The 144,179-nt window shown below is 39.0% G+C and overlaps 8 protein-coding genes and 1 non-coding gene across 15 annotated transcripts in view; 6 read left to right on the top strand and 3 right to left on the bottom strand.

Moving 5' to 3' along the window:
- Positions 1-24,405: 24,405 nt before the first annotated feature.
- Positions 24,406-26,177, bottom strand: LOC116264873 (uncharacterized). The gene is made up of 3 exons (XM_031645315.2): positions 25,585-26,177; positions 25,302-25,420; positions 24,406-24,659 (listed from the first exon to the last, which is right to left on the bottom strand). The coding sequence occupies exons 1-3, from the start codon at positions 25,951-25,953 to the stop codon at positions 24,512-24,514; spliced, it is 636 nt and encodes a 211-aa protein (XP_031501175.1). The 5' UTR covers positions 25,954-26,177; the 3' UTR covers positions 24,406-24,511.
- A 16,296-nt stretch (positions 26,178-42,473) lies between these two features.
- Positions 42,474-54,311, top strand: LOC116253337 (uncharacterized protein At5g49945). The gene is made up of 3 exons (XM_031628117.2): positions 42,474-43,574; positions 52,851-53,054; positions 53,180-54,311. The coding sequence occupies exons 1-3, from the start codon at positions 42,570-42,572 to the stop codon at positions 53,408-53,410; spliced, it is 1,440 nt and encodes a 479-aa protein (XP_031483977.1). The 5' UTR covers positions 42,474-42,569; the 3' UTR covers positions 53,411-54,311.
- Positions 54,312-56,023: 1,712 nt separating this feature from the next.
- Positions 56,024-65,567, bottom strand: LOC116259633 (SWR1 complex subunit 6). Of its 4 annotated transcripts, none has more exons than XM_031637499.2 (6): positions 64,995-65,567; positions 63,123-63,196; positions 62,935-63,048; positions 62,613-62,715; positions 56,407-56,513; positions 56,024-56,318 (listed from the first exon to the last, which is right to left on the bottom strand). In XM_031637499.2, exons 3-6 carry the CDS (start codon positions 63,037-63,039, stop codon positions 56,115-56,117), a joined length of 519 nt encoding a protein of 172 aa, XP_031493359.1. In that variant the 5' UTR covers positions 63,040-63,048; positions 63,123-63,196; positions 64,995-65,567; the 3' UTR covers positions 56,024-56,114. The 4 variants fall into 4 exon arrangements, with proteins under 4 accessions (XP_031493359.1, XP_031493370.1, XP_031493352.1 ...); XM_031637510.2 differs by lacking the exon at positions 64,995-65,567 and adding an exon at positions 64,689-64,728; XM_031637492.2 differs by lacking the exon at positions 64,995-65,567 and adding an exon at positions 63,901-64,426.
- Positions 65,568-67,081: 1,514 nt separating this feature from the next.
- On the top strand, positions 67,082-115,776 carry LOC116259622 (tRNA nucleotidyltransferase cca2). Its single transcript, XM_031637481.2, has 15 exons — positions 67,082-67,366; positions 67,845-67,975; positions 71,657-71,774; positions 73,506-73,558; positions 77,290-77,339; positions 77,443-77,541; positions 78,322-78,431; positions 78,601-78,728; positions 82,536-82,602; positions 84,759-84,842; positions 86,035-86,097; positions 86,231-86,360; positions 113,549-113,704; positions 115,277-115,374; positions 115,448-115,776. Exons 1-15 carry the CDS (start codon positions 67,100-67,102, stop codon positions 115,550-115,552), a joined length of 1,659 nt encoding a protein of 552 aa, XP_031493341.1. The 5' UTR covers positions 67,082-67,099; the 3' UTR covers positions 115,553-115,776.
- Positions 115,777-120,555: 4,779 nt separating this feature from the next.
- Positions 120,556-127,440, top strand: LOC116246390 (transcription initiation factor IIA subunit 2). Its single transcript, XM_031618249.1, has 4 exons — positions 120,556-120,706; positions 121,319-121,450; positions 121,599-121,649; positions 127,126-127,440. The coding sequence occupies exons 2-4, from the start codon at positions 121,322-121,324 to the stop codon at positions 127,264-127,266; spliced, it is 321 nt and encodes a 106-aa protein (XP_031474109.1). The 5' UTR covers positions 120,556-120,706; positions 121,319-121,321; the 3' UTR covers positions 127,267-127,440.
- Positions 127,441-129,792: 2,352 nt separating this feature from the next.
- Positions 129,793-130,907, bottom strand: LOC116245981 (uncharacterized). Its single transcript, XM_031617639.2, has 3 exons — positions 130,754-130,907; positions 130,422-130,646; positions 129,793-130,195 (listed from the first exon to the last, which is right to left on the bottom strand). Exons 1-3 carry the CDS (start codon positions 130,841-130,843, stop codon positions 130,001-130,003), a joined length of 510 nt encoding a protein of 169 aa, XP_031473499.1. The 5' UTR covers positions 130,844-130,907; the 3' UTR covers positions 129,793-130,000.
- Positions 130,908-133,194: 2,287 nt separating this feature from the next.
- Positions 133,195-137,939, top strand: LOC116245818 (RHOMBOID-like protein 8). Of its 2 annotated transcripts, XM_031617385.2 has the most exons (6): positions 133,195-133,801; positions 135,307-135,470; positions 136,643-136,806; positions 136,888-137,150; positions 137,224-137,350; positions 137,716-137,939. In XM_031617385.2, the coding sequence occupies exons 1-6, from the start codon at positions 133,419-133,421 to the stop codon at positions 137,836-137,838; spliced, it is 1,224 nt and encodes a 407-aa protein (XP_031473245.1). In that variant the 5' UTR covers positions 133,195-133,418; the 3' UTR covers positions 137,839-137,939. The 2 variants fall into 2 exon arrangements, with proteins under 2 accessions (XP_031473245.1, XP_049931240.1); XM_050075283.1 differs by lacking the exon at positions 137,716-137,939 and having other exon boundaries at positions 133,197-133,801; positions 137,247-137,341.
- A 935-nt stretch (positions 137,940-138,874) lies between these two features.
- Positions 138,875-138,947, top strand: TRNAR-UCU (transfer RNA arginine (anticodon UCU)). Its single transcript has one exon. It is a non-coding gene; the product is annotated as a tRNA-Arg (tRNA).
- A 5,189-nt stretch (positions 138,948-144,136) lies between these two features.
- The window catches only part of LOC116264125 (potassium channel AKT2), a 6,386-nt gene continuing 6,343 nt past the window's right edge, over positions 144,137-144,179 (top strand). The window contains exon 1 of one of the 3 annotated variants that reach the window (XM_031644160.2): positions 144,137-144,179. This exon is cut by the window's right edge and continues 568 nt beyond it. The gene's annotated coding sequence lies outside the window, so the exon portion shown is untranslated. The other 2 variants (XM_031644143.2, XM_031644152.2) reach the window with 2 other exon arrangements.

Below are 144,179 nucleotides of genomic sequence, written 5' to 3'. Positions count from 1 at the left end.
AAGTTCTCTATTCACCTGTCTAAGGGGTGGGACTTATAAGACATTTTTTTTTTTAAAAAAAAAAAGTGAAAATTTTCAATACCCGGCAGTCATGAAGCCACATGCGGACTGGTAGGGGCCTTGCCCACACTAGCCCCACAAATTTCCGTTATTTTCATGTGGGTATCTTCAACTATTTACTTATTTATATATACATTAGTTCCTTAAAGTATGATGTTTGAAATAATGTCCTTTGTGAGCTCAAAATTTTTATCTCCGCCACTGCTGTCCCGATAGGGTGAACGAAGGTGATAGCATACTTGACTCTTCTTGTTGTTGAACCCCTCTCTCTCTCTCATTATTAACTCTTCTTCTTCTTCTTCTTCTTCTTCCTCTCTCTCTCTCTCTGTATGTGTGTGTGTGTGTGTGAGTGTGCACGTTGACGCGCGCGCGCGTGTGTGTATGGAATTCATTCCCTTTTTAGATAAAAGAACCGTATACTCTCCACTCTGGGCACATGCATGCAGGTGGGGTGAGCCTGTGGGCAGCCTTTTATGTTCCATCACATGCACACGTCCACCTGCATGACGCTTGCCAAATATAAAAGCCTTGTTAGGACAAAATCCTAAATAGCACACCACTTGTGCCAATTCACACCTTGGAAGCCTTTTGTTCGCCCTTGTCATCTTTATTGGATTCCAAAGTGAGCAAAGACTAGAAGCCCACCATGCCAATTTTATCCACCCCGCCTACAACTTTTCCATAAATTTAGTTCGACCAGCCAAATTTTCATTAGGACCAATGCAAGTTGCACGCAAATTGTTTTGGCAGAATTAATCCAACTTTTGCAATTTTTATGAGGGAGAAATTAACTCTTAATTTTAGGAAATTAACTTCATCATCCAGCATATATATAAATGAAAAATGCAAAAGGGTATATCACGTTGGGGAAACTAAACACAAAGGTTTTCATATAGCGGATAGAGTCTCGATTTTATTGCATTAATATGATAATAAGAATCATGACAGGTTTCAGACTAAGTAAGGCTTTTGGAAACATATTCAAATTATATATCATCCACACCCCGAAGCAAGTCAAAACCTTAAAGATATAAGCATGTGGCTTTGGGAGTTTTACACCGAAGGCAGCTTCTCCCAATTAAACATTTTAAAACAATGTACAGGTATAGGTTTATTTTTTCTTCTTGTCATGTATTCAGCTCACTCAAACCGAAATTAACCATTTATTCGTTCGAAGATGCATGTTTGATATGCATCCCAAGGTGTGTATGTCAAAAAGGACCAAAACAATGCATTTTACGTATACGATTAAACTTGCTTTTTAAGACTCTTATCATCCTGTTTCATATTTTTAAATAGTTATAATATGTACATGGCTCGCTTTAGGAGCAGTAGCAAAGTCATAGCTCCTGCTTCTTTGAAGTTCTTCTTTCCCTCATCGGCAAAAACTGAGGAACATGATCAAGAGTGTCCACTCTTCACGACATGGAGGAACCGAAAGTGTTTCCACCCACCATGCAATTGCTTCATGACGTTGTTCTGCATATATTGTAGCCATAAGGGCAAGGAAGTGATCTATCGGCTTCCTGAGAAACCACTCCGAGAGGGAAAAGAAAGAAAAAGGAAGATGGTGGTAAAAAGTGGCTGCCATAGACTAAATGCTCTTTCTGAATGTATCAGTTGGGTGGCCAGTGTTCCAGGGGACAACTTTGTGGGGATTACATCTTCCGTTCCCACCTCATATGTGGACCTATCCCTTACCGGGCAGTTTAGAATAGTAACATATTGTTATTGTTTCATGAATCGTCATATAAACTAAGGCACGTCATATAAACTAAGGCACAGTATGCAACACTGCAACAAATTCACGGCACACTTGTCTCATTGTGGAGAGTAACAGTTTGTTATCTATTGCCAAATGGCCTCTTACCTCACAACAAGTTACTTCTTCTGGTTGCCTTTGCTTGATCCGACTGATTTAATGATACCGGACCAAGCACAGACACACTGGATTTAGATCGATGTCTCCTCTAATGTTTTCTTTTTGAAAATCAACATCTTACGTTTTGTCTTTCATTTAAGTTTTGCTTTCTAACTTTAGTTATTCATAGACTTCTTGCCAATTTGGTGGATACAGCTTTTTTCTAGCTCAAGAAACTAGTAACTAAAGCAAACTCGTAGATTCAAGCGTGGAACCCAAAAGCCCTGATATGAACTGTAATAACAAGGCCTACTTCCATTCCAAGCTGGGGTTCAAGGTTTGGTGGATTCTTAATACCGCCGCTAGCAACTTGAGTTTCGACTCTAAAAAGGCAAGAAAGTAAGATAACTAATCATTTAACCAATTCCTTTAAGAATTATCAAAGATTTCCAAAAATCTTTAATAAAGAATCAAAATAACTTTCTCATAATAGATCTTTGCATTTGAGGAGATGACGCAGCTGGTGACGCAAATTTTTTTCATAATGGAGTATTACATGTGCAAGAGAGGACCTTCAATTAATCGAAGTTCACAACTTAATTAATTATATTTTAGATATGAAATTTCAACAGCCTATAAGGAGGGGCCTTCAATTATTTGCATTCAGTCCCCTCATTGGGGTCGATGATTAGCTAATGTTCTCTACTTTATTTTCCTTCTTATGTGGTTCAGTTTCAGCATATTAATTGAAAGGTGAGGCCTACTGAACATCAAAGTTGGATCAACTTAGTGGAAGGTTCTCGTTGTGTGGAGCCCGAGCCTTGTCCGACAGTGCCCAATTCATTATCATTCTAGATAAAGTATTGTATTATATCATATTATATTATATTATATCATATTATCGCATAGAGTTCTTGTTCCATTCATTTGGCTTCTCCTATCTCTTGCCATTACATGAAAAGCAAATTGTTAAGCCTGTATGGGCCCTTGCTTCACTTCAAAAAAAATTTCTTAAAAAATTTACATGTAAATTTTAAAAAATTTCATTGTTTTGTATAAAAATTTTGAAAAATGCTCTAGTTTAAATTTAGAAACTTTAATTCGACCCTCATGAAAAATTTTTTACTCCATCTCTCTATGGGACAACTATTGTTGCTTAATTTCATCTTTTTTTGCATGAATAGGAGGTTAACAACCCAATGTTTGAAAATAAAACTCATAGCTCTCCCCTTCCTCCCTATAAGATACAAACTAGGTTCAGAGTTTGGGTGGGCAATGAGTCGTTTGCAGCTCCCTCCTCTGCCTGACCGTGTATGGGTCAACTCAAAAGAAACGCAGCTAACTCGCCAACACCAAAAAAAAAAAAAAAAAAAAAACTATGTTTTGTAGCCCAAAGAAATAACACTCATGAAAAATCAAAGTGAAGATGTGCTTATCTTACTCTAACCCAACCAAATACACTATGCCCCTTAAATCATTAAAAACATATATAAACTTGACAGGTCGTCGGATTCCATTGCCTTGTTAGCTTTCTCTTTTTCTTTCTCACTCAGTAGAGATGATGTCAACGCTAAATTACGATAGTGGGGGTTACACCTGATGGTTTACGTCATGGGGCTGCCTGCTGGTGATGGGTTACTTTCAGGTTGATGAAAGCCACACGAGTTCAACAGTCAAATCGTCTATTGACTTGTCCAATCGAGGGTTAAAAGGCTCTAGCTGATCGGACCCACCAATGGCAAGACATGGAACACACATGGGTCACTGGCGCGTATTGATCTTGTCGAATGGGTGCATGATGGGAGCAACCACTTGGGACTGGGTCCTGAAAAATGGGCCCAATTTTTAACCAGCTAGTGGTCGAGTGCTTTCGATCAGGCACACTTTGATCATGCTTAAAAAGGTTAACTGTCACTATAAGCACTAGTTTGAGTGTTAACATGCTATTATTAGTATGTTGACGAAGTTGATGTGACTACTTTCTGCAGTTCATATTGGTTGAAGATGAGTCACAAGCCAGAGACCTGATGAACTACAGTTCCTCATTGCTTGGCTTTTAGTGAGTTTGGTAGAACTAGAACACACATTGCCTAGTTTGTGTGTCTATAATATATATATATATATATATATAAGTTGGTAAATACTAAACAACTTAGGTAAGAAAAAAACCAAACTCAATCAAATTAATTATTAAAGCTCCTTTTTGCAATTTAAATTTACAGATAAAATCTTGTGAGTGATTTGTTGGGAAGGAGTTATTTTTTGAATTCAATAATGTTTTTAATAATTAAAAAAGGAAGGGTGCTTAGAACATCAAGATTTCGATAGTAAAAAAGGTCAACTTTTTTTTTTACAGAAATAGCTTGAAATAAAACATTATTTATGTAAAATTGGTGTTCATAAACACATTAGAAGGTCCACACTTTGTCTAAAACATTTTTTAACATAGTTTTAAGAGGACTGGTTTTTATCCCCCTCACATAATGGTCTCGTGTGGACCCATTACTAGTATATAATATCTATATTAATTTGTGAAACAATAACAAATTTATTTCAATATATCTTAAGCATAAAACAGGATACATCGTGAAAGCAAAACAATTTCAAACGAAACGTTTCTTGGTTTCTTCTATTTTACATTGGACATTAGGTCATATTTATAGGTAACAAGTTCGGTGGAGCTTTTTTATTTCTTTTTCATGATGGGGAAATCTTCCAAGAATAAGACCTAGCTGAAGCTTGCGTGTAAGCACTAGCAGTGTACCATGTTTGCTTAACAGCCGGAAAAAATTCCTCTGGTGCTCCATTTTGTTCTGCGCTTTTCTCCTTATTGTATCAGTCTCATCTATTTTCTGGATCACTAAAAGGGTTAGAGGGCCCTTTCCGGAGGTGCATCGGAATTGGCAAGGGTCTCAAGTCTCAACTGAGGGTGACATCAAGGGAAAGCTCAGAACTGAACTTCACGGCCTCCAAAACCTCCCACTACTCTATCTCCATCACACAATCTGCTCTCTAAGGCACAATGCCGGAAATGTATTTGATGTAGGATCTGCCTTCACAACTCTCTACTTTTATCAGTACTCCTATACTTATTGACTAAAGATCAAATATGTCAGACTAGATAATAAAAAACAAACCGTAGTAGAGGACACAATCCATACAAGAAAACAAGATTTAAAGTGGTTCGGAGAATTGTTCTCCTACGTCCACGATGATCCTCACCACTGCACCCACTACAGGTGAGGTTCCATTGTTTACAAGGGAATCGTTACATCACAATTTTAGGAGAGATCTCTCCTTTTGTTTACAATTTGGCTTATCCATGCATTGAGATTTGATTTCCTTAGCTGGCCCGATACTTTCTTCTTTCTTGTTGCTAGAATCATGGGATATTATCAGTTGACGCTGATTTCCTTTTTCCTCAACTCCCTTTCCTTTTTCTTCAACTCTATGTTGCTTGCCTTGCCTTTGTCGTCCATTTTCAAGATCATATCTAAATCTAGATCTCATCAGATCTGATATGCTAAGAACCCCCTCAAACTCAATGGTCCTCAAACTCAATGGTCCTGAGCAAACATTGAGGTTTAAAGCGCCCTCTAAAAAATGCTTCCATGGGTAGAGCTTTGGTGAGAGGGACCACCAATTGATGAGATGAGGGAATATGCCTTACAAACAATTGCCTTTGAGCGACAAGATCTCGAGCAAAGTGTACACCAAATTCAATATGTTTACTTTTCCAGTGAAGCAGCTGATTCACTATCATATAGGTGGCACTGATGTTGTCGCACAAAAGGATTGATAGTTCAAAATGATAGATGTCCATATCTTGTAATAAATGTTTAAGAAAAAGGACCTATACACAGTGTTGGCGATTGCCTGGTACTCAGCTTCAATGGAGGATCAGGCCACAGTGAACTGTTTCTTTGAACTTCAATAGATCAAATTCTGTCCAAGGAAGATAGCATAGGCCTCAGTAGACTTGCCGTCGTTCGGGCACCTAACCCAATCTATATCAGAGTAGGCATGTAAGTGAGAAGATGAGTCATGCTTGAGGAGAAGTCCATGATGAATAGTGGCCTTAACATAGCCCTATATCCATTTTATTGCATTTGCCAATCATAGGAGTGTGCATGAATTGGCAAACCTTCTTGACTGCGTAGGATAGATCGAGCCTATTAATGGTGAGGTATTGAAGCGCCCCAACTGTTTGGCGATGCAGTTTTGCATCAGAAAAGGGAGTTCCAAGCTTTGTCAGTGAGAAATTTATTGGTAGAGGCGTAGAGATAGGCTTGGCGCCGATCATGTGTGTCTGAGTCAAAATGTCAACGATATATTTTTGTTATAACAAGAGCAATCCTTTTGACGTTGGAATAGCTTGAATACCCAAGAAATAATGTAACCGTCCAAGATCTCTGAGAGATAAAGTTGTACTGAGATGATGAATCAATGCAGTCACTTGTGCTATAGAGTTACCCGTGATTCATCAACATAAACCATGATAAAGAGTCGAACCTGATTAGTAATCAAGGTGAACAACGAAGTGTCGGCCTAAGACATTTTAAAGCCCTTTTGGAAAAGAGCCTAATTTAGACCGTGGTACCAAGCTCATGGAGCCTACTTAAGTCCATAGAGTGCTTTATGAAGTTTGCACACATAACTTGGGTGACTTCGATCTTAAAATCCTAGAGGTTGAGCCATTCAGTTAGATTCCTATCAAGAAAGACATTATTAACATCAAGTTGTTTTATAGGCCATCGTAGAGAAGTAGCAAGAGGTAAAAAGTGTGCACGGTAGTTGGCTTTACTACTGGGATGGATGTCTAAAAGTAGTTGAAGCTTTCAATTTGATCATAACCTTTGGCAACCAATTCAAGCTTTGTAATGCTCCAAAGTTCCATCAGATTTACACTTAACCTTGAAGATCCATTTACAACCTATAATGGCAAATGTCTGGTTTGGTGGGATGAGAGTCTACGTTCCATTTTGATGAAGGGCTTGCATTTCCTTGGCCATTGCCTCTTGCCAATGGGCTGACTTGAATGCTTGGACATAAGTTCTTGGTTCTTGGTCAGAGCAATATTGAGTGACACGAGCAATGGAAAGTCGGTAGGCTATTGAAAAAAGGAGTTTGGATCTTCTCATTCCATCCTGTGAATTTGGGTCTTCTTGTTCTATCCTGTGAGCATACTACCATGGGTTCGAAGAGTTGGCATTTGAATTTCTAGAGATGGTGGTAAGGATGACTCAGTGGCCATAAGTGGTGCATATTGAGTGACATTTGGTTCAAGTGTAGGACTAGTTTGATTTGATGGTGGCTTGCAATGGGTAGAGTTGGTTAATGAAGGTAGGTAAATTAATAGGTATTAGTGTTGGTAGGATAGATAACATCAAGTTGTTTTGATGTTTTTAGGAATTGGAAATTTGACTCATTGAACACGTGTCGGCTAATAATCATTTTGGAAGTTTTCTAAGTTGTAACATAGGTATCCTTTGTGGACACCAAAATACCCAAGAAAGATGTGTTTGGATGACTTGGGCTGAAGTTTGTGATCACGGTAAGAGTAAGCGACACATACAAACACATAGAGAAAGGTATAATTTGGGGGTCTTTTGCGTAAAATTTCAAATCTTGGAGTCTTATAATAGGAACATGGCTCAATAAATATGCTATTGTCCTAAATGCACATGTCCAAAAATCTGCTAGAACACCTTCATGTTTAAGGAGAAAGAGAGACCCATTTCAACAAGAGTGTGATGTTCCTTTCAGTTATGCCATTCTGCTTATGTATATGAGGACATGAAATTCTTCTTTCAATACAATGATCTTGGAAGAATTTGTTAAGAGCTGCATACCCACCACCACCGTAGCATGACATAAGAAGTACACATTAGCAATTTAGTTTATCCATGTGTTGAGATTTGATTTCTTTAGCTGGCCTGATAGTTTTTTATTTCTTGTATCATGGGATATTATAGGTTGGTGTTGATTTCCTTTTTCCTCAACTCTCTTTCTGTTTTCTTCAACTCTATGTTGTTCGCACTGCCTTTGTGTAGGGCTGCACAATGAGTCGAGCCAACTCGGGCTCGACTCGAACTCGCTTGAAAAAGCTCGACTCGAGCTTGACTCATTTATAAATGAGTCGAGTTCGAGCTGAAAGTTAAACTCGTATCAATAAACGAGTCGAGTTCGAGTTGCAAGAACTCGACTCATTTAAACTCAACTCGACTCGTTATATTAAATCAATTAAACTGAATAAACCGATTCACCGGTTTAAGGTAAAAACTTTTTTCTCTTCCCATTCGGTCTTCACTCTTCCTTCTTTCTGTTCACTCTTCCTTCTTCTCGTCTGCTCTTTCTCTCTTGTTGTCTTCCCTCTTCCGTCGACCACGACCTGAGGGCACTTGTTGTCTTCCAACTGCTCTCTCTCTCTTCCGCTGCTGCTGCCTTCTCTCGCCAGCCGCTGCTGCTGCCTCAGACGCATCTGTCGTCCCTCTCGCTCTTGCTGCAACTTCTCTCGCCTTCACACTAGGTACCTCTTCGGCCTTCCTTTTTTCTTCTCTTTGGTGTTCTTCTTCCTCCTCCTCCCAATTGATTTTGCCCAAATAAAACCTGCCAGAAATCAGACGCATCCATCGCCTTTCCCCTTCTCTCGCTGTAGCTGCCTCAAACGCCATCAACGCTCGAATTCACTGCTCTTGAGGGACTATTTGCTACCTCCTCCTTTCCCCGTCCACAAGGTTTACAGGTCTTCTCGCTCTCCGTCTCTTTTTCTCTGTTGCTTTGTGGCTTTGTGGCATAGCCCCTTTTTCTTCTCTGAGTTTTTTCAAGTTTTTTGTTGAACTATGTTCAAGTTTTTTGTTGAACTATGTTGCATTGATGATGTATTTGACAAAAGAAAGGACATGATTATGTGCTTGATTACAACAAGAAATAGGTTTGCCTGTTCACATGCAAAGAAGTAGATGGGTGAAAAACATGGAGATGCAAGAAACGAGTTAAAAGGAAGGAGCAAGAAGAGTTTTGTGGCGTAGATGCAGTAAACAAGTTAAGTGAGTGGAGCTCGAGCTCGACTTTGTATAATCAAGTCGAGCTCAAGCTTGTGTTGGGCAGCTCAACTCGAACTCGAGTCGAAATTGATCTTTGAGCCGAGTCGAGCTCGACCCGGCTCATGTGCAGCCCTACCTTTGTGGTGTATTTTCAAGATCAGATCCAGATTCGGATTTCGTCAAATATGATACGCTAAGAGATATAACACAACAAAAGTTGATATGTTGAAGTTGTTACAAATTATTTGCTTGGAAAATAGAAATTTGGAGTTCAAGAAGCTATTTTGAACCTTAAGGGGTAGAGTGCAGTTGGTCGGGTCAGTGGGGCAGTGATATGATAAGCCTTGCTGATATCATGGATTACTGATATGATAAGCCTTGCTGATATCTGACTCTCCTTACCCCGTCCTTCAACTTGGAGGGCTAAAGACCAACATTCCATTGCCTTGAACAAGCAGCCCCAATCAGTACATTGGTCTGTATCTTCACGAGACTATCCATATAGTGTGAATTCCATCCCAATTGACAAAAAACAATCAGTTAATAGTTGACGTTCTATTGACCCTTATGGATTTAAAGAAGATAGCTCTCTGTCCAAATTATGGTTAATGCATGAAAGAACTACAAATGACATCCACATCTCGTATTTCTTGCCCCCATCTACCTACCTATAGAGCCTTACCATTGCAACTTGCTTCCTTCGTGTATTTATCGTTCTGTCTCACCATGAAATAATAAAAGACATATATTAGGAGTTTCCCGCCGCAATTGAAGCTATCACTGAACCACGTAAAACTAAGTCTTCATTTCCTTGTATGTGTTAATTGTCTTTCTTATCCTTACACAATAGCATGCTAGAAAATTTAGCATGACATAAGAGGTACACATTAGCAAATCCATTCCGTTACTGCAACTTTTTTTTACCTTGCGGCGAAACCGGCCATATCAGCAATACCAGCAGACTAACGCAGTCACCAACATGGTCGTTCAAGAGAAAAAAATATCATTTCTTTTGCATGTATTACTGTTTTTCTTCTTCATACATGATAAAATGCATATAACAGAGCTATGGATCCAATTTATATGACTAATCAGTTGGCCATGTCCATAGCCTATTTTTTCTTTTTTAATTTAGCATGGGGGAAATCGCCCTAAGCGTAAAACCTAGAAGGTCATACCTTGGTAACTTGCTTCGAAACTTTAATAGATGTATGGTAGGGTAGGTTACATCCGCGACCAGAGAGTATAAACAGCAAGCCCAAAGCCCCGAACGTATCATAGAAATCTCGACCTCACAGCTAGGGACTTCTATCGGTTGGCACGATGCCAGTTGGTTTGAAGCAACGGACGTTGCTATAATAATACCTCAGCAATACACATAGAGGTTTGTCTGAGGGCCATAGTCATCGGTAAAAACAACCTCAAGCGGTAGTCAAAATTGTCTCACGGCAATCAGCGGTGCTCCTCCATTCCATCTAGGGGTGAACACGAGCCGAGTCAAGCCCGAGTTCAGTCAACCCGAGGTCGGCTCGACTAATGAAACCTGAGCTCGAGAATAGCTTATCGGCAACAACTCGACTTGATTAAGGCTCGACAAACTCGTTTGAATAGAATTAATATTCATCATTACATGTTGCGCTCGAGCTCGACTTGATTAAGACTCGACAAGCTCGTTTGAATATATCAACTTGATTACGGTTCGACAAACTCGATTAAGGTACTAGCAATGGCATAATCAATGTCAAATTAAAAACCAAAAATTACTGCAGTTATTATTCTAACAATATATAACAAAAGAACTAATCAATAAATGGCCCTTAATATAGCAAATCAATATTTTCTGTGCATATGATATAGTTATTGAATACGAATTTGCAATTACCACTATTTTCATTAGCAATTCAGACAACTAAGATCAAAGACTTCCATCGATTAGCTAGTCTTTGTTTTCATTCACAAAACTAAATTTCAAAATAATGAATTATGTGCAACATCGACCAATCCCATTTCCGTCACGGTAGATAACATCATAACAACACAAGATCAACAGCATGGGCATCATTCAAACAATCTCGAACAAGAACAATGGTTGTTGTTATCAAGCTCGCATCATTGTGCTTTGTCACGGCTACAAATTTTCAAGAATGTAACAAACCATAATCACAAAGGTGAATAACCTAACTTTGTCGCGGCTACAATTTTTCAAGAATGTAAAAAACATAATAAACATATCAAAAATGAATTATAAGATCTCCTAGCTGGCCTAGTTGATAGCAACTCCCTTTGTTCTTCTTCCGACTTGGGACTGTAGTCGCGAAGAAGTTTTCCTAACAGTGCTCCCTCATGTCCTTCCTGTTGATCAGGGTTAGCATGGCCCTCCCCTTGTTGCCCTCTTCTTCTGCTGGGCGTCAACACTATCTGTGCTCATGTCTCCACGGTGCACCTTCCATGCATTAGCCATGCCCTTTGCCCGAGCACCCTCAATGGTGTGGGGTTCCTCTTACAAGGCCTTGTATAGTTGGAGCGTGGGGCTCTCTGCTCATGCTCTGCCGGTCTGTCCATCCAGTTGAGGGCAGGTCTCACTTCCCTTTGGCTCGGGCACTACGATATGCCCTTGCATCTCTCGTCCTTCTCACCTTGTCGGTCATTTCCTGCTGAGGGAAACTTGGGATTGCCTAGGCGCTCCCTGCGGTTCTGGACCGTGGGTGGTCTGTCAGGGTGCTGCTATATGCGTGCCAGTAGGCTCTAGCATTCTCAGTTTTCCTTGGCTTATACACCTCAGTGGAGTGTGGTTGTGATCTTGCTTCAGGGCTGTTCCTTGTAGGCAAAGCTGAAGGATTGCTCACAGGCTGGTTGGCATACGCTCGTCAATAGGCCTAAGCGTCTCCAGGCCTCCTGGGCCTGCTTTCTTCGCGCGGTTGCGCCTTAGCCTTAGTCACAAGGCTGCTCTTGTTGGATTCACCAGAAGGAACCACTACCGGTTGGTTGGAGTATGCGCGCCAATAGGCTCTGGCATCTCCAGTCTTCCTAGGCCTAATCGCTGGTTCCGGTTGGGATTGAATCTCATGCTCCAGTGATCTGGGTGCTATCGGGAGTCAGACGCCACGTTCTTCAAGTCGCCAGCTACTACGACGAGATGGCTCAGCCCCTGGTGATTGCGCCTGTTTGGCGGGGCTGGCACGCCTTTCTACTGCGTGGGCTTGCAGGCTTCTACTACCTGCATTGCTCGGTTGGGAGGGTTCACGGTCAGAGTATAATGACACTCCCAGTTCCCGACCTTAATTGCCTCTCTTGGAAGAATGTGCAAGATCTCTTGCGGCTAAACCACTCGTCCTGCTACTCCTAGCTTCCCCACTTGGGCGATGTTGGTGATGCATAAAACTTCGCTAGAGCGGCTGAGTGACACGAGTTTAATCACTACAACATGTCGAAAGACACTTCAAGATCACGTGGTTACAAGAACCAATACAGGAGTATCGGTACCAACAGGGCAAGCAGCCCTCGAGACCATCGGAGTTCAAGTCCCAGCCAACCAGAGTGGGATGTTGTCATTTATGCTTTCAAAAAGGGCCAATTCGCATACAAGTGGATCCTGTGATAAGGATCGGAAGTCGTACAAGGCTCTCAATGGAGATACAAACTAGGTGGGTCAAGTTCCGAGTGCGAGGTGCGCATCCAAGACTTAGGGTTAGAAGAATTTCATTTTCAAGTATAGATGAACCCGCAAAGCCAAGTTTTATGCATCACCAACATCGTCCAAGTGGGGAAGCTAGAAGTAGCAGGACGAGTGGTGCAGCCGCAAGAGATCGTGCACATCCTTCCAGGAGAGACAATTAAGGTCAGGAACTGGGAGTATCATTATACTCTGACCGTGGAACCCTCCCAACCGAACCCTGCGAGTAGTAGAAGCCCGCAAGCCCACGCAGTGGAAAGGCGTGCCAGCCCCGCCAAACAGGCGCAATCAACAGGGGCTGAGCCATCTCGCCGCAGTAACCGACAACCTGAAGAACATGGCATCTCACTCTCGATAGCACTCAGATCACGGGAGCAAGGGATTCAGTCCCAACCGGAACCGGCAATTAGGCCTAGGAAGACTGGAGATGCCAGAGCCTGCCGGCGCGCATACTCCAACCAACCGGTAGTGGTTCCTTTTGGTGAATCCAACAAGAGCAACCTTGTGACCAGGCCAACCGCACGAAGAAAACAGGCCCAAGAGGACCAGAGATGCTCAGGCTTATCGACGAGCGTATGCCAACCAGCGTGTGAGCAACCCTCCAGCCTTGCCTACAAAGAACATCCCTGAAGCAAGCTCACAGCCGCACTTCACTGAGGTGTACAAGTCAAGGAAGACCGAAAATGCTAGAGCCTACCGGCACGCATGTACCAACACCCTGGCAGACCACCCACGGTCTAGAGCCGCAGGGAGCGCCCAGGCAATCCTAAGTTTCCCTCAACAAGAAGTGACCGGCAAGGTGAGAAGGACGGGAGATGCAAGAGCATATCGGTGGATGTTTGCCAGTCAACCAAGAAGCACTAGCCCGAGCCAAAGGGAAGTGAGACATGCCCTCAACAGGATGGACAGACCCGGTAGAGCATGAGCAAACCAGCTCGGAGGAATCATGGACTTCAACCGAATGGATGCAAGAAGTCAACCGCGCCTGCCAAAGCTCGAATCAACCCATGGGCGAAAATGAAGAAGTGGCATTAGAGGCCACATCAATCCAAAGGACCGCAGCCCTTAGGCAATATCCTAAGGAGGGTGGATACAATCAATCACCCGAGGGAGCTGCGGCAAGGAGAGGAAAGGAAGCCTTACAGAGGCAAGCATCGGAAGAGATCGGCAAAGAGAAAAGCTCGAATTTAGAGGACGAGCCGCTTCCAAGCAGGGCACTGGCCGAAGGGCCCAGCTCACCAAGGATGTTCCCAACACCCTGGATGGTACCCGAACCGGATCCCCTGGAAGAGATCCTTCCAGCATGCGACCAGCTTACCACAAGCCTTCCCAGGAGGCCAAACAATGTCTCAACTCATCCACAGGCACGACGAGCAAGAGTCTACCCTCAAGCTGTGAGGTAAGGAGGCGATTGGCGCCTGACCTCGTATCACCCATAGCAAAGCCGAAGGAGGGTGGAGCTACCCAAACCGAAGAAGTAACTAAAGCTTCGAAGGTGAGCATGAGCAGAGAGCCCCACGCCCCAACTGTACAAGGGACTTGTAAGAGGAACCCCACACCATTGAGGGTGCTCGGGCAAGGGCAAAGGGCATTGGCCCAGGGGCTAGACCGGCTAATGCATGGAAGGTGCACCGTGGAGACATGAGCACAGATAGTATTGACGCCCAGCAGAAGAAGAGGGCAACAAGGGGCAGAGGGCCACGCTAACCCCGATCAACAAGGACATCGGGGAGCACTGTTAGGAAAACTTCTTCGCGACTACGGTCCCAAGTTGGAAGAAGAACAAAGGGGGCCAAGGCGTTCCTTCACGGGAAGACTTCTCTTGAACTCTTACCGAGAGACTACGGGCCAGATCGAGATGAAGAAGGTCCATTGGAAGGAGAAGATGAGCTTCAGTCTTAACTCCGGGAAAGTATAGCAAGAGCTTGGGGTCAAGCTCTGTGTAAAGAGGGTGGAGTGTTGCGAGCCAATTCCAGGTCCAGCCGAGAGCCGCCGACGGAGTGGCCGAGGCTGGTTGGGGATGCGCAAAACGAGCGCAACGAAGGCCCTAGCTACAGCAAGAAGAAGCTGAAGCTAGAGGCAAAGCAAGACGAGCTGCAGCCCAACAAGCGGCCCTAGGGCCGCCAGTAGAAAGAAGATGGCCCGCACCAGGCCAATGTCATCTTGAGAGGTTCGGCAGAGCAAGGCCGAACAAAGAGCAAGGAGACTTGCGGCCAAAAAAGGGCACTGCTAGAGGAAAAGAAACCTCAGTCTCGCCCGAGAAGATAGAAGGAGGCTGCCCTGGAAAGGCCACTCCAACGAGGTTAGCATAGGAGCAGCCGACTTGGTTTCCAGCACAGGCCCGGACGAGCAATGCCAACCAGACGCGACCTTAGGGCTGCCGCCATGAATATAGCGCAGAGAGGAACCCATCGGGAGACAGTAGTGATACCGTTGGGGCAAGTCAAGGCCAGGGACGCGAAACACCAAGCACAGCACAGGGCCAGCCACACACTTAGGTGTAGCAGCTGCATGCATCAATCCATCCATCAAAGAGCCAAGGCATAAGACGACGGTGGAAGGCTACTTGCAGTGGCAAAGATTGGTTCTACTACCGGCAAGTATAAAGCAACCAGATTAGCCAAGCCTCGTACTTTGCAGATTTCGGTCAAAGCCAATGGAATCCAGCCTTAGGTCGTGTCCAGCTCGAGTCTGCCTAGAAGAGTCTAGAATAGAGTCAATCTAGCGTCTAGCCTTCTTTAGTCTGTTTTTAGTGATTGCTTAGAGAGGCGCATCTAGTATTAAGTGTCTCAGTCGTTTCTATTTGTTTGAGTCATTTTATCCTTTCATTTGTTGAGTCATTTGATTCTTTCCGTCTCGGGTTAGGTTGATGTGAACCAAGACGTGGGAGCTATATAAACCCGCCCAAGTTGTAACATTTCATCATTTTGTCATTTAATCAAATATACTTTTGAGTAAGGTGCTGCCTCTCTCTCCTCCACCCGAGTGGTGTGACTCCCCACCATGTAGGCGTGTACTCCCTGTCGTGTAGGCGTGAAATCCCCGCCGAGTAAGGCGTGTACGAAGCACTTGCAGGTCGTGGTTCTGCCCAAGTGAAGAAGAGCTGATCGACAAAGGTGGTAGCTGCCATTGAAGCCGACAACCTACGTTATCTTTCCCCGATGCATTTGCAAGTCCTTCGCAATGCAACCCTCCTTGAACACGAAGAAATGTTAGAGGCCGGTCGTGACTCGAGAGGACATGGAGAAGAGTGGGTCGCGGTTTTGCCCATCTAGTATCCGCATGTGACATTCCGCCGGCATGAGAATCAGGTTGGTACCGAAAAACTCTCTCGGTTCCATCGCTCTCGCTGTTCTTAAACAAGGTTGAATCTGACCCTAGGAGGCTGGTTTTCTCCCCGGGCACATCAGGAAGAAGATCGGTTGGACAGGAAGGAGGATTCCTAGTCTTGACGGGCGTTGTAAAGTGCGGCCCTAGTAAGTTGCTCTCCCCCTGTATGATCCAGGGAGACTGTGACCGGAAAGGTCGGCCAAGCAATCGCTAGTTGGTTCGTGTGTGGTGAACCCGAGTGGAAGTTGTGAGCGCTGCTGATAGACGGCCAGTAGCACTTGCATCGGACCCTTGGCGGAGCCAAGCATTGAGCCACGGTGTTGTGGGAGCTCTCTTGCAAGTGAGAGTGGCGCCGAAGTGGAGAGGGGCTGATACCAAGCCAACAACCCGGCAAGAATCGCGCAGTCAAGCTAGTGACGTCGAGCCAAGTCGCATCTAGACCTGCCCACGAGCAGCAACCCAAGAAGTGTGGCCGAAAAACTCGCTGTTGCTACTTTTCTGGCGGCATTCCAACCGCCGCTTGTTGACTGCCCGATCAACCTTGACGAGGAGGTCGCTTCGTCTTCTGGGCAACATTAAGTTCGTTGAGGAGTCCCGGAGTGCAATAACTCCTCGCGCCCCTTCCCTAAGCACCTATCGGTCAAGTCCTCCATCTCCCCTTCATCACGCCACGTGTCAACATCCTAGGGCCCATGCCCTTCAAGCTCCCAAGGCGCCATCAAGCCTTCATCTCCAACCGCTTATCTTGCCACATGCCATCATCATGAGGCCCAAGCCCTTCGAGTCCCAAGGGTGCTTTTAAGGTAAGTCTTAACTCGCCTTAACTTCACCTCCCCCCTCTCTCGTAATCCCCTTCTTTCCCTCTTGGATTCTTACCCAAGCCATTAATCCCCTCCTCCTCATCTGAGCCCTACCATAACCCCCTTACCGAGTCCCTAGCTATCCATTACTCCCCTACCATTTCCGAGCTCAGCCTTTATTCCACTTTCAATTTCCAAGCCCATCCTTAACCACCCGCCTTAACTCCATCCTTCCTTACCGAGATTAGCCATTAACCTTCCTTGTTAGTCCCTAGTTTCCTAGTAAGTCCTAGCCCTAGTTATTACACGTCCCTAATCCCAAGCTCGTCACAACCACCCTCTTAACCTTGCACCCTATTAACTCTACCCATCGGTCCTAACTCGCACTCATACCTCAGGTTAGCCCAGACCATACTCATTCCTCCACTAAGTTCCTTCCCTCCGAGCTTCGCCCCCTTTCCTTGGAGTCCGGTAGTTAGGATCTCTCTCCAAGCGGACAACCTGTATGGGCGCTCCTCTCCATAGCGTCGTGTCCTGCCTACATCTCCACAACACCATCTAGGCAGCCCACGAGTTCTTCGCCCTCACTCTCACTAACGGCCAAGCTCACCGGTTTTCACCATCGTCGCTACTTCCCTCGGCCAGGCGGGCCAAGCATCATAGGCCATCGCACCCCAACCGCATCTCTCATCTGCGGTTTCCCCGCAGTCCCTGCAAGCACCATTGCTACCTCCCTCAGCCAAGCGGGATGAGCACCGTAGGCATCCTCCGCACCTCCCTCGGTACTCTCCATTGCGGCCTCGCAGCAATCGTCGCCGAGTTCCATCTCCAGCAGCTTCCGCATTCAAACTTCTTTCCGCACCATAGGTTAAGTCCTTTGGCCATCCATCCTTGTCTAGGTTATGCCTTGTTTGACATAATGCGACCCTTTAGCTAGGCCATCCAGTTCTTGAGTTCTTCTCGGCCGAAGGGTCACGTCACTTCAGCCTGCCATCTCTTACTATCAAGTCTTGCCTTGGTCGGAGGGATGTGTTTTGGCTTGGCCACACTGAGGAGCCAATTGTCGAGCTGCCTCCACCCTTTTTAAGTATTTTGGGTGATATTCCGTCGCCGGCAAGCTCGACACCCCAAGTTTCTTTTGTTCACCATTAATTTTTCCTAGACAGTATGCACGGCCTTCCTAGCCACTGGTTGCCTAGCCAAGGAGAGTGGTTCTTTGGCCATGTGCCCCTTGTCAGGCTGAAATTTTTGCCAAGTTTATGGCTGTTGGTCGTGCCCCTTCGACAAGGTCGGGCATGGACGTGAATGACTACAGCAGCTCGTCCAAAAGTCGCAACCCTCCTACCCATGCTATGGCCTAATAATGGCCCAGCCTGTTGCCCTGGATGGCTGGCATGCTAAAGCCAGACGCTTGCATGGCGCTGGCTTCGGCTAGCTGCTGACCTCCTGGCCAAGGCCTCAAGTGACCCCCGACCTTGGATGGGTTCGGGCACATTTAGATTGATCGTATGTTCATCTCTTCAAGCAATAATCCACATTTGAAACTCCATAAACCAAGACCGAGTGTGGCATTTGTTCTTGTCGATGTTCCAGCCTGAAACTCTACACCATAAGTATTTCAGATCCAACAAAGGCCAAACTTGTAGGGATCGGTCCTTTGTTCATGACCCTATAAAACCAACCAACTTCCACAATTCCTCTTGAATGAAGTTCTTCTTTCAACCAGAATCTCATAAAGGTCCATACCATTTAAATGACTCATCACCAATAGCTGTAGAAACAGCAAGCTCTCAATTGACTAGAGAACCCCTGCCCACTCCACAACATAACATCCAGCAGCTACTACACGAGATCTTTATGATCCTTCTTCGCTCTTTAATTAGCATAAAACCATGTTGAGTCACCAACAATGAAAGCTTATAGTTCCTTCTTGTTTGCATAGCGCTGCTATCATTATGCAACGGTACATCTAGACACCTCCAATGGCTTGTCGTTTCTTCACGTAAGCCATCCTCTACTTATGGTTCTCTTAGAAGTATAGTTTGAAAAAAACATTAACATGACTGGACTTGGAAGAATAGCAGTCAAGTCTAAACTGCAATTCATGCCAAGAAAAATAAATAACAGTGGTAGTCACAAACAAAAAGGGAGGCGGTGCATAACCATTAATTTTCCTACAGGTACTTCAACACTCTGAGTAGATAAGAGCCGTTGAGTCTACTGTATTGGTAGCTAAAACTTGACTATCAGCTTTAACGATGACAGTTGCTACGGAGCCACCTTCCAACTTCTTGTCATAGGCTTCTTGAATTTGGTTACCATGTAAGATCATTACAGTTAGTATAAGGCAGTTTATTTTCCTACCAGAAAAAGACAGGAATACTTCTTAATTTCCTCGTAAATGCTGTATCGATATGATGGACCATACGAAGTAATGATTCCTTCAGATCTACATGTGGAATGATTCATCGAACACCCCATATAGTACCTGTCCCGATCTGCAATGTAAATATTGAAATACCTAATAGATACTATAGATAGAGCAATAGAAGCAACAGACGGAGGAATTCAGAGTTTGGTGCCCTCAAACTACAAGAATCTAAATATGCAAGAAAAGAGGTTAGGACCCTTTCAACAAGCAAAAGATTGCCTATTTGAATTCTATGACCAGTCCAATCCTGGAACAATTAAGTCCATTTTTCGAATATTTATATTGTTCTCTAACATAATGATTTTAAAGAGTCGGTGAATAATATTAACAGGAAAACATATAACTTAGCCTTAAATATCTTTCTTCAACAATTATATACACAGTTACTCAAATGTCACATTGTCAAACCGGTAAAAGGAAGATAATCACCTTAGCTATCATAAACAAATAATTGAAAATTACGAAAAAAATGCAATAAATTGATTGTTTTTTTTCAATTTTTTAGTTAATATCGCAATATTTTCAAAAATATCTTGATAATTGTGGCTATAGATCTAATACAGCTAAAAATCGCAAGACCCTCATTTATAACTCTAAGTCTCAAACTATTAATCTGCGTCAGAGCCAATTTAGATGATTGAAATTTTGAAAGTTCAGATAGTAGAATCACTGGTTCTATAACTATGTGAAAAGGATCTGCTGCCACAGAAATTCTCACTTAGGAGAGGTGCCCGAAAATTGCCGACCAGTGGCAAGGAACTTGCTCAATTACTAATATTTGGATCTCTGCACAATGAGATTGAGCGACCTACTGATAAACAAGCTGGGATCAAAGCAGAAATAATGGAAACAGAAAAACGAGAAAAGAAGACTAACTAAACGGCACGAGCAACATCAGACGAGGACCAAAGCAATAAAACGGGGTCTTAACATAAAACAAAATGCATTGATCGCAGTTATAGAGAAGAGATCCATGTGATTGAAAAAAAAAATCAAAGACAAACATAAAAATCTCTTTGATCTTTAGCAAGAATTTGTGAATGGAAAGGAGAGAGCAGGAGCAGAAGACGCAAAATCAAGAAGAACGATGAAAAAAAAGAAAACCATCGAAGATACAAATCAAGAAGAACAACGAAGAAACAGGGAAATAAGCAGAAAGCAAGATCATAGAGAGGAATCACCAAACAAATACCAAAGGCGCCTTAAAACCCGACTAAATCCAGCAAAATAAAGTGAAAACAGAAACAAAGATCCTGACCTGCTCCTCTCGGCCTTTCTATGACTACAACGGCGGCAGTAGCTCATGCAATGGCAGAAGATCGAAAGAGAGAGACTCTCTTGTAAGGATGTCATCTTCACAGCAACTTCCATCATCGTCGCAAACATTTGGTAAAGATGAAAATGGATTTGACACTGAGGGGAATGGAATAAGCCCCCGAATAGTTTGTGGGAAATTTGTTTCTTCACCTTCAGGAAAAGTGCCCTAATATTTTCAACCATTCAACTGCACGATCCGGACGCGAAAGAATTTATAATCCATAGCGGATGCTTCCCCAACGGTTAGAAATAAGGTCCATTGTAGCACCTTGAGCCCCTCGCCACCATCATTCAGTAGCGTGTGGTCCATTCCGCGCTACTGAAAACCATACTTCTTGTGGTGATTCCAATAATAAGCTACGCACAAATACCCAACGTTGGATTTTATCAATAATATTCATATCAAAACGTGGATCCATTTTTCCTCATTTGATTATGCAATGCCTCAAATCAGATTTTTTTTTTTTTATGTTGGTTTTAAAGGACCAATTTGGACTGAGAGATTCTAGATTTGGAAAAAAAATATAAATTTTGAGCATATAACTCCATTTCAGAGGTAAGCATGATTTATATCTATAAACCAGATCATGGATTTTTCTCTTGTTCTATTCTGATCATGGACTAATAAATCCAATAATTCGATCAAATGGATGGTGACCAAAAGATGACCAAAGATTCATATTGATCAACTGGAATTTATTTGTTTTCCTTGCGGGTCACGTTTTGTTGAATATGATATAAAGGGCAGTTGCTGTTGGTCACATTTCCTTGAATGTGACATATAGATTATGTGCATTCTCACGTTTGGGAACCACCTCTTTCTCTTTCTCAAGAAAATTCTCAGTCGTATGGAGAGGGAATGTGGTGTGCTGTCAGTCTTAGGGCGGATCTTAGGGCTGAACAACAAGTCGAGCAACTCGAGCTCTGCTCAAACTCGAGTGTGATCCAGCCATTTTGCTAAACAACAAGTCAAGCAACTCGAGCTCTGCTCAAACTCGAGTGTGATCCAGCCATTTTGCTAAACAACAAGTCGAGCAACTCAAGCTCTGCTCAAACTAGAGTGTGATCCAGCCATTTTGCTAAACAACAAGTCGAGCAACTCAAGCTCTGCTCAAACTCGAGTGTGATCCAGCCATTTTGCTAAACAACAAGTCGAGCAACTCAAGCTCTGCTCAAACTAGAGTGTGATCCAGCCATTTTGCTAAACAACAAGTCGAGCAACTCAAGCTCTGCTCAAACTCGAGTGTGATCCAGCCATTTTGCTAAACAACAAGTCGAGCAACTCAAGCTCTGCTCAAACTCGAGTGTGATCCAGCCATTTTGCTAAACGAGCCGAGATCGAGTTTGTTGAACTGGACCCTTTAAACTTGATTTGGCTCGAGTCATTAACGAATGGTGAATGCTATTTAACACCAAACATATAATTCATGTTCTCAATTCATCATGTGTCTTCTGTCTTCTCGCTCTCTTCATCTTGTTCCGATAGAGGTTTCATGGTTCCTTCGGGCAGCACCGGCACCACTACATCAACGACCAACAATCAACCTTCGGCAGAACTCCCACTTTAATCTGAACCGCGTTAGGTTTAAAAAGCCATTAATCAGAAGCGGAGGCAAGTGTGGTCTCTGTGGGGTATGGGCCTCATAGAGTTACGTTAATACCTTAAATCTTTAATTGGATTTAGGTGAACTTAGGTTCAGTTATATGTAGCAGCCCCACCAGCATGGGTGGGCTTTGTTGTTATCTATATATTCATATATTCAGTGCCCATTAAAAAAAAAATCTAGCCCCTGCCCTTGATCAAGTGAAGATTTTAGACATCTCGCTCAGAGTCTCTCTCAAAAACCCACATTCAAGTGAGAGGCTTTACCTTCATAAACTTCACTTCAAAGAGGGCTGCAAGGGTTTCTAAGACCCTCGTTGACTCACCTTTAGAAAACCTTCGTTTTGGACTGTCGGGAGGAGGAATGGATGGGCACAGGGGCGGAGCCAGGATTTTTTCTAGGGTCGGGTCAAGATGATTTGCGGGCCGGGCCAGGGTCTGGCCAAGAGGAGCGACGAGAAGCGACCGGTCGGGCCAAACTAAAAAAATTTGATTTTTTTAATGTAAAAAAAAAATTCCTGGGCTCCCCCCCCTTGGATGGGCAAGTGTCAAAACTGATGGTTCACTGAGAACAAGCTCTCATTCAAACAAGCTTAAATGAGTTCAATGAGTGGAGTTCAAGCTCGATGCTGAACCATTGAGTTGAGCATGAGCCTGTTTAGTGGAGCTCGACTCGAAACCAACCTCCAGGTTTCATTAGTCAAGCCAAGCTCGAGCAGACTCTGCTCTTCTTTAGGCAATGCGGTCCACCCTTGGTCCGAGAAGGCCACATGAGGCCCCTCCTACATGGCACGATGGATGCGAGACACGTCGTGCCATCTTTGTGGGGATAGGGGGCCATGGCAATCTTGTATTGAGGGCAGATCAATGCCCTCGGATTGAAAGCCTTCGCTCATGTAACTTCTGCCTGAGCTTTCACATGGTGTTGCCCTCGTAAAGCCTGATGGTAGGGACTCACCCTCTTCATAGAAAGTACAACCATTTTATCTTCCTGCATTTGTACGTTCTAGGAAGAAGACCAGAAGAGAATCAAGCGACATGTTCTTATTGAAGGGCAAACATCTTGGTCGTTCAAAGTGAAAAATTTTCCTCATATTATATAAAGATTGGGCTTTAAGTGGATCCCCATGCAGTCAGAAAAGACAAACACTGGGCCCCTTCTATACCCTTGTCTGCAGGAGTTGGAAGTGGTGAAATCATGGCGCTTCACAGCTCCTCCATGGAAGCCATTTTCTGCTTTGAATGCTTTTGAGTCATGTACAATGAGTGCGTCGTCTAGGCACATCATGAAGGAGTGAGTTCAAGGCATGCCTTGTCTCGACCACAATTGCTCCCAACACAAGAATTGGCCACAGGAGTAAGGGAAAAAGAGAGGGATTCAACCCTTCTTTGGACAGCTTTTGGTCGCCTGAAAGGCTGCACAAGGCTCTAATCTGGAACAGATAACTGCATTAAGGTGGAGAAGAGATAGGATCCGGTACAGTAGAGAAGGGCAAAACCCTGAAGAGAGCATGCTTGAAGTGTAATGCAACATGATTACTGGCTTGCCTTCGCCGTCTCACTGCATGGGACAAAGACAAGGAGGACATCAGAGGATTCCCCATGAGATGGTCCTCGACCTACCCTACTAATGGGACATAGCAAGTTTGTCATACTCTGTGACCATTCCACCCCTAGACTAGTCGCCTACTGAGCCACCTGGATCTTATTGAAGCGGCCCTGTGATGTGGAAAGCCATAATTCAGCCCCCAAATGCAAACAAAGGAAAAATTTTCTCGTTGCTTTTAATCTGCAAAATGGGAGGTAATATCTCCATGTATGGACTCCTGCCAACCACAAGTTTTAGCCGCAGAATTTGTCTTCCTTTGCAAGATCAAGATGTTTGGAAATGTACTTCATGCAATTACTCAATTGAATAATAGTTTTAGACCCTTGTGGTGTTACAGATTAGGCGTTCTCAGTTGCAGCTGCAGGTTTAGTAAAGATGAGGAAACTTGGAGGTAGTTGCGGTTCTTGGTGCAGTTACAGAGCAAGGATCAGGTGAGCCGGTAGGTGAAAGGTTGCCCAACACCTCGGGCTGCACGTTGGTCCTGGCTGAATTCTCATTACAAACAGTTGGTGTGTAAAAGCCACCCACCAGATTACCTGATCCATCATTTTTGTGCTTTGACAGTGTCTGGAACTGGGAAGAAATGTCGATAAGCAGCTGAAGTAAAACTATAGAACAAGGAAGACAAAGTGATTCATTTCTGGACATTGCAGATCGCACAATCGAGAGAGGATGTTAGAAAGATGGTTAACTATTTATGGCTTTCATTATTACAGTCAGTTTTACAACAGAGCACAAAGTCTCAATTACAAGAGCATGGCTATGACCATGGTCAGATCGATCAAGCAAGAAGCCAGAAGTTTTTCTGCCATCTAGTGCTGATGAGGTACCCACCGACGCTCCTGCTCTGCTTCCTGACAGCCAAGGTTAGGCAGTCGGCGTGCTTGATGCACTGCTCCACGAACTCCTCACTGCTGCTCTGGAACAGGCTGCAAGAACCAAACACAATTTCCTATTGAAAACCAAAAACATTGTACTGATTCCCACTTTTTCTTTTTTCGAAAACCAAAAACATTGTACTCTTTTCTTTCTCGAAAAACGGAACAGGAGCTTCCCCAATGCATATTCAAAAAAAGGATCTTTAGAACTTAGCACTTGTTTGGATACTCCGAATGGAACACTACCATCTTCTTGTTTTCTAGTGGAACGTCACTCTGCATATCGTTTCACCTTCTCTTCAGTTAATCCTGAGTCTTAGCAGGAAGACGGCCAAATGATCGGAGTTTTTCCAAATAAAATGAGGTTATAAAGGTGAAAATAAGGGGGAAAAGGATCGTTAAAGCCAGTAATAAGCAGGCGAAGACAGTTTCACAATGGCAGTTGTCTATCCAATAAAATGAAACGACGGTTTGACAGGGAAGAATGACTGTAGCTAAAAAGAATATCTTTGAACTGATTTTTTTAGATAGAAAGGTTACAACTTGTGAATATGGTTCAGATTTATGGAGATCAGAGTGTTGTAGAACTGAATCAGACACTCAACCGAAAGAAAAAGAAAAACACGAAGTGCGACATCAGCATAAAGAGATGAAACCAGCTAGAAAAGAAGGAAAGTAAGCATTGAAATCTACCAGCTGAGAGGAGAAGGCTTCTTCTGGCCCAAAACCAGAACAGATGCTTCAAGTTTCTTCACTTGGCTGATGACTGTTGACACTTTAGGCCCTTGGATCACAAGGGCCTCAACTTCAACCTGACAGCAATAAACAGGGGACCCAAGAATGAGCATAACACAGACAGATGAGGGAAAATGCAGCCAAGATGCGGAAGAAGACAGATGAGCCATGCTCATTTCTCTCGAAAGGGTGTCTGAAAAGACTAGCAACAGATCGAGTTGCAGACTGCTGAGTTGATTACCTCTGGCCTGCATGCCTTGCAAAGGGATCCGAGGCTGTTGGCAAGATGGGAGGTCCTATCACCGCTGGTGACAAGGGCGCCCCTGCTGGTGCTTGGTGGTATGATCTGAAGTAGAGTGAGGAGATCACCCTTGTTGGCTACATGGGTCAGAGCCCACATCATGGCGTGCTTGGCGCGCGTCGAGGAGTCGACGACCACCATGACCCTCTTCCTCAGCACCATCCCATTCTCATGGAGATTCAGGCCCTCCATCTGGCTGAGCGTCTTCTCCGGCGGCTGCTTCTTGCTCCACCTCTTCGACGAGCTCCAAGGGTCCCTGTGGCTCAACTGCCTCAAGAAGGAACCAACAGAGGACTCGGAGGAAGGCATTTTTGCTTCCAAAAATCTTCTTTAGCTTTCTTGGTATCGCAGAAAGATGGGTTCTGTGGGGAGGATCAAGGATGGGAAGGAAGAAAGCAAAGCAGGGTCTAAAAGATCACTTGAGATGAGGATGGTGGTGGCGGAATATGTTTGATTCCGTTGTCAACCAACGCTTTTGTTTCCTTTGGAGAGGGAAAATGCTTTTGGAGATGGAGATGGAGCACAGAAAAGTTGAGAAGGTGGTGACAAAATATATGATGGGATGAGGAGCTTTCCTCTGCACGGTGGTCACGAGACAGACTGAGCTGTCTGACCGGCCACAGTCATCCCTGAAATGACCCGTTTATCCCTATAACCTTTACCCTGGTTAATCCCACAAAAAACAGGCGCTATAATGTCGACGTAGCCAGTACAGTAGCCAATATCTGCCTGTAAGCCTTTCGACATGAACCGGTTTAGACCTTCAAACCGGTTTTATCTATATCCTCTTCTCTTCGGGTTTGATGGTTTCGAATTTTGATACAAGAAAATTCTAAAATCATAATTTCTCTTCAAAATTCCAGGTTCAGTTTTCTCGTTTTGAAAACAAAATACTTCATTTGTTTAATAATCTTAATGTTTTAAAAATTAAGCATTTTGATTTTAAAATTTCATCATTCGAAGTACATCAAACGTCTCTTTAATGCAAAGAATCTTAAAGAGTTGGTGCAACAAATGAAACAGAAACTGATAGGAGTAGTTTTTTGTTTCAAATTTACTGTACCATCAACCTTTTATGTTGAAGAAGAAAATGAGTTTGTATCGATATGCAAGCTGAAACGAATGCTACTCGTAAGCACTAAAAGCAACTCGAGAGGCATGAGATTTAAGATTCAGCAGAACCATTTCAGTGGATTGTAACTTTGAAATACATTGGTTCTTAGATTGAATTGAACGTTTTCTCGTGGGTGTCATCCTCTACAAATATATATTAAAATAAAAAACCAGAAAGCAAATGTCTCGGATTCATATGAATTACTTATGGAAACATCGATCGTTTTGTTTACTGTTATATGTTACACCAATACGAGTTCTTCTCGTTTCATCTCGAGACCGACTGTCCTCCCAAACCTCTCACAGAGATGGGAGAGAGTGCAGGAGACACTCCGCTTCCAATCCACGTAAAAGGAATTTTATATGCATATCAAATTATATTTGTGTCCTTCCTTGTATTACTTCCTTCTTACTTAATCAAAAATTTACATACATTTGTCTCCCACTTAATGTTTTTGGCTTGGCCACTGTCTCGAGTTACTAGATCTTTGAGATGGGATGTCTAACCACAAGTTTCAAGAAAGACCTTCGGCTCCAAACAAGAATAGCACACAATGGCGATTTGAAGGAGAGGGCTCAAAGAGAGATACCATTAATGGAGAATACTCGACTGGTATGGTTTTTATTTCTGAAGCTATGCCTCCTTCCTCCATTGTGCTGCTTTTAGAGTTGGGTAGTCTTATCATATACGAATATCATATATGTTTATCATATATGAATATCATATATATTACCATTTGTAGTTCAGAAGATTAACATCTTTAAGAATCAAATTGAAGATGCATATGAACACAACAACGGCCCATGTGACATTTGTTACTTCCGATTAAAGAGGACAGGAAAGGGCATGAGGACAGTGTTCACTGGTGTGGCTCATCAGCGGAAACAGAACCGGGTGGGCTCGAGCCGAGACGCACCTCTAGGCTCACTAGGTTCGGTGGTTCAATTCTCAAACCTCTTGTCACAGTAACCTATTTCTGGCTTTTGCAGTGAGACGATGATGATGAACATTGATGGTTGCTGCCATCCCGGATTCTTTCACCATTATTTTATTGAGATATTTTTGCAGAGGAAAACTAGAAATCCAACGGACGAATACAAACAAAGAGAATCCGTAATTCTCGCATAACGCGAAAATATAATTTTTGGATTTTGTTCTCTTGAGCCTTTTTTTAAACTTCTTTCTCTTCCCCGTCTTCTGGTTTCAACGGTGCCGTATTTGGCCTGGCGTTCATGATCGCACGGCCGCTGCATCTTTCTCGTGAATGCTTTGGGGAAGAAACTCCAAAGCGATGGCCCTTGAAACCATGAAATCATGGAACTCCCCACCTACCCACCAAAAAAATGGTCAACTTTTTTTTTAACAACTCTCAAACAGAGGGTTCTGCCATTTGTCCTGCCCCCTTGAAATACTGTCCCCTCAATATTACAGAGTTCCAAAACCTGCTTTAGGAAGAAGAAGATGGCAAAATGGGCATATATATCTCTTTACATATATATATATATAAAGAGAGAGAGAGATCATTGATAGAGGGAGTGATAAAAGTTGAGAAATAAATAAGGTTGGCTACTATCATTTACCACCATGAAGAGAGGGAATATCCATTTACAAGAGATGCAGATAAAGAGGGAGCATTGAAGATGTTGTTGAAGGGAGAGGGAGAGAGAGAAAAGAATGGAAACATTAATCAGCAGAGAGCAGAAAATAAAAGATGTGTGTCATTATCATTTATCATCACAGCAAATAAATAAATTGAGACGGAGTCAGAGGGCGGCCTCGTGAATTGGGGAGGAGGGAGACCGTACTCTCTCTCATCAAATAATTGCGGGAGGTACTCGTTGCAGTCGTTAAAGAAAGCTAAAGGAGGCACGCAGTTCTGCGCCTCACTGAACCAAAGAAACGATTCATGGCGCTTTTCTTCTGCATTGCTTTATTAGTGGCGATCACTGCTCATCATGGTGAGCGTCGGAGGTTTAATTAAACCTTCTGGTTGCTTCTGCTTTGATGGGTATTGCCCGACGCGATCTTCTGAGTAACTGTTCAACTCTGCCTTTTTACTCTGTGAAAGGAAGGGAGGGGAGAGAAGCGGGGGAAGAAAGCAAAAGATACTGTGACAGAAGAAAGAGAGAGAAAGAGATGGTCTGAGCCCTTGGCATCGCTACTGTAGAGGAGCTTTCTAGGAAGTTGTGTTCTGTCTTCACTCCTCATTGCTAATGCACACGGGAGATGGAGAGAGAGGACTGGTTTTGTAGTAAGATTGAAGATGTTCAAAACTCCATGGCAGGTGTGGAACAATAGACTTGCAGGAAATTTTGTTGCTTTTGCGCAGAGTTCAATGCTTACTATTTAGCATAAGGCTCATTCTAGAACGGTGATGCAAAGAGAATATGATGGAAATTATGAATCGCAGGATTTCCTACATAAATTTAGTTGAGGAGATCCACAGGAAACACGTATACAGTGACACAGATCTCATATAAGTATAAAAGAAGCAGTATTTTACTGTTTAGCATGAGGGTGAGTCTGAAACGGTGATACAAAGAGAATAAGATGGTAATCGGTTGCAGGATTCCTGCACGAATATGGTTCGAAGAATCTACAGATGGCACATATGCAGATGCAAATGTCGTGAAAAAACGTTCCTTCACATTATTTTATAGTGTTTAAGTCGATTTGATATGCTTTAAATTATTTTATAATTCAAAAAGAAGAACATAGGGCAAGTCTATCGTTCATTTTCTATAATATATTGTATGAATTTTATGTTGCTAAGTCCATTTCATATTGGGTTCGATCTGCCCGGAAAATTGAAATGCTGGAAACCATAGCCAACCCATGTACTCGCGACTCTATATCAAATAATCGTGCATGAATTACAAAGTATTCTGCTAGAATAATACCTTCAGTTTCTTATTAAATTACAGTTAAGATTTGAAAATATGTCGGTCCTTACCGTTGTCATGAACTATTAAAGTGAAAACTGAAATGTTACGGATCACTCGGGGAACGATAAAGAATCTTATATGACAAACCGAGATCGATGATAGATAGATATCTAATATGATCCAGTTCTGAATCTGCCAATGGATTTGCATTCTTTACTTTATGGGATCCATCTGGCTTAGTACTGGATCAGAAATTGGACCCACTGAAGGACTCGATTCTCCACGCTCCACTGGATGTTGAGTTCCAATTTTAGACCGAAAGCCTGCGTTCTTACTGTATTACTGGTACTTCGAAAAAGAAAAGAAAAAAAAAGTTTTACACATGGCAAATTGTAAACCACCAATTAGGATGATCGGACAATTCATCATCAATTCTTGTAATAAATACAAAACTACTTCAACAATTGAAAAAAAATAGAAAAAAAAAAGTCTTACGTTTATAAAAAAAAAGCAAAGATTGAACTTGTGTCAAAGTTTTTGAAGTCTACAATTCCCCAAAAAATTGAATAGTGTGTGTTTGACGGCATAAAACACGAACTTATCTTGCAATATATGTAATGTCTCCAACCAATGGCGGAGCCAGAATTTTTTAGTGATCGGCACTTGCATTGGTGACACAAAATTTACTGTAGGCATTGCATATAATTTTAAAGTCATAATAATGTAAGGTAGAGTTAGTTTAATGTGATTTGATGGGCTCATGTGGGCAGTGGCCCACTCTAGTCAACAAGTAGCTTTGTTACTGTCCCCAGCCGCCTATGTTAGTCACTAGGAATGTCAATATATCCGATTTGAATCCGATACCCGAACTGATCTAGTCCAAAAAAAAACGGATATGAAAAAGAATTCAATATTCGATTGAGAAATTGGATTGGATTAGTTTCGGATTTAATAAATGGCATCCGATCATATACATATTAGGATTCAATAAATATTCAATCGGATTCAGATACGAATTCAGTTTGGATTCATTTTCAGACAAATATCTTGTATCTAATGCTATTAAATTTTAAAATTTAGTAAAATTCAGTTCAAAATTTGGGTTCAGATATAAATATACAAATTGGATCGGATTCAGATTGTGAAATCGGATTTCGGATTCAGATTCAGATATGACTTTTCTTTATTCGAATTTGAATTCAAATCTGAATATGTGAATATCCTAAAAAACATATACCAGTAAAGATATGTCTGATCTGAACCGTTGACAATTGTTACATATCTTGCTGTCTCAAAACTAAGCTATTCCCAAAAACTTTGTTTATATATATATATATATATATATATATATATATATATATATAGGTTTTTTGTTACAAACTAGCACAATCTGTATGCTTCACAATCGACAAATTGTTCCATTCACTTTACAGTTTCTTAGTTGGCTACATAAATACGAGCATATGGAGTGAGGCCACTCGGGCCTGAATGAAAGTTCGCTGTCACGGAAAAGGGCATTAAAATGGATACCTACCGGACCTAACTTTGTCAGTCTTGCGGCAAGATTCCGCGGCCGGCGCAGGAGAATGTAAACCCGTCAGATCTGGGCAACCGAATACTTCAATAGTCGTCTTCCGATCGAATCCAGTACAGCTAAAATGGACAAGACGCCGGCCGGTACAATATCCGGCCAATTTTGATGCCAAACCGGTCACTTTTAAGGCCACCTCTTGTTTTTATGACTGGGGACCCTCAAGGACCACATGACCAGTGGGTCTGATTCTCTGATACACATGGTCCATGTTTGCACATAATGCATAGTTGATGTATATTGAATAACATATTTATAACCATGAATATTAATCTGAGGTTGCATGATGTTATTGTAGTTGACTGAAGAATATATCAATTGGGTTGCGTTTAATTTCCCACGGACCTCAGCAGTGGCGGAACCAGAAATTTCTCGCTAAGGGGCAATGTTACATTAAATTTCAAATTTTAAGAGGTAGTTATATGTGAAAAATGAAAGTTAATGAAGTTTATATATATAAATAAAACAAATTTCATGGGCTGGTGTGGGCAATTGCCCACAGCAACCACAATGTGGCTCCGTGGGGATCCGAGATCAATGATAGATTAACTTTGGAAAAGATTTCAGGGTATGCTCAACAGCTAAAACTTCAATTATGAGTACGCCCCTAATTCAAACATAGATGGAATCTAGTAGAAAAGCTTCATCTGCGTTATACTGGTCGATTTACTACTCTTTATCTTTGAAAGCTTTCCCCTGTGGGGGTGGGAGTAACTTTCTCTGAAATCTACATTGAAAATTTTAATATTTATTTTTATACATATATAGGTGCCCCCTCCATACATAAATGTTTCTGAACATATGCTCCTCCAATGAATTTTCCTGGCTCCACCACTATATCAAACGCATTTATTTTTAATAAGCCAAATCCAACTAAATCATTGGCAAAAGCAGTTAGTAATGGGCGGCAAGGTGGTAACCACACATTAACCCTAATTCGTTGTTCACTTTTGATTTTCTAATTATCTTGATTCTGCAAAGCATGGTGATCATGCAACTCAAACTCCACTCGAACTTGCTCTGTTAAGCTTGACTCTAGATTTACTTGCTTGTGAATGAGTAGAACTCGAGTTTAACTTTAAACTCGAGCCATGAACTTGACTAGATGAGACTCTAGTAAACTCGTTTAATCTCACTTATCTTTTTTTTTCTTAATTCCCAAACTTAAAATGAAGTAAAGAGATCAAGTCAAATACGTAGTTGATAAACAAGTTAAAACAAGTGGAGTTTGAGCAAAGACTCTATCTGTCGAACTCGACTCGAGCGATATATGGCTCCAGTCCCTAAGTACCTCTCAATATAGACAGTAATGGGACAGTATGGTGCCTTTAAGAGTTACTCCATAGTCCATATGTAAAAAACAAATAAATTTAAATGTTGTATGCATTTTTTTGTAGCGTGTGACTATATATATATATATATATATATATATATACCTGATTGAGTAAAACCAGGCTGATATGTAGGGTATTGGATATTATCTTTCCCACATCTTCCGCAAGACGCATACTCCATCTCAACTAATACTGTCCAGTTCCGTAGAGGCTGTAAATAGGTCAGGTTTTAGCGTTAAAGACACGTCCAATTAATAATCAGGTCACTTCTGACTATTTTATTCATTCAATTGGATTATAATATATATATATATATATATATCATCTTGAGTGTTACAGCTGGTAACAGTTTGAATACATTTTTCAAATGGATTTTACAAGTTGAAAAGTGTACGATCTTTTAAGGGGAAAAAAAGATTCTTGCATGTACGCATCAGATTCGAGAAGGACAGACTTGATTTTGTCCGGTCATAAAAATACAATATTTTCATTAAAAAAATCACAATTATTCTTTAGATCTATTTACGCTAAGCTTTTGAGAAAACAAATCCTTTAAAATGTTCGATGGCACAGCGGCAGCACATTGGGAACACCAAAACCTAAAGTTTTATACTTTAGGACATTTTTACCCGCTATCAGTGGAGATTACAGGAGAGATATTTCTAAAAGTTTTTGAGTTCTCTTTCTTTCTTGTTTAGATCTTCAACTAGAGAGTATTGCATGTCACATTTCACAATCCAGATTAATAACATTCACATTTGAACTTATAATAAAACTTCCACTAGCCACCAATCCGACCAACTAATCCAACCATCTATCCCTCTTGGTAGGGTTGCACAACAAGCCAAGCCAACTTAGGCTCGACTCGAACTCGCTAAAAAAAACCCAGCTCGTGTTCGACTCGTTTATAAACGAGTTGAGTTCGAACTTACAATGATACTCAAAACGGTAAACGAGTCTAATTCAAGTTTTAGAAACTCAGCTCATTTATAATTGATTCGACTCGCAAACCGATACTCTGTATAATATTGTCAAAACCTGTTTCGAGTTCAAGCTTGCTATAAGGAACTCGAGCTCGAGTTTTTTGAGTCAAGTTGAATTCGAACTGATCAAGCTCAGGCTCGACTCAACTCATGCGCAGCTCTACATTTGAGTCTACATATATTTTGGAGTTTGGCTACTGCCATTCTAATTATTTTATATCATAGTGAATCCCGAATCCATTCCCCAGCTGCTTCAATTTGAGGATTCATACCCCTATTCCTCTCTAGCTTCTTCTTTTTTTCCGTTGGAATTCCTTGCTTCTCTTTCCGCGCCTTTCCCGGGGATTCTTTAATGCCGGCGATGAATTCCTGATCTAACTTTTCATCGCCATGGCTGATCATGCCATTAAGTTTCTTATTAACTACGCGAAGATATCAGAGCATTTAAGTGATGGGCTTCATTGCCAACTAAGAAAAAAGCTACCACTTGTGAGAAAAATAACAATAAACGCAGAAAGAAAAAGGAAGGAGATGAAATTGATCAGGTCAGAGGTTTCCGGCATGGTATTCTGTTCACCACATGAGCAACTCAGACAGTGCCGTCAGATCTCGTGCATCGACGGCTCTGAACGGTTCTGTGGGGGCTCAACCTGGCGCACAGTCTAGTGGGGAGTCAGTCTCTTTCTGCTGAAATGAGCAGGAGACTGTCAGATCCGCCATGTGAAGCGACCATGAGCTTGACAGAGAGAAGTCAGTTCTTCAAGGCAGTCAATTCGATTCCTGTAAACTAAAAGCTTCAGCTTGTATAGGTACTATTTGGAATCATGTGGATGCCAAGTTGTTGTTTTTCCGTTCTTGGTCATCTTTGAACGCGTAGATGTGATCAAACTGGTATTGGAATCTTTCCAAGAACAAAATCTTAAATTTGATAGAATGTCTTTTGCATCTGGAATTGGTTTTGTATTGTTTTTTAAGAGCAAGAGACCAAAGTTGCAGCGATTCTGTGCTGTGGCTAAGGGATGAATCAAAATCGATCGTGCAGATTACGTTTTGCTTCATGAAATTTGGATCCGAACAACTTACTAAAAATCTGGCATTGGGAAAGCAAAATTATGAAGCGAAAGAATAAGAAAATAAAAGAAAGTAGGAGAAAAATAAAAGAATTGCGGGTTTAAAAAGATGAAAGAGTGCAGATGGGGAACAAGGATCACGGGAATTAAAATGAGGAGGCATTTTCTATGCATACCTGCCTCATCCAACTATGTTATACCAGAAGATTAATAAGTGATTTTTCTCATTTATGCACTTTTATATACAAACTAAATTTAAATCTAAAAGATATATAGAGTAATTAAAAAATAATTTTTTTTTTCAATGTAAAAGTTTTTTTTCATTTTGCCAGGGTGGGGCCACGACCTAGGCGCCCCCCCCCCTCCCTCCGCCATTATATATATATATATATATATATATATATATATATATATATATATATATATATATATATATATATATATATAAAATGACAAGGGTATGATATTATAATTAAATTTCTTGTTGAGGAGGAAGTAATTAAATTTTAGTTTTTTATGTATGTAAATGAAGAAAAATCAGCATAACACAAGCCCCTACTTGTTTCTGTGACAACATGAATATAGAAATTTCCTATAGGTTGATATGCTCGAATGTGGACACGGGCGGACGGATGGGGGCGCGGCAAGGGCCTTGGCCCTTCCTTAGATTTAAAAACTTTAAAAATTTATATGTAAATCTAAAAAGTTTAAGTTTAATATATATTAAAAAATAAAAAAAAATTATTTCGACCCCTATTAAAAATTATGAAACTATAATTTGATTCATGCGACAAAAAATTTCTAACGAAGGGCAACTGCCAGTTCTGCACTTTTAAATTGATTAGCGAGTTTAATTTGTAACTACTTAATAATATTGTTGACAAGTGGCTACATTTGTTGATAGTTACACTTTGATGGTAATTTGAGAGGATTGAACATTTTGGTGGTTATGTGAGTTTAAAAGAAGTTTTCCCTTGAATTTAAATCATACACGTAATGTGATCTGTAGATTAACTTATAAATATGAAATTATGTAAGGGTGCATTTCGAGACATCTAAACAATGGAGAAAAAAGAAAAGCTCACTCAATGGGTCCGTTTGAGAACAATAAGATTATGTTACAGTCTCATGCATATGTGCAAAATTTTTTACCTCATAGAGTAAGTAGAGACAAAAATTAGACATACTAAAAGTACTTGTTAGGGTGAACTTGTATTAATTTAGTCATTTTTTATTTTAATCATGTTTTTAATAATAAAAATAAATGGCTCTTACAACGTCTAAATTCTGATAATAGAAAAATCAAATTTTTGTACAAAAATAACTTGAACTGAAACAAGTTTTACATTAAATTATTGTCAATAAACACGTTAGAATGTTAACATTTTTGTTTGCAATATTCCGGAACACAAACCCCATATATATATATATATATATATATATATATATATATATATATATATATATATATATATATATATATATATATATAATTCTCATTTTTTCAAACATCTAAGAACATAAAATCTGGGTTGTCTGAGACCTCTCCTGTCTAAAACAATGATTTTTTTTTTTTGTTCCTCTAGTTAATGGAAAAACAATGCACTTATTTCATAATTGTACTGTGAAACTAATAATAAAAAAGTTCCCAAAGTAAAAAAGGAATCGAATTGCTCAAGTAATGGCACAGAGCTAAGAGGGTGAGGCTGTTTCTTGTCAACTTCAACAGACTCTGTCCAGCGTTTTGTCAGCTGGAGCAGTTCATCTCAATGGTCTTGTTGGCCTCTGCCATCTACTTTCATAATAAACCTTTCCTTTAGACATGACAGTGTGACTTCACAGAGCCTAAGTCCAAAGTCCCATTGTCAGCTCAACCATAGATTGGCTTCTCTCTCTCTCTCTCTCTCTCTCTCTCTAAAGAATATATATATATATATACATATTTTGTGCATCTTACCAAATGATTAAAATTTAAAAATTCGTTACTAATAAAAAATCATTAAACTGGTATTGACCATATTTTATGATGCAACAACTACTTATGACGATTTTAAAAATAATTTATGGTTTTTTAATGACTATTTATAAATTTTAGACATCTGACAACTATTTAACACACGATAACATGGAAAGGGAGACATTGCAATATATATATATATATATATAGATACAGGTTGCAAATAAAAAAATTAAGTTAGCTTTCTCAAAAATGAAAAATAGTGCCCTTCAAAGGAGATATGGTATTTCCTTTACAAAGTTCATTTGTTTATTTATTTATTTCTTCTCTCTCTCATCTTTTGAATGATATTTCAAATTCTAAAAAAAACAATTTAGCTTATATACTAACAACTTATTATAAAGCGTTTGAACTCCTTGGAACCGACTATCTAGATCAAAGTCTGGCATACGAAGGCCGGATAGCTCATGGGAATCATTTCGGCCAGTTAGTTTCATTGGGAATCATTTTGGTCATCTATTCTAATACAATCAGATATACATTAAATTGCAAAAGAGAAAGCCTAAGTTCTTACCCCTCAAAAGAGGCAAGTGGTTTGTTTAAGTAAACTCAGTTGCTCGTTTCTCTTTCTCTCCTTTATAATTTGATGGGTGTTTTCAACTCTTAAAAGAACAACTTGATTTCTATATTTCCATGGTTGATCTCATTAAAGTCAATACCCCAGATGATTCTCGTCATAAATTGGTATACAACGGTCTTGTATCTACCTACTTTCATATATATATAAGGGCACATTGATATATGCTCAAAAAAATAAATGCTGAGCTTGAGTGCCGTCTTATGCAAGGTGAATATACAAAAAAAATACAGGGGGGCATTTAGATGACACCAAAAAAAACTTGATTTTTTAAAAACTTGATTTTTAATGAGTTTCAAAAACTTGGTTTACCTGTTTGGATGATAAGGCAAAAATAAGGTTTTCATATTTTAAAAACCCATTTTTTGTTTGGATGATAGAGAATGAATTTCGAAAGTTGCCTTATAGAAAATAATTTTAGTTGAACGTTTAATGGCAGTTCTCTTACATTTACATTTGCAAGTATGTTTGTTGGGAATTATATATATTATATTAATTTCATTACCTACCACCATTGTTCAGTTCTATGTAAAATTTATATAGAAGAAATAAACGTAGAAACACCAAAACCACACAGCCCAAACTTAAAATTTTGGGTCCTAACCAAACATAAATATATAAGGATTAATTACATATTTTGTGGAATATACAAGGACTTAATGCTTGCTGCATAGTACTTCGTTCTTATGTCAAGTAAATAAAGACGCAAGCTTAATGAAAATCGGCAAAAGAACAAATGGAAGAAAATAAGAAGACATAAAACGCTGAGCCTTTTTCAAGTAAGTTCGATGAGACGCGTGATGAAAGAGTAAGCTCGTTAATTGTCTCCCAACAAAACCGATGCATCCTCATTTTCTTTAAACTGCCCTGGCCACCAAAACTGGGTTTTGGATGATAGAGACCTGATTTTACCTCCAAAACCAGGATTTGGGGTGTCATCCAAACAGGTTCTAAGTGTTTGTCTCGAAAATGTTCACATAGACTCGTTTACATCGCACCAATAAAAAACCTAGGAATTACGGAGGGATACAAAATGTAGGTGGAAAAGAACGCATGTCGATAATCGTTTTATCGACGCTCCGTTCTTTTGTTGATCAAGGGAGTGTCGGTAAAAATCATTACCGATACAATAGACAGAAGTGTTGGTGTAGGGTACAGTAAGATCTCGTTGAAAGAAATTCAGATAAAAAATTCAGATATATCCCCCACAAGCACGTTTTAACTTTTAATTATATAATTTTTTTTTTTTTAAAAAAGAGGTCGATGAACCAACCTTTTCAATCTTTAAGCAGCCCACAAACATCATGAAGAAGAAGAGCTCATCGAAAAATCCCACCCTGGTGGGAAGAAAGAGTGAAGAGGAAAGCAAAGAGGAAAGAAGAAAGGAAAAAGAAAGGTTTGAGCAGAGCAAATAAGTCAAGGAAGCTTTTACCGACACATAAAAATCGTCCAATAACTTCAAAACGTCGGTAATGTTAATGTGGTAAACATTATCGACGTTCAGGCCGCGTTTTCATGCGTCGATGACAATTACTGACATGCATAGATGGACGTGCTAATAGCCAACATCGAAAAAATTCATGGACGTGAGAACTGTAATGTGTCGCTAAAGATGAACGGTTTCTTCACTTCCATCGACATCCTACGGTAGGTAGATGTTGGCAAAGATTGAACTTCATCGACACATTAGCTCCACGCATCGCTAATAGTGATTTTAACTGACGCCCAGATATCTACGTCATTAAAAATTGGTAAGACCGACATGAAAGTTGACGTTCACCAACGTATATTTTCCACATGTCGATAAAACCAATTTCTTTTGTAGTGTCATATTTTATGTCTTTGACATTATATAGATTTTTAAGCATTTAAAAGGACGTAGAAAAACAGTGTAACTTATTTACACAAGCAAACTCGTATTCTCACACGCCACAAGCTGAAATTGAGCTCGCCCTATTTTGGGCTGAGCAATCCAAACCAAAATATATTTGGTGAATGTGCTCGCATCTGACCTATCTTGGTTAGACCCCAGCAAGAATTTGTGTGAAAAAATGTTGTTTTGTGAATTTAAATTGATAAAACGTTATTACCATGTTCTATTTAATCCAAGACATTGATAGGGGGTTATATATATATGAAACTTATACATGTTAAGAGGTGAAACATTAATCATATATAAAATTGGCATTTAGATTTTTCATTAAACTAACTTGTTCTGAAACTGGAAAGCACATCTACAGATTCTGATTATATTAAGAAACGTCATCAACTCTATATATATATATATATATATATATATATATATATATATATATATATATATTTTTTTTTTTTTTTTTTTTTTTTTTTTTTTTGGGGGGGGGGGGGGGGGCTTAATCAGAGGGAGGCAAGACTAATGCATTCCATGGTCATGCTTTGGTGGAATTCAACATTACACAAATATTGGACTTTTATTCTCAACTTTTAATGTAATTTAGCTATTGATTTTCACTTCTTTAATGGTAGGTGGCAGGCTTGGGATCTTCTTGGGATAGGGTCCTGGGTTGTATTAGCAGCAAATATGATAGTGGTATATCCTTCAAATTTCATGGCTTGCCCTACCAACTAAGCCTTAGAGAGCGAGAGATAGCACCCATGAGAATTAAACTAAAGACTCACTCCTTCACAAGTCGCTAATAGGAATGTTCAACGAGCGAGTCGAGTCGAAACGACGCACGAATTGCGTGGCTCAAGCTCAAGCCGAGCTTTATGAGGCAAGCTCGACTCATCTAAGCTCGTTAATGAATAATGATTTTCATATTCTTCATGCTATGGAAGGAAAAAAAAAACAACAACAACAACTGCAATATTATTCCATGGTCTTCTATAAAACATACATTGTTCACTGGAAAACAGTGTGTGAAGAGTATCAACCTAAATCTCATTGCTTACATAAAAAATCAAGTATACACTGATTCGTATAACTTAACATTGAAACAAAAAAAACTATTACTTGGTTTGCGACTTGTGGTTGGAGCCCGATAGGAAGAGAAGGTAGGAGGAGGAAAAAGAGGAAGAAAATGAAGAATAAGAGACAGAAAAACAAAGAGAGAGAGAGAGAGAGGGAGAAAAAAATAAAAAATAAAAAAGGAGAGAGTTAAAAGACATAACATGAAAATAACAAAACAAACGAGCAAGTCGAGTTTAAATGAGTGGAGCTCGTGTAACTCGAACTCGACTCGTTTATTACTCGAGCTCGGACTTGACTTATTTATTAAACGAGTCGAGTTCAAGCCGAACTTATATGGGAGAGTTTGAGTTGAGCCCAAGCTAGAAATACATTCCTAACCGGTAGCGGAACTAGCTAAGTTATACCTGTTAAAGAGGATATTTTATTCTTTCAAAAGGCATGACTTACCATCACCATGACATGAAAAACACTTCTTCACAAGCCGCCCTAGCGGAACAAAAAGCATGACTTGCCATCAAGATGACTTATTAGAAAGATTGCCTACTAAAGAATCCAATGATGAGCACACATCTAACTTTTTTGGACCAAACAATCATTTTCATAGGTTCAAGTTTTATTAGCTTTTCCAATAATCATGGTGAAAAAATTGTACGTGAAATTTCCATTAAATATCAAATAACACGAAAAACGTTTTCTCTTCTTTGGAAATATGTACCAAATGACAATCTAAATTTCTCCTCGTCTTTGGAGCACCTACAGTAGACAAAGTTGTTTAGGTGCATCTTCTTCTTTCCTTAACTGCACATATATTTAACTCTATATCACAACTATTGGAACTTGTGAAAGTAAGGTTTTGAAAAACCTTTTTTAATGTGTTTTTACTGTTTTTTTTTTTTTATTTCATCTAACCTCCTTGATACGATTTTATAGTTCATTTAGTGTATAAAACATGTTAAATTTAACAATTTATACGTTCGATGCATTTTCAAGCTGAAAGAAAATGAGTGGCTCCTAAGAAATTAAGCTGTAAGAGAGAGAGAGAGAGAGAGAGAGAGAGAGAATAGTTGCCGATTTACCCATACCAAATACATGCTTAATAAAAAAAAGAGAGAAAAAAATTGTTATACAGTGCGAAAACGGAGAGAGACAATTTTTAGAAGCACATTTCCATGATTTTAATGATTATGCACAGATTTTACATGGATAAATTAGGCACTATTCTCTCTCTCTCTCTCTGCTTTTTTACCTTGTTTTATGATCGAAAAACATTTGATCAATTGATTAAATATGTCAAGGTAGTTTGATAACAGTCTGTGAAAGTTAAAGCCACCATTTCCTCCACCTTGAAGGTTTGGGACTCCTTCAATGTGTTGTGTATGCCACTATTTATAGTATAAAAGAGTAACACTCATAAAAATTAAACGGACTTTATGGGCGCAACGCTCAAGTCGACCAATTGTACGCTCAAGTCGACCAACTATGCCTACTGTCAACTCCGATAGATGCAATTTACTGTTTCCATTTAACAAATTAAAACTTTTGAAGCACATCATTTGAAGTGATAATTTGATCGGTAGAAAAATCATCACGTTATTTTGAGAAAACATAATGGAAAGCAGGATATCCGATAAGGATAAAAAGACATGCCAAAACTTTTGAAAGACATAATTGTGCCTCACGTTTACTTAGACCACTTGAATTAAGAAACAGCACTATACCCTAAGAACATAGAGAAGAAAGAGTGACCTTGCCTTTCTCAAACCGCCAACCAATACCATTGCTTATTCTGTTTCATAGTCAAAACTCAAATGCAATGGTGCATCTAGCATTCTACATGTAATTGGATTCAATGTCCACTAAATTGGATATATATATCCGTTGGATTTGGTAGAAAATAATCTAACATAAAATTTCAAATTTGATTGCTAATTCGATATGTGCGTTTTTTCATTGATTCTAACTACTCGGATTTAAAAAACCAAATTGAATGTCAAATTGTATCCAAGAACATGTTTTATGAGATCATGGTTGCTCTGTCCATGTGTGCTTCAACATTTTGTTCAACCATATCAACGCCTTTCATATGACTTATTTACTGCAACAGTAAATTCAATCATTTAACACATTATTGTTGGATTAATGCTTTGATATAGTGAAAAAAACAACGTGATTTGCGAATATGTGTGCGTAAACATGGTAAAACTTCATCTATGGATTGAACCTTCAACACAGAATTAACAAAAAAAAAAAAAAAAATCACTAGGCCTGTGTGCGAGCCCGCTAATTCTGCTCACCTACTTCGGAATCTGGCCTCCCTTGGGCTCACCCTTCTCTCTCTCTGTATTGTAGAAGTAGAGGTGGGGAGGGAGAGAACGTTCGGGGTTTGTTGGTTCCCTTCCAGACAATGGCCAGCGGTGGGCGAACCCAACTCTGCCGCTCTCTCGTCCTCTTCTCTCTGATCGCCCTCCTTTCGACGAAGCTCTTCTCTGCCTGCATCGCTTCCCCCCAATTCGAAGGTTTCGGTGACGAAGAGGAACCGATCGAGGAGACGGAAGAACTCGATGAAACCATCACTTTCCGCTCGACTTCACACCCCCCCATCACCCATTCATCAGATTTCCAACCTCCTGAATCGGCAGAAACAGCCGACCAGACTCAAGAGGGAGAGCAGCAGCAAACGCCGCCGCCACCATCTTCGGTTGCGTCAACGTTCGAGTACTGGGATGAGGACGAATTCGAGGGAATTCCCATGCACAACCAACCCACCAAGGAGGAAGAGCCCCAACCGGAAGAAACCCTGAAAAATCAGACGGCCGACGACTCCCCTGTTGCTCCTTCCAGCACTAGAAGATCCTCGTACCATGTGGAGATGATCTGCGTCAGCTTCCTAATCGCCTTTGCCGTGAATTACTTCACCGGGAAGCGGGAGAACGAGAACATAGCGTTAGCGTGGGCGGCGCATTTCGCTACCAAGGATTCCATCTTCGAGAAGAATTTCAGCCTTCTGGGCACCGGCGATGGCAAGGACACCCCTCTGCTTCTCAAGGAAGGGCAGAACGTTTTCAAATTCTACGCGAGCGGGAGGAGGTTCTGCCAGAGCCTGTTGGCCACCATGGAGTTGCAAAGCCGGCACGACCTCATCTCGAGGCTCTACAATTTGGTCGTTCCTTGCAAGGACCAGATCACCTTCGAGGTCTTCATGAACGACGACAGCATGGATCAGGTGGTGTTCGCGTTGGCGAAGAAGAAGGTGGCGAAGGTGATGCATAAGGAGAGCAAAGATCTGCAGAGGTTCGCCACCTTGCTTTCTCCGCCGGCCAACAGGAAGTGGGTGCCCGATGATTTGACTGTCATATCGGAATCGAGGGAGGTCGCTTCGGATCTGATCAACGATGCTGTGCTTGATCAGGTATACTTTGTCTGATCAATATCAAGTAGATAAAACTTTACTCTATACCTTTGAGGGTCCTTTATTTGTTCTTCTTCCTCCCCTTGATTCTCCTGTATACGCGTTTAGATTTGCATCTGTTGGAAAAAATAATCTCTTTATTCTCCCTTTATGGCGTCAAATGCTTCATCTTGGTGATACAGGATCAGTAGAATTCGGTACTGTATGCGTTCCTTACCGAAGAAATAAGAATTCATGGGATTTTCATGACAAGGAACATGGAGGAATAAAACTGGCAGGACTATGTTTGACTTATCATAGTTTCTATCAAGCCCTGCCCCCAGAAATTTTTCTAACATGATTGGTCCTCCCTATTTCTGGCTCCCCCTCCGTCTTTTTGTTGGTATCAATAATGTGTTTGATGATGAAATGTAAACAGCATGATATTTTATTTTGCGGGACAGGGAAGCTGCTCTTGTAGCCCATTTGGATAGAAAATGTTGTTTTCGTGTTTACAACCTAACTTTCACAATACTTTTCATTTAGCTTCTTTTTGGATGAGAATTATTTTGTTCGATGAAGGCCATTTAATATCTATTGTTACACAATAATGGCTTTGCCTCTTTTGACTTAAGCATGATCTCTCGCGATGGACAATTACTGGAATATTGGGTTTGATCTTCTGATCAGACCGTTTTTCTCTACCTCTTGGGCCTGGGTGGTTATTTATTCTCTATCACTATCCGCAGCTGAATAGATAACGGGCTTACTCGGTAGAAGAAATATTATATGCTGAGGAAGTATGAGATGTTGATGAATCCTTGTACCATAACTGAAGGGGTCTTTCAATGCAATAGCTGCTTAACTTTGTTGTTACTCTTTTGAATGTTGACATTTGACCAATATTTGATCCTGGTAGTAAATTTAAGGCTTTATTGGTTCCATTTTTTTTTTACTTCTTCTCCAATTTCTACCTCATGGTCATTATTTCTAAGATCAATTTTTTTTTTCTTTCTTTTAATTCTTTTTGTTTTGAATTCTTTGGAATGGAGTCGAGATTCTTTATATAAACTATTGGTTGTTGTCTATCTGAAATACCGAACAGGCTTTGCAGATAGTACAGGATGTAACTCATCCAAGGTTATAGTGCCTATCATTATGCTGTTATGCATCACATGTGTTGTTAATTTGAGCAAATTTTTTGTAGGTTGTATTTGTGCCACTTTGTACAGGCATATTCAATGCGAATTTGTATATCATCCTTTCTCTGTTCATAGTAGAGGTCGATGGAAATGTTTGAACCTGTAATTTTCTTTATTTGCGTAACTTCTTTTTGGGAGGAATGCATTAGATTTACGAGGACTAGTCATCACAATCTATGTTTGGAAAAAGATCTTGGGAAAGGAAGAAAAAGAGTCACAAGTTCGTGGGTTAGGCAGGCATTGATTTTGCGTAGACAATAAAACCAGACTGGTTGGATGGACGTCGTTAGGAGAATGCAATGAAATGCATGGGTTGGTGTCTAGATATTTGTTCTTATGTGCAAGGGCATGAACTAAGAGATGCCTGAAGCATGTGTGCGAAAGGCCAAAAGTGAAGGGTGTCTGTTAATCCTATTTACTTATATACAGATTTTCAATTGTTTTTTGGAACGACAATGACCTTCTGTTACTAAGACCACAATCTTACCATACAACAACTTGCGTGTAGGGCTAGATCAGAATAAAATCAAGATCCAGGACATCCTAATAGCCTTCCTCAAGTTGTACATGGTTTTAAACCATGAACAACTTGTTCTTTAGGTACAAGAAACTATGCTTTACACTCTATGAATAAACTAACTGCTTGATTATCAGTACAAATGTAGTGAGTCTCAGTGTTTTTTATCTTCAACTTCCTGCTTGATGTAGTATTGATATATTCCAATGTGTTTTGTGTGACTATGATGAATCAATTTAAAAAAAAATTTATGGCACTTTTATTATCTTACAACAAAGTGACTTTAAGATAGATTCTCCAACACAATTAATAGATGTTTAACCCTTGTGGCATAGATAGATTCTCCATCTCAATTAATAGATATCTAACCCATGTGGCATCAGCTGTTTTAATAGCCATAGGCCTATACTTTGCTTCTATACTTGATCTAGCAACACCTTTTTGTTCTCAATTACTTTAGGATACAAGATTCTGGTTGAGGAATATGTAATAACTTGACAGCAATTATCTTTTTCATCTGGATTTCCTGCCAGGTTTGCGTTTGTATAAGCAATAATCTCTATGCATGTTTCTATTTGTCTACTTTCTTTTGTATAGGAGTCCATCCCCAACCATTCTTCTATTTGTTTAGCAACACCTCTTTGTTGTCAATAGCCAAATATAAAATGATACAACTAGTTTCCATCTTGATAACAGGATCGATGTTTCATCAGAATCCTTCCCATACTCTTGAGTAAAACCTTGTATTACAACCTTGCTTTGTGTGGTTTAATTCTATCATGAGGTCTACGTTTTATTTTTATACGTTTTATTTTTATATCATCTGGAGCCTACATTCTTTTCTGTTGGCCTATTAAAACTTTTCCATGTCCGAAATTTTTGCAATGTGCATCTATCCATTTCTTGCCTCTATTCATTTTATGTGACTTTAAACTTGGAGAAAAGAGTAGCCTTCCTTCTTCTCAGCTTGAGATAAAAACAGTTGGAAATCCAAAGAAAAGTTATTATTACCGACCGATATTTGAATTGGATGCCCTATCTTCTTTGACCTGCTAAGGATTTCTTGTCAATTTCATTATTAATAGTAGAAAGAGGGTATTTTTCTCTTTTGACATAAGACTTGATTTCTGGTTGTTTGATAGTATTTCATAAGGTTTAGGTGAGAGTGAGGTGTGTGAAAACACATTGCAGAATTCTTCTTGCCTTCTTGGAATACAGTATCTCCTTGAGAGTTCTCTGAGTGTTCTTTGTATAATCTGCTTGTTGATGCCATCATTAGCTGACTGCCATCTCCTTCATTGTCTTTTGACATGGATTTGATTGACAATGCATCAAATAAATAGCCTTCTTCCTTAACTGCTTCTCACTAGAAAATCTTTCCATGTGGACAAGGACGACATTTTTTGAACCCATATCATTGTTTTCAATTATACCTCGATCATAACTTAAAGATTCTTAAACATCATGTTAGTTTATCTTGAGGCTTTACTGGATCGTTTATTGGCATAATGTCCTTACTTCTTGCATGCAAGGTATTTATTATCCGCAGTAGATTGCCAATCATGAAAATGATGCATTCCCTGGTAAATTAGCAGAAGTGGTGAGAATTTGGATCCAACGTATTTATGTGTTTCAATATATAAAAAAAACGGAACCAAGAAATCAAGGATAGTGAACAATAGATGGAGATGCATTTCCCTGTCAAATTAGCAGAAGTAGTGAGACTTTGGAGCCAACATGTTTATGTGATATCAGTATCAAAAAATGGAACCAAGAAATCAAGGATAATGGACAATAGATGGAGCTAATTTGGGCTAGTGATTTTGACATGGGCCATTGAAAATCAAATTTGAGTTACCATTCTGATTTGCTGCTAGCAACTCTTTGCAAATCAAGTATCCAGAAAGTTTTTGAAATTTTTAGAGGATCTGGTGGGGACGATTATCTGTATAAAAAGTTTCAAAAGATCACCAAGTAGGAAAAGTTTTTACCTCGTGCCTCCATGCTATAGGCCATTAAGTTTGCCCAAGTACAATGGCACAGCAATCCAAATAAATGCTGCTCATTCACTTGTTCCAAAGGAGTCTAGACCACTGAAAGTAACATTTTTCCAAGATGAGCTTAATGTAAATGTCTGCCCAAAACAGTGGTTTGTTCTTGATATAAGGTTGTTGCCAAGAATTTTGCTAGAATCATAAAAAGGAAGCCCATAATATGCTGACAAGCAACAAAAAACTCGGCAGCACAAGAAGAATGAGCCATCTAAAGTCAATTGTGAAGGACAATCCGCTCTGAAAAAGAATGAGCCATCTAAAGACAATTGTGAAGGACAATCCGCTCTGAAAAAAAAAAAAGATTCCAACTGCCGTACACTTTAGAAAGAAGGTTCCACTAATAGTTGCAAACTATTTCAATGTATGATTCTACCAATGGAATACATTTTGACATACAATCACATTTCTTATCTGACACAAAAAAGAAGGTTACCATTGTTACCATGGACAGGGAGGATCGTGACCCATTTTGCTTTCCCTTGTGATATTTTCTTCAAGCCTCAAAATTTTCTGAAGTGCTTCCCTTTCTCTAATGGCTTTCAAGAATCTGCCAGTGGTAATCTGCTTAAGTGAACCTTTGTTTTTGCTTTTCTTTGGTCTCACTTCTTTTCATATTTAAGCAATTATGTTGTTTAAAGCAATCAAATCTATTTAACACTTCTACAGACCGCTGCATAGCTCACCAATCTTACCTGTTTCGGAATATAGTTGCACGGCAATGTAACCATGTAGGCCTTTTCCAAAAAACTTATGAAAACTCACCTGAGTCGAAGTATGACTGGCAACTTGGATGAGCCCAAGTAGTGGGCACTTTTACCAAGTTTATGGTATTTTTGAATCCAGAAACTGGGTTGGCCTAGGAGACGTGCAATTCATTCTGAATTAACCTGTCAACTGGTGAGTTTTTATACACACACTGCCCAATGTACCAGGCGGTGTGCCTGTGAGAGGCCTGAGGATTTCTCTGTCCAAACTGGACAAAAATCTGCAAATCATATATATATATATATATATATAGCGAGAGAGAGAGAGAGTTCTTGCAGGATGACAAAATATTAAATTTTTTTTATTATAAAGCAGTTGTCACATGGGCATTACCGATGGCTTATGATGCATTAATGGTTTGTGGTATTTTTAGCAATTGTTTATCGTGCTTTTAGTAATAGATTTTTAACCATCCGGCAACATCAAGTATATCAAAACCATATAACTTGCATATGGGACAAAGACGAGATCCATTAAAATTAATTATTATTATTACTTTTTTTTTTGCAATCTAACCTTATAGATATGATCTTAACAGTGATTTGGTGAGAAACATATATTAAGTTAATCGTTTTCTTACTTAAATAATGTTTTTTTTTACAATAAAAATATGAATGACTCTTATAATATCAAAATTCTGATAGTACTAAGATCACTTTTTTTTTTAATGTTTATAAATGCATTAGACGGTTCACATTTTGTTTGAAACACTTTTTAACATGAATTTGAAGGGTCTGGTTTTTATCCTTAAAAGAGGCCATGTGATGCAGAATTATGTATTACAAATGAGCTTCAAAAGTGGTTTACTTCTTGCATGAATTGTTTCAGTATAGATGTTGACTCTTGAATTGTAAATAATAAATCTTTATATTGCAAGCTAGATTGTTCTCATTTGGAATCATAAACTCAATTAAATTAAGAAAGTTCAGCTCCTTCCATTGTAGGTTTTCTGTTGAAAGGTGGCAATTTCTCTTGTGGTTGCCACTTGCCATTTTGGAAGACATGTTAAGCTGGCATGTCAGTTTAAGAAAAAACATAAATTCATAAATTCTGTTAAATGAGGGGGCCTATACCTACATGTTGATGATAAAGGTGCATCTTATTACTCTTTTTTTTAAGTTTAGGAATTTAATCTATATTGAGTACTACCTGCATACACTGTCAATCTGGTGTAAATGGATGGCAGACATTGCTGACAATTTTATATGATTTTTTTTTTTTGGAATAACAGATAGATCTTCCACTTTCTTGTTCATATACTTGACAGGGAACCATGTGAGAATTTTTTTTCTTTTTTTCAAATGATACAAAAGTTGGATTCTAGTTTATGCTTACTTGCTTACAACTCGTGGTGCATATAAGATTTTGAATAAAAAAAAGTTCCATGTGCTGGCTAAGTTGACAAATTGGTTTCCAAGTTCCAAATGAATTGATCAATGACTTCCATTTCCGATGTCATTGGGTGAATATCATATTCAATTCTGAAGAGTTTCAGTTTTATTTTGTTGAATGATGAAGAAAGAACCTTAATCTTCTTTGGGTTGTTTGTTCAAATATATTTGGAGGATGCAATTCACCAAAAGAATGTTTTACATTTACTAGACAAGAATGTGAGAGTTCTTTGACAAATGTATAATTTCTAATATTTCTATGATAATCATGTGTTTTTACAGTCAATTTGTTACATTGAAGTTCAGATTTTCTTTAAAAAGTGGCAGGCTCACGAACTGGACGTGTAATTTTTCACATTTCCTTTTTGGTGGAAAATTTGTATAACTTCGGTATGTTCACAAACTTATTTTTATTGGCAAATTTTGACTCGCAGCATGTAGTTGATAAAAAATTTGATGCTACAGTAGTTGATATAGAAATGCTTTGAGGTTGGGTTGTCACTAATGTTTTATATATATTAGAGTTGTCTAACTCCTTTTTAGAATGTAGCATGTATTACTCCAATCATTATTTTAACTTAAGTGATCTAAAAGTGGAATCCTTCTTTTTGGTAATTGCCGATTGGGTTTTTAGATTCACCCCAGGTAGATAAGAATCCTATCTTGGGAGGTTCTTTTGATTGGTCCTAACAGAGTTTTTTATTGGCACAAGTCTCTTCATTCTTGGACGAAGCAGCTCTGCAAGCAAGACATGTAGAACTGCATGTAACGAGCACAAGGTTTGCTTGAGTTGCCTGAATGTAAACAAGTTGAATCCCCAAAGGAAGCAGAAAGCCCGGGTGGAATAATGAATTACTATGACAAGGAACAAGTTGATAAAGCCAGTCAACTATAACGGAAGCTTCTTCTCTTATGTTGAGGTGGAAGATGTGCCAAATGGGAGGACGTTATTTACCAATTACTAGAAACTAAAATGCATATTGTGGAAGTCATATCAGCTTTAAATGTGAGGACATAAAAAACCCGCAGGAAAAAACGGAAAGTTTTTTATATTAGTAGTTGGAGTTTGTGAAAAGAATCTGTTTGGCAAGAATTTAGTGATCTGAATGGATCCCCTAAGTTGTACTCCCATCTGGTGGTGGCATGGTGAGACATGAAGCACATCCTGTGAAACATGACTTAGAAAGTTTTAGTAACTTAAGATATAAGATCTTGATTAGTCATTGCATCAGTTAGACATCAAGGCTGTATTTCTACATGGGGAGCTAAAAGAACTATATGTGAAGTCTCAATATGGTTCTATCAAGCCAATATTAAAGAAGGCATGTGGAAGTTGAATTAACATACTTCAATGGAAAGAGTAGATTGGTTCTTCTTATTTATGAAAAAAAATGATATGTGAAAAATGGGCCATTCTCAGTTGCTCTAGAATTAGGTCTGTTGTTCAGGCATCATCTAAGATCCATTTCCTGATGTCACAAAGGCCAAGTTATGGAATGCAGGCTTGATAGTGTTCGATGAAAGTACACCATGATGAAATGCGGCAAAAGCATGAATAACCCTTTTGCAGGATTTATCCATTGGTACTCAAAGAATGACTATTCACTTTTTCACATGCCCCTTCAACATGTCATCATCCTTTAATTTCATATTGGAATCAGGAGCACATTGACTTGTATGTGACAGCCTGTGAGGCCATATGCTGAGCATGTTTTCATTGTTAACAAAAGTAGGAAAAGTTCATTTTTATTTATAAGATGATTGATTTTTGGATCATGGTAATCAAAGGACCTGCTTCTCTTTTTGAAAGGTCACTTCATTTCGCACTGCATTTCCTTCACACCTGTGCTAATGTAGGCATCCATTTCCCACCTTCACTTGACTTATCACTTTCCGTCTCCTTTTCATTTACTAAAGATGTGCTTCAGATTTTACTAGAATAAGGAAGAAAGCATGTAAAAGATGTATGTAAAGGGGGAGACTTGAATAAAAAAAAGGTAGACATAAGTAGGGGAATGATGAGGCTGGGTGTGGACAGGTGACGGTTTTGGTGTTGGAAGGGTGATGGTGATGCTGTCTTGTATTGAGTTGTAACAGTCTTCTCAGTGTAAACCAGGATGATTGCACGTTGCATGTGCCATCTGGGTTGCATATCGCTACTGACATGCACAGACATGTGGATTTAGAAACTGAGATGGAAAAATGTTTTTTAGTTCAATATTATAATCTAATGCAAAAAAAAAAAAAGTTCAAAATTATTAGAAGAATAATGGTCTTCTCTTTTGCCAAAGAAAGCTGGAACGTGTATATCTAGCTCCACATAACAATTTGTCAACTGTTGGACGGGAGGTTAGTGATATTTGTCAGAAGTAGTAGTAGAGAAATGGGAGTGGCGATCAGGGCACTACCCGTTTCACCCTACTAAATAAGGAAGAAATGTTGTAAAAGATGTATGTTAAGGGGGAGACTTGAATAAAAAAAAGGTAAACATAAGTAGGGGAAAGATGAGGATGGGTGTGGACAGGTGACAGTTTTGGTGTTGGAAGGGTGATGGTGCTGCTGTCTTGTATTGAGTTGTAACAGTCTTCTTAGTATAAACCAGGATAATGGCACGTTGCATGTCCCATCTGGGTTGCATATTGCTACTGACATGCACAGACATGTGGATTTAGAAACTGAGATGGATAAATGATTTTTAGTTTAATATTATAATTTAATGCAAAATAAAAAGGTTCAAAATTATTAGAAGAATAATGGTCTTCTCTTTTGCCAAAGAAAGCTGGAACATGTATATCTAGGTCCACATAACAATTTGTCAACTGTTGGACCGTAGGTTACTGATATTTGTCCGAAGTAGTAGTAGAGAAATGGGAGTGCTGATCAGGGCACTACCAGTTTCACCCTACTAAGTTGCACAGCCATGGGAGCCCTTCATTTGGCTGCTAATGTACTGATGAGAGTATACCGACAACTCTGGCAGGGGCAGAGATGTGTTCTATGTCTCTAGGCGAGAACAGGGTGACCTAAACCTCTTAATGAGTAATGGTGGCGATGATGATGATGATGTGTCCAAGGATAGAGCAAATGATAACAATGGGGTGTAGTGGTGGTGAAGAGAGGTGGGAGAATCAAAGTTTTTGCAAGGATTGAGCATGGAGTGCACATTGTCGACATTAAATCCTTTTTCCCCTAAGAAAACTAGTTCCTTCTCCATAAGCTGTCCGCAATAGAGAAAGAGTATTATTATTATGCATGTTGGCTCTTGCTACACAAGCTTTTTCTCTTGAATTTCCTTTTATTTGCCTTCTTGTTGTATACAAATCTATCCTTCATACTGTTTATCAGCATCTTATGTTTGGCATGTGCAGGTTTTTGGTGAAAAGGCATTTGAAAAGTTTGGGAAAAGCTTCATTTCATTGCATTTCTCTGACCAATATCCTGGTAGTCAAAGGAAGGTGTTGATTTTCAAGTTCACCCTTCCTCCAGCAAACAAAATGTCTGACATGACCAGATTGGTTCTTCTCGTGCCATACTATATTGATTTAATTGGCCGTTACAAACTGGGTTCTCAGGTCTGTCATGATCATTTGTCGTTTTATCCATTATGAATTAAGCATCCAGGAGCAATATCTGTGTCATACTTCCATTTAATATTTCATACTTTGTGTTGATAAGTTCATTTTCTTTTTCATTGAAGGCTCGTTCTAAAGCAGAAACTGCTCGAGCTAAGCTAGCTCAGGAACTGTTTAAAGAGCTGCAAATTGCTAGGCAGGAAGCATTACAGAAAAAGAAAGCAGAACGTAGGAAGTTGGTGGAAGAAGCTGAATCTAAGCTCACTGCTGAGGCAATTCGTAAGAAAGAAGAGAAAGAACGAGCTCGGCAAATGAAGAAAGCAATGCCAAAGGTCAAGATGACCCGTGTGCACTAGCCTGCTTGACTTTCTCGTTTCACATATAATCACATCAGGAAGCTTTTTTTGTACGGATATTCTTACCAGGAATACTTGGTCCCAATAGTTATAGTAGATTTCCGTCTCTGAACCGTCTTTTATCCTAGAAGGATGCATCCTCCGGACCTCTTTTCACATGCAGTATGGTGTGGAGTAGGTAAGGGATAGCAGAAAGGTTTCTGGTTTCCATTTTGTAATTCCAATCGAGGCCTTAGTTCAGCTACCTTGAATTTTTATTCAAAAAAGAAGAACGATAGATATTATTTTCTGCATTCACTTGCCTGTGCATGAATGCATCTGCCAGGGTGCACATGCGCCTGCATCCAGGCTTCTGTGATTGTTGTGACTGTTGATATGCTGAATTATGTAGATGAACAAAGATACATCTTCTGCATGGTGACCACATACTGATGAGTTTCTGTACTCTGAATAAAATGGAATTATGCAGCTGTTGTGAACTTGGTAGATGGGCAGGGAGGACCTCGAGTATCATACTATGGAGGCCGGCCAATGTTCTGCTGGTATGCGCTCGGGATTAGCCGCAATACATCCTGCTACACCTACCTCGTGGGTCTATTGCCTCAGCCTTGCAGCAAGAGAATGTCATCTGAAGACTTTTTACCAAACTTTTGCTAAAGGTGCTTGTTACGGCGCATGAATGGATCACTTCATGGATTTCCTCCTGCTCCTAGAGGTTCTCCAAACTTGTCATCGTTGCTGCCCTACTCGTAGGGATGCCAACGAACTGAATATGGGCTTGATCACGGTAGACAGAATTTGTATATCGTATCTGATTCCAACCTTGTCTCGGGGTTTTAGCTGAACCTGAAACGCAGCAGTTCAATTTAGATCTGGAAGTTATATAATCATATTGGTTTCATATCGGATGGTCACTATATAATCTGCTGGTGCGCCTGTACCAACACTAAGCCAACAAAATGATAGAATATTTATATTTTCATTTGTTCAACATATCTGTGTGTATGTGTGCGCATTTAGGTGCCCACCTAACTTCACATGAAATTTCTTAAAGATGAATGAATAATTATGTTAAAGAATTCACCTAAATTTCACAAAAAAAGAAGAAGAGAAAATGTGTTCTGTTCTGAAAAGAATTGCTGGAAATGGTTTTTTGTATACTCATAAACTAAAGAACACTAGCACTAAAAAGAACATTGAACACGGTTCCATTTTTGTGGCTCAAAAATTAGTTTCTTAAAACAATCTCTGTTTGAGTAGAGAAAATGGATTGGCTCTTTGAAAATTCTCTTGCCGGAAACGGTTACAGAGATGGAGATCTGTGCCCACTCAACAACAAAATTTGATCCAAGGCTGGAGGAAATTGACCATTTCATTTATGATTTACTGTTAATTTACAATCCCTCTCTACCATTTCCTTGAGAATTCCAAATTAGCCCTAGTGGTTCGGTGAAAACCTGCTGAGGGATGGGCCCTCAACCTTTAGTAGTTAAATGTATAACTGTTTTCCTAACTTTCACAGAATGAAAGTACGAGTCAACGATATGCATACAATTACCTTTAAAATAACGTAAAGCATATTGCCAAGTAAATGCTTAACCTATTAATCAAAGTCGAAGAAACGGAATGATGGATTGCCCATGAGCCAAGGATGGATTTGGAAAAAACCTGTGAAAGTAACTTGGGCTGTCATCAACACAAGTTAATAAGCTAAAATACTTACGATATCCTCAGTACATTCATCTTCGTGCTTACCAACTTTCTTTTTGCTATGTGTTGGACCACAACAAACAAACGGTGCATTTTTTACTACATAAAAATTACTTGGATATGTTTTAAACAACATAAAGATTAATTAGGTGTAATGCAACAAAGAAAAGGTACAAAAACATTTACCACTTTTAATTCGACGTTTCAATCCCTACCAAGAGCATGGCCAAAGAAACAAGCCTTCACCTCAGTAGTAATTTTTCATCCCTGCAAATTTACTAACACCACTATACAAAGTGGCCTCAAGTAGACTACAGCGTTGCAAAGGGACCAAACTTCGAACAGCTAAATACATTAGAGATCGGGTCAGAATTGAATTCAGTATAATAAAACGAGTTGCCAAGGATGACTTTTGGAAAAAACATATGTACCCCATGGAAAGCAACGGAAAACAACCACAGCAGGCGAAGATCATGTGGCAAGTTCCAGGAGGATTCTAAGGAAGAACATAGCCAAGCCCAAAACCAGCAGGTCTGCACCCTCAGGTTTCTCATGTTGTTGTCTCATAAGGCATGGGGCTTCATTTCCCAAAACAATAAACTGGAGTTTAAGATAGGATTAGATTATCATGGGAGATCTAACCTATAAACTGCAAGATACGATGCATTTTTTAGGACTGGTGATATACTTTTTCCTACTGTTGTTATGCCAAAATTATGATACCACCATGCATACAATAATGTTGGATACTACCAAATACATATAGGCAGGTTCATAACACATTTCCCAAGGAACATCATCTGCAAGGCATGTTAGGCATAGTCTGGTACGAAAGAGAAACCTCAAATTGTCGCCACCCAATGTGAGGACAGTATCAAAGTGCTTTTGCTAGCACTGACAGAATGGATAAAGCACATCTATATTGAATAAAACAAGGTTAAAAACCGGACAATGAGAAACAGTGGGCAGCAATGGTTACTAAGTCCAACACATGTCAAGCAACAAATTTTAGACAACGAGTGTCATTATGTACAGCTTGGCAGCGGCGTGAACAAAAACGTGTCCCACACTGCACACATGTATAATTTGCAATATACCCACAGACAGAACAGAAATACCGACGGGAGGATGAACTTGGAGGACCCACTGCAGCAGTGAGGTAAGAGGGTATATTTGGAGGCAAAGATTCCAGATTTGCCTGCATTAATAAAACAAAAAAAAATGTCAGTATTGGTAAATTGCATCTGCATGGAAATTCAATTCAAAAATTCTATGGTGCCCTTCACCTCATGTAACATATCCAAAAAGGATTTAGGTGCCTTCTTTGCATTCTCAAGAGCCCTTGCCTGCCTTGTCCTACGTCTTCCACCCTTCTGTTTCCTTTGCACATAAGCTAAACAATAGAGAGAGGTTTAGACAAGCTCTAAAGCAGAAAAATTACAGGACACCGGCATTCAGAAATTAAGACATTAATTTTAGAGAAGACTACAGAAATGCAAATGCTTTAGAGTCGTCAAAGTACTCCTAAGCAGTGGCGGAGCCATGTTGTAGCTGATGTGGGTAATTGCTCACACCTGCCCACAAAATGTACTTTATTTACATATAGAAACTTCATTAATTTTCAGTTTTTTACATATGAGTGCCCTTAAAATTTGAAATTTAAACTTACAGTGCCCCTTAGCCAGAAATTTCTGGCTCCGCCACTGCTCCCAAGACATTCTGTTCATGCATGTGCATGTGAGCATGGTATACTATATCTGTTACGTATATATGTGTAACACACACATAGATATACTCTTCTTTCTATCTGTATCCTTTCTTGGCCAATTACTTGGCCAGCTAGTAGTTGAGCTACCCAGTGGCCATATTTCTGGCCGACGGCCGTTGAATAAGCCCAACAACTAGCCCTTGGCTGCTTTCGTTTCATATGGTGAAGGGTTGAAGCCCCTTTGTCTCTTCATTGCAGTATTTCGAGTACTCTTATCTGCCAATGGAGCTTTTCATTTTTACTGTTTGTGGTAAGTGTTGTATGCCATTATTACTGAAGCATCGTGATCTTTTGAGTTCTTTGTGTTTTGTTCTTGATTGTTGTGCTTGTGTGAATCATACTGAGTTTGGAGATTGTCTCATTTCCAGTGCATGGTAAGTTGAAATGAGATCAGATTCAGAAAAACCAGAAGTACATGACAGCCTTGTTACCATGTTTAACTTTTTTTTTTCCGTTAACTAAACATTATTCTCATGAATATTCAGTTCAACCTTCCATTAAATTTATACCCGTGCCTCAAAAGAATTTATAGAACCTCCAGTATCCCCATGAACCATTTGACCTTAGCCATTTCACCCTATCTGGACTGCTAATATTTGCTAGGAAAGTATTACTGTTTAACCTGCCAATAAGAGTAATCCTTCGGTAAGAAAGTTGTAGTAAAAACCAATAAACTACAGGCATCAGGTGTTCAATCCATTCTGCTCTGGCACATCTTGAGTGCGAAGCTTGAATTTTTCCTTTTCCTTAAAATGCTTCATAGACTTCAAAAAAATTATCACTTGATCAAAAAAAGCAGTTCTCAAAGATCGAGACCTCCCCCCCTCCGGCCCCCTTTCTCTATCTCTGTGTGTGTGTGTATATATATATATAGAGAGAGAGAGTACGTAGTTAAAATGCACATTTATCAGAGCTTGGGATTAAAGAAGACTTGTAAAGTGGTTATAGTTCCCTAAGTGGCTGTCTGGAGAAGTGTGTTGATTGAAAAAATCTTCAATATTGTTGCGAAGAATATTGGTAGCAAGATTTTCTTACTTGGCCTTGTTTTATAGCGGCAGAAAAAGAGCAAGCTGCTGTACTCAGAGAGATTTAAGTTGTATGACAAGTGTTATGGCCACAGAACATATTTAAAGCAATAGATTAGGGGGATATAAGAGTTGTACCACTTAGATCCTTAATTTGAAGCTCATTAAGTTTGTTGAAACAAAATGGTGACCTTAAATAAGGATGAGAAATAAAAGCCTTCAAAAGATTATGATACCAAAACGGTTCATAGACACTGTGGATGTAAAAATTGTATCTCAACTAAAACTCAACATTACAGCAGAAGCATGCCTTTTTCTCAATAGCTATTTTATGCAGAAAGATGAATGAAGACATTATTATCCCAGATAAGGTTCACCTTACCAAATGAAGGAACAAAAACGGTAAAAGGGTTATCACAGAATTCTTTGTTCTCTATGGGATTAACTAACACTTTTGGAACCTCAATGGGGAGGAGCTATTGAAATGAAAAAAAAGACAAATTGACACCTAGAATCTGTTTGTCTTTCTTTTAGGGCTTCGGCCTAAGTTTGAGCAAGTTCCAGCATCAATTATTAATAAAGCTTCTCTTGTACAAGCATGTCAAGAAGATATACACTTTCTGTGACTAGATCTGGCAACCATGTAAAGACAGCCTTCACACTCTGCAAACTATAAAAAAGAAGGTAGAAAACACTATTTCCATTTTTCTAATGAACTGGGCGCATAAACCAGATTGCCAAAGTAGCCACCATAGGAACAAAATGAAGAAGACAGATGTCAACAAGAAAAAAATATAAGGGGTTTCCATATCTCAATTGGTGGAAGCCTTTCAACAAATATTAAAAAGTTCCTTTTCAACTTATAGGGTAGCTATATAATCAAGAGCAGAGTCTTGGATTCATGACCCTGATGTCCCCTTTCAGATGACATCAAACCATATTATCTGTGTAAAGAAAAATTATCCACTAAAGTTCACACCCGCAAAGGCATTACCTAGAAATTTGAAAGCATAAAGCATTTAGAAAAATTATATTGTTCCTAACACTAAAATTTTTCCAAAATAAATTTGGAATTTTATCCATTTTTTAAATGTCTGATTGTGGTTATGAGATTGACTTCTCACGCTTGTTGAATGTAGGACTGCCTGTCAAGTAAGTTAATTGAGAAGGGCCATGGACTTGTTCTGGAAGGTAGTATTTTTATGTTCAAAATACAGCCATGAGAAACTCTGGGCTGACTGTATTGTTGAACATGCACCATTCAGTTTTGTACATTTATGTGTATGGGGTCCCACTCTGGTCATATCAAAAGGAAGACTGACTTACTACATGACATTTACTGATCATTTTACTGAATGTGCTCAAATGATTTCCTTAAACCCAAATCTGAAGCTTTTACATGTTTGAAAACATTTTACAACTTGATGAAGAATCAATTTGAGTAAAACAATAATATAGTTCAATTGGATCTAGGGAGAAGAATTTGTGCCTCTTAAAAATTCAAAATCATTTCAAAATAATTGAATTAGTTATCAAAAATTATGTCCTATGCCTCATCAAGTAGAACATAAATGCCACCACCATTATTGAAACCACTAAGACTTTATTTTAAAAAATATTCCCACAAGCTTTTGTGTCAAGGCAGTTTCAACAATCCTATATTTGATTAGTGAAATTGTTATCTTCAACTTTAAAAGGAAGTAGACTTAGAGATTCTGGACGCAAAATATTTTTTTTGTTGATAGAAAAACAACATAAATTGCCACTAGAAACTATTGAATGTAACTTTATTGGCTGAAAATCGAAGAGATGTAATGTTATGAAATTAAGAATGATATGTTTCTAGAAATATAGATTTCTTGAAAAAGAAAATGAGTTTAAATTGTAAGGAAAGGATTTCATTAAAGAAGATGGGTTTTCTTATATGGCATATTTGATAAAGTTTGGTTTTATTTATAACCATACTGGATATGAAGGCACAGATTTTATACCTTGTCAACATCATGGGAGTGAACAAGTTGACAAATATACATGTACAAGTGAATCATACCCTCCCAGTGCCATAGAGGGATACCCTAAAAATAGTATAGAATCTAGTCATGAGTAAATAGAAGAACTTATTAGAAGTTAAAAAGGTCCCAAACTCCCAAGTGACTTTGTGTGTCATATGAATCTTTTCACCATCCTATAATGCTGTTTAAGATCCATTAACCTACTTAAAAATCCAAGGAACTCTAGAATGGGGAAAGCAATGAAAAAAGAACTAGATGTTCAGATACACAAACTGCTTACTGGGCTTCCAGGCCTGACCCGACTTAGGGTCTTATTCAACTAACCTCCACTATTTACAAGTGTCACAACCATAGTCACAAATACCGTTTTTGAGTTTTAAATGGCAAGGTTTTTATCGGGTACAATACGAGTTTGAAAAAAAGGGGGAAAATACAGTAGATTTTTCAAAATTTAAAAAAAAAATAAAAATAAGGGGAAAATAAAATAAGAGATAAACTAATAACACAAACATCAAAAAATAAATAGATTTGCAATAAATAAAAAATAGAAAATGAAAAAAAACATGAACTCTTTTACCGTTTTTAAAACATTTTCAAAAAAATGTGTTTTTTTAAGTTTTAAATGGCAATTTTATTTATCACGTTTTTTTCGAAAAAACATGTCTTTTGTGACACTGTTTATAACCATCCCATAGACGACTCTTTTTAACCCCTGTCGGCTACCAGACATCTATATATGTATGTGTGTGTGTATATATATATATATATATATATATATAAACAAGTCCTGATGGACTGATCTGACCAGTCTTTTCATTTTTAACATTTTTCAATCTCTTTTCTGTAAACTACCTTATGGATGTGATCTGTAGTCTCAAAAAATTATAATCTTATAAAAGCAAAATGATGCCTTAAATCATGCAGAGAAAGTTTTTTAGATTTTAAAGTCAACAGCGTGAACATTTTTTTTTTTTGCTTTCGAAAGTCATGTTACATGTCAAAGAAACACCATTTATGTTGATATATATGTTTTCAAACATGCAGAACATATATGATAATTGTTTTCTCAAATCTCAAAATGAGACTGGTTCAACTACTCTCTCTCTCTCTCTCTCTCGCGCGTGCCACACTGATACCTACATGACATAGATTGCTAAATATAAAATATTTAGCTTCTTTAGTGTGATTATATAAATATATATGTGTGTCTGTGTGTTAGTTGCACCTGCACCCCACACCTATGTGACATAGGAGCTAGAGAAAGTGTCATCCCCTTGGGGCTTTGGGCGGATGATGTGATCTATGATCCTGCTGGCTGCTAGTGCACTGTGCACCTTCTTCTCAATACACAACACCCTATCAAGAGGTTGACCTCATCATCCTGGTCAAGCATAATCTCCACTTTCAAACATGCACTTAGACACCACATAGAGTTCCAGCATTGTGCTTAAGCTAAGAATAACACATCTTGTAACATGTCTCTCATGCTAAACAGATGTTTGTAAACATCTGGCGATCACTGGATTCATGTGGTAGGTGAAAATCTAACTCTATACTTTAAAATGGTGGCTGCCAAAAGATCAAGCCTCCCAACAGAACCATCCATTTCAAGAATCCTACACTCATCAAATAACCAATCTTTCTGCGTCACATGGATTGTGTGTTGCTCAAGCTTGCAACATTGAAGAACTGATTTTCTCACTGATGCAAACTTGTTTAGTGATATTGCCTGTTAAAAAGAGTCAACTCTCATGAATATCTGTGATAGAGGTGCACAGTCATCTTGACCAGCATAAGAAGCCCCAAGCTCAATTCTACAAGCAAGATGATGAACTGACACGGATCCTCCATCATCATCCTCCCAAGAGTGCCACTGCCTTTGGTACCAATCAGCACGATCATCAAGGACACTGGTACTACTTGATACAATCATCAAGGACATTGATACCACTTGATAGAATTATCAAGGACATACAAACATGACACATCGATATGTTTGTGTGTGTGTGTGTGTGCCTCTGAGAGAGAGAAGTTGTTTTAATTTGAGGAGCAGCTCGCCTGCCAACACTACAGGATTTAACTGTTAATCCGTGTCTGATAATTTTTTCCAATTGCAGAAGAGGTTGCTTATTAAGATAACCTTACCTATGGCCAATGTGATATCCTCACTTAGCCCTGCTACTCCAGATACATGACTTCTCCCCTATACCAAGCACATCGTCCTCTTATGATATGGACCATGTGCGAAACTGGCACACAAATACAAACATAGGTTTGTAAAAGTTAGTTCTTGTTATTGGTTAACAAATTTAGGGATGCATAGAATCTCATACTGAACGCAAGTTCCAGAGATAACCAGTTATATACCAACTTGTTTTAACATTTATAATTAGGACTATTTACTTATTTGGATTGAGGATTTCAAAGAAGACCTTTAGCCACTCAATTAGCTGAAGCTAGAAAATATTCCTGCCAAATTCAATTGTGTAACTTACTGCATAGACAATGACCATGTGAAACTACCTCAATGTATGACTTGCACATAGTACAGCAGCTATAAGCTTTTTAAAGAAACAAGGAAGACCAAATAAAACAACATTTAACAATTCCATGCAACAAACATCCATTTATGTGTGCTTGTCAGTTGGTTTGAAATGGCTTAGAGAACAAAGGGAAGAAAAGAAGACCTTGATCATCTTCATCAAGAGACGCATCCTCATCGTCATCAATTTCTACTGTCTCCACGCCAGCATAATCACTCTCCAGTGCTTCAAGGCGCGCAAGGGCTGCCTGCATACAGATAAACACAATCAACTCATACCTAGACAAACACAAAAAAGGGTGCAACCAGATTGAAGACAATATCAATTGTTGAAATGATGCAATAGTAGCATTACTTTCAAAGAAAATTGAGAAAGTCCACAATGTGGCTATGGGAAAAGCAGTTCATGGAGAAGAAAGCAAACGTAAGGCATGTCGGTTTTGAAAGAGTTCTGGTCAACATCTGACCTGCATCCGGTTGTCGCTACTACCAAGAGCAGCACTCATCTTTGCAGCCACCTTGCGATTGCGGACAGATGTCCGGCGGTATAAACCAGAACCATCTTCATCCATCTCTGCGACCTAGATTGGAGAATGAAACCATGAAAATGATCGAATGAAACAGGAACCACATCCCTATTTTAAAAGATCATTACCTCAATCGTTAAATGGAACGAACCAAACAATGAAAACTTTGACGAATCACTAAACAATATTATGCTGCTTTAACCTGTCGGACATACACAAATACTCATTAGCAGATCATGAACCACTGGAGCTACTACTACTAGCAGTGTGATGGTAATTAGTAAGCCGCACAAACGAGAGAGAGCGTGTGTGTGTTGTGACAGCGTTTGGCCTAACTTGGTTAAGGCACCAGAGAAAAACATGCCCAATTTTATCGTTACAAATTTGTAACTTGGAAAAGCCCTCTGTCTCTAAACCCCTTCTTCAAGTGGCACTTTTTATTATAAAAAGAGATCGTTCAGTCGCCCTTAAGAAGTAAACTCAGAACACCATGAAGGTACAAAGTGATGATAGAATTGGGATTTAAACACCTGCCACAACTCCCTCTCAGTGGTACTCTCGCTTGAAAGTCTAAGTAACATTTGCTTTTTAACAATGACCAGCTACACTCCCCGTCGTCTGTGTAGACTAATACAGCTCATGAACAAGTTCTAATCAATGAAGACCTTCTTTTTTTTCTTCGCTACCGCTTCGCCCACCGCGCAACCATAACGGAGCAAGGATGCACCTGCTCGTTCATTGCGCAAAATATCAATGTACAGTAACAGGCATTTCTTCAAACACTTGCTGTACGTTATTAGATTTCCCCAACTTCAAACAGGAAAGATTTCCCTAACTTCAAACAGGAAAACCTCCGTTTCTACGACTAGAACTATTCTCCCGCTTTGGATATCAAACTCAACTTGCCTGTGTATATCCATGGCCATCTCAAGGTCCTCATTCAATATTTGCTCGTGTCTCTGTCCCAAACTTTTCAGCAAAGCGCGCTACTAACGCAGAGACAGAGAGAGAGAGCCTGCCAATTTTTGTGATGTCGTCAGGGAAGACGGGACGAGAATCATGGAACACCGGGGACGCCGATCTCCTGTTTTGCCTCGTTGCTCGCGTCTGGGGACCAAGAAGAACAAACGCAGCTTCTAAAGCGACACGAAGAAGAGTCGCGCTTTTTTCCACACAGGGACGCGCCCTCCTGGCACAGTACGGAGGATGAGCAGAGGAGGAAGAAGAATAATATTCTCTTCCTCCGCTAAAACTGTGAAATGCACTCAGGGAAGGCTTTTATACCGTGAGCCCAAGCATACAGGAGCGAAATGTGAAAAACGTATAGATAATATTTCGGTTACGAGAGACTTTCTGCTAAAAGGATAACGTATGCTTGCTCTGTTCGCCTACGCGTGAGCCACTATATCGCGTGACATTTTCTGATTTCTGATTTGAACCAAGATAAGGGACCAGGTTATCTGTTAGGCCATTCTTCTACAGTTACAATGATACTACGTAATTTTAATTCATTAGAATATTTCACCATCACAAGTACAATGCCTTAGTACCCAAATCGTTCTCTCCAAAAACAATATCAAAAAGTCACTACACAATACAACTCCTTATGTGACTTTATTTCTATTGAGATATAATTCTGCTGAATTAATGTACAATCTAGTTTTTGTTGCACACTTTGAACAAAATGGGCGTACCATAAAGACGCGCACGCCTTTTTCAGCTGATCCAGAGACCCTGTTCTTCGCCATTGAAGACGAAGCTGGACTTTATATATATATATATTATATATATATATATGTTGGTATGACCCGTAAAGGGACCGTGTGTTATGGATTGAAAATGATCAAAATATTTTTACTGGTTAAATCGAAAACTTTCCGAGAAAATGATATAGATCAATAGTTATCCTGCAAAATAACCAAACTATTCCCTAGATTTAAGCATCGCGTCCTCATTGCCTATGACGGCAGAACGAAATTTCCGAAGACTGAAAGACCAACCTGCCGGAAAATTGGCTCCGTCACGTCGTAACGACGCCCGGCTTTCTGATCAAGCGACGATCCATCTCTTGTTTCAATGATCTCCGATGAGCTTTTGATTTTTTCTCCTCTGCGCACGCCCTTCTGAATTCGCTCGCCTCCGTTGTGGTATCTTCACAAGACTGACAAGAAGATGACGGAGAAAGGGAGTAAAACTTCACCTAACGCTGGCAAAGCAGACAAAGGCAACACCTAGCCGGAGGAAGAAGAAGAAGAGGGGTGAAGCGACAGAAGGAGAGGAGGGGGAAGGGGGAGCGAGAAAGGGGAGAGATAGCGGCGAAAGCGCCCTCTGCCTCAACGTATTTAACGCATTCACCGGCTCTGTCTCCTCCCCCTTGCCACTACAACACTCGCTAGTCTTCATTCTTCACCGGCTCTTCGCTCTTCCTCTTTTTGTTTTATCTTCCCGCCTGCGTCGATCCCAGCAAAAACCCATATCTCCGTTGTCCCCAAATGTGTTCACTTCCAAAGTTGAAGGTGAACGATGATCGATCCCCTTAATTTGGCATTTTTCGGGAATTTCTCTTCCGGCAGGTTGGTCTTTCATTATTCGGAAAATTTTCTTCCGGTGCTCGTTTCTGCTGGTAACCACTGTTCGGAAGCGGGGAATGAGCGGTTTTGGCGTTTTGACGTAAATATCCTTTTATGGGGTGCTTATCACCGAGAGAAAAGCGTTCTCGTTTGAGATTACCCTAGGAAGATAAGGGCAATTTAGGTATTTCTCTCATGTTTGAATGGACAGAACAGTTTTCCGTCCACTGTTTGATTAAGAACACCGTTCGTTTTTTTATTTATATACCAATTTGTTTTGCAATTGCGGTGAAGTATATTCACCGCTATAGCCTTTTCCTAAAATTTAAATCCTTCCTGTTATATAAAGTTGACCACTTCCTGTATCCATTCCAAATAAGAGTGGGATAACTAGACCTTTTCATCGTTTTATGCAACATGAAGATAAAGAAGTGAATTATCACGCTAATTGAATATAGTCTAAAGCCCAATGTACTATGATTATGATTTTCTCAGTATTTAAATTTTGCATGGATAAGAAAACTGGTTGAGTAATTTTCACCTCTGTGTTTCAACTTCAGATACAAATCTTTAAAACTGAAACTAAATCTGCCATCTCTACCCTTGATAAGCACTTCGACTATGTCACTAAATAGCTCCGATTATACAGTAGCCTGTCGATTTGCATTGAATTCACCAACGTTTACGCAAAAATAATGTAATTCATTCCGAGATGCCAATCTGCTTGGACCATCCATAATCAAGGGAATCTGTGCCCGAAAATCTATATCATTCAAAATCACAGCAATGAGTGAATCGATGATGCTGTTTCCAGGTTTCCTTAGTTTCAACATCTTCTCAAGGGCATTATGCAATGAAATTCCTTGTATTTTGCATAGATAATCAATTTTATCAGTTTCAAAATCCACTTTCATTGAATTATGAATAAGAACCACATTATAAATGAAAAAATCACATCCATGTCATTAATGTTCATTCAAAATTAAGTAGAAGGACAAAGATCCACATGAACAATGTTAGTGGAAAGAAAAAATGGAGGACGACCTTGACCATGTATACGATCAGCAAAAACCACCTACACATCGAACTAAAAAAAGGAAAAATAAATCCCAAGCTAACAATGGGAGAGTACATCAAATGCCCCCTAAGGTAGTCAAGCCCATACTGTTCATGTCATTAAAATCCATGACTGAAAAAACCAAATTTACATAAAATATTATAATTTGCATAGATGATTCTTAAATTACATTAATTATAGCTCTAGGATCTCCAATGATTTCTAAAAGGGTTGTTTCTTACACTAAAACAAAGTTTTATATAATTTTTACGCCCTTTAAAAGAATTGAATATTTAAAGAGCACGAGCACTTAGCGGCAATTGTATCGGCTTCCGACGAAACGAAACGTTTCTGGTCAACGGGATCGTTTCCCGGACCGAGTCACTGGTTCGCATGAGGGCAACGGGCGCCCTTCTGAATCTTGAAAACGAGGAGGTGACCCCCAAAAGAAAACGGTTCAATATATGGGGGGAAAACCATGAAGGCGCTCTCGTTCTTGGCCCGCCCATTCGCACACCCTCCCATCCGCCTCGGCATCCTCCCCCGCCGCCTTATCGCCGGCCAGAGCAGCAGCCGGAGGAGGAGGGTCGGGGCTATCATGGCGCTCTGCACCAGTGTCCAGGTGAAGGACCGAATTGAGCTCACGGAGAAGGAACGGAAGATATTCGACCGTCTCCTCCAGGTGCTCCGCCACTTTGATCTCAAGACCGAGCTCCGGGTTGCCGGTGGCTGGGTTCGCGACAAGGTAAGTTCGTGTTCGCCCATTTGTCCTCGTTTAGTCGTTTTCCCTTCGCTCCGGGGTGTCGACGTGGCTTTCTCTCTTCTCTGAGCAGCTCAACGGTCGTCAGAAACAAACGGCATTGGAGATTAGGTCGTGTCATCTAATTGTGAGGTTATAGATTGGCGAGAACTCATTTGATAAATAACTTTCGATCAACACGAAGCATCTGCGCCGCTCTTTTTGGTCTAATGACTAATGGGTTGTTCTGCTTTTGATATAGCTTTCCTTGGGAAGTTTTGGCAGTCGTAACTAATGTGGTTGTTCGCACTCTCTTTTCCTTCTGTTGTTTTTGTTGTTGTTTTTTTCAAATGTAAGTCTTCCTATCGAGAAATATGGGGATGCGGGCATTTGTTGTTGGATTTCTGGTCGCTCTTGTTGTGCAGAAGCACAAACCTTCAAGTCGTTTGCATTGATGCGTTTAATCTTCTGTTTGGATTTTCAGCTTCTGAGCAAGGATTGCTATGACATAGACATCGCATTGGACAACATGCTCGGCAGAGAATTCTGCGAAAAGGTGAATGAATACTCCGTACACGTCGGGGAAGAAAGACAAGGAGTTGGTGTCATACAGTGGTACGTGCAACTAGTATTATCGACTCTTTAGTTTGCTTAAAGTCGCAGTCTTTTGTTATTTTAACGGGTAAACGCTTCTGTACTGGAGTCTTTCTTGTGTTGTTACAGGGTAGTCGTAGGAAGAGACCAATTGAGTCCAGAACTTAATCTAACTCTTTGCTGTCATCTTACGGTCCAAGTTTAGAGTAGAGTTGCACAAATGCATCTGTCGTGAAGTATACACTTACTGATCAGAATGATCTAGTTACGTGTCAATATCTTTGACATGCTTTAGATCTTTGGTTCATATTGGCATTGATATAGCCGTCATTCTTGGCATGCTTATAATTATTGGTATTCTTCGAAGTCCTAACTATCATTTTAGGTTTTTGGTTCATAAGTGGCATTCTTAGAACTGTCAATTTAGTGTGGACTTAATTTAACTCGTTCTTATCATCTTATGATCCAACTGATATGGAGTTCAGTAGATGTATAAGCTGTCAAGTATGCAGTTATGGATAAGCATTGGTTACTTTTTTATATCCTTGACACGGTTTGTAACTTTGTATGGACATTCTGATAACTGTCATTTGTAGGAGCAGAAATTTTTGTATCAATCTGTAGGTAGAAGCCTAGAGGGAAGGAGGGAAAGATAGAAGTATATGAGTATTAGACTTAATTTGACTTATTCTGTCATCCTAGGGTTGAAATGATATGGAGTTCTAAGAGTTCATCTGCTGTCAAGAATACCCTTTCACATCAGCATTAGCTAGCTACTTATATAGCTTTGACATGCACTAGACAACTGGTTTGTAATTGACATTGTCATAACCACCACTCTCATATAGCAATAGTCTTGACTAGTCTAGAGAGTATAATGCTCTTTAACTTGAACTCATTTTTCTGATTTCTATACTAAGAATCAATAGCTTGACTCTAGGAATGGTGTTTCTTCAACATGCAGATAACATTTGACATTTCTATAATCCAATGACGTTCAAATGTTGATTTCATAGGGACAAATATTGCGATAATTTCCAAAATGTTCCAATATAAACAAAAAAAAAGAGAAAAATGAAAAATTAAAAAAAACCCAAAACACATTTTTTTTGAAAAAAAAAGTGAAGAATATATTTGTCGCCTTTTTCTCCTGATTTTATTGCATTTTTTGCTCATCTTTTTCCCATTTTTTCGTTTTTCTTTTTTTAAAATTAGCAACATCATGAATTCTCCTTCAAACTTAAATTAAATTATTTATCATCATTCTTATCATCATTAAGGCATTATTTTTATCATGTTATCTGGTATTTTTATGTCTATTTGTTAGTTTCTCATTTAATTTATTTTTACCTAATTTTTTGGATTTTTCTAGATTATCTCGAGACAAACAATTTTAACAAAATATACCCAAAAAATACCTTGTTGTTGAAAACTCGAGAATGATATTTGTGGCTATGGTTGATTTTAGTATATGCAAAAACAATTATTTAATAGTCAATTGTGAACTATGGCATTGAGATCACGCGCATGCATGTGGTTGCACATGTGTAGTGTAGGATCACTTGTCACACTAACGAATGAGAGTTCCAGCTCTCCCTCTCTCTATCTTGTAATTTGTGCCAAGGAAGTATTCATTCACATAAAAAAAAAACATGCATTCTAAGGAAGTATTCATTCATATAAAAAAAAGCATACGTTCTCTTTTCATCCATCCCATCTTTTCATTAATATTTTGTCATTTTTTTTTTCTTATTACTTTGGCGATGGGTTTTAAAATATGTCTATTAATATAAAAACAATTTATCCAAAGCATCTCTTTGTCTCACATGCTCGCGCGCACACACGCACACCCCGCTGTCCCACATATACAAACCAATGTTGTAAAAAGCGTATCGTAAGCCGTATCGGTTTGGCTTTAAGATATATTGTATCGTAAAATATCGTAACCGTATTGTATTTAAAAAAAATTAATTAGAAAAAATAGAAAAAATTCTGAAAAAATAATAAAAAATCAGTAAAAATTAACGTATCGTAGCGTATCATAATTATATCGTAACGTATCGTAACTGTATCGTACGATACAGTGTCTGAATCGTAACTATATGATACAGGTGGTGTATCATATCGCATTTTTGAAACGCGACGATATGTATCGTACGATATGGCCCCGTATCGTACGATACATACAACATTGATAGAAACACACAGAGACACTATTCAGTTTACATTGCAGTGTCACAAATTATCAGAATACTTTTGAAATTCTTGCGTTATTTTTGAGAAAATTATCCAAAATGAAAAAAGGGAAAAATATCACAAGATTTTGAAAATCTCACAATAAGGAAAATCTCACAATTATTTTCTTAACCTGAGTTTGATGGCATCATTGTGATTATCAAAGTTCCCTTAATTTTTTAAAATTTGTCAAACTTTTCACCGGAATTTTCTCCATCAAAACAACATCGCCAAAAAATACCCAAGAAAAACCTCATTGATATTTTCCCAAGAACGATATTTGTGGCAATGGTTTATAGATTGACATCGTATGTGAGAGAAGCTGTTATTTCCATGACAACTCTTAGGGAATATATATATGCTTGTGCATCTCTGTCAAATTAACATCTTTCTTAATATCCACCTATTTTTTTAATGTGTATACATGTGTGTGTGTGTGTTTTGTGGAGAATTCATGCTGTAGCTGGATTGCACATGAGCCAAGCTCTTGACATTTTAGCTCTATGTACATGGATTACATTGCACTGCATTTGTTTACCAAAAATCCCAAGCTCAATTGAAGTTTTTTGAGATGCACTGAGCTTTTTGCCAATGGACTAGCAGCTTAGCTCACTTTTGGAGTACAAGGATTTGCTGCTCCAGCTTAGCTCACTTTTGATTTACAAGGATGTGGTGCTCCAGCTTAGCTCACTTTTGATGTACAAGGATGTGGTGCTCTTTTTCTCTGTCACTTGCACTCTATTTCTTTCTGTCATAATTTATTGTTAGAACAGTACTGTGCACCAGAGAAGCTTTGATTTCCATGAACAAAATTACAAAACCCATACATTTTTTTTTCCATCCATTCTTCGTTTTCATTCATTCATTTTTTGCCTCTTAAATCTTGGTCCCTCTCTCGCTCACACACACAGATGCACACACAAACACATTATTCACCTTAGTGATTGACATTGTATATATGGCAATTAGAGGAATGTGTATACTTTTTTGCATCCACCTATTATCTTTATGTATGTGTCGAGCATTCATGCCACATCTGTGGTTGAACATGAAGCAAGCTTAGCATTTAGCTCATCTCATTGCTTGTGAGATCACATTCAACTGCATCTGTTTATCACGCCAACCAAGCTCAAAGAAGGCTTATCAAGATAACAAAGCCTTTTGCAAATTGGCTAGCAGCTTACTTCAATGTTTTAATGGAAAGGTTGTTGGTCCTTGGTGTTTGATGTAATTGTCATCATTATTATGTTGTAATAACTTTAACATTAGCGAATTATTCTATGCATCATATCAAACTGACTTTGGCATGACTTAAATGGATAAAATCAGTTGGTAAGCAACTATTTAAGGAGTGCTTCCTTAAGCATTCTATATGATTGATTGGTTCATACTTCATAGAATCATAATACACCATTATTATTACATTGTATTGTTGATAAATGTTGGGATTGTCTATTGGCGTTGCAGCAATCCTGACCAGTCAAAGCACTTGGAAACTGCAAGAATGCGTATCTTTGATATGTGGATTGACTTTGTCAATTTGAGATCAGAAACCTATGCAGAACATAGTCGCATTCCAGCCATGGTATAAATCCCTCTATTCCTCCTCCATGTTGTATTATATGATGAATGTTCAGACCATAGCCACAAATATCATGATATTTTCGAAAATATTGCGATATTAACGAGAAAAATGAAGAAAACAGTAAAAACTGGAAAATATCATGATATTTAAAAAAACGTTAAAAATCAATTTATTGTGATTTTATCACAAATTTTTCATTTCATTTTCTGTTTTTATTTTTTTCAACTTTTGTTTTCATTGTTTTATTTCCTCTTGTTTTAGGTATTTAACATGACCTCCTAGATGCAATAGAATCGGTATTACTTTTATCATTTTTATTATTTTAACTAGATGTTTTTTAATATCTCCTTATTAGTTTTTCATTTCATGTATTTTTACCTAAAATTTTAATTTTTTATTTTTTAAAAAACTCTGAGATTTTCTCGAGGTTCCCCTCCGCCCCCCCAAAATAAAAAAAACAACTTTGCCGAAAAAGACCGAGAAAAAACTCTCCAATGAAAGCCTGAAAAGTGAAAACGATATTTGTGGTTATGGACTAGGCCTGGGCATCGGGCCAGCCCAGGCCCGACCGAAGACCTGAGTTTGGCTCGAAACCCGAGCCCGGGCCTAGCCTGATTAAAATTAAAAACATATATTTTTAATATAAAATAGTATATAAATATAATTAATCATAATAAAATCATATAATTATCTATAAAATCAATAAAATTAATATTAAAAAATCTTATTGGGCCGAACCGGGCTTAGTCGGGCCCACCAGAGCCGGCCCGGTGGCTTTTTTGGGGCTCGAGTCGGGTTGGGTACCCCACCTGATGCCCATGCTTATCATGGACTTCAAACTTTGAACATTGCATACAACTTTGTGTGGGTTAGTGGGATGATGATTTTGATGATGGAAATGAATATATTTAGGGTTGACCTTACAATATTTATGCATAAAATTTTGCACCAGGGTTATAAGAAGAATAATACTACGGTACAATGAATGCCAAGTTTGGTTTGTATGGTATTTATCATGTATCTATTTTTTAGACTTGCACATCTTTTCATATGTGGAATTGCTAACCAGATCTTCAATTTACATGCTCGGCTACTTGCGAATCCTCTATCTATTTTTCCCAAGAGTTTCCAGTCTGCTCTACAGTCACTTGTGCTTTCTAACACAGCAGTTTGCATTGTTGATAAGTAATTTATTGATCTTAGTATGTTACTCATAAAATCATCATATTGCTTATATATACAATAAAAAATGCACTTTTTCTAACTTTGAGTCGTAGCATAAAGTTGAATTGGTTATGTTCTAAATGGTTTCTTCTATATGTTTAGATTTGGTTGAAGATGCTTTAGCTTGTCCATGGCTGCATGTAACTTACAGTGTGACTAATTTAACATGTAAGTGATAAAGCTGATTAGGTTCAGGATATCCTTGACAATCCAATCCCACCAACATTCTGGCTGCAAGAAAGAGAAGCCTATGCAACCTAGTAATTGAGGCTGAATTTTGAAAGAAAATACTAATATCTTCTTATTTGTCATTGGGTTCAGTTGTACATAAATTTCCAATCAATTAAATATCAACTTAGCATGTCTGAATAAACTTAATTGCTTATCCTTTATTATGGTGTCTATTCTATTAACTAATATTTGTTGAAAATTAAAACCCCTAAAGCTATTTTAATGACATTTATTACTAGTCACGTTTATTTAATTGTCCTTTATACAATGTTGCAGAAGTTTGGTACGGCCGAGGAAGATGCCTATAGGAGAGATTTAACTATTAACAGGTACTCGACTTCCGCTTGGTTTTTTCTTTGCTTCTTAGTTGTCTCTGCATTTACAACATAGATTGCTGTAAGATGTATAGAGAACCTTCCATTCGCTTGGATGCTTCTGTTCTCAATTTTGGCGAGGCTAGTGTGCCATCGGCCTGTAGTTCACTAGGGACAATCAAATTAGGAAAAAAAAAAGGAACAATTCAAAAGAGACATCTCAATATTCATTCATCAATCACCACATTCCCATAACAATTACTTAAAAATTGGAAAAAACAGTAGCCCAGTTTGGGGCTCAAGTAGGATCCATACTGAAAAAGTAGTCCAGGTACAACTCCAAAGCCTTCAATGCTTCTTTATATTCTTATTCTCCGCAGGCCTGCTTTCTACTTTTGTCTAGTCATGCATCAGTCATTTTCATGGAAGCTACATTACCTTTCCAGGCATCTGGTCACTATATGGTTATTTCATTTTCGTAACATAGATGTATCTCAAAAGAAATTTCAAATCCAACGTACTTCTAGCAAAGTTATGGACCATCAGCAAGCCAATTTTCATGTGTCATGTTGGGTTTGCACATGGAGACATGGCTTAGGTCTAATTTTTTTTAGTGGACACACAGGCTATGGTTGCAATTGTGCATTGCTGACATAGGGTCAAGCAGAGTGAAAGCTTGACATCGAATGATGTGATGGTTGTCTATCTTGCTTAAAATAGACAATTGGCTTTAATTAATGACTTTCTTTGAAGAGAGTTTTCCCCAATTTGCTTGCATGGTTCCTAAGCCATTTGAAGGAATAAAATGTTTTGATAGAATCTGACCATTTTTTGTCGATAGTTGAGAAATGAAGGATCTGAGTGACATTTGCCAGGTGCTTGGGGATGCTTTTTGTCTAATCCAAAAGAATAACTTTTGCTACAGTAAGATGAGTAGACTAAGCAAAGGCTTGGGGTAACCCTTGGCACTACATTGGCTGAAAATTAAGCCCGTGAAAATGACATGAGAGCTTGTTTGCTACTCCTCCTTCAACTTGCTATGTCTCCCACATTGAGATGAGAAGTGCTTACTGGAGTTTTCTTAGAGAGAGAGAGAGAGAGAGGTTCTAGTTCTTGCTAGTGGATGGTAGATCCAAGGTAGTAGATACTAGTATACTAGGGCTGTTCATGTGCGAGTTCAGGTAGAGTTGAGCCAGCTCGAACTCTGTTTGAGTGTCTTGAAAGAAACTCGAACTCGGCTCGAGCTTGAGTCAAGTTCGATTTCATTAGCTCGAGCTCGAGTTCTTAAAACTCGAACTCGGCTCGAGCTGAAGATTGGGTTGAGCCGAGTCAAGCATTTCATTAAAAATTTATTTTTTTAAAAAGTGGCAGCATATAGATTTGAGCATGGAACCTCCTACACGCCGGGCCAAGAGCCTGCTGTGCCCTGCTTAAGGGCACACTGTTCTAGAAGCGTGCCAGCCATTCATTGGCAGGGTGGTTGGCTAATGCTTGGCCGGCCTGCCCATCATTCTTTTTAATATGTTATTGTTATGTTTTTTTCACTAGATTTTGACTTTTTTTTTTTTATTTGAAACCTTGAACTTGATTTTTGGATTTTTAAATTCTATTCTTGATTTTGAAATTTGGATAGAAGACACTTGAGTTTGAATTTAGATTTCAAATCTAGATTTGATCTAGTTTGGGTTTCGCATTTTGGATCCAACTTTTAGACCCGGATTAGAATGTGGAAAGCTTGAACTTGAGTTAGATATCCAAGCATGATCTTGAGCATGAATCTTGGATTTGGGTTTAGAGATAATTCCAAAACAGTATGGGGATTTGGATCTTGGATGCAAGCATGGATCCTGTTTTTGAAATAGATCTTGGATCTTGGATGGGCTGTCCAAAATGTTGAGGTTAAATTAATACTTGATGCATGAAATTTGGGTTTGCAGTTTAGATTAGAATATTGAGACATTGAGTATTATTTCGATCTGGATTTTGGTTCTAGATTCAAACTAGGATTATGTTCTAGGACTTAGACTTCAATTTTGGATCTAGATCTTGAATTGTGATTTTTTGGACCTAGTACTCGGATTGGGATCAAGACTCTAATATTGGATCTAGTTTAAGATCTAGATGAAGAAATTTGGATCTAGAGTGTTGGATATAAAGATCGGGTACAAATCAAGATTTAGATCTAGAATTTGGATGTGAATTTGCATTCAAATCTAAAGTGGGCTTGGATCTGGTTTTGGACTCAATGCTAGGAATTGGGCTTCGGTTTGGATTGAGGGCATGGACTGGACCTAGATTTGGTTTAAGTTTAGAATTTAGATCCTAGATTTTGGATTTTAAGGCTTAGATTTGATGCAGTTTTGGATCTAAGAATTAGGTTTGGCCTTAGTTTTGGATTTAAGGCTTGGAGTTGATCCTAGATTTGGATCTAGGGTTTGGAGTTGGTCATACTAATCAGTAAATGAAGCATCTTAGAGCCAATTCTCATGAAATGCTTAAGAAATTTGGAATAGAAGCTTGGAAAATTAATTGAAAACAAGGCTAAGAGCTTGGAGGAAATTTGGGGTGCTCATAAAAAACTGTTGTATGACTACTTTTTTTTTTCTACATGCCCAGTGCGGCCTAAGGTTTTCAAAGCTTTGCAGCTTTCACATCTCTAGGGCAGCTAAGCTCCAGAGGCTGTTTCCCAAGGACAAGTGCAACTCAACTCTATCCAGCGGCGAAGGTAAGGCCCTAGAGTTTTACTTAGGCCGAGGCCCTTCTCTCTTTTAAGTAAAAAAACCCCCGCAAGGCTTTGGAGAATGTCCTTATATAGGCACCCTTATTACAGAACTTTACATGGTACATGTGCAAGTGTGCAGCCTAGAGAGGCATGTGGCACTTGACTGCCAAGCTTTCTTTGGGTGAAGGGCTGATACGACTCCTCTTAGGCCTGATTCACTTTTCATACATGATTGCACGCTTGGGCAGCCTATCAGGCCTTCTGTGTCACCCACGGGATCTTGGGTGACCGTTTGCAGTAGTCCATAGTCCATACTCCATTGTGTGTAATACATGCTTTCCCCTGTACGGACTGGCTCGGCCCAATGCATGGCTTCGGTTTTCTGCAACTCATCTGTCAGCTCGGATACTCTGACCGTCTGACGCTTTTCTGGCCCAACTAGCTTGTGCATGAGATCTGTTTTACCTAGAGCCAATGGAATGTACAATCTCAAAGCCTGCCCATATAATCTAGATCTTGGGAGTTTCCTTTTCATTTTATTCAAATTTTAATTCTTTGTTGTTTTTAGTTAGATTGAAATGGAGATACTTTCTGTTTTAAATGTATTATCTTAAGTAAATGGACTATAAAAACACAAAATAATGTAAATATATTGTACGATCAAGGGGACAAGCCTGACAATATTGTAATTGGTTGCGATAATCAAATTTCAAGGGGGCAAGCCTGGCAATGTTGTAATTGATCATGACAAGAGAATCAATTGATGGAACTATCAGTCAAACAAGGTAAGAAAATTGTGGAAGGATTCAATGTTGGAAATGTTTGAGAAAGAAACTCTATTGCACAATTATGCTTCTTAGGTAGAGTTGGCCAAGCTCTCAAGTTTCAGATTTTGTAGGCAATTGATGGTTTACTATGTATTTGTTTTCGGGAAGTAAGAATTGGTTAAGGTTAGCTCCACCATATTGGGCAAACAGTGTTTTTTTGGCTTTGAAATGAGTGATTTTAATTTCTGTTTTGGCAGCTTATTCTACAATATAAATACTGATACGGTTGAGGATTTGACTGGTCGAGGTAACATTACAACTCATTCAAACTGTTTTTGAATTCTACCCATCTGATTCTTATATTTTTGTATTCTGTCACACAAATTAGGTTGCTATATCTTTTCTTTCAGGCATAGAAGACTTAAAAGAAGGAACTATTGCTACTCCATTACCTCCAAAAGCTACTTTCTTGGATGATCCTCTTCGAGTCCTGCGAGCTATCCGATTTGGTATCTTTTTGGTTCTGAGTGTATCAATTTCAAATTGCCAGAATAATGTAAATGCAAAATGTTGGTGAATTTTGATTTCATATAAAACAGATAGCTTTGCATGTTTTTGTATTATCATTTCCATTATTCATCATACCCAATGATTTATATTCACATGCATGTTACATTGCATGAACTTTGTATAATTCGGTCCAATCTGCTTACTTCGATGGTTCAAAGCGTATCACAAAAAAGTGAAAAATAAGTTGGCTGTTTAAAACTTAAAAACAAATGCCATTTTTTTTTAAAAATGCCAAAAAGAAAAAAAACCCGAAAAAACAAGTTTTTTTTTCCCTTTTTCAATTTTATTTTCAAGGTTTTTAATGCCAAACTGCTTGTTTTCATTTTCTATTTTTTATTTGTAGCAAATTTACTTATTTTTGATGTTTGAACTTTGAATTATTAATTGCTCCTTATTTATTTTTCCTTACTTTTTATTTTTTTTTAAATTTTTTACATGTTTACTGTATTTTTCCTGTTCTTTTCAAGCTTGCCATATTATACCCAAGAAAAAACCGCAAGAAAGTTTTGGTCACTATGGTTTAGAGTTAGGGGTGGACATTGGTTCAGGCCTGGGATGAACAATTTTACCTCCAGTTCTAGATCTAAGCAACTAATAGGTGCCTTTCACATACTGCAACTATATCTGTGCAATGATTGTATCTAGGGCTTGTCCTGCATATTTTTTGGTAGGTGATGTCCTGTGGGCACTTAGGAACTTAATTGTATGCTATCTGCTAGGTGCAAGATTTGGATTCCGACTGCATGAGGAGCTGAAGAGGGCTGCTTCTGATGATGAAGTTAAAGCTGCAGTATCTGATAAAGTTAGCAAAGAGAGGATAGGCCATGAAGTAATGCCTTATTTTTTTGCACATGGTGCATTTTTTAATGAAAATTATATACATTTTTGTTAATCCATAGTTCAGCATTTGAATTGCTATTTGCTACCCTGCTGGACATATTGCTTGCTAATAATTTATAACCAATTGTGAATATAACCCTGTGCTATTGTTTCTGCAGGTTGATCTCATGGTATCTGGCAATCAAGCTGTAAAAGCTATGACTTACATTTGTGACCTGGAACTGTTCTGGACTGTATTTGGCCTTCCTGAAGGCATTGCAGGTTCCGTAAGTGATGACTGTGACCGGTAATTCTGCCTATCTTGTGTATCTTTACATATAAAAACTCTCTTTCTTTGTTAACTAAATGGCCCTAAGCCCAATGAAGTGCAGTTCGAGGTGAAAAGAATTTGATACATATGTTTTTAACCTGACCAACCATGTGTAGATTCATGCTGACTTTACACCTATTTTTATTTAAAAACCGCCGGTAGATTGAGGCTGGTTAATCTTCACTACATCATTGCTTACATGTTCATGTCATGATTCGTGGAATATTAACTCAGAAGTCAAAACTGGTCTGCTCAATCTTGATAGAAATCTGGCACCAATATCTGCAACTAGAAATCTGTATTGATGCAGGAAGGTAGAGAGAAAGAATGAAACAAGAAGAAGCTGAGAAGAAGAAGCCGTGACCAGGATGGTCTACATGGCCCATATTTATAAGAGATAACAGTTACAATTGCAGAATCCTAAGAGACTCTTCATCGTAGAATCTTAGGAGACTTCACATATTACAAAGACATTGAATACCTCAACACAGTTTACAAGAACGTAGAATCCTAGGAGACTTCACATATTGCAAGGACGTTGAATACCTCAACACAGTTTACAAGAACGTAGAATCGTAAGAGACTTCACATATTACAAGGGCACTGAATAACGTGAGACATCGTTCAACGTGCTGGATTTTGGATCCAGATGGAGGATCCGAAAACCTTGTTGTTTAACAAATCTCACATCAGTGAACTGTTTTTTAGATCTCTTCATTGTCAGTCTCATTTTTTAGACGTCTTTGACGGCAGCCCATGTGGGATACATGCTTATGATTTACTTCCAGTACATATAAAAATTTCATATGCTTGATGGGTTTTTGACATCTTAAGAGTAGATTGAAAGTGGATATGAAAATCTTGTACTTGTTCTATTCTCCACATATAGCTGTCAAAATTTCTTGGCGTTCATGTGAGCGCATGACACCAGTTGTTCCACATGAACTGAAAGCTCCACAGCATTTACTCCTGCAAAGTTTCACACTATAAGTCCTAAATGATTTCCTAAGCTTCAGCTTAAACAGCATATACCCACGTTTAGGTAAATTCCAGTTTTTTGCTATTTCTAGATTGCATTACTCATTGATATTTCTTTTGTTTTTCTCTTAGCTAGGCTTGTTTTAAATGGGAATTGCAGGAATTTGAAAATGCTAGTGAGACAAATGTTGCTGATTGATGTTAGCTACATAGTATCTGGAGACTGGTTAGAATGTATATTGATGATACGGTCAATGATGGTTGTCATGATTTTCTTTTTCATGTTTTTGTAGAGGGGCAAAGAAGATAGAAGGTGGACTGTTGTAGTGAGTCTAGTGACATGCACAAATATGTTATGATACAAAATGTGAACTAGGGGTGACCAATTAGGTGCACTCTTGAAACCTATGTCACATAGGTACGAGTACAGGTGCTGGTATGGTTGTAAAGCACTTTCAAAAATTTGGGTACGAGGCTGTACACATGCACATATATTTATATAACACAAAATAAGATTTTAACAAACAAAAAATATAGAAAATTCACTAAAGAAAACTAGGTTGCTGCAAAATCGCCGGAAAATATCATTGGAAAATCCTGCTGAACTGATAGAGTTAGACCACAAAGAACATGAACATCCCTTTAGTGTCTGCTGATGGCTCTTCATCTTCATTGTATATACATGATGGTTTAGAACCTAATTAGTGGACAAAATGGACTTGGTCAACTTTGTCCAAGTCCAAAAAAGGACAGATACAGCCATGTGTGCGTTGATATCATCCAACATAGGTTTGATCATGTCCGACCTGTGTCCAAATGCGTATCCGTACCTGTACTCATGTCGATTGCATGGTTACCTCACTCAACTAGTTCCAAGGGTATTAGTACTATATTGTTTGTGACTTGTGGTATACCTCAATATCATAGCCACAGACATTGCTTAACGAGAAAAAAAAATAAAATGGGAAAGTATCGTGATATATTAAAAAAACATTAAAAATGAATTTATCGTAATTTTAATGCGCTTTTGTCGCATTTTTTTCAATTATTTTTTATTTCATTTTCTGTTTTTATTTGTTTTCAACTTTTGTTCCTTTGTTTTATTTCCTCTTGTTTTAGCTATTTAACATGACCTCCTAAATGCAATACAATACTTATCAGTTTTTCATTTCTTGTATTTTTACCTAACATTTTTCTTTTTTTAATTTTCGAGAGTGATATTTGTGGCTATGCTTAATATCTGCATCATAAGGTGTACATTAGTGTCACAATTTTCTTTTTTAATCTTAAGGGTACATAAGTTCCTTAAGGCTGAATAGCAAGCATGTCATGAGAGGTGTTTCCTGCATTTCAAAGTGAAAAGAAGTTAAGAGCTGATGTTAGGCATCAAAAAATAGGTCTTTACTGGTTTCTTTGTTTGGTCTATTTCTTCCATTCTTTTTTTCTTTTGAAGTTTATGGCCATTAAGTTTTTCAAGACCTCGAGGAGTAAGTCATACACACTAATGCTTGTTTGCTTGATATCCATTTAAATATTGAGAGTGACTTAATTTCTCAATTCTAATTATTTCTAATGAAAATGTGCTTGCTTTTTGCACTATGTATATTTTTATCATTGTACGTTTGATATTTGATGCAATTCATGGCCGTTTAAATGTGAAATATTAATTTTAGAGTTAATATGATTTTTTAATGAAGAATGTAACTTTTAAATTTTCTTTTCTGATTTTTTGGATTTAAAAATATAATTTTATGATTCGTTTACGATACAACATATAGGTCGATCCGTCCAATACACGTTACGATATGCATTTTACAACATTGCCTAAACCCCACTCAATTTTCATCTTAGTTCTTACTACTTCAGGAGTTACAACAACTTTAGTCTTTATCAGCTGTTGTTCTAGACTTGGCAACAATGTTTAAAGCAAAGTTGGTTTGCGACAGAATATCCTTGTGCAGGAGCGGCTTCAATTCCTAAAAAGTAGTTTTAAAAACTCAAGTAAATCATTGTAAGCGTGTTTCTAGAAAAAGGATTGAACTTCCTTAGTTCCTTTCTTTTTGCTAGCGGTCATCAGCATATCATCAACATAAAGTAGTAAAGTTCTTTTTCTTGCACAAGTATCTTTAGAAAATAATGCAGTATCAATGTAACATGATGTAGAACCACATTTTATATCAATGTAACCTGATCTAAAACCATGTTTTGTCATTATATTGTTATTCTTTTAATTTGTTTTGTGAGAATTTAAGTCATGTAACCTCTTGGCAGATATAAAGTTTGTTTTGTCGTTGTTACTAGATCAGGAATAACGAAGGTTAAAGGTGTTAAAACCCAAAAAATAGTTAGGTCTAAGTTGAAGCTTGATGTCATGACATCCTTGGAAACCCAACTCTTACAAACAATTGGTAAAACCCAAAAATTAGTTAGGTCTAAGTTGAAGCTTGATGTCATGACATCCTTGGAAACCCAACTCTTACAAACAATTGGTTGGTTAATTATGTATCTTGGCGTCATCAGACCAGACATGGATACTTAGTTTCTATGTGCTCCTTAATTGCACATATGAGTGCTATCCTACATATTGTCAGATACTCAGATAGTAGGGAACATCAAAGGAATGTTGTTATCATCCACTACTTCATTATAATTTATAATTGGTTGCATAAGTTGATGCTAATTGGGGGATGATTTATATAACTATCAGGCCACTGCTGTTTTACATTCTTGTTTGTTTTAGTAGTGATATGTAGAGGAGGAATGTTGTTGATCTCCAAGAAAATGATCTAGTTTCATTTCATACAGGACTTGTGTTTATTATATGAATGCTGCTTCAGACGTTTTAGAAGAGATTGGTTGTTCAACATTCAGTGTGAGTTCAAATTTCTAGATTGGGTCTTCTATTCTTACGTTTTGCTTTTGTTTATTTAAGAATTAAGTGCTCTCCTGTGCTTTCTCATAATTCTTGCTTGCATCCTACATCTCATAATACACTTCTATTAGATTAGTGGTGATTGCTGCAATGTCAATGTGCATGTTATATAGGATCTTGGTATGTTAGTTCATTTTATCTAAAATGAGACATCATTATTTGGCTATATCCTGCTGCTTCATTTGAAAGATTCAAAATGCTTGTTGTGCTTAGTTTCTTTGTTCTTTATTAGTTTGTGTACGAGAATGAAGAAGTCATATCTTTTGGAGTTCCTTTCAAGCTTATTGCCATGGCATTGATTTCAATTTGTTTTTAAGGAACTCTTCTTTCTTTTTTTTTTTGGGTACTTCTTTCAACCATATTGAGCTTGAAAGAAAATATGGAGAACTTCAACAACCCTTTCCTCGCTAGTCACCATCAACTTTGAATTGATGGTGGTGCTGCCTTCCTCCATTTCCTCACAGTCTACACTCTACACACCCTTTGAAGATGATGTCGAGGAAAGCATGATGTAAATCAATGTCCTAACACTTGTCATATGGGATATAAGAACAAAACTTTCATCCTAATCAATTTTATATTCTTGAGAATAGCTTTTAGCAACTAGACTCATTTTGCACATTTCTACATAGACTTCATTTCTGGTTTTACTTTAGATACCATCTACACGGATAGATCGGATTTCCTAGTTTTGTTTTTCCAAGGACAAGTTTATGTGTCCTTCCTTCAATCGAATGACTGTGATGATTGGCTTCATGGTAAGTGACTAAGTGTTTAAGTTCATACTGAGAATTGGTAGCAAGAAGGCAAGCTCCATGACGGACCAATCCTTGGGGAGGCCTGGTGATTCTTAATCTTGTATTATAGATCTTCTAAGATTAGGAGCTGAATCTTCAAATTTAAATCTAAGTTTCTATAGGATTTGTTGCTTTTCGCCTTTATTCCAAATTGATTCTAGAGTCTAGAGGATTCAACATCATTATGAGAATTTTGAGAAGCATCAACATCGAGTTTATTTCCAAAACTATTTAATTATTATTTTCATAAGCGTCATCATCATGAAAGCTAGGCAACAAGTTAAGCAAAAAGACGTAATCATCATTTTTGGTTTTTAGTTTCATCAAAGCCATTTTCATTCTCAACAAAAGCCATCCAGGAGAGGAGCAAGGGGCAGAGAGAGAAAGAGAGAAGGGGGAGATGGGAGGCACATGTAACAACTCTAGCCTCAAAACCACTAGGCATACTCCTCAGCCCTGAGTATCAATGCCAACCATGGAAATTACATATTTTAACAAGTGAATGCATCTTTAGCTCAAAACTGGTGTTTATGAAATAGGAATAATGTTTTGAACTCCAAGGGGTTCAAATTTCCAGTCAAGGGGATAAGGCATCCTATCTCGATATGCTTCTTATGTCTTCTTGATTTCCTACTATGTGTGTTCTCTACCTGCTTTCATTAATTTTTTCCTTGTCTTCACTTGTGGATCCATTTACTAGGATGTACTTAGGGAGTAATGTTTCGTGAGTAAAGAGTGATGTTGTTACTTGTGTGTGTCTGTCCATGTGTATGTGGATGTTTCATAGGTGAGGAATGCATTAACTGTGTGTTCGTATTCAGATTACGGCCAAACTGTTTGAGGTCAGAAGTGTAACCTCTATAGACTTTATGCAGCTACTATTCCTCCCATAATATTGACATTTTCTTTCTGAAGGAGTGCAACAAATTTAATTTGGGCTTTTAAATTCTGGGGCATCTAGTTCTTTTATCAACTTTATCTTCCATACCACTTTCTTACATATTATTAATATGTATTTTTGCATAATCAGGAAACTAGTATCTGCCTATTTGGATTCCATTTCATATAAAGTTGGTTACTCGTCTGAGGCTATTTTCATTCAGAAAGTTTTCTCAAACTGGAAACTATTGGGTTCTTTTTTTTGTTCTTGTTTCATATTTTTATTCTGTAATCGGAACAAATTGGAATGGATGGCAGCATACAATATTGCTAGCTTTTACATCGTGAGGTTGTTTGCTTGCTCTAATATTTGAGTTCCGTTGTTGAATAAATGATATTCTGTCGACAATTTCTTTTTAGGATGATCAAAGGAGATTGTGCTTATATAGTGCTCTATTTGTTCCACTTATGGCATTAAACTACACTGACTCTAAAGGGAAGAAGGTGATCTCATCTTTCTATCGTTCCGAAAGATAGCATTGATTTTTTGTTCTCAAGAGTATTTGGCTTTTGTTCTGGTGTAATTCTTAAAATTTTCCGTGTTGCATTCATATATAAATCTTTCATCTGTTTCAATTTTTCAATGACGTGGACCTTTCTTTTTATGTTCAGATTATGTGTGTGTAGAACTAATGTGGTTAATTTTTTCATTTTATCATGTTTATTTTAGATTTTGATCCTCTATTGGCAGAAACTTTTTTTGTTTTCTTGGGGGGAAGAGTTCCAATATGTGAGAAATTTAGTAGATCAATATTGAAACTGTCTTCTTCTCAAAGGCAAGGTCGGAGCTTTCTATGAATCTATATACATGGGCTTGAACTTGTTCTTGTCAAGTGTATTTTTTCTGGCACTGTTTAAGATAACTTTTCCTTGGACATATTTCTCAATATTTGGTCTTCACGAAAAAAAAAACTATTGAGCTAAGAGCATAAAATAAAGTTACCGGAAGATACATTTAACTGACAATAAGTAACTTTTTGGCTTAAGTGAACCATGAAGTGAAAGGCAGAAAATTATTAGCGGTCGAAGTTTGCAAGATTGTATTTGTGCTAGTATATATGTGCTGGTTTTAATGAATAGCCATTGACAAGATGGGTGGGTTTGGAAGTTAAGAAAATGTTTAACTTGCCTTTTTTCTTAAAAATTTTATAACCTTGCTTTTATTTATATTGATTTTTTTTTATGTTAGGTTTCTGGGCAAGGTTTGGAAATGATCATTCATTTGAGGAAAATTTCAGTACACATATATCTTGAAAAAAAAGTCAGCATTGGTAGGAATAGGATGCAAAGAAAAAAATAGTTGAGCTATTACAGAAAGTGCTTATAAATATCAACAAATTAGAAGCTTGATTTTGTATTGGAAGATGTTCAGGATCACCAATGTTCTGAAATATCATGCCAAAGCTACCTTGGATTTGTTTTCTGTGAAGAAACTAACTTGCACATGATGCTTTTGTGCTATTTGTTGAATTTGAGGAAACTAACTTTTGTGCACTATTCCTTGTTTAGAAACTTAGTTATTTCTAATTTTGCTTTGCATCTAGAATGTGATTGCTCTACTTCTATGATGGGCTTATTATGCACCGAAAATTATGTCATAACTCTTCCACCTTTAAGGTTATATTTGTTAATACAGGTTCCTGTTGTAAACAGTATATTTCGGAACTCCCTCAAGCTCAAAGCAAGTGATGCTGATACGGTTAGCCTTTTCAAATGATACTTTGAACAGAAATAATTTTTTTAAAAAATAGATTATTCTTAACCACTTAATGGACAACACTCTGAATTGTTTTTTTACTGATTTTGGAGCTGTTTTGGCAAATGTTCGGCAGGTCATAGCATTGCATAAAGCGGCAGAGAAATTTGCAACTTCTATCCCTTTCATCACGTCAGACAATGAAGCAGCTTTTCAGGAAGATGATCTGGATGTGCCTTTTTCTTCAAAAAAAAGAATATGTGCAGGTTCACACACACAATTATGCCATAAGCTCAATGTCTTTTGCTTTGGCTCAATATACATACTCCTATAATGATTCTGGAGTTGCAATCTGAGATTTTATTTTTTCTAACCTGTAAAACCACGTAAGGATATAGGTACTAAACCAGTTCAAGGGAGATATTACAACTTTAAAATGCTGGGTAGAATGCACTCTCAGACAGACAAAAAGAACACATGTATCGGCAGTTTCCTAGTCTAGTCCTCCAATTTCCTTTTGGTAACCGTCCTTCAAGTTCTTCGTCATGTTGCGAGGAGTCCATGATTTTGCATGGTCTCCTGTCCTTAGCTTCATACTTTTAGTAAATAGTAGAAAAGTGTAAGTATAATATTGTGGAACGTTCTTGTATGGTTAGAGATATATCTAGGCTCCTCAAACGTAGAACAGGAACCTGAATGAAGTTTCTAAGTTATTGTCTTTGTTGAGAGAACATAAGAGTTAGAGTCAGGGGTTTTGTTGAAAATTAGGAGTGATAAGTCTGTCTTTATTATTTTGTTATTTTTGGAAGACAAATTTTGTAAAGTGTATCATCGTCCTCTAATCTCTCTTCAGTTGAGATTAGGGTTAATGAAACATCCTCCTTCTTAAGCCACCAGCGACTGGGTGACTCCAACACTGATTTCCCTTCTTCATCTTCAATTTCTATTCTTCTTTTTCTTCCTTTATTTCCCTCACCTTTCTTTCTCTATTTTTTTCTTTTCCCTTTTTGTCTGGTCGGCACTTAAAGCAACTTTTGATCGAGTCATCACACCAGGGTTCTGATCACTGCACACAGTATGCAGCAGTAATTGGATTCCTTATGTGGTTGGGGCTTAGCAGGCATGTTCTAATTTTTCGACTATTGTGGGTGGTGTCAATCTCTATTCTGGTATGTTTTGTCTGCATGCAGTCATAGATATGTTTCAGATGTGGTTTCAGGTTGGTATGTGAGATCCACTCCACAGTTGCAGGCCTGGTTTTAGTCGTAGTTTGGGTTTGTTGTTTGTTGCCCTTGTTTTAATTAGGGATTGTTGGAGACATGGTTTATTAAATATAAAATCAAGCGTTTGTTGCCCTAATTTGAATTAGGGATATGTTGGAGACGTGGTTGATTAAATATAAAATCAGGCGCGGTTGTATTAAATTTATTCCAGATTTTAATTGATGTTGTTTAGATCAACCTTGGTATTTTGGTTGAAGTTTATTTCAGAATCAGGAATTGTTTCTGATGTCAAATCTGAAATATATTGTGGTTGTCGACTGTGACTGAAACCAGATGCTAAATAAACAGTTTCTTATCTGTGGCTGGTAGTAGGTGTTCCTTCTTTGCCTCTTGGACTGTCGATAGTTTGAGGACAGATTTCATCTCCATCGTACAGGAGGTTTATTCTGGATTTTTCTTTAGTTGTACTTGTACAGTCTTGTTCCCACTTTTGTTGTCTGATCTATTGATTATCCTCAACTTTATGTTGATTTATCTTGTGGGTTCCCCCCTGTAAATTTTTATATGATGGTGGACTCCAAGATAGAATAGAAATAAGAGGTCACTGCTGACATGAAGCTTTTGTGAATCCATTTTCATATGGATCCTCAGTAAAATTGGATGACACAAATTATGAGGCACAGAGATTTATGATGTCAGTCTCTGCACATTGCAGCAAACATACTTTATTGGAGGGAAAGCCTACTGAGAATATTGGAAAATATGCTATGTGGTCTGAGGACAACAATATACTCATGTGCTGAACTATGAATAGTGTCCATCCAGGTATTGCTGACGGTCTGATCTACTACTTGACTACTAAGGACATGTGAGATAATATAAAAGATCCTTATTCCAAAGATAGCAAGTTAAGAATGTCAACCCAACTCTACAAATTGAGTAGAATATTTTTAATTTACAACAAAGTGATCAAGCATTTATTCAATATCATGCATCTTCAAGGCTGCTTATGAAGGACTTAATTCTGTGCATCCTTCTTGCTTGCCCTCTCAGAAGATGCATCAAGAAAAGATGATGGTTACCTGATTTTTATCTGGTTTATGTCCAGAATATTCAGTAGCTACAGATGATAGGGGAAGATATCCCTACATTAACTGATGCTTATAATTGGCTTAATCATCTTGCTATTGCACTTCTCCTCCATGTGATACTCAACTTTCTGCTCTCGTTGTCTCTGGAGGGGTCTGTGGATCTGCTAGTGGTATGAGTGGAAGAGGAGGGAGGAAGCCATGGCAGGCTGCAGTTCACTTATTGAGTTATTGTCAAAAACAAGCTGAGACCAGTATTGGGATAAGCATGGCCTAACTTCGCCAAAAAAACCCAAAAACAATCTCGCCATTAAAACCCAACAATGATACTTTTGACAATGCTTAGGAATAACTTATAAAAATTCCACATGAGCAGATTAATTCACCATCGTAAATTTTGTAACTTTTTGATGCCCTAATCATATTATATATATATATATATCTTTCGTGCCCTGTTTATATATGTGTAGCTTGTCATTGAGAAAGTGATGCCTTCCCTTATAATCCTTCTATAAGAATGTTAACTTTGAACAACATTGAACTGAGAGACTTTGTCTCAAACTTTTTGGATTCAATTATTTTCTTGAAAATGGTAATCTATTTAGAAAATTGGGTTTGAATTTGAGACTAGCAAACTAATGTATCACATTAGTCTGCAGGCTTATTGATTTTGTGGAAAATATTGGTAATAAACAATATATCCATCTTGTTTAGGAAATCCAGACAATATGTAGAGGGTCTATTCAACCTTTGTACCTGAATTTACCAGTCACTTTTCACTTCTCCAGTGACAAAAAGGTGTTGTGTTTCCCCTGTGTAAAGCACTAGGTTCTTCTCATCCACCAGGAAAGTTTCCCAAATTCTTGGTTACACAACAAGGAGCAACCACATATATTGGAACACCTAGTTGCCTCCAATTTGAAGGCTTTAAACTGCACCGACCTATTCAAGAGACTTTGTGCATCAGTGTCAGTTATGTTGCTCTTTGAGAGTTCTTTAGCAATGTCATTATTAGAACTTGATTTTGCATGTCCGAGAGCTGTTTTTACATGATTTTGGAGTGAGGTTAGTTCTTGTTCTTATTTATATCCAAAGTGAAATTTTTTTGGTGGTTTGAACTTTGAAGCGCTTGTCCATCTATTGAGGCTGCTTTAAACTTTGGTCGTGAAGCTTGCCGTTCTTCATCAATCTAGTAAAAGATTCTCCAATTGTTGCTAGTCCATTTGACTAAACATCAGGAAGCTACTTTTTTAAAAAATCCAACTCAACAGTTTGGAAAATTATCTTTTGTGGGGTGGAAATTTAGAAGCTCACATCTGGGGCAAGGTTTATGGGCTTATGTGAGTGGATCCAATGTCACGACCCAGAAATAGAACCAAAGTTTCCTTTTTGAAAACAGAATGTGGTGGAATCATTTGAGCAAGTTGATAGTATATGTAGAAACACGAACAAGAAGAGGAAGAGAAACAACGATCACGATGTAACGTGGAAAAACCCTCAACAAGAGGAAAAAAACCACGAATGAGGAGGAGCCGGTGCCCACTAGCCACCAGACTCTCTCTCTCCTTTGTCTTTCATTCACACCATAAGGATTAGGGTTACACAACTTAAATAATGCCCAACAAGGGCTACAAGTTGGATCGGATACGGATCCGGACCCGGTCCCGAGACCCATCTAACATACTTCAACACTCCCCCTCAAGTTGGGCATACATATCAAACATGCCCAACTTGGATACATTTCTCTCAAATGAGGTCGAAGATAAAGCCTTCGTCAGAACATCAGCCGTTTGGTCTTCAGATCTCATGTAAGGAAGTATAAGTTCTTTAGCATCAATTCTCTCTCGAATGAAATGTCGGTCAATCTCAACATGCTTTGTTCTGTCATAAAGCACAGGGTTGTTGGCCAAGTTAATTGCAGACTTGTTATCGCAATACATCTTCATTGGTTCTTCAACTTTTATACCAATATCAGTCAACAATACTTTCAGCCACAAAAGCTCAGAAACTCCCATAGCAACAGCTCTGTATTCTGCTTCAGCACTGGAACGCGAACAAACATCTTGCCTTTTACTTCTCCACACTATGAGATTCCCTCCCAAATAAATACAATAGCCAGAGGTGGACCTCCTAGTGTCAATACAGCCTGCCCAGTCTGCATCTGAATAACCTTCAATCCCAAGAGTGTCTTGCTTGACATATAAGAGACCTTTGCCAGGATTCCTCTTCAAGTAGCACAAGATCCTGTCAACAGCCTTCAAGTGGGCATCCGTGGGAGCATGCATGAACTGGCTCATCACATTCACAGCAAAGGTAATATCAGGTCTAGTGAGAGTAAGATATCTTCTTTTTGCCTCTTCACAGAGTGGTTCCCCGTCTCTCAGACTTAGCTTATGGCCAGCATCTAGAGGAGTAGAAGCTGGTCTACACCCTAGTTTCCCAGTCTCCTTTAACAAATCTAGAGTGTACTTCCGTTGATTTAGCACAAGGCTAGTCCCAGACCTAGCAATTTCTATGCCAAGGAAGTATTTCAACTTACCAAGGTCCTTAAGATCAAACTCGATCGCCAACAGTTTCTTTAACTTCATTATTTCATCTTCATCATCACCTGTGACAATCATATCATCAACATATACCAACAGAATAGTAACCTTTTGCTTATTTCTCTTCACAAAAAGTGTATGATCTCCATTCCCTTGATGGTATCCACATTGTCTCATGACAAGTCTGAGTCGTTCAAACCATGCTCGAGGAGATTGCTTGAGCCCATATAAAGCTTTCCTTAGCTTGCAACATTTTCCAGGTTCCTCATATCCTGGAGGCATACACATATATACTTCCTCTTCAAGGTCTCCATTGAGAAATGCGTTCTTGACATCAAGTTGGTACATCTTCCACTCCTTCATCACAGCTAAAGAGATAATGACTCTGACCGTCTTCATCTTCGCAACAGGAGCAAAGGTCTCCAAATAATCAATCCCATATTTCTGACTAAACCCCTTGGCCACAAGACGAGCTTTGTATCTTTCAACACTCCCATCTGGTTTGTACTTGATGGTGTAGACCCACTTAGATCCAACCAAGTGAGCCGCCTCAGGAATCTTTACAACTTCCCATGTCATGTTTCTTCGCAAGGCTTCCATCTCTTCTTGCATAGCATAGGTCCACTTAGGATCACTCTGAGCCTCAGCAACATTCCTGGGTATCATAGTCAAAGAAAGAGAAGATACAAAGCATTTGTAGTCCTTGCTCAGTCTAGAATATGAAACAAAGTTACCAATAGGATGTTGAGTACATGACCTGACACCCTTTCGCAGGGCGATGGGAAGCTCTTCACTAGCAGCAACAGTCTGAATCTCTTCTTCAACAGGTTGCTTCTGCGCACGACTTGGGTCATCCAGGGAAGGACTAATTGGATTGGGAGTAGAATTCTCACCACCTGTCATCTCATCTGTACAAACTCTTCGCCTAGAGTAAACTTGCCCAAATAAACGATTGCACTTCTCTTCTGCCTCAGTGGAACACTCTCCATTTTTCTCCTGTTCATGCACCTCACTAGATGGACCATTTTTCTCTTGTTCATGCACCTCACTAGATGACCAACGGAGTCACGCCTGTAGTCCAAAAAATCTGTAAACTGAATTTCCTGACTCGGAGAATACTCTTCCCGTGACATAGAGTACTCCCCCTGAAGAGGATTCTCACCAAAATAGGAAACATGTTCAAGGAAAGTGACATCTTTGGTAACATAGGCCCGACCAGTGGAAGGGTCTCGACACTTGTACCCTTTTTGAGTGGGAGAATACCCTAAAAAAATGCCCTTAATAGATCTTGGATCAAGCTTTTTAATGTGAGGACTATGGTTGTGAATAAAGCAAACACAACCAAAAACTCTGAGTGGAAGAGAGAAAGGTTCACGAGTCCCCGGTAACAGAGAGTGAGGCGTCTTCCCATTCAACACGCGACTAGGCAACCGGTTTATAAGATACGCACTGGTCAACACAGCATCCCCCCAATACTTTTTTGGAACATGACGTTGAAAAAGAAGAGCCCGAGTCATATTCAATAACTGACGATTTTTTCGTTCAGCAACTCCATTTTGAGGAGGGGTATAACTACAGGAAGTCTCATGAACAATTCCCTTTTTTCGAAAGAAGCTATCAACAGACTGGCACATATACTCTCGAGCATTGTCAGATCGAAATGTCTTAACAGATGCTCCATATTGAGTTTCCACATAGGCAATGAAAGTCTCTATGACAGTAGGAACTTCACTACGGTCTTTTAGCAAGTAGACAATAGTGTTACGAGAATAATCATCTATAAAGGTGATAAAATATTGAAAACCATGACAAGAAGGAATCCCTGCAGGCCCCCACACATCAGAATGAATCATGGCAAATACCTCATTAGACCGATGGCTAGACAATGGGTACGAAGCCCTAACATGTTTGGCCAGGTGACAGACATCACAAGACACCATAGTCATATCTAACCTGGAACATATATCAGGAAACAACTGTCTAAGAAGGCCAAAAGGCAAGTGTCCAAGGCGCTCATGCCACCGTAGAAGCAACTGAAGGGAGTCCTCTCTATTCTTCGTGGCTTGGCTGACTGCCGTCATGAGAGCCTGAGCAGCACGCATAGGTAAACGATAGAGCCCGTCAGAAGCTAGGCCAATCCCAATCCTCTTCCCTGTCACCAAGTCCTGCATAACACAGCGATCAACGGAAAATATAAGTTCGCAATTTAACTCCTTCGTGATCTTGCTAACCGACAAGAGATTCAAGGGAATATGAGGAACATGTAGAGCATTGTGGACTAAGAACTTGTTCAAAAGTGGGAGACTCCCTTTTCCAGCCACAGAGATAGATGAACCATCGGCAAGGGAAACACGATCCTTTCCTGATGAAAGCTTATACCCATGAAAGACCTTAGGATCGCCGGTCATGTGGTGAGTAGCGCCACTATCAATGATCCACTCTCCCATACGACAATCCGCCATAACGTCTATAGATGAAGAAGCTGCCATAATCACAGATAGTCCAACAGGAGGCAACAAGAGAGGCACCGATGACAACAGAGAGCACCAACGGGCAGTAATATCCGGATTCCCAATCAGCCCCAAGAGTGAACAGAATGTCGATTGGGGGAAACGATCGTCGATGTCGCTCGACGGAAGCGGTGCCTTCTCTCTCTCGGGCTGCAATCTCCCACGGGTAGAGGTTTCGCCACACGTTCTCCTTGCTGGAAACAAGATCCAAGAGGCAAAACCCAACAAGTATCAAGGTATAGAAGTGAATAGGAAATCAACTTCGAGACGAGGAAAGCCTTCACCCGTAAGACCAATTTAACCCCGGTCTTTTGTAAGGAAAGGGGGATGCGATCGCCGGAGCGCCGGCAGACGTTGAGGCAATCCTCAAGTTACGCTCCTCTCCTCCTTTACGTCCTCTACCAAGTCACGGACCAGCCACCTCTTCTTGCACGGTGGGCGCCAAACAAAAACAAGAAGATGAAATCAAAGATCAGCCAAGCAATATATTGCAGGTAAGAGGCGGATGCACTTCACCGGATTTGCAAAAGACCCCTAGGAAGTGACATGAATAGGGGGAGGCAAGCTTAGGAAGCGCCTAAGCACGCATATCTTCTTTCTTCTTCGGGAAGCAAGACTACGGCGCAAAAGGCAGTGGCGCAAGGGACAACGGTGATGGCGACGGTCAACAACACAAGAGCGACGGCGCAAGAGCGACGCCGCAAGAGTGGCTGCGATGGCGATGGCGCAAAGAGTGACACCGGCGGCGGCGGAAACAGCGACAGTGGTATTGGGTACACCGGCGGCGGTGGCTGCTGCAGCAACGGCGGCAGCGGCGGTGGCTGCTGCAGCAACGGCGGCGGCGGCGGCAGCGGCGGCGGCGGCAGCGGCGGCGGCGGCAGCGGCGGCGGCGGCAGCGGCGGCGGCGGCAGTGGCAGTGGCAGCAGCGGCGGCGGTAGTGGCAGCGGCAGCGGCGGCGGTGACTGCAGTGGTGGCGATGGTAGCGGTGAGAGATATTAGGGTTGGAACTTCACAAACCCTAAAAATTTCCCAAACTCGTCGGCTCTGATACCATGTAGAAACACGAACAAGAAGAGGAAGAGAAACAACGATCACGATGTAACGTGGAAAAACCCTCAACAAGAGGAAAAAAAACCACGAATGAGGAGGAGCCGGTGCCCACTAGCCACCAGACTCTCTCTCTCCTTTGTCTTTCATTCACACCATAAGGATTAGGGTTACACAACTTAAATAATGCCCAACAAGGGCTACAAGTTGGATCGGATACGGATCCGGACCCGATCCCGAGACCCATCTAACATACTTCAACAGTATAGATGCATCAGGTTTAAAAAAGAAAGGGGTGTTGAACACTGGCCATGCCAAAAAAACATGCACAAACAACCATGTGTTTGTCATCATGGCCAGCTTGTTGAGTTGTATTAAGCACCTTTTTTTTTTGGAATGTGATGCATTTAGCCTATGAATTTGCTCAAATGATTCCACTACATTTTATTTTCAGAAAAAAAAAGAACAATCTTTGGTCTTGGTCTGCTTTTGGTTCATTTCAGTATTAGAGCCTTCACCTAAGTGAGAATCCAGTTCCTACCTAACTTGAACTTCTAAGTGTTACTTACCTTGTCATTTGTGATATACAGAGTTATTAACTTGATCATTTTGTACAAGTTTAAAATCAACAATAGCAGTTTTACCCTTGCATCTAGTAAGACAAATCTCAAGTCGGAGGACACCATGGTTATGCAATTATGCAAGCAACCAAATGGAATTAGGAAACCAGTTTTAATCCCAATGTGAAAGTTAATAGGTCTAATTCTGCTCATGTTAGTCAAAGTCTATTTAGGTCCTTATTGTAATATGTTTGAACTTAGTTTATAGTTTTACCTCTTGTAAGTGAGGTCAGTCTTTTAATAACTAAGGGTAGTCTTGTATTTTACTGTATTTAGTAGAGTATTAGTTAGGGTTTTGTTCCCTATTGCTGTAACTTTCTGTTTTACACAAGAAGAGAATGACGTGAAGAGTGCTGCTGCTGCTGATGTACTGTCCTGCAGATTGCAATCACATTGAATCTTCTTATTTGTTATGTTTGGGTTTGTTGGATTTGACACCCAAGATGTACCTTCCAAAAGTTTGATTGGATGTCACGGGACTATTCCTCCCAGTAAGGTCAGCAGCACAATAATGAAAGATAAGAGCTTTACAGACAGCCAATACCTAAGTGTAGAAACACGAACCACAAGGAGAGAGTAGAGAAAAACACACACAGTATACGTGGAAAACCTCAGAAAGAGGTGAAAAACCACGGGGAAGCTCTGACCTAGGGGCAAACCGCAACCCTAGGAGAGAGAAAATAACATTCACTTAACTCAACAATTACATGTAAGTGAAGAATATATAGGAGGGAGAGAAAGAGTGCCGCCTAGGATACCGAGCCCGCCTCGGTATCCGTGCCCCATAGGACCGGGTCCAAATATGGACCCGGTTCCCCATTACAATATATTCTAACACTCCCCCTCAAGCTTGGCATACATGTCAAACATGCCAAGCTTGCTAACATTTTTCTCAAACTGAGATGTACATAAAGACTTAGTTAAGACATCTGCAACTTGATCTTCAGACTTCATATAGGGCAGAATCAACTCCTTTGAATCTATGCGTTCCCGTATGAAGTGGCGATCGATCTCCACATGTTTAGTCCTGTCGTGCATGACCGGATTATTTGCCAGGTTAATAGCAGACTTGTTGTCACAATACATCCTCATCTTCTCTTCCATTTTAACCCCAATATCTGCTAAAAGAATTTTGAGCCATAGCATCTCTGTAACCCCCATAGCAACCGCCCTGTATTCAGCCTCAGCACTGGACCTGGAACAAACTTCTTGTCGCTTACTTCTCCAGACCACAAGGTTACCTCCAAGAAAGATGCAGTATCCTGTGGTAGACCTCCTAGTATCTGTGCATCCTGCCCAGTCGGCATCAGAGTATCCTTCAATACTTAGTCGATCTTGCCGAGTGTAGAGCAATCCTTTCCCTGGGTCATTCTTTAAGTATCCCAATACTCTTTCAGCACTTTTCCAATGACAATCAGTAGGGGCATGCATAAACTGACTTAACACACCCACAACATACGTAATATCTGGGCGAGTAAGAGTGAGATAAATAAGTTTACCAACCAGCCGCTGATACCTCCCTTTTCCTTCCTCATCCAAGATAGTCCCAGATTTGATACTTATCCTTGTGCCAGACTCCATTGGGGTAAGAAAGGGCCTGCATCCCAGTTTACCTGTCTCTTTTAGAAGATCCAAAGTGTATTTTCTTTGGTTCATAACAAGCCCAGTCTCAGATCGCGCGATTTCAATTCCCAAGAAATACCTTAGTTTGCCCAGATCTTTGAGATCGAATTCTGCAGCTAACGTTTCTTTCATCTTCCTTTTTTCCCCCTCGTCGTCACCTGTGACAATCATATCATCAACATATACAAGTAGAAGGCTCACCAGACCATTTCTCTGCTTGATGAAGAGGGTGTGATCACCATTTCCCTGTTTATACCTATTAGTCTTCATTACAACCCTTAGTCTTTCAAACCACGCTCTAGGGGACTGCTTGAGACCATACAAAGCTTTCTTGAGATAGCAACACTTCCCGTTCCGAGCATATCCAGGCGGCATGCTCATATAGACTTCTTCCTCAAGGTGACCATTCAAGAAGGCGTTCTTGACATCAAGTTGGTCCATGCTCCACTTCTTCTGCACTGCAAGAGCTAGGATGACCCTTACGGTCTTCAGTTTCGCCACGGGAGCAAACGTCTCAAGATAGTCAATCCCATATTTCTGGCTAAACCCTTTAGCAACAAGGCGGGCTTTATAGCGTTCTACTGTGCCATCAGGTTTGTACTTCACATTAAACACCCACTTGGAACCAACTAAGTGAGTTCCCTTGGGGATGTCAACAACCTCCCACGTACTGTTCTTTTCCAGGGCGTCCATCTCCTCTGTCATGGCCTGTAGCCATTTAGGATCCTTCCTGGCATCTTCCACTGACCTGGGAATAACAGCCATAGATAAAGAGGTAACAAAGCACTTGTAGTCTTTGCTGAGTTTAGCATATGAAACAAATCTCTGAATAGGATGAGAAGTACATGACCTGGTGCCCTTGCGCAGGGCTATGGGAAGTTCTTCATTCATTGGACTTGGATCATCCGGGGAGGTCACAAGATTGGGATGATTGGGATTGGCAACATCGACATCTTCCATCACATCCTTCTTCTTCCTGCTGTAAACCTGACCAAATAAGTGACCTCGAGACTGTTCTTCCACAGGGCCCCCCTCCATCTGACTGTCTCTGTCCTTCCTGACAACGTCTTCCACACTTGGAGAACTAACTGTATAATCCAAGAAATCCATGAACTGAATCAACTGATGCGAAGAATACTCTTCCCTTTTGTCACCTAGACACTCCCCCTGAAGAGGAGTCGCAGGGAAGTATGCCACATGTTCATGAAAGGTAACATCCCTGGAGACATATACTCTGGAAGTGCTAGGGTCAACACACTTGTATCCCTTCTGAGTGGAGGAATACCCCAAAAAGACCGCTTTGATGGACCGAGGATCAAGTTTCTTGAGAGTGGGACTATGATCATGGACAAAGCAAACACACCCAAACACTCGAGGGGTCAAAGGCCAGGGATTCTGAGTAGGCCACAAAACAGAATAAGGGGAATGACCATTCAACACACGAGTAGGCATACGGTTAATGAGATGAGCACTAGTGAGAAGTGCATCACCCCAGTACCGCTTAGGGACATGACGTTGAAACATAATGGCCCGGGTGACATTTAACAAATGACGGTTCTTCCTTTCAGCCACACCATTTTGAGGAGGTGCGTAGCTACAGGATGTTTCATGTATAATACCCTTGCTTCGCAGGAAGTCATCAAGGGATTGGGAGACATACTCTCGAGCATTGTCAGTACGAAGGGTCTGAACAGGGGTCTGGAATTGAGTTTCAACAAATGCCACAAAGTTTTTGACAATGTCGGGAACTTCACTACGTTCTTTCAACAGATACACGAACGTACACCGGGAGTAGTCATCAATAAGAGTCATGAAATAGTGAAAGCCACGACAAGTGGGTACTCCCGAAGGACCCCAAACATCAGAATGAACCAAAGCAAAAGGACGGTCGGCTTTATTGAATGAAATAGGGTACGAGGCCCTAACATGTTTAGACAACTGACACACTTCACAGGCGAAGGTGTCCAAAGAAACAGAATGAAACATCCTAGGAAACAACTTTTTAAGCAACGGGAATGGAAGATGACCAAGTCTCTCGTGCCAACGCATAATGATGGATCTGTCCTCCATGCCAGGCAACTGTCCACTGGTGGCTGAAATCAAAGCAGAAGCAACTTGTACGGGCAGTCTGTAGAGACCATCAATAACCGAACCAATCCCAATCTTCTGCCCCGGCCCCAAGTCCTGCAGTAAACAACGATCAGCAGAGAAAATTAGATTACAGTTTAACTCTTTGGTAATACTGCTGACAGATAACAAATTGACAGGAATGTTGGGAACATGTAGGGCATTATGAAGACAATATTTGTTCAGTAATGATAAACTCCCTTTTCCAGCCACAGAGATAGAGGAACCATCAGCCATAGCCACACGCTGCTGCCCAGAGGTCAACCTGTACTCTTGAAACATCGTAGGGTCCCCTGTCATATGATGAGTGGCCCCACTGTCAACAATCCAATCACCGAGGGAGGAATTACCTTGATCACTAGTAGCAACTAGGGCCTGGGCTAACTTAGCCCCCTCAGAAGTAGAAGCATCATCTTGGGTAGACAAACGACTAATGTATGCTTGCAACTCTCTAAGTTGATCTGAGGAGAGCTTGGATTTTGCAACATTGGTCGACCCTGGACTAGGCTCGGGCACAGAAGGAGCACGGCGATGAGGAGGAGGACGACCTCGGACGAGACGCTTCTCAGGATGAAGGTCCCAACAAAAATCAACAGAATGACCCACTTTGTTGCAATGGCTGCATCGGTGAGTAGGACGCTGCCCTGTCCCTGAAGTATGGCTCACAAAGGCTGCTGGAGAGCTCCCCTGATGGGAGTCAATATGCATAATCTGGCGTCGTTGCTCCTCAGACTCAATACGAGCATATACCTCTTCGATTCCAGGAATCTCATCACAGTTAAGAATCTGGCTCCGAATGGTTTCAAACTCATCACGCAGGCCTCCGAGGAAGATAAAGGTGCGGTCCATCCATTCCTTTTCCTAATACAGGGCATGATCTACACCACATTTCCAGTCATTATTCACATGATAGTCAAGTTCCTCCCATTTGGTCTTCAGGGCGGCATAGAAGGAGGCAACAGATAAATCACCCTGTTTAAGAGCATATATGCTACGTTTGATTTGATATGCACGTAAAACACGTTTTTTACAACCATACATACGTGCAAGAACAGTCCACATATCATATGCAGTCGATTTACGCAAGATCAAAGGCTGAATATCTGCGGAAATCGAACTAATAATCCATACTTTAACCTGACTATCTTCCAAAGCCCAGGTCGGCCATTGCGAATCAGTTTTAGAAGGTGGAGGCTTCTCCCCAGTGATATAGTGCAGGCGACCACGACTAGTAATGCCGATTTCTAGGGCAGCAGACCACGAGAGATAGTTATCCTTGTTCAGCCGAATGGAGGTGACATGAACAGGCAAGTTCTCACCCTTGGTATTGCTGCCCATGTCCAGGGCATCATCAAGCTTGGAAATCACTGCGTCAGCCATGGCAATCCCCAAATAAGGTCACAACTGGCCGGCGGCGTAAACAAGACAGCCGGCGGCGACGCGGAAGAAGAGGGCAGCGGAGAAAAAACCAGTCGACGGCGGCGCTGGGACCTGTGACGGCAGCAGGGCAGGGCAGGACGACGCTGGGAACGGCGGCAGCAAAGAAGAGATCCACACCGGCGACGGCAGCAGGGCAGGGCAGAACGGCCCTGGGAACGATGATGACGGCGGTGCCGGACGGCGGCAGCGTTCCTGGACGGCGTTCTTGGTCGGCGACAGCAGTAGAAACAACGACGGCAGCGGCGCTGGGAACAGTGTCGGCGGCGGTGCTGGAAACGGCAACGGGGGCAGCCCGTGAACGGCGGAAAAGCACTACTTGCACACCAACGATCTCACACGCGGTGGCTCTGATACCATGTAGAAACACGAACCACAAGGAGAGAGTAGTGAAAAACACACACAGTATACGTGGAAAACCTCAGAAAGAGGTGAAAAACCACGGGGAAGCTCTGACCTAGGGGCAAACCGCAACCCTAGGAGAGAGAAAATAACATTCACTTAACTCAACAATTACATGTAAGTGAAGAATATATAGGAGGGAGAGAAAGAGTGCCGCCTAGGATACCGAGCCCGCCTCGGTATCCGTGCCCCATAGGACCGGGTCCAGATATGGACCCGGTTCCCCATTACAATATATTCTAACACTAAGCATAGCCAAGCAAGTGTGGGAAGTCCCATTTACATATGCTGCAACAAGTAACAGCTGAGCTAACCATTGGCTACCTCCAGTGGTTCCATTTAGTACTGTTGGAGCTTGCTCACTTCTATCTCAATCTGGTCAAGGTCTTGACAGGAAACAGAGTTAGAAAAATAGAAAATAAATAAATTATAAAAAATAATGTACGAAAGAAGTCTACAAAATATACAGAAGCGCTCGCTTCGCGCCCTTTCATTCTTCTTCCAGAATGGGGAATGGGAAAGCCATATACATATCGCTGTATATATTACATGTACATAGCTATGTCACATGGGTACCGGTATGGCGTTTTCGCCAATCTTGGTACGGCGATACGGCGATAATTATATATTTTTAATTCCAAAAAATACAATTAAAAAAATTGAAAAAACAAAATTGATATAATCACATCATTAAGACAATGTTACTTTCATAGTTCCTACATATAATCTCATAAAAAAAACATACTTGATATGAAAGAAAGGGTCAAAACCCAATACATAACTATACTGGCAAATACAAGCCTTAGCTATGGTAATGATTGCATTCAATGGGAGAAAGGATTGGTGCTTGGGGCCCTAAAAACTCTACATCATCACAAAAACATGACAATTGGAAAGAATAAGCTCCTAGGAAGATCCCTGGATAAGTAGTTCACCTTTTCAAGTTTTGAACAAACATGGTACAAAGAATTGTACAATGCGTCCAACTTTCTTCTAATCTATGCCACATGGGTACGAGGAAGCGGGTACCGGTACGGCATTTTTCTCCAATTTTGTGCGGCGGTACAACGATAATTATATATTTTTAGTTAATTATATACATGAAATCAGCGAAAAAAGCAGATGCCATTTTTGTTGTAAATATGTTGTATGAAGGTAAGGAAGGAGGAAGAGGCGTCTGGAGGAAGAAGGAAGAAGAAGGAGGAAAACAATATGCTTAATCACAAACCGTACCACCACCATACCGCCGTACCGGTATGGGTACGTGGGCAAAACCCACATACCCGTGTGACATTGCCTCTAATATATTGATAGGTTAGGAATATTTAAGATAAAACAAGAGGTCTTGGTTAATGTACTGTTTCCTAAACTGCAAACGAGAGTCATATAGTTTCATCCAACAGGTTCTCATTCTATCACCATGAAAGTCATTAAACTCAATAAGAACTCCAAAAAGTAATGCTCAAGTCTCCAATCATAACAAGAAAAAACACTAAAATACATCGGCACATACACATATTTTAGACCTGAAGGGCCCTAATGATAGCAATTGTTCATGAAGACCTTGGCCCCAAAAACACTATCACTCCGCTAGTTGTTTAGTATTTTATATTCCTGGAGAGATTATAAATCCGTGCTTCATTCAAAGGGCCCTTTCCTTACTCATCCTCTGTGCTTTCGGTCAACTAGGCTACCAGTTCGTCAGCTTAGATAGACAACCGCTACTCAATCTTCTCACGATATCGAAGTCGCTCAAATATTTGAGAGGAACAATGAAGGTGATCGGCTGGATCCCTGGGAAGCATACCACTTTTAAGTACCTCTTCAAATGTCTTTGCTTAGCACCTCGCCATCCAAGAAACAACACGCCGGGGCTAAGCGGCCGATCCGAGCATTTGACCTCGAACTCCTGATGTCGAACATGGTACCTCTCATTGACACAGGATTTTGAGGAGTTTGTAGCTCCGCCAAGGATGCAAATTGATGGAAATTGTTGAAGTATGTTAGACGGGTCTCGGGACCGGGTCCGAATCCTTACCTGATCCATCTTGTAGCCCTTGTTGGACATTACTTAAGTCGTGTAACCCTAATCCTTATGGTTACTGAAATCTTAAGAGAGAGAGAGTCTGGCGGCTAGTGGGCAACCAGCTCCTCCTCATCCGTGGTTTTTTTCCTCTTGTTGAGGGTTTTTCCACGTTACATCGTGTTCCTCGTATTCTCTTTCTCTGTGCTCGTGTTTCTACATGGTATCAGAGCCCAAAAGATTGGGACTTTTTTGGTGATCGTGGAGTTTTCTTCACCCTCCGCCGCTGCTGTCACCGTCGTCGTTTCTGCCGCCGCCGCCGTCACCGTTGCCGTCATTGACGTCTTCCGCCGCCGACCTGCTTCCTGGTGTTGCCTTTCCGTCTAGCGCTGCCTCTACTCCCTGCATCATTGTTCTCCTGCGGGATCTGCTGCAGAGTTCCAGCACCTCTGCTCACGCCAGTTGCTGCGTGCTCCCCATTGCTGCGGCTGCCCTTTGTCACTGCAGGAGAAATTTGGGTGTTCGATCGACGTGATGGTGGATTCCCCTATGGGAGAGTGGATCATCGACAGTGGCGCTACTCACCACATGACCGGCGATCCTAAAGTCTTTCATGGGTATAAGCTTTCGTCAGGAAATGAACGTGTTTCTCTTGCTGATGGTTCCTCTATCTCTGTGGCTGGGAAAGGGAGTCTCCCACTTTTGAACAAATTCTTTGTCCACAATGCTCTACATGTTCCTCATCTTCCCTTGAACCTCTTGTCGGTTAGCAAGATTACGAAAGAGTTGAATTGCCAACTAATTTTTTCTGCTGATCGCTGTGTTATGCAGGACTTGGTGACAGGGAAGAGGATTGGGATTGGTCTGACTTCTGACGGACTATATCGCTTACCTATGCGTACTGCTCAGGCTCTCATGACGGCAGTCAGTCAAGCAACGAAGAATAGAGAGGAGTCCCTTCAATTGCTTCTACGGTGGCATGAGCGCCTTGGACACCTGCCTTTTGAAATTCTTAGACAGTTGTTTCCTGATTTACGTTCCAGGTTAGATATGACTTGTAAATCAGGCCTGATCTTGAGAATACAAATGCTTCAAGAGATACACTCTTGAAGATCCCAACAACTTCAATAGGTAATACACAACCAAGCCTCAAACTTGAGGAGAAGATACCAAATCTATTAATCTCAAGAGAAGAATACACAAGAGAGGCCTAAAAGCCTTAACCAAACGAGGGACAACAGTCCCATATATATAGTACAATGAAAGGGAGAGAAGAAGGAGGAGTTGGCTGTTGGGCCAGCTCCAACGGCTAGAAATCTAGCCGTTGGAAGCTGGTCCAACAGCTAGTTCCCTTTTACAAAAAGGAAAAGATAAAAATAGAAAAAGAAAAGAAATAAAAAATACATAAAAAAGAAAAGGAAGCAAATAAAATAAAATACATAACACCTATGCATACATAGATATTCATATATACAAATCATATATGAAACATATGTATACTTACATAATGTCTAATATTTAAATTCTAACACCCCCCCTCAAACTTACGGTGTGATCACCGAAAGTTTGCCAAGAAGAAACTGAAAACGTGCTGAAGCAAGTGCTTTGGTGAAGAAATCTCCAAGTTGATATTCGGAAGGGACAAAGGATATATCGATTGTTCGGCTAAGATATTCTTCTCTCACATAGTGACAATCCATTTCAATATGCTTCGTCCTTTCATGAAAAGTATGATTGCTAGCAATGTAGATGGCACTTTTATTGTCGCAGCAGAGCTTGGTTGCTTCATTTAAGTCAATTCCAATGTCCTTCAATAAGCTTTTTAACCACACAATCTCCATGGTGGTGGTGGCCATGACACGATATTCTGCTTCAGTTGATGATAGAGAGACTTTATTTTGTTTTTTGCACCTCCACGAAATAAGAGTCACCTAGAAAAACACAAAAACCGGTGGTGGAATGCCTGTTATTAGGATCTCCACCCCAATCAGCATCAGCATAGGCAATCATATTCAAGTTTGATGAGGATGATAGAAAAAGTCCTTTAGTGATTGTGTGTTTGACATATCGAACAATCCTCAATGCGGCTCCCATGTGTACAGAAGTGGGTCTTTGTTGAAACTGACTTATGACATGTACCGCATGTGATATGTCAGGCCTTGTGATGGATAGATATGTGAGAGCTCCAACCAATTGACGAAATGGAGTGGGATTTTCTAGAATTTCTCCATCATCAATCTTCATCTTTACTCCTAAGGCTTCAGGAGTGTCTACCACCTTGTCATCAGTGATACCTGATCTGCTTATAATGTCATTGGCAAACTTCATTTGTGAGAGTAAGTATCCTCTTCTACTATAAGCTACTTCAATACCAAGAAAATATGTTAGTTTACCCAAATCAGTCATTTCAAATTCATTCTTTAGAAAGTCTTTTACCTGCATAATTTCGTTGGCATCATTACCTGTAATAATCATATCATCTACATATAAAAGTAACACAATTATACCTATAGTAGTATTTTTAACAAACATAGCAGTGTCAGAATAACATGATTTAAAACCTTGTTTGAACATAACATTGCTAAACATGTCAAACCAAGCTTTTGGAGCTTGTTTCAAGCCATATAATGCCTTTCTAAGATAAAGAACTTTTCCTTGAGGTAAATCAAGCCCAGGGGATGAATCCATGTATACCTCTTCATTTAAGTATCCATTCAAAAAAGCATTTTTGACATCCAATTGATATATAGACCATTGTTTAATGGAGGCAATGGCAATAAGAGCTCTAACAGAGGTCATACGAGCAACAGGGGCGAAGGTTTCTTCGTAATCAATCCCATATTCTTGGGCATATCCTTTGGCAACAAGTCTAGCTTTATACCTTTCAAGTGATCCATCACTTCTAGTCTTGACTTTGTAAACCCACCTACATCCTATTGTTCTTTTCCCTATAGGAAGAGACACAATGTCCCAAGTTTTATTGTCTTCAAGGGCTCTAAGTTCATTGTTCATTGCTTCAATCCAATGTGGGTTAGTTTTGGCTTCAAGATAGGATGAAGGTTCAACATGAGAGTGAATAGCTAATAAGCAAGCTCTATGTTTTGGGGAAAAAGACTCATAGGAAACAAATTTTTGAGGTGGATGAGAATCTCTTTGAGATCTCCTAAGAGTAGGTTGAGACTCTTGGATGTTTTGTTGAGACCTTCTCTTATAAACTATAACTTCTCTTGGTGATCCACCACTTCTTGGTGAAGATCTATCAAAAGGAGTATTCTCAACCTCATTTTGAGCATCATTATGTGAAGAAGGCAAAACATCATCATCATTATCAACATCATCATCATTTATCCATAAAAAAGAATAGTCATCTTCATGCTTGGGTTTATTTTCATTAAAGCCATTTTCTTCTTCTAAAAATATCACATTTCTTGAAACATACACCTTATCTTTTTCAATATCATAGCATCTATACCCTTTTTGAGTTTCGGAATAGCCAATAAAGACACATTGAATAGCCCTAGATGAAAGTTTATCATTTTTGTCATTTAAAATGAAACATTTGCAACCAAAGACTTTGAATCTTTTATAAGTTGGCTCCAAGTTAAAAAGTTTTTGAAAAGGTGAAATATTTTCTAAAACTTTAGAGGGCATTCTATTAATCAAGTAAATGGATGTTAAAATTGCTTCAGCCCAAAAATTTTTTGGAACATTTTTTGATATAAGAAGAGCTCTTGTTGTTTCAAGAATATGTCTATGTTTTCTTTCGGCGACTCCATTTTGTTGGGGGGTTTTGGGACAAGACTTTTGGTGTATAACTCCCTTTTCTTTTAGGAATTCTTCAAATTCATTGGAAATGAATTCTCCCCCGGAATCACTTCTAAAAATTTTAAGGTTTGCATCAAATTGAGTTTTGATCATGTTGTAAAAGTTTTTAAAATTCATAAAGACTTCCGATTTGCGTTTAAGAAAGTAAACCCAAGCATATCGAGAGTAATCATCCACAAAAATGACATAATAAAGCAAACCACCTTTAGACATAATAGGAGCGGGACCCCATACATCAGAATGCACTAATTCAAAAGGTGCTTTTGCAACAAAATTTCTATTTCCAAAAGGTAAAGCCTTAATTTTGGCTTTAATACAATCATCACAAGAGATCATTTCTTTACATTTCTCTTCCAAAAAAGGGATACAAGACATTTTTCCTAAACTTGAATGCCCAAGTCTTTGATGCCAAACTTGAATGTCACTCTTCTTGACTATATTGCAAGTAGGGTTGGAAAGATCCAAATAGTCAACATAGTAGAGATCATTTTTCCTAGAACCTTCCCCAATCGTCTTCTTGGAAAGATGGTCCTGTATCAAAAATTTATTTTGTGAGAAGACAATATCGCATCCATGATTTGTTATTTGAGAAACCGACAAGAGATTTAAGTTAAGTTTGGGAATAAATCTAACTTTTGGTATTTTAAAAACTTTTGAATTAAAATTTTGATCAATATTCCCAACACATTTGATTTCAAGAGGAGTTCCATCGGCGGTTTTAACAAATGGGCACGATTCTTCCTTAGTGCATTCGGTAAGCAAAGAATTACAAGGGGTCATATGAAATGAAGCTCCGGAATCAAGAATCCAAGAGTACTTACTTGATGATGTAGATGCCACGGTTGCTCTGGAGATTGGAGAAGTCCCTCCTCCTTTGAAAAGCGGTTGAAGAGCATCAATAAGCTTTGGTTGGAGGGCACTTACAAGTTTGTCTAGGTCAAATTGCTTTCTTCATACATTGTCCCAGCCACACTTGTCTTTTTATCAAATCTCCTCAATTTAGGACATCTAAGTTTGGTATGTCCTTCTTCTTGACAATGGAAACATATAATCTTCTTGTTGCCATTATTGCTATGCTCATAGTTTCGATTAAAGTGAGGAGGCCTATAAGTTCTCATATGAGCACCGGGTCTTGAGGTAGCAAGAACACTTTCACTCTTGTCTTTTGAAAAATTGAGTCTATTCTCCTCCATTTGAAGTTCCGCTATGGCTTCGTTCATAGATGGCACTTTATGCCTATGGAGCAAGGAAGTTTTGACTCCATCATATTCCGATCTAAGACCAAGAATGAATTTATAAAATTTCTCCCTTTGGATTTGTTTTTCTCTAACTCCAATGTCTCTTGGATCATACCATTCGGGTTCAAATAGAGCAAGTTCGTCCCATAATTGCTCCATTTCTCCAACATATTCTTTAATGGACTTGTCTCCTTGTTGGAGACTTGCAATGTTCATTTGAAGATTGCACATGTAGGCCACATCCTTCATAGTGTGGGTTTTCTTGAGGAATTCCCAAGCTTCATGAGCAAAATTATGTTTTGCTATTTGGCCCATGGTTGTAGTATCAACACAAGCAATAATCCAAGTGATAATCTTGTGGTGTCCTATCTTCCACTCTTCCCATTTTCTCTCATATTCATTCATAGCCTTGTCTTTTTCAACTCCATCTAGTTCTTGAGCTTTACCATCTATGGTCTTGGTGAGGACTAATTGAGGTTCACTTTTTGACCCATCAACGAGTCCCCATAGGCCTTTACTTCTAATAAAATGTTCCATAGTTTTTGCCCAAGAAACATAATTTGATGAAGTTAATTTGGGAAGAGGAGTAGAGGAAGTTCTTTCATCCATAATGTGTACCTTGTAAAAGAGACGTTGAGGTAGTGCTAGGATGAAAAACAGCCACACAAAAATGAAGCTTTCGACGCGTCAAAGACTGCCACAATCTTCACCACCAAGGGAGCTTTATCCCATCACAAATATCACCAAAAGAGGCCAGCAAAATAACAACACCTTCTTGTGTCAAATTTCAGCCAACAATATATCGAACACTTGGAGTGCTTCACAGCTCCAAGGAAAGAGTAATAATTGGATCTTCCAAGCTTGAAAGACAGCAACACAAAGAGCCAAAACGAGGCTCTGATACCATGTAAATCAGGCCTGATCTTGAGAATACAAATGCTTCAAGAGATACACTCTTGAAGATCCCAACAACTTCAATAGGTAATACACAACCGAGCCTCAAACTTGAGGAGAAGATACCAAATCTATTAATCTCAAGAGAAGAATACACAAGAGAGGCCTAAAAGCCTTAACCAAACAAGGGACAACAGTCCCATATATATAGTACAATGAAAGGGAGAGAAGAAGGAGGAGTTGGCTGTTGGGCCAGCTCCAACGGCTAGAAATCTAGCCGTTGGAAGCTGGTCCAACAGCTAGTTCCCTTTTACAAAAAGGAAAAGATAAAAATAGAAAAAGAAAAGAAATAAAAAATACATAAAAAAGAAAAGGAAGCAAATAAAATAAAATACATAACACCTATGCATACATAGATATTCATATATACAAATCATATATGAAACATATGTATACTTACATAATGTCTAATATTTAAATTCTAACATGACTATGGTGTCCTGTGATGTCTGTCACCTGACCAAACATATTAGGGCTTCATATCCTTTGTCTAGCCATCGGTCTAATGAGGTATTTGCCATGATTCATTCTGATGTGTGGGGGCCTTCAGGGATTCCTTCTTATCATGGTTTTCAGTATTTTATCACCTTTATTGATGATTGTTCTCGTAACACTATTGTCTACTTGTTGAAAGACCGTAGTGAAGTTCCTACTGCCATAGAGACTTTCATTGCTTATGTGGGAACTCCATATGGAGCATCTGTTAAGACCTTTTGATCTGACAATGCTCGTGAGTATATGTGTCAGTCTGTTGATAACTTCTTTCGAAAAAAGGGAATTGTTCATGAGACTTCCTGTAGTTATACTCCTCCTCAAAATGGAGTTGCTGAAAGAAAGAATCGTCAGTTATTGAATATGACTCGAGCTCTTCTTTTTCAACGTCATGTTCCAAAAAGGTATTGGGGGGATGCTGTGTTTACCAGTGCGTATCTTATAAACCGTTTGCCTAGTCGTGTGTTGAATGGGCAGACGCCTCACTCTATGTTACCGGGGAGTCGTGAACCTTTCTCTCTTCCACCAAGAGTCTTTGGCTGTGTTTGCTTTATTCACAATCATAGTCCTCACATTAAAAAGCTTGATCCAAGGTCTATTAAGGGCGTATTTCTAGGTTATTCTCCCACTCAAAAAGGGTATAAGTGTCGGGACCCTTCCACTGGTCGTGCTTATGTTATCAAAGATGTCACTTTCCTTGAACATGCTTCCTATTTTGGTGAGAATCCTCTTCAGGGGGAGAATTCTATGTCAAAGGAAGAGTATTCTTCGAGTCAGGAAATTCTGTTTACAGATTTTTTAGACTACAGGTGTGAATCCATTGGTCCTTCTATTGAGGTGCTTGAACAAGAGAAAAATGGAGAGTGTTCTTTGGGGCAGGAGAGGAATGCAATCGTCTGTTTGGGCAAGTTTACTCTAGGCGAAGGGTCTGTACTGAGGAGATGACAGGTGCTGAGAATTCTGCTCCCAATCCAGTTAGTCCTTCCCTGGATGACCCAAGTCGTGCTCAGAAGCAACCTGTTGAAGAAGAGATTCAGACTGTTATTGCAAATGAAGAGCTTCCCATCGCCCTGTGAAAAGGTGTCAGGTCATGTATTTTTGTTTCATATTTTAGACTGAGCAAGGACTACAAATGTTTTGTATCTTCTCTTTCTTTGGCTATGATTCCCAGGAATGTTGCTGAGGCTCAAAGTGATCCCAAGTGGACTTATGCAATGCAAGAAGAGATGGAAGCCCTGAGAAGAAACATGACATGGGAAGTTATAAAGATTCCTGAGGTGGCTCACTTGGTTGGATCTAAGTGGGTCTACACCATCAAGTACAAACCAGATGGAAGTGTTGAAAGATACAAAGCTCGTCTTGTGGCCAAGGGGTTTAGTCGGAAATATGAGATTGATTATTTGGAGACCTTTGCTCCTGTTGCGAAGATGAAGACTGTCAGAGTCATTATCTCCTTAGCTGTGATGAAGGAGTGGAAGATGTACCAACTTGATGTCATGAACGCATTTCTCAATGGAGACCTTGAAGAGGAAGTATATATGTGTATGCCTCCAGGATATGAGGAACCTGGAAAATGTTGCAAGTTAAGGAAAACTTTATATGGGCTCAAGCAATCTCCTCGAACATGGTTTGAATGACTTAGACTTGTCATGAGACAATGTGGATACCATCAAGGTAATGGAGATCATACACTCTTTGTGAAGAGAAATGTACGAAAGGTTACTATTTTGTTGGTATATGTTGATGATATGATTGTCATAGGTGATGATGAAGATGAAATAATTAAGTTAAAGAAACTGTTGGCGATCGAGTTTGATCTCAAGGACCTTGGTAAGTTGAAATATTTCCTTGGCATTGAAATTGCTAGGTTTGGGACTAGCCTCGTGCTAAATCAACGGAAGTACATCCTAGATTTGTTAAAGGAGACCGGACAATTAGGGTGTAGACCAGCTTCTACTCCTCTAGATGCTGGCCATAAGCTAAGTCTTAGAGATGGGGAGCCTCTCTGTGAAGAGGCCAAAAGAAGATATCAATGTCTTGTAAGGAAGTTGATTTATCTTACTCTCACTAGACCTGATATTACCTTTGCTGTGAATGTGATGAGTCAGTATGCCCACTTGAAGGCTGTTGACAGGATCTTGTGCTACTTGAAGAGAAATCCTAGCAAAGGTCTTTTGTATGTCAAGCAAGACACTCTTGGGATTGAAGGTTATTCAGATGCAGACTGAGCAGGCTGTATTGACACTATGAGGTCCACCTCTGGCTATTGTATCTATTTGGGAGGGAATCTCATAGTGTGGAGAAGTAAAAGGCAAAATGTGTGTTCTCGTTCCAGTGCTGAAGCAGAATACAGAGCAGTGGCTATGGGAGTTTCAGAGCTCTTGTGGCTAAAAGTATTGTTGACGGATATTGGTATAAAGGTTAAAGAACCAATGAAGATGTATTGCGATAATAAGTCTGCAATCAACTTGGCCAACAACCCTGTGCTTCATGACAGAACAAAGCATGTTGAGATTGACCGACATTTCATTCGAGAGAGAATTGATGCTAAAGAACTTGTACTTCCTTACATGAGATCTGAAGACCAAACAGCTGATGTTCTGACGAAAGCTCTATCTTCAACTTCATTCGAGAGAAATGTATCCAAGTTGGGCATGTTTGATATGTATGCCCAACTTGAGGGGGAGTGTTGAAGTATGTTAGACGGGTCTTGGGACCGGGTCCGAATCCATACCCGATCCATCTTGTAGCCCTTGTTGGGCATTACTTAAGTCGTGTAACCCTAATCCTTATGGTTAATGAAATCTTAAGAGAGAGAGAGTCTGGTGGCTAGTGGGCAACCAGCTCCTCCTCATCCATGGTTTTGTTCCTCTTGTTGAGGGTTTTTCCACGTTACATCGTGTGTTCTTCATATTCTCTTTCTCTGTGCTCGTGTTTCTACATAAATCAACAAGGAGGGTTGGTTAGAGATTGAAAAAGGCAAGAATGAGCGAGACGCCATGGATGAATGACCAGAGCATCGGTGGCGAATTAGTTAGAACCATTTCACCATAATGAGAATTCTCGACCCTTTAGGAGTGGATCAATTGGGAAGAGGGAAGCAGCCTAGGGCAAGCGAGAGGCAGCTTCTCTCTGAAGATTGTAGAAAGAGGAGAATCCTGATAGTAAGATTGGCAGAGAGAAAGAGGTGACTTCCCGAATAGGACGAAGGTGAAGAGACAAGTATGCGAAAGGGGATCCTCACAGTGGCATCCATTGGTCATATACAGAAAGTTTCTGCCTGTCGTTGCCAACTTGCCATCCGTCGCTAGTCGTGGCCCAAGCTTCCACCGGAAGACCAAAGAAAATCGTGAGGGGGAAGAAAGTTGTTGAGCGTCGCGGGTGAAGCAGTTTAACCTATTGTTATGGTTTGGATATGGTTCTGACCCGAAAGCAGATCCAAACGTTCCAAACCATACACGCGTACCCATTTTGATGTACCAGCGTACCGGTACGTGTATTCGGGTCTCTCCCACGTACCATGGTGACATAGGTACATAGTCAACACACACACACACACACACGCATGTTTGCATAGGAACTAGGATTTCTAGTACGTCTATGACTTTTTGGTGTTATTCATTATTGGAGCCAACAATTGAAATGCATACATAAACATACATGTGTATGACTTAGTTTAAAAGAAAGGGGTAGTGTATTTACTAATGGAAAGGGAGCAAAAGAGGGGAAGCATCTCAACCCTTACCTTCTTTTGTTTATAGTTGGATAAAAAGGAAGAAGTGTTGTTTCTGTTAAATAGGAGAAAAGACCATTAAGAAATATGCAAGGAATCGCAATATCAGGTTCAGTTTCCAGAAGTTCTTGACATTGACACTTCGCGCATAGGAGTGTCCATGTAACATAGGTTCTGCAATGTGTCAAAGTCAACAACCAGGGCTTGTAGGTTTAAATAGTTAGAGCATTTCTCCATGAGTAGGTTGTAAGGCATTTTTCCCTATATGCATTTCTAGGCAGCCATTTGAAGAGATGGATTGCATTTTAGGGTGTTTTTACGAAATATTTTGGAACATTGTTTGTATATAAAATGCCTAGCCCATGGATGTTTGTTCCACATATAATTTGGTTTGGACATGTTTCTATATGACGTGAATTGTTTTGTTTGACTTTTCATATATGAAGTGCAGAGTATCTTTCTCCACCATCACGTCAAACAATCTTGTGCATCTATAGATCATGCATGCAATATTTTAACATTTATATAAAAAAAATATTATGAGAACAAAGTGACCTTTTATTGATCAGGATTGCTCTTGATGGAAATCAAAGACTTATGGCGGGTAGCTTTGTTGATATCTTCTTTGTTGCCACCTAAAAACAATCTTGCCAAAGAGTTAGATGTCAGCTTGAGTGAAAGGGTTGAATTATACAGAAGAGTAGAGAAATCTGTCCTTGACATGGGTAAGTTTTGCTGTTTTTTTTCGTTTTCCTCTCTTGTTTGCTTTGATCGCTTTGCTTGAGGTTTGATAAGTTTATTCATTTCAAAATTGCCATTTTTTCAGTTTGTAGTCCTTGCGAGCTCATTTTGTCCTTAGGGTACATTGGATCATTTTAGAGTCTCTATATCATAATTCAACTAGTTGTTTTGTCTGCCATGTAATTGATGGACCCAGAGATTATTTTCTATTTCACTGCTCACTTTGAGGCCAAATATGTCTAAGTTTGTGAAAATTAAAATGTCTTGCAACCGAAGCATCTATTGTACATTTGATTTCTTAGTCTTTGTGCATTTTGAAGGAATCAGGCAGCAGATAGTTTGTTCTCTTGTGAATATCAACTTTCTGTATATTGTGCTGTGAAAACAGAATTCCATAGCAGATAAGCAGGATTAAGACTGGTTTATCAGTAGCTTTAGTATGCATTCAACATATATTTTCAATGTGGGTAACATGCCTGATATATGCAAGCATTTAGTGGAACAAGGAGGATCATAAAATAATTTTTTTTGACTTGAGTTTATTTTCTTCTTCTTTTTCTTCTAGGCTTTGTTAGCTACAATTTTTCTATAATCAAGAGGTACTAGAGATGTTAGATTTTAGGAACTTTTTGTGCTATCAACTTGGCTGGTCTTAGACTGATGTCTTTTGCTGTTTGCATACTAAGCTGGCTCAACTATTTTTTCAATTTCTCTGCTCATGCGACATTAGCACATATAGCAAGTTGTTTCAATTCTCAGGGCACATGATTCTGTTCATATAGTATCATTACCTAAAATTGATCTGGAGTCTTAGGCATATTAATGTTGGTTGTGCATATGGAGCATAATGCATTTTCTTTAATTCATAGACTGTATAAATTGAAGTTTTCACTGTCAATTTTATACCTTTTGATTTATGCGTTCAATAGTTCTTTGAGTCATGTGTACAGTAGTCCATGAATTTTCTAAAACTGAACCTTCCATTATCAATTTATACTGTTTGATTCATGTGTACATTAGATATAGACCATCTAAAACTGAAGCTTCCACCATCTATTTATCCCTTTGTTCATGTGCACAATAGTTCGTATACTGTCTAACTTCCAGCCAATTTATACCTTTTGGTTCATGTGTACAGTGTACTAAGATGCATGTGTGTGTGTGTGTGTGTGGGTGGAGAGAGACACAGAGAGAGAGAGAGAGAGAGAGAGAGAGAGAGAGAGAGAGAGAGAGTTCTATCTTGCAAGGCAATGGACTAGTGGTTCGAACTGATTGGATTCAACACATATTCATATTGATTCAATAAAAATTGCAAAGCCCTACTCTTAATGCAGTTTAATAACTACCAACTAAGAGTTCAAAAGATTATAGTTGGACAAACGAGATACATGGGGAGTTTGGATTTAGTACAGAAAAAGTTGAATGCCTGCCAGATCCAGTTCATTTGCACCCTAATGTCAATAAGACAACCAAATGATTTCTATCATTCCAGCATTTTTTATTGATATATTGTCATTGGAGGACTTAAATCAGGAGTTGTTTCTTATTTATTGCAGATTTGGAAAATGTATGGAAGATGAAAAGGCTTCTAGATGGAAAAGCTGTCATGAGCATTCTAGGACTTAAACATGGTGGTCCTCAGATTGGAGAATGGGTAATGAGTTGACTTTTCATAATATGTTAAGGTCATAGCTTCTATAATACTAACGTAGCTTTCTAATCTGCAGCAAAAAAAGCTACTGAAATGGCAGCTTGCCCATCCTTGTGGTACTTTTGATGAGTGTGCTGACTGGCTTCGAGAATCGAATGCTAAACGACTAAAATGTAGCTGAGAGTCCTCAGATTGGAGAATGGGTAATGAATCAACTTTCCATAATATGTAAAGGTCATAGCTTGTATAATACTAACATAGCTTTCTAATCTGCGGCAAAAAAAAACTACTAAAATGGCAACTTGCCCATCCTTCTGGTACTTTTGTTGACTGTGCTGACTGGCTTCGAGAAACGAATGCTAAACAAGTAAAGTGTAGCTAAAGGTCATTAGGGTTTGCATCCCACTCAATTTTTTGGTCGGTGTCTGCATTTCACTTGGACTTGAGCAAAATTAGACCTCCAGAAGTTTTTGGGCTACTTTTTCTTGGCGTTTCATCTGCTGTTTATATATACCGAGCTGAGCTCATCTTTCTTTACCCGTAAGGTATGGGTTTACATTATCTGATAGTTGCTGCGCAATCCTGTAATTAGTTGTTAGTACACTGCTGGCATTCTATGCAGTTTGGTGGAAGGCAGTAATTGGTGTATACAATAGCAACGTGCAATTGAATCACATCACATTTCTTTGTGGGATCAGATATTACATGAATAAAGAATCGTGGGGATCTCTCTTCATCGTAATTAATCGATTTCATTCTGTTGGGAAGCTGTTATTTCTGCATGCGCATTGTTGTCATGTGTTGCAAAAGTAGTATTTTACTAATTTACACCTGTTGAAATTCTCATTCTTCTTGCCCTGCTTCCACTACATGGATTAAGTTATCCATGGTGGACATGTATTTAGCTATGCTGAGAAGGACTGAATTTGCGCCACCTCCGTCCTTTCTTCATACTCTCCCCTGCACTTGAGCCTGTCCTAAGCCCCCTCGTTGGGGACAGGTTCCTTGATGTGTCTAGCAAATCCAGACCTCCGGGTCCTTTGAGGTCCATTCGTCCGCTGCACAACTAGTTTCAGATGGTTATTTTCTTGGGTGGGTTGCCTGCAATAGGTTTGGATACCTTGGTTTCTAAACTTTTATTAAAATTTTAGTTATCAAGGCCAAAATTTTGATGTTATTATTTTTTGTCTATATCATTTGGATTCCTATGTTATATAGATTCAGATTTGTGAGTGGCTGGATTAGAAACAGGTGCGAGAAGTGAATAATCGGTATGATATGATCGATTTTAGATGTGATAGTATGAACATTGTGGCATTGTTAAGCTTATGGTAAATCAAAGGTATGTTTGATAGCCTAACCTCATATTTGTGGTTGTATGGCAAAGGGCCTGACCTAAAACCATCTGATCTGAAATGCCTAATAATCTCAAATTGCATCGGATCTCATATCGAGGTAAAAAAGCGACTCCAAAAAAATTTTAGCTACTTTCTTCGGAAGGATCAATAGATATGTGAATGATAATACCATAGCATAAAATGAAACACGACTCTATGTTGATCACTGGAAAATAAATACATGATGTTGGTTGTGACTGTTTAAGAATATAAGCGTGCCTCTAGTTATTTATATGTGACAAATGTGAATGAATGAAATAATGTGGTGCTCACTAGGAGGGGTTATACAATTTGACAATTTATAATGCATGCATGTAGCCTCTTCTAGCAAAGAAAAATTAGGTGTACGACACTAGGCACCACGGTGTCCCACCTTGTAACTGAAAGTCAAGCTATTTAAAGAGTGTCGGACCCTTCGAATGTAATTTCAGTTTGTGCTTTTGTAAGTGTAAAGTTATCACTTGTGGGGTAATGCACTGGATGGCAAGGTGAGACTACACAAAAGGGGGTCAAAGTTCGAAAAAGGGGGTCAAAGTTCGAAAACTGCAGTCGTCAATCGTCGCCCCATCTATGTGTGCTTCCTTTCTGGACCTCAAAAAGGTTTCGAAGCAAGCTCTGTATCCCTGGGGATGAAAGGGGTTGGGGGCAGGGGCGGAGCCAGGATTTTTTCTAGAGTCGGGCCAAGACGATTTGCTGGCCGGGCCAGGGTCGGGGAAGAGCGACGAGAAACGACCGGTCGGGCCAAACTAAAAAATTTTGAATTTTTCAATGTCAAAATTTTTTTTTTCCTGGGCTCACCCGGGCCATGGCCCGGGCGGCCCCCCCTCCCTCCGCCTCTGGTTGGGGGCAATGGTCTTTCTTCGGGGCGGTGGAAAAAGATCCAAAAGCCTCTGCTAGCTTGAGGTGAAAGCGATTTTCTTTTATCCCCTCAGCGTGAGATTTTAGGCAAAAACAGCTGAATCTCTGTCAGGTTCCGGTAGATTTAGGCTGCACACATAGCCTTTTCTATAGTGAAAAAAATTAGATATGCAACATTTGGCTAGCAAACTTAAATGCATACTCAAAGATGACTTGAACTTCAACTCCAGTATTGGATACTATGAAATAGTATATATTTGGAGCCTATCTTTTGGATCCTATCTTATATGGCAATGCCTGGCTTCCTATGTTGTACTCTCAACCTTCCTATATCTGCAATTATTGCTAAGTGGCAAGTAGAACTGGAAGGCACATATTCTTTTGTGGCATAGTGAAGTAAGGAATTTGCCCTTCCGCCTGAAGTGAAGATCTGAATGCTCGTCACCCTTTTTTTGCTAAATTTATTGTTATATGTAGCAGTTCAGTTGATCACTTATTTGTGTTCAGACATATCAACCATGGTATGGTCCATCCCCACCATGACATAATAGTGACCGATCTGCGACTTTAGTACTTGCGTTGTGCTTTAATTTAGTTATTGAGAATGTTAAAATATATGTGAAGTACTCTTAGGTGTGAAGCTTTACATGAATATACCCAGCCTTTGAGTATCGTCATCATTCATTCCCTCATAGTGCTTAGGGCTGCACAAAAAGTCAAGCCAACTTGAGCTCAACTCGAACTCGCTTGTAAAAACTTGACTTGATCTTGACTCATTTATAAAGGAGTCTGCTTGAGATTAAATTTGTGTTCAAAATGTTAAACGAGTCGAGTTCGAGTTGTAAGAACTCAACTCGTTTAAACTCCACTTAGCTCAACCCACAGATGTGTTATGACAGAGATCTTTTTTGTTTTTTTGAATTTTTCGTTAGGGGATATTTGCATGCAAAGTATGTGCATTATTTCTTTGGATTCTCTATTAGATGGTTGTTCATAGTTGAATTAGTTAAAGGATATCCGTTAAACAAGTTAAGGAATTAAATGACTTAACGAGTTAAATGAGTTAAAAGAAACGAGAGCGGTTAAGCTAATTAGCATAAGCGAGTTACATAGGTAGAACTTGAGGTCGACGTTGTATCATCAAGTCGAGCAGCCTGTCTTGTGGAGTTCGACCTGAGCTCGAGCTCAACTTGACTCTGTGCAACCCCATTAGCGCCCATGGATGATAACTAAAACAAACTAGATTGTTGAATTATGTAAGCATGATAACGAATACAAAAACCAGTATTGAGTAACTAAATAAGCTTACAATTCATGCATGATTGCATGCTCAACGGCTTGTTGTATCTGAAGCATGTGATTAAGTGTTGATCCATTATGAACATGTGTTTGTTAAGGTAGCATGGCTTGTGATAATCATTTTAGTTGTTTGACTTGGTTGGGTTACTTTCCCTGAAGCTAAAATTGGACAAAAGAAAGATTATATAGTGAAACTGTTTCCTAGTTCTCACTTCATATTTTCTTTTTGGATAGGAGAGAGTAAATGAGTTGAGGGTGGAGAAATGTTTACTTGTGGATCTCAAGGCTGATCGTTTCCACCTAAACAGTTGATTTCCAATAATGCATTTTCTTATGATGTTTGATGTTGATTTTATGAATATGGATTTTGGAATATCTATTGTTTTCCTTCCATTTTCAAGTGACTGATATTTCCTTCAAATTGAGTCTTTACACAAGTGAACAAGTTGGTTTTCTCCATGCATAACAAATCAAAAAAAAAAAAAAAAAGAAGAAAATTAAAGGGAAAAAATGGGGTCATTCATTACATACTTCCCCCTCTCCATCTCCATTAACAACAAATTTCCACTTCTAGAGAGGAAAACCTCTACTCATCCTTTTTGAAGACACCACCATGAAAGAGCTTGGACTGCATTGTCAGGGTTGAGACTTGATCCATAACGAATCTTTGAGAAAAAAATTGTGTAGAAACATAAGGGAGGAACATGAATGACAAGATTCTCGTACATATATTTCCGAGAATAGTAAAACCTCATATTCAAGGTCGGATGGGAGGAGATCAGTCCTTAAATCCATAGATCTGAGATTTTCAGTTATCTCAAATCACTTCGGATCTCAAATCCAATGCTATAAAATACACCCACATATTACAAACATTCTGAACTATTTGATATGAGCTAGTTAGGACTTAAAAATTTATTTTATTGAATATATATAGCATTATTCCGTGTCACATATCTTCTGTAGTTGATCTAATTGGATCAACCATACGGATCTGCCTCCAATATCTTATATTCGGTTAGATTCTCAAGCTTTTACTGTAGGGCAGCAGTATACTGTATATATTTGGACATTGACTCCACCCGACTTGTGCTAAGATTCCCATTGTTAAAATCAAGTCTTGAGTTCCGGTTTCTAAATCAGTTTTTCTTTGAGGAAAATTTATTTATGGGTTGAATGTTGTTAGATGACTAAAACTTAAAGAACCTGCACTAGTAGTCAAAACATAAGCATTAACAACAATTTACAATGTAGGTTTATGATGTTTTTAACATTAGTTTTTAACCATCTAACAACATCTGGCATCTAACATATATATATATATATATATATATATATATATATTAAAAACCTCTTTTTTCTTTCATATTTATATCCATATTTGAGTGGAATGTAAAGAAAATATGTTTAATGTTCATTAGATTTAGAGTGGCAACGTAGATTCCAAGTTCTCATTGAAAAGATCAGAATCGGTGGTCACCGAGAGGCCCACATGAATAATACATGTATTTATATTTTAGTGCCGTCACCAATTAAAAATTTGCATATGAATGCTCGATCTGACCATCCACCAAAATTTCTGGGTCGAATAATGAGATCCGACCCATTGAAGAATCCCTGCTCGACGGCTCCCTCCGCTACCGACTGCGTGGGAAGCTACCGCGTCTATAAATACCGGAACATCTTAAAATTTGGCCTATAAATACGAGGTCATCTTGAATCTCTCCTTTCCTCTCTTCCTCTCTCTCTCGTTTGATCTCGATTTGTCTCAGTTCTCCCTGGTACTTTCGAAGCCCTAAATTTTTGTCTTCATTGTGTTGGTTTATTCTGGTTAGGAGTGATTGGTTTGCAGGATTTGTTTGATTGCGATATTCCTGTTGCCAAGAAAGGCGTTCGCTTCGAGGCTTTCGAATTGCCGTCAACCATGAATGCGATGCTTCCTCATCATCGATTCCTTTGTTTCATATGTTTTATAGTGATCTTTCTGCACTTCTGGCCTTTCCTTTCTCCTTTTCCTATGTTTGGTTAAATTTAGGGCTTTAGGCAACCGAGTAGGTGGACTTGTTTCACAACTTCCGTTAATTCATATGCGGTTGATTTTTTTTTTTCGGCAATTTGTAGGTGGATTTTTTCTTAGTCTCTGGATAGCTGATGTTTGTGTCTTGGTTCTTTTTTCTTTCTTTCTTTCTTTTTTTTTTATTCGTCCTTGTTGGTTGTACATGTCAATCTACGATTTTTGTTCCGTCATGTAGGAGGTAGGACCTTGGAGGGAATTGGTGGTTGTTGATTCCAGTGTCCATGGATTCGATTTATTTTTAGCAGCTGATGGAGATAGCTTTTTCTGTTTTGCTTTTCCTTTTGGGATGTAAGTAAGTTTCTCTGTCGATTCCCAGGAGATGGCAACTTTTGAGCTTTACAGAAGGTCGACCATCGGGATGTGCTTGACTGAAACTCTCGATGAAATGGTCTCAAATGGGACTCTTACTCCTGAGCTTGCGATTCAAGTGCTAGTACAGTTCGACAAGGTAACTTGTTCTCTGCTGCTAGTTTTGTAGTCACACCTGTCTTTCATTTCTTTAGTTTGATGTGTGGTCATTTTATTTTCATACAAGTCAAGATACAAATATGTCAAGAGTGCGGACGGTAACATGTGTTTGTGGGTTTCTGATGCAGTCTATGACAGAAGCTCTCGAGACTCAAGTGAAAAGCAAAGTCAACATAAAGGTCTGAGTTTATCTTGGAGCTCTTCTTGATCGAGACATAAACTACGGAAATATTTGAGACCATGATATGTGTTGAGAAAGCTTTTCTGGTAGCGTAAATTATTTTATAAGTTCTCAAGAAGATTTCGGTTTATGTGGAAAATGCCTTTTGCAACTTTTTTGGTTTACGGAATATCTAGGCAGTGTTTTGTGTTGTAGAATCATGCTCGTTTTGGCCACTCGACCGTTTTCTGCAACAGGGCTTTCCCTCTGTTTTGAATCTTTTGATCGTTTTTTTCACAAGATTGGTGTACTTTCGTGTCAATTGATTGCTTCTCCAAAAAGAAATGCATGTTACATCAGTGTTGTGAAACTGTAGATGAATATGCAAATGTACCTTGGCTTAGATCTACTTCTGCCCGTTATAGTATGAGTTTTTGGCCCCTTCTGAAAGCATCAGTAAAAAATGAGGAATATGCGTCATTCTGTACATCTTGTCAAACATTTAGACAGGGAATTGTGGTTCCAAGAAGCAATAATTCCAATTATACTAATGAATTCCTTGGTTCACATGAGATGAATATGGTTTATCAGGGGACCAGAGTTGATAAGGAGCTGTTATATATCAATTATCTGTCCACCGAAGGCAAATGCTAAGGCAGGGAATGTAAGAGGATATAAGAGTCGACTGGTTTGCTAGTGGCAATAATTGTACATCAACCACCAGTTACCCAACCAAGTCTCAGGAATGGAAATGTGGTTAACTTGTGAAATCTGTGATTCTAGACAGAACAATCAAGATTCTTATTATAGAAGAGACAAAAGAAATGACATAGCAACCAGTGGAGACTTCTATGGCATATCCCAAAATAGTATGTATTCATTTGTGAACTGAATAGAGAAAATGTTCTTGATACTTGGCATGGATGATGTCATTCGTTAGACATCATGCCACAGATCAAGCTTGACCAATTTAAGGTAATACTTTTGTAGGTAAGCTATAGGACAAGTTTCTTGATGTAGAGTGCATGTTGACTGTTATCAAATGCAATAAGATTCAAATGATAGGCAAAGCCTTGGCGAGTTTTGATATCCTACTAGATGATAGATTTTGTGAAGTGTAGAGTAGGTATAAGTACTTATTAGTTATTTTGTGATGTGATGCATGACAAAACTTATTTAACGGGACTTTTAGGTCCTGGTAAGGTATGAGTGGATGCATTTTGAAACATAGGAATATGAATATCCTTTAAGAGAATGATAAAGTCATATTTTATTTCTATGAAATAATATGCATTTACTTAACAAATGCTCCATGCATGTATTAGGATGTGGTTTGATACAACTATTGGAGTTAGCAAAAGGTGAATATGATAGGCACAAAGACAGTATTGTGGAGACAAAAGGCAAATGGACTCAAAACTTTAAGCTTAGAGGTGATCATAGAAATTAGGTGTCAAGGATGGCAAGCTGTTGAAAAGATCTATTTCTGCTGATGAAGCATTGAGCAAATGGTATAAATTAAGATTTAAGAGGGAAAATAGGGATTAGAATATCTTAGATACAACAAATATAAAATAGAAAATATGCTGTATTTCTTTTTAAATTTTCAAGGTTACGTAGGTTCTGGAAGATTTGAGTTTATGCAGATTGTTCACGTCGTCTGCCCCACTGAACCTTTGTATAAAAAATCTAGTTTAACAAGTCTAGTAGGTAATATGTGAAAATTTTCGAGGGTATCACGACAATATAGTAGGAACTATGGTAAAATCTGCAGAGAAATGGATTGCAGAAAATTATTCTGATAAGAGGTCATTCTCCTCATTCTCCTCAGGTCGTTAGATGTCATTTTTAAGCTTCATGTGGAATCAGTGCTTTTTTGATATTCCTTATCATATAAATACAAGATCAAATGAAAGTTAATATGTCAAGTGGTTGTTTATATCAGCTGATTGTGATTGAAGGTATAGAGGGTACTTTAATGACTCGAAAATGTACACGTAGATTAAGTGTGCCAATATGTACGTATGCTAAGTACAATCACATTCTATTTATTTATATGAGGTCTTCTAAAGGTATATCTCTTTTGTGCAATTCTAAATGTACTCTGGAGGTATTTATTACCATTACTTGTTGCTAGTGTAGGTCACGCCTTGTAAACATATCGTAAAATTGTTTTTTATTCATAAAAATAAAAAATAAAAAATAGAGAAAATTTAAAAAAAATCGTGACAGATGTGTTCTATATATAAAATTCATCACACACCTAAAACATTCATGATTCATTCATAAGCCATAATACGTTGACAACAAATTAAAAAAATAAAACAGATAACTTCATAAAATATGTGGAAGCCTATGATCAACTTTATAAAACAATAGAAATATACTTAAAACTTTAATTTGAGAGATTGTATAACTTTTGTAGAAGAAGAAACATAAGAGCCCGTTTTTTCAAAACACGAATGGGTTTCCTATGAGAAAATGTCCTTTTAAATCGGCAGTCTGTCCCTCAAATCGACAATTTATTCGCAATTTCTCTCCAAAACTAGTAAAAAAGTCTCATTCCCAGAGGTCTTAAAAGTGTTAGAAATGGAGGGGAAGAGGTGGTTTTGAAACAGAAATCAATCAAAAAGGAATCGTACCCCTTTCTTAAAAATTGTATTGTACAATACAGCAGCCCCAATGTTGTAAAAGTGTATTATAAGCCGTATCGGCCTGGCTTTAAGATACGCTGTATGGTAAAATATCGTAACATGTCGTAACCGTATCGTTTTTTTTTTAAATTAAATCAGAAAAAATAAGAAAAAAATTCGAAAAATTCATAAAAAATAGTAAAAATCAAGAATAATATGTTCTTCATAAAAAACATGTTTTACAGAATGATTGACTTATTATTGCTATAAAGTTACGGTTCATCATTCGTAAACATCAAAATTCATGACAATATCAATATAAAAAGCACAAGTCAACAATTACATCAATGTTGTAAAAAGCGTATCGTAAGCCGTATCGGTTTGGCTTTAAGATACGTTGGATCGTAAAATATCTTAACGTATCGTAACCGTATCGTTTTTTTTAAATAATAAAAAAAATAAAAAATTCTCAAAAAATAATAAAAAATGAATAAAAATTACCGTATCGTACCTGTATCTTGCCCTATCGTAACCGTATCATAACATATCATGCCGTATCGTAATCGTATTGTATGATACGGTGCCCGTATCATAATTGTACGATATGGGGTGTATCGTATCGTATTTACGATACATACAACACTGAATTACGTATATCTTAATTTCATAACCATAGATTCATAAGTCATAAGGTCCATAAGTCTATGAGATAACACATCAGAAAACAAGTTTTAAATGTTATGTATTACATCACAAGATGATAATGAAATTGTGAACATGTTCAATGTCAATACATATAAAATGAAAACACTCTCGACTCTCATTCATAATCTTCATCATATTCATATTCATTCTCATCCTCATCTCCATCTTCATGATTTAAAAAAACCCTTCCTCCCAACGGGAATTAGCCACCTACTCACAAATCCATGGTTTAATTGATAATTTTACTGTGAAAATCGATGATTTCCCTTCAAGGCAGCACAATCTTTAGGTTAGAAATGAAGGAGTGAGTTTTTATAAAAGAAACTTGAAAAAGGGGGGTTCGGGTCCCCTTTTTTTAATTCAGCCCATATCGCACTGTATCGTACTATATAAGGGCATGTATCGTAAGTATCGTACGATACAGGCACGATACACCCCCTATTTACGATACAGAAGGTGTATCGTATCGTATTTTGTAAATGATATGGCCTCGTATCGTACGATACGTACTACACTGGGCAGCCCTATCGTAAGATACGACTGATACACCTACGATACACATGAAAAATATGTATCGTGGGCATATCATACCGATTTTGCTGACCTATACGATACATCCATATCGTATGATACAGATAACACTGCTTCCACTCATCACAATTATTTTCAAAGTTTGTTTTTGGCTAGAAGCCTAGAAGTAACTTTCATTTTTTCATGTCCGATGATAAGTACACCATCTGTTTCTTTGATTGCTTACAGGAGTAGTTGGTTATGAAGGTTTCCATTTGGTTTACCATGCTATGGTTTGTAAATCTGCACCTGATGAGGTTTCATAGAAATGCTTTGTGCTATATACTGGAAATGTCTTCATCAGACAAGGATACTTTTGACAGCATTAGAAAACCTCTCCTCTGAACTTGTGGTCAGAGCCTCTGAAGAACTCAGACAGGATGTCATTGAATTGTACCGTACAAATGGGAAGGATTTCTTTAGAAAGAACATATAGGAAGCATTGAGGTCAAAGGGTCCTAAAGAGAAATGGAGGAATTTGCTATGGCAGGGGATACGTACCAACAGCCTGCTGGGTGTCATACAAAGGCTGTAAAAATTGCCTTTTGACAGACAGTAGAATGAAGAGACTGGGCTTCTCACTGGCTTCTTGGTGTTTCTTCTGGCGTACTCACGAAGAGCATGAAACACATTTGTTTTTCGAATGCAGTATAACACAGAAAATATGGCAGTTTTTTGTGGGAAATTTGGGCTCTCTGGGAGACCACCGAGAGTCTGGTGACTGGTCAAAATGGTGGATGACAAAGAACATTAACTAGAAGGCTATCCTTTAATGTTGAAAGTTTTGCTATGACTTGATAATATGGTGGTAATGGAGGAAGATGAATGGAATTTGACATAACCAATGAACAGTTCTTACTTCTTAATAACTGCAGCCTCGAAGTTTGAAATATGTGCATAGAGCAGCCCTTAAAGTTAGACTGGGGAATAGAGGTTCAGGAAGAGTTGGAATGGTGGCTGGCTATAGGTTTAAGATGGCAGGATGGGATGAGGATCCAGGAATTGGAAGTGTGTACACATAGATGGCAGAGAACACGTGCAGTTGGCAGGAGTTGTAAGTCTGCTTAAAGACGGTGAAAAAATCTTTTGCTGAGTTTTGCAGAGTGGAGCTTTGAGCTTTTCCCAAATCTGACAGCTGGTGCTTACTGAATAGCCTTCTGGCTATTAGCGAGTAGGCAGAAGTTTGTCAACGAACACTGTTATTGATCCAGGACCTTCCTAAGAGACTGTAGTTCTAAATCTCTTATCTTTTCATATGTTAGTGTATTTTTCTCGTATAATGGCTGCTCCTTGCGAATGAAATGTGGACACAGCTTTGGGGCCTGGGTGCTGCCTACCTCAGTATCCTTATTATTGCTTTCCTCTGTTTTATTGTTATTCATTTTATTCATGATGATCTATGAGCGTGGTTTTGTTTTCACTCTGATTTAGAGACTTACTATAACAGTTATATAGCGACAGAATGAATGCAAGTTTTGTGGATCTATGTCCAGTTAAAAACGCTGTCTGTACTATTTTATTGGAAGTGACGCTTTGCTCATCTTTGGTTGTTATGGTTTCTTAACCGATTGGCCTTCAATCTTGCAGGGACATTTGCACACCTATCGGTTCTGTGATAATGTCTGGACATTCATTTTACAGGATGCAACGTTCAAGAACGAAGACACCCAAGAAAATGTTGGGAGGGTAAAAATAGTTGCTTGCGACTCGAAGCTGCTCACACAGTGAAAATGAATTTGTGGTTATCCCGCTCTAGGTCGTGGAACAAACTTGAAATGCTTTACTGCCATTGGCAAAAGAAGGATAATCATCTAAATTTCCTGGCTTCAGTCAGGTCTTCTTTTCTTCTATTGCATTGTAGAATGCTTTGTACAAATGACGCTGAAAAATCTCTCTTTTACACGGTGTGTGCTCATGCATGCTTGTGTGTGGCTGTGTCCTCGTGTGAGGTCGCACTTACGAGGAATGCCTAGGACCATTCAGCATTTTTATTGGTCCAATCAGTTGCAACTTGCTTTAATATATTTTTTTCTTTTTTTTTGCAAAATCTTTTGGGTTAATGTGATCTAATATTTGGTCAGCATTTGTATTGGTCTAATCAGTTGCAACTTGTTTTAATATTTTTTCTCTTTTTTTTGCAAAATCTTTTGGGTTAATGTGATCTATATTTGGTTCAAGAAGGCAACGGCTCAAATTCCAATGGTTTCGACTTGATTGATTTTGGGACAGTTGGTTATGGCAATACAGAAGCATTTCTGAGCATAAACAACTTATGATAAAATAATATGGTAATGTTTAAGTGTAACTCAAAAAACAGTGCGTCCATGAGTAATGGCTGAGATTGCTTGTCTTACGGTGTAGTTCTCAAATAAACTCGTAATTTATCAATTGCAAAATTAAAAAAGACGAAACATAAATCATCGAATTATGTTTCTTGTTCCATTATATACTTTTACTTCATCTGGAACTTGCTTATTGGATTCAGATATGATGAAAGCAGAGAATGGCAAACTTGAAGGTCTGCTACGTTTTACTCTCATTAGATATGTTGAAAGCAGACACTGGCAAACTTGAGGGTCTGATGTTTTTCTCTCCTTGGCGGCGTCATCCTTTTCGACCTTTTTGCTCCAGTAAAAGTGCTTCTTCCTTTCGCCCTTTGTTTATACGACACAGTTGTGAAATTTCATCTGCCTATGCAAATTTAACCTCGAGAAACGGTAATTTATAAATTTGTCTCATGCATTTCATAGACGAGGAAATGTCTATTCCTGCCTGTAATTATAAGTCTATTCTTGCCTGTAATTATAAGGCATGCATGCATGATACCTTAAAGTTGTGACTCCACCTCAATTCATTCCTTATGCAAAATTGTTTATCTTCTCTCCCCGCTTAGTTGAAATATATCGCATCTGTCAGATCTGTGAGCTGTTTAACCCAGCCTCATGTTGCATCAAAATAACATTTTTTTTATTATTCATCCGAAAACGTGCAGAAAATGGTGAACATTGTGCAATAGTATGGTTTTTTACTTCATAATTTGTCCCTGAGTTTGCTTGGGTACTCGCACCGATCCTGTTTAAGAATTGTTAAGGAGCGGGACTGCTTAAGCAGGGAACTCATATCTCTGACAAAGATTTACTTGAGGTAAAGATCTCTGCAGAAATGAGATGAACAGAGCAAGAAAGTTTACGCAGCGAGTCATTTCAGTTCGTTGATGTGCACCTTTTGTACATGTTCTTGGCACAGGGCATCATTTTTAGCCTTCTCTTCCTGTGTGAATACATAGGGATCTTGACTGTGTGAATAAGTAGGGATGTTAATATATCTGATTTTAATTGGATATATGAACCAACTATTCCAAAAAAATCAGATATGGAAAAAGAAGGTATCTACTAATAAATCAGATTGGATTTTAATTTAAGAAATGACATCTAATCAGATTGGATTCACATATATATATAAATATCCAATTGAATTTGGATCAGATCGAATTTTGAATAAATATCCTATACCTAATGCTTTTCCAAATTTAGTTCAAAAACCAGATTTGGATTCATATATAAACATATGAATCAAATTTGGATTGTCAAATCAGATTTCGGATTTATATTCAGACCTTTTTTTATTCATGTTTGAATCATGTGAATGTATGAAAAAACATATACAGCCAACCGTATATCCGATTCAAGTAGACATCCCTATGAAAGTGCAACAACGTTCTCTCGGATGATGATGCTCTCTGTCGTCAACCGTCCGATCTGGGTTGCCGCTACTGCCTATTGCTGGGCGTCGAGTTTCGATCTTCAAAATGGTACCTGAATTATGTTTTCATAGGTTGCATTTGCAGCAAGACAGCCACTTTTGCTCAAGTGTGTCGGCCTTTTAGTTCACTAAGTTTACCAACATATCTTTGTAGTTTCTACCTGATAAACAAGAATTGTTTTTGCATTTTCTTACCAACACTTCTCAAACTGAACTTCAGCATACCAATGCTGTTAATATGTACAAGATCGCGTCGATGAAAGAGAAGGATAATCCTGAGGTTGCTTCCTATGGATCTATCTGCAAGCGCTTTTGGTTCATTCACTCTCTTTATTACTCGTCTCCTTGTTTCTTTGTGCGAAGGTTATATTTCAAGTATGAAGTATAAAACTTGTTACAAAGAAAATGGGCTAGTCTATTTTTTTCACAGTGCTGTTTTTTTTTTCTTCTTAATTTGTATACTTTGAAACTGTTCTGGTATTATATGATCAGAAAAGTTGTATACACACAGTATAGAATCTACAACGGTTGTTGCCAGTACCGAAACTCATCAAACACCAACTTATCAGACACCAACGTTAGAATAAAGGCGACTCTGTCCGTAACATCATTTAAAAAAGAAAATTATATGACAACATAGAGTGGTTCCCCTATCTTCATCAAGGAGAGATAAAGGGAAAGGCCATCGTGGTGTAGACTTTCATGGGCCTTTAGGTTTCCTTGATACGCAGGTCTTGACCAAACGTTTCAGGGTTCCGCGGTGCTTCTTCTTTCGTGGTTTCTCTTCTTGCCCTCCATGCGCTTCCTCCAGCTCTTCCACAAGCCGCATTCCGCCTCCGGCCGTCTTTCCGCCGTTGCCCTCCTCATTTCGTGTCGTCAACATCAATTCCTCCAACTGCAACGACACACAGTTGTTCATAGCTAGCACACACAGAAAAAGGAACTCCTACCATTGTTGTTAGCTAAAAGGGTAATACACCAAGAGCAACGGAAGATGCTTCTCATGTTTCCTATTTCTTCATTTTGATTTTGGTCTTAATTGCGAGTAGATAAAGATGATTGTCTTTCTTTTCTATGATGAAGAACGGAACAAAAGGAAGCGTGAAAGAGAGAGTATGCACCTTCACGACCCTGTTCTCAAGGTCGTCGAGTCTGTCGACGATGGTGCCCTTCAATTGGGTCTCCACCAGCACCTCGTTCAAAGGCCTGCATCGGCTCTCCAGGCTCGCCGGCGACGACGGCGACTCGGAGTAGATCCCGCCGCTGCTCGTCGTCCCGCTTCGAGGAGTCGAGACGCTGGAACTCTTCCCGGACCGGACTCCCTTTACATCCTCCAAATTTGCTGTCTACCACAGATTAAGAAAAAGAAGAACCAATTAACTTGTAATCAGGTGCATCGCAGAATCGAAAAACAAAGTAAACGAACTGCAGAAATTGATAAAAAAAGGACGACCAAGTGCTCGAGACGGTCCAGTCGGGCAAGAACCGGTTCGTTAGTCGAAGCCATCCGGTCGTTATCGTTCAGAGCGATCGTGTTCGGCATCAGTTCCGGCGACTATCGTTATCTATACATGCACGACGACCATAGATGCCACGTTTCATCGGTTTGAGACGTGGCAACTGCCGGCGACAGTCCCCGAAACCTGCGTCTGAATCTCAGACACGAGTCCACTGGTGACGTTTGTTGGCTCTGGTGAGTTCTCAATCTTTAGTTCGGTTTACCATCTATTAAGGCCGAGGACACTTAAGTAGCCAACTGCATTAGATAACTACAAAGCTGAGTTGTATACGTAGATAACTACAAAGCGAGTTGTATACGTCGGTCTGTGCACAGGCCTTGTGATGGGGTCAAGTCATGTGGTTACTAAAGGTAATCAAAGATTCCATAAAATATAGGTTGTGCGGTAACCAAAGATAGTCTAAGATTTAATAAAGTATTGATTTAATGATTGTGTTAGTTCTTATATTCAAATGATTATGAATGATTGTGTTAATTCGTATATGCAAATTATTATGATCAATATATCTCAAAATAACAAAAAAACATCTTCGGTTTTTTGTTTTGTTCATATCGTTTTCATACTCTTACTGTTATCTTATACACATTATTTCATAACTTTGTTATTATCTTATATTTTTGTCGTTATCACATACCTATTATCTTATAACTCTGTCATTACTTCATACTTTCTATTGTTATTTCTTACTCCATATCATTATCTTAGATATGAATATGAGATAATGATAAACTTATGAGATGACGATAGAGTTAAAAATGTTGATTGTATACATATAAGGTCAGGACATTGAGATAAATATGCATATTGCTAGTAGAGTTCATCCCCCACATAGAATAGAATGACATAGAAAACTCATTCTCTTCTCACATAATTAGAGGTTCCTACGGTGGATCTTTCATAGGTTGTAATACGCTACTTGTATCTGTTTTAGATTGTTGCTGCCCAATTTTTGTATTGTAAAAGAAAATTAAATGTAAAAGTTGAAATGCAACAAAGATGTCACTTCAAATCACTCACAGCACCTTAGATTACGAGAGAATGGAGGAATGAAGGAACTTTGGCCTTGACTCGAGTGCCCATGCACCCAAAGGTCAGTGAAACTTTTATTGGACAAGTAGTAGTTGAAACTAAAGAGCCTTCTATTTTTACATGTACAACCGTTTCAAATTTCATGACCTTCAGCCACCTAAATGTATATTATATTGCTAGTACCAATTTCATAAAATCGATCTCATGGTCAGAATGAGGATTTTTTTCTCCTAATAGGGACCAATATGTCATTTCAAATTTTTTTTTACAGTGGCCAATTATAATTTATGATGATTTCTACAAAGTAAACTTCAATTTTTTCAAAGCTCAAGGAGGGGCAAGGGCCAAGCTGGCCACTGGCTCCACCACTGCTCATGGCGTAGAACAAGGTAGACTGCCATCGAGTGTTTCATGTTACATGCTAGGATAATACAAGTTCTTCGCTACAGGAGATTATGTCTTTGTCTCCTAATTCAAATCAGAACTAAACACTCGATGTGTTACCTTTTAGCTAATCTCATGAAGGTTGTAGATAGGAAAACCATCCTCGAGCTAAGAGGCTTAGTTGCCTCACAAAGTTAGTTCACATTTAAGTTAGCTTATAGATATACATATTCTAAAAACATTAAAGTTATTGAATTACTGCTCCTCTAACCAACAATTATGGCGTTGTTCGTGCCTACTTTAACATCTATCCGCAACAGTAGGGGTGAAGGTAGAAATTCTTCATAAAGGATTTAAAATATAATTTTAAAATTTTGACAGGAGCCACAATATCATTTTTTAAAATTTTTATATAAGATAAATGATTTTTTTAATATTTACATGTAAATTTTAACCCACTTTTTTAGGGGGAGAAGAGAAGTCAGGCCTTTGCCGGCCCATTCTTGGCTTCGCCCTTGTGTAAAAGCAAGAGACTTACACCATGAAACTTGAACCAGCGTCTAGCCGTCTATCGGTTGCTGGTGTATCTAGGTGTGCCCAAGGCGGAGCCAGGTATAGCCCGCATGGGCCTTGACCTCACTTTAATTTTTTTAATTTATATGTAAATTTTTAAAAAAATCATTTATTTTATAAAAAAAATTTGAAAAATGATATTTGAGCGCTAGTCAAAAATTTAAAAACTTTAATTCTGTTTCCCTCATTAAAAATTTCTAGCTTTACTCTGGGTGCGCCAAGTGGTAGGAAGCTGAGTTCGAGCAGACCAATATATATGAATTGAGCGAGGCTCAACCCTCGTCTGCTCGGGTCCGACTGTGGCTAACCCGGAGTCCCGGCTTGCAGCAATGCTCGTCCCTCTTTTAAGCTGCAAGAGAGAACAATTACTGCAGGGAAATGTAAACGGGTCTTGGGTCAAAACTGTTGAGGAAACTTAACCCGGGTTCAGTTATACCAGGGTAGGAGAAACCTGGCGCAGCTGCGCCACAACGGCTCTCTCGTTTGAATCTTTCCCGCACACCTTCAAAACTTTCTTGGGTTCCATTCTGCTACACCTCTCTTTTTTCTCTCAACTCTTCAAGAACCAAAGAAACCAACGGAGAAGGGAGATCGGTGGACCTATTGTCCATCATGCCGTCAGCAAGACCGAGCAACCCACGCTCAACTCTTGGGCATTCCGATGCTGTACCGAGGAAGTTGGCCGTCGGTGAATCTGGAGGCCACCTTGGTATCGAGATCCGTGGCGCCTCTTTGGACGGAGAGAAGACTCCCACAAAGGTGGCGGCGGAGGACGCAGAAGAGAAGGTCCCCTTCTTTGGTTCGAGGTACGACCGCAAGGAGAAGGCGTGGGTGGTGTCTCTTGCCGTGGCTCTCAAGTTGGTGGTCTTCGTCGTGGCGATGTTCGTCAACGACTGCCCACGGAAATCTCATGGCGATTGCCTCTTCAGGTCCCTTCGCAGATTCTCCTTTCAACCACTCCGGGAGAATCCCATGCTCGGCCCCTCAGCCTCAACGTGAGTCATGTTCTCTCTCTCTCTCTCTCTCTCTACCCCCAAAAATGCACAAGAAACACTTCTGGCATTCCAGAAGTTCACGAATTATTTTGTTCCCTCATCTAGAAAATTCTTGATGCTCAAGATAATAGATTTTGCAACTGCTGGAACGTAAAATGGCTTTCCGACAAAAGTAAACGCAGTGCCACTGATCACTAGGTAATTGTATATGTTGGACATAGAAGTTTTGAGTATGAAGCTGTAATGAAAGCAAAGAGTTGCAGTGCCTTAAATCAAATGATCTTGGCACGAATTTGAGGGTTTTCATTTTTGAGAATACCAATTACCAGGTTTATTGTGCTGATCACGTTACGCAAATTGAGTTTTGATGCTTGACTACCTCTTAGTCTCGACCTCCTTGCTTTATTTCAAAATTTTCGAATAACCCACTAAAAGGTTCCCATTTTTTTTACGCCATTAAAGTCAATAGACGGTTGACTAGTAAAATCCGTTCCTATATTGATGCCATTAATTGAATGTGGTATTGTTTTCCTCAGTTTCTTGGATGTGCCTGCCTTGTATTCTCGACATACTCACTATAGTAGGGTCTAATCCACAGAATGGTTAATAGTTGGGATTGACATCGTGAACTAAATCACCAACGCACATACTTTGAATTTACTCAATACAAACAGTAAATCTCTATGACATTACCATGTTGCTGAGACTGCAAAACTTGGTTCGAAAAGTTTGCTTAGCTGTGCATGAATGCCTGCGAGATTGTCACGACGGAAAAGAAAAGAATTTTGGTCCGAATTACTAGCTTTGTGGATGCTGTAAGTCTGAGTTTCAGTTGAATAATGTTTTAGGCAATTCACATATTTCTAGATATTTGGCAAGCTATAATTCTTTGTAATTTCTGCCAAACGTATAGCTAAGGTAAACTTTTTATCTGTTCTTCTCATTCTCCTGATTGCAACAGGTAATTAGTTTGTCCTTTCTTTCCACGCTTTTGAGGTTCCCAGTTAGACATCTAGTTTTTTGCCACTAATAGAGACTGACCATGTGGAAAAAAATGTGCTTCTGTGGACCAACACTTAGACCGAGATAGATACGAAGCACTGGTTTCCTGAACTTTTGTGAATTATTATAAGCACAGGGTAGGGAAATTTTTGGATACCTCATAGTTTACTAAGATTTTCAAAAGCAAATAATTTCCCAAATCTTGTCACAATATTTAGTTTGATTCTTGTACAGGTATGCATTTTTTTTTCCTTGTATTCTGCATGTTTTAAAATTCATAATATCTGACAACCAAGAAAACAAAAAAGGTAATAGAAAGACTTCATTTCAATGAGACTTTTTTTAGAACAAGGAGACAAAAATGATCTTTTCGAAATGGGTCTGACGGGTACAACAACTTAATTTCAAGGTGAAGTGGTAGTTTCCTCAAGTAAATCCTAGGCATATTCACCAAGTATTATAGCACGGAACAATTTTAGTTGATATCCCATTGCCTTTTATAGGTTGGATGCATTGGGTGCTCTGAGGCGTACCAGGATAATTGCAGAAAAACAAAAATGGCGCCTAATGACATTTACATGGTTACATGGAGGAGCTTTTCATCTGGTTATCAATATCTCAAGCATGTTATTCATCGGGATACGTTTGGCACAAGATTGTGGACCATGTGGGTATCTCAGTTTCTCAGTACTTCAATACCATTTACAACATCATTTGGCACTATGTTAGGCATGCTCATGCACCCTCATCAAATAGGCTTCTGTAGGCTCAAATCTCTCATAAGCTCATCAACGTGTAATAGGTACTGTATATGTGTTTAGTATCATCGAACCCAGAGGATTGAAAATTTGAAGCTTGGCTTCTAAACAGTAGTTTGAATCTCAATTATTACACATACAACCTTGAAAAAATGCAGTTGTTTCCATAGACAAGCCAGTTCAAACTTAACCTCTACAATCTAACTGCCACAATCTATCATTTTCATCCTTGTAAAAACTGCAGTTTCTAAAGAGGCATCTATCTGAGGCTTTCCTTGAGCGTAGTACCATGATAAGCTTGAATAATCTGGTTAAGTCATTTAGCATTTTTAGTAGCCGTGGTTAGAACTTGGCAGATAGAGCATCAACCCAAGGGGTAAACTTTGTTTCGATGCTAGCTGGACTACTATTTAGATTGCTTCCAGCCACTTGATATCGTGGGGGAGGGTTGTGTTGCTGATTCATTACTGTCACCAATTGCCAATAGCCTTTCCTTGTTCAATTGCATCGGTTGTCACCCATAACTTATTGCAGTCTAGACCGCTACTTTTTAACCTGATATTTCCTTCTTTTCTCTTCTTAGTAGGTTATTTGGATCTCGCCTTTATTTGTTTCAGTTCTTAGTGTACTTTTAATTATGAAACATGGACGCACCTGAAAAGGCCACACGTCCGTGTCGACATGGGTGCAGGCCTGGACATGGCAGACTTAATTTTTGTACTTGTTTGGGTACAGTTTAGTATTTTTTTTTATACATTTTAAGTATAATTTAGCATTTTGTTGTTCAGTAATATATTTTTTATGAATATAAGAAATGAATTTATGTGTTTATTTAGCTAAAACCTTATTATCTATGCATATAAGTGCACATATAAATATATATGTATGGATGTGTCCCCATGCGGCCATGCCCAAATTTTTGAAAATTGCTCCATGCCCATAACCCATACCAGCGCCTGTACTGGCACGTAACTCATGAACAATGTATGATAATTTCTGATTTGGTAACTAAAAACGCATAGTTTTACACTTATTTTTCCTCCTCTGTCAGCACCTTCTAATATGATATCATTTTTTACAGGGAGGACTGTGATAATCTACCTGCTTTCTGCATTTTCTGGTAGCCTGCTTTCTGCACTGTTTGTACAGAACAGTCCAGTTGTTGGTGCATCCAGTCCTCTATTTGGATTACTAGGAACAATGATTTCTGGACTCATTAAGAACTGGTCGAGATATGATGACAAGGCAATTTATCTCAGCCTTAAATCCTCAGTTGCATAGCTTTATTAACTAAAAACTGAAGAAATTTTGTACACGTGGTTACAGTTGGCAGCATTGGTCACAATGTCCTCTATAGCAATGATAAGTTTCATTCTTGGCATGCTACCATACACTGACAATTTTGCGAACGTGGGATCCCTTATATCTGGAGTTCTTCTTGGAGCAATGTCTACTTATGATCCCAAAAACAGGGGGGTGAACATGAAGAAAGAATCTCATTCCTATGGGCCGAAGGTGTTTCCTGTATCACTTACCAAATTTGACAGACCATTGACAAGAGTCATTGCCATGATTCTCTTCATTCCTTTGTAAGTGTGTTCTAACTTATTCATTTGGTTTCATTTGTTGGTATGGTGTTTATGCAATGCATGTTTCATGCAGTCTTGTCGGACTTCTTCTGGCAGTCTTCTATGAAGTAGATGCAAATAAGTACTGCACTTGGTGTCATCATCTGAATTGTGTTTCCATAAAAAAGTGGAGCTGCAGTGAGAATGACATGCCTTGTCAGGTTTGTAAGTCTCTGCTGGTCAAACTTATTAACTCACTCAGATGGTTCCTGCTTTATTACAGCAGGTTGATAACTTGGTACACATGGTTAATTAGATTCTCTTATATCTATATGAGTGTAAACTGTAAACCAACGTGTACCTTCAGTTGCTTTGTTCCAAAAGTTAGAGATTGATTGTCAGCAAATCAATGTCACTAAGATCCTCTGGAAGCCTGGGAGGTCCTTATATAAGGCTGGAGCAAAATATTTGAAACAAAACTGTTCCTCATGGGCTTACCTCCTTTCCATGGAAAAGGACTTCATGTTATTAGTGTCAGGCCAATGAATGCTGCTGCATTGTGACACATTTGTTCCTTTTCTTGCAGGCCACAGTAAGTAGTGCTCGTTTGACATTGACTTGTCAGACGAATGGCAAGTTCAAAGTTTTTCCATACGCCGATATGTCCGTGAGAAGACTCGAAGACTTGTGCAACGATATCTGCTCCTAGACCTTTATGGAGTGCTTCTGTACAGAGTCTGCACAAGTTTTTCATTCTCTGAAGTTTGTAAACAGTGATTTACTCAGTTGTATTGTAGAAGCATTACTCTCTCTCTCTCTCTCTCTACGTGTGTGTGGTTTGTTTCTACCCATTCAATTCTCCAAGTGACATAACTAATTGCCCTTCAAAATAAAGAGAAATTATTGAAATAAAATGGCATGGTAACCAAATAAATAACCATTGCCAGTTGTGATATATTTTTTAAACCAACAGAACGATGATTTGACTTATAAATTAATCTTACATTTTCTCACTCCTCTATTTGGTTTCACAACTTATACAACGATTTGAGGTCAGTGAATTAAAACTCGCAGGATCAACCTGTCGACTCGGTTAATTTGACTCGACTCAGCCCCCTTGCCAGGTCCTCTCATTTATGATGAAAACTCGATTTAACTTGGCTGAAATTTGCTTTGACTCGGCCAATCAAAATCTGATTTGTACATTCATATCTGAATCCAAGTTTTGAACTCTGATCGATTTTCAAAATATAAGAGCATTGGATACAAGATAGATCTATGTTTGAACTCGATTGGATGTCATTTTTTAAATCAGAATCTGATCTGATTTCTTAATCGAAAATTTTGTTCCATATTCAACTTTTTCAGACCAGTTTGGTCCTAATGTAACCAAATCGAATAGTTGGACATCGCTAATAACAGTTGTATCAAAACAAAAAAGGATTGGGTGATGAAGTTTAAGAAGACGACAAGGCCATTGTAGATGGCGATGCTGAAATAAACTTACAAAGGGCCTGCATTGAAGCCACCTGGCTTTATTGAGCCTTGGGCTCGGGGGGCGGAGCCCGGTCCCTAGCCCCCACTCCCCCAACTGAAAAAAAAATGTAATTTTCAAAAATTTAACTTATCATATATAAAAATATATCTCAGTTTCGTTAGAATTTTAAAACTGTAATTGAACCACCTCATAAAAATTAAATGGCCGAGCATTTATCAAAGTCATTTAGGGCAATGCTCTCAGCACAGCGCCCGTGGCCTAATGGATAAGGCGTCTGACTTCTAATCAGGCGATTGTGGGTTCGAGTCCCACCGGGCGTGTTATTTTTATCAACGTCATCATCTTTGTTTTACAACCTTATATAATTCATTCAAAATGGCGGACCACCCGTCTACTAGAATATCATCCCAACGACGTCCATTCTTTTATTCTTCTGATAGCCCGATTGACAGGGGAGGACTACTTATCTATTAAAAAATATTATCTCTTCCTTTTGGTTTTAGTGTTGGTGGGATCATGTAGTTTATGGGTTCAAGAACAATGGAGTTCTAGCCGTTTTACCGCATCTCACCTGGCTCTGTATTTGTGTTGTCGCCTAATGATGGAACAAGGAAAGATCCAGGGTTCGAGCCCTGGTAGAGGCACTAGCAGTTTTGAATACAGAGTGGGCTTTAGCTACCAAGCCATACCGAATACGGAATCATGTAAAGGAGCTCTCAACGTTGAGATTCGATCCAGTGATAACCATGTCTATGCTTGTTTATGTTAATGATGCTATTGTCATAGGAAATTGCTCTCCTGTTTTGGGCTCTTGATCTTCCCGTACTGCTCCAGATAGCCATGAAGTGATGGTGCACTGAGGCGATGAAGGACGCCGGAGACGGGCTGAGGCGATGACAAACGCCGTCGATTGATGGAATGGAGGAAGAGAGCAACAGAGAGAGCAGAAGGCATAGAGCAGTGGGAAAGGGGAGAGATGAAGGAGAAGGAGAGAAAGAGAACGGGCGAGGGTAGATCGGGGTAGGAGGTGTGTTTTGTTTCACGGACACACGTGTTTTGTGGCCATCAAACATTGCTCTCCTGTATCGATATAGTAAAAATCAATTTTTTGTGGGTTTGTGTGGGCAACTGACCACACATGCCTATGCCCCTGTTTAGAAGTCCCACTTACTTACAAAGCTAATTAAATCCACAGTTAATGTTTGCAAAGACAATATCATGCTTGTTAAATACAGAAATATGACTAGCAAAGAATCAGTTGAAAGAACAAAACTCACTTTCAGATTTGTTAACGGAGCTTGCTTTGTAAGATATGGAATCATGCACACCTCTCTCTCTTTCATTCATAATAATATAAATAATGGAAGAGACAAACATAATGGAAAGACAAGGATAAAGCATTACCCTTGTGGATGTCCGTTCAATAGCAGGAACCCATATGCATTGATATTGCGTTTGTGTGTTTTGATTTTTTATTTTTTGATAGACAATATCAAGAGCATTCTAGAATATCCAATTTTATTTGATCACTTGGAAATTCACTCAAACTTCGCATGGAGCCAACTCCACAAATAATGCATCCAAACACTACCAAATTAAATTCGTTAAAGATATAAATAAGTGTGGCCTAGAACTAGTTGGGGCCTAGTCCGGTGACAAAACTAAGTTTCATCCGTTACGATGAATTTTGTGCCTGGTTTGTAGCATATGACATCAAACTTCTCTCTATTTATCTTATGACATGAAATACCATGAAACTTTTATATATATATATATATATATAAAATATATTATATTGATTGATTTTGTCTTCGTGGATCAAGGTAATATACTAAGAACTTAACCATGGTAAATGTTATTTTGTTTTATGTTAACTTTGATCTGTTTTCTTATGTTCCAGCACATCCATGTAGGGTGATGTTAAAATATGATTTTGAGGATGAAATTGTATGATCAATTGTATAATTTTTTAGAAACATTAATTTTTCTTGCCTATAACACTATGTTCGCAAGCAGTGCCTAAGTATAACTGTTATCACCTGAATTGGTTGCAGTCTGCCTAACATATTGCTTGGAAGTACCTAGAAAAACTGAGTATTATTATTATTATTATTATTCTCCTTAAGGGCAGATCTCAAATCATATCAATTGATTCCTACAACACATCCGATCTAATTACTTGGGCAATGGAAATCAATTTCAGACCATTACTTATCTCAAGATATCATGCAGAGATAAAACTAATGGTTGGCCCATACATATCCATTGATTCCTTTCAGACCTTCTAGTGTTTGGCCAAAAGACAAGTAAAGCCAAAAACAATTTCTATATGATATAGACAAGTGTCTGCATGGTAAATCTTATTGCATTCCTTGGAATTATATGTGCTTTTCTAACTGCTTTCATGTGAGAAACTGTGGACCAAACACGAGGAGGACAAAATAAGAAGGCCCAGAGCTGCAATTCAGACAACTTTCTTGCCAGCAAAATTCTGATCTGAATTATGGCATCTGGCGAGCCGTGAAACAACAGAAAGTGGCTGGCCACATAAAATACCTCCATGTCAATATATACATATAACAAGTTGAGCACAACCGTTCAGTTTTTTAACATTGGCAATGGTTTTCCTATAAGTTAATAAGATTATGGGAATATGTTTCCAAAAAAATTTTCCATTTAGATAGGTAGATGGTAGCGTATTGCATTGCCATATCTTTATGAACAGATTCTGTTCATAACAAAGCCAAAAAAAAATACGACTGTATTTGATGATTTGTTAACTCATGATTTCAATCTTTTTTGTTTTTATATAATCGTTGGTCTCTTTTCCCAAGCAATTTCAAGAGAAAAAAATTAGAGCCGGCTCTCCTGATAGCAACATCATAATCCTCCCCTGCGTCCCAACAAAGACCTATGAAAATTGAAAAGTCCGATACTCATGGAATCGAAACTTTGAGTGCTTGTGAAACAACACTCTGGAACAAAGATTCAATTAATCTAGTCATGAGACTTATTATCATAAGCTATGTAGCCTTTTTTCTAAAGTGTGAACTATTGCTAATTGCATGGATATGAGCTACTGAAAATAAGCATATATATTATGATAGTCACATGTTTTATCATGGGACCCATGCTCTTGTTCCCTAATGGGTACTCCAATAGGTCCCCATATTCATGTCACTATTCCAACATGGCAAAACGGGTACTTAGGCACACCTGGGTACTTTTTGGATCGAAACAAGTCCAAACTATTTATTTTTACTTGATGTAACTTGTTTATTACTCAATTTTCATTATTTTTTTGTGAGTTATTGGTCATTAACATGTTATTGTTTTTATTTATATTATCTTTTATTCAAATGTTGCTTTCATTTTGAATTTTTAGAGTATTTTGCACACACACACACACACACATATATATATATATATATAGTATCTCATACCCACATTTTCTAAAGTTGCGATTTTTGTGGCGGTTTATTCATACTTATACTTGAACCCATACCCTTGTGAATTAGCTTGTACCGCTGGCTGAGCCACACTCAAGCCAAGTGGGAATGTGGTCCTCCTAAATTTCCAAAATCTGTACGTGAACATAAATGTTTTCATATTAGTCCCCCTCAAGTTTGAATTTATGCTTTTTACTTGCTCTAGTATAAGAATCTTCAGGATTTCAGATCTATAAATCCAGAACCAGACTCTTCCCACTTTAATCTTAGATCATATCTTTTGTCAATATAAAAAGCAAAAAAAAGCATCTCAAATGTAGATCTCAGTCCTAAGATCCTTAGTTTCACGAGCCATGCATTTGATGCAGATCTTTTGTCATATAATAAAAAAGCATGACATGTAACATCCATGGATCAACCGACCAAATAACTTAAGAAAATTCAGATATGGAAAAAAGGAACATTCAATTAGGACACAGGAATGGGGTTTGAAATTAAGAAATAGCATTAGATTGGATTTAGATTTAGATTTGATTTTAAATAAATATCCGATGGAACTTGAATTTGGGCTCAAGTCAGTTTTAAATAAATATTTATATCCAATATATACGCACATTGAAAGCTAGTGGTGACTAATTAACATACCAATGAGGTTAACATTGACTGTGCATTTACAAAGTCATCTATATATGGATTCTGATGTGAATCTAAAAGTTGAATTTAGGTGAGATTTGATTTATGATTTTAAGAATTAGATCAAATACAATATGAACTTTTCCGTATTCATATTTCAATCCGAATACATGTATATGGTATACTGAACATTGTAAAAAGTACATCCAATTCAATATGATACCTTGACATCCTTGCTTGCCATGAAATTTAAATTTGTAACAAGAACCGAAAGGCTGTCGAGATGTTCATTAAAGTTTTACTGCGAGCATTGAATCCAAATAAATCACAAATAGAGGAGACAGGTGAGGGCTTTGTGGGGGCATACGTGAACTTCACGGAGCTCACTCTTTGAAACCTTGTTCATTATTAAAATCTGGGTTCAATTATTACGAGACAGCTCTAAAGATTCGCATCAATTGAAAATTTGTTAACCATATATTTAATATCCCATAAAAAAAAGTTTAAACTCTACCCTTAATTGTAATTGTGAACAAAAGAGGGTTTATTCCTGCTGCTATTAGTGCTATGTGTTTTTCATGGGAAACGCATTTAAGTTATATTTTTTCTAAAATTATTTCGTAAAACCGACTTTAAAATATCGCTGGACCGTCGAGCACAATTTAACTTTTTCAAAATGTACCTCATGACCATAAAAAAGAAACATTCTAAATAAAAACAAAAGGAGATTTGCATGATTGCACGTCTTCTTACACCTTTGAATGGCTTTTTCAACAAGCGTGTAGCAGTGAGGTTGTCCACTTGGGCTTAACAGGTCGATTGTTCACTCAGTAACACCCACGTAGCATGTTTGTCCAAAATTTGACAGGTCATGAGCCGTATGTATCATGTATTTTTTTGCTTCAATAGTCCAAAGAAAAGCCTCCACAATCATCCTAGTTTTTGAGGACAGTAAAAATCAAAAGTCTCTTTGGATGAAGAAGGTAAAAAGATTAATCCTTAAGTGTTTTATTTATATATTAGTATCTTTTAATTAGTTATGTACAAGTGCCCTTTTAAATTTAAAACATCAGGAAAAGCTGCTTCTCATTAATTTCTTCTTAAGCTGTTTCTCATTAATAACAAGTCATCACGGAAGATGTAGCCTGGTTTTTTTCTTTTTTATGAGATTCAAACACTACCATAAGTTTTCGACGTAGAGAGTGCACCTGCCTAACTCTGAACACTGAATTAAAAAGGGTTTTGTAATAAAATCTTATTTATTAAAGGTCACATTAACAAAGTTTATGGAACACCTGAACTGTTTAGATAGCTAATAAGGTGTCACGCATAAAATTAGTTCTAAAAATAAATAGTAGTTCACAGTTTCGCACAAAAGTTCAAGACACAAAATTCATATCTCTCATAACTAGCTTCATATTTACCAGTCGAAGACGCTTTCGTGTAGACTCAAATCTCAAGTCAGCTAGT

Source organism: Nymphaea colorata, chromosome 1, assembly GCF_008831285.2.
Source record: "Nymphaea colorata isolate Beijing-Zhang1983 chromosome 1, ASM883128v2, whole genome shotgun sequence".
NCBI classification, from domain to species: Eukaryota; Viridiplantae; Streptophyta; class Magnoliopsida; order Nymphaeales; family Nymphaeaceae; genus Nymphaea; species Nymphaea colorata.
Note: the sequence above shows the minus strand (reverse complement) of the source record. Positions and strands in the feature narration are given on the sequence as shown.

Coding starts and splice junctions, on each gene's coding strand:
- LOC116246390 (XM_031618249.1), top strand. CDS start 121,322: ATGGCAACTTTTGAGCTTTACAGAAGGTCGACCATCGGGATGTGCTTG. Junction 121,451..121,598: donor TGCTAGTACAGTTCGACAAG/GTAACTTGTTCT, acceptor TTTCTGATGCAG/TCTATGACAGAAGCTCTCGA. Junction 121,650..127,125: donor AAAGCAAAGTCAACATAAAG/GTCTGAGTTTAT, acceptor TCAATCTTGCAG/GGACATTTGCACACCTATCG.
- LOC116245818 (XM_031617385.2), top strand. CDS start 133,419: ATGCCGTCAGCAAGACCGAGCAACCCACGCTCAACTCTTGGGCATTCC. Junction 136,807..136,887: donor GGTCGAGATATGATGACAAG/GCAATTTATCTC, acceptor ACGTGGTTACAG/TTGGCAGCATTGGTCACAAT. Junction 137,351..137,715: donor AGAATGACATGCCTTGTCAG/GTTTGTAAGTCT, acceptor CTTTTCTTGCAG/GCCACAGTAAGTAGTGCTCG.
- LOC116245981 (XM_031617639.2), bottom strand. CDS start 130,843: ATGCCGAACACGATCGCTCTGAACGATAACGACCGGATGGCTTCGACT. Junction 130,647..130,753: donor TGGACCGTCTCGAGCACTTG/GTCGTCCTTTTT, acceptor AATCTGTGGTAG/ACAGCAAATTTGGAGGATGT. Junction 130,196..130,421: donor TTGAGAACAGGGTCGTGAAG/GTGCATACTCTC, acceptor GTGTCGTTGCAG/TTGGAGGAATTGATGTTGAC.
- LOC116259622 (XM_031637481.2), top strand. CDS start 67,100: ATGAAGGCGCTCTCGTTCTTGGCCCGCCCATTCGCACACCCTCCCATC. Junction 77,542..78,321: donor CCTGCGAGCTATCCGATTTG/GTATCTTTTTGG, acceptor GCTATCTGCTAG/GTGCAAGATTTGGATTCCGA. Junction 82,603..84,758: donor TTGGTTGTTCAACATTCAGT/GTGAGTTCAAAT, acceptor ATTTCTTTTTAG/GATGATCAAAGGAGATTGTG.
- LOC116259633 (XM_031637499.2), bottom strand. CDS start 63,039: ATGGATGAAGATGGTTCTGGTTTATACCGCCGGACATCTGTCCGCAAT. Junction 56,514..62,612: donor TCTTGATGAAGATGATCAAG/GTCTTCTTTTCT, acceptor TCTATTGTTTAG/CTTATGTGCAAAGGAAACAG. Junction 56,319..56,406: donor TTTTGGATATGTTACATGAG/GTGAAGGGCACC, acceptor TTATTAATGCAG/GCAAATCTGGAATCTTTGCC.
- LOC116264873 (XM_031645315.2), bottom strand. CDS start 25,953: ATGCCTTCCTCCGAGTCCTCTGTTGGTTCCTTCTTGAGGCAGTTGAGC. Junction 25,421..25,584: donor GCAAGGCATGCAGGCCAGAG/GTAATCAACTCA, acceptor TATTGCTGTCAG/GTTGAAGTTGAGGCCCTTGT. Junction 24,660..25,301: donor AAGCCTTCTCCTCTCAGCTG/GTAGATTTCAAT, acceptor TGGTTCTTGCAG/CCTGTTCCAGAGCAGCAGTG.
- LOC116253337 (XM_031628117.2), top strand. CDS start 42,570: ATGGCCAGCGGTGGGCGAACCCAACTCTGCCGCTCTCTCGTCCTCTTC. Junction 43,575..52,850: donor ACGATGCTGTGCTTGATCAG/GTATACTTTGTC, acceptor TGGCATGTGCAG/GTTTTTGGTGAAAAGGCATT. Junction 53,055..53,179: donor GTTACAAACTGGGTTCTCAG/GTCTGTCATGAT, acceptor TTTTCATTGAAG/GCTCGTTCTAAAGCAGAAAC.